Genomic DNA, 144,179 nt, shown 5'->3' with positions numbered 1-144,179 from the left:
CATCAGTACCAACCAATCACCACAACACTGAGCTAAATTGCTCACACAACACTTAACTGGGCATTCTCTCCCACCATCTGTACAGGCTTTTACTGTATCTCACACGCAATGGCCTAAAGGGTCTATGAAGCCTCTTATCTGAGTACACCATCTGACTCTCACCTACTGCAATACCTTCAATTAAGTACAAGTACAAAGAAGAACACATCCACAAACACACCAGACAACCAACGTGAACAAAACTCAACTTGTATGGATAATTTGTACTATTAATTCTATAATTGTCTACATATTAACGACCAAAAAAGACCGAAGAATGCATATACAAGCATCAATCAAAAAACAAAAAATAAGGAAACAAAATAGAAGAGAGAATGTGTCGTTCATTCTATGGCACCTCTTTCCCCAACTGGTCTGGCTTCTGCAACTGGAGCAGGTTCTATCACCATCTGTTCAGAAGTCTCAACCACATCGTCTTCTTCCACTGCTTCCCCATTAGCGTTGTAAATCGACCCCAAAGCGTCGCCTTTCAGCTTCAGCTTCTCCAGATGATGCGCTGGATAAGTGATCTGCAGATCCCCGAGCTCATTCAGATACTCGTCGACGTTGTATTCTCCCACTTTCACATCGACGCTTTTACAGTAATCTCAAACTTTTCCCATTTCTCCTCTGGGGTTTGCTTCTTATTACACAGTGCCAGATCAAGGTATTTCGCAGTGTCCACCTCATCCATCCTCACAAACTTCCGTTCGGTGATCTCACAATCTCGGATGCGCTGCCTCATGGCTTCCACTGCCGCCTCTTCTGTCCTCTGCAAAAATAAAACCATCATGTCGTCAACACATGCGACATATTAATCCACCATCTTGCCAATACATCAATGACTACAGAAATAACACATACCTCAGCCATCTCCTTCAATTGCCTCTCGGTTTTGATGACCACCTATTCTTTTTCATTCAGCCTCTTCTCTAACTGGAGTTCCACCTCCAGCTTCTACTTCTTGGCATATGCCACGCTCATTTCCAGCATCTCTGACTTTCGTTGCATCTCTTTCTTTTCTTTCTCCAAAATCTCTTTATCTATCTGCAATGACACTACATCCTCATGAAGGTCATTTATCATGCTGTCGAGCTTCTCCATTCGGGCTTCATGTTGAATGCAGACTTGGTTTTTCTCCATCCACTTATTGTTCATCGCCAAAAAATCAGCTTTTAGTTTGTCTCGCTCCACCTCGAGTCTGACAGTATCTACTAGCTTCTCCTCTGTGGCAGCCACCTTCTCTTTAGCCTGTGCCAGCTGCGTTTCTAACTTCTTGATGGCTTCCACAAGCACATTTCGATTTTCTTCGACCATCATTCTCCCAGCCCGCTCCTCTTCCAGCTTCACTGCCTGTTCTGCCAGCCTAGAGTTGTTCTGCACAGCGGCTGCATACTCCTGCCTCGCAGCAGAGGCACATACGTAGCTCTGCAAAACATCAATTACACTTATCAAAAATCACACTACATACGTTTCACACGATACTCACTCTATTCTGTAATAACAAATCATGCTAGTTTTCAACCAACTTACCATCCAAATATGGTCTGACACTTGTTGTAGCAAGTCCCCTTGCCCACTTAGCGATCCAATAGCTTCTGTAGGAAGATGAGGTCTGCTTATGTGTAACATCTCCTCCATCACCTCTGTAGATGCAGAAGGACCATATTCGGACACGACTCCAGCTCTGTCATTTGCTTCTCCCCCTGCTAATGCAGCAATAGAAGCAACGGGGGCCACCGGCTCCCCACCTTCTGCTAGCGTTGACACCATAACACTGTCAGATGTTAACGCAATTGTTCACACTCTAGAAAGATATGGCATGGAAGGGCGTACAAGTAACCCATCTCTAACGTCTTCGCCCAAGTCACTTGGCAGGTACACTGGCATCTGCACTGCAGAGGACGTTAGTTGCTCCAAAAAAGTACTAGGAGACTCAAAAGTACTTGTACCCTTCAGAGATACAATGATGACCTCTCCTGGGTGGCACTCAGAAGCCACTGATGGTGTTGCAAAAACGTCAACATTTAAAGTGTGAACACCTGCGACTTAGGCAGTCCTCGATTTTTGACATACGGGGAGAATCTCAGAAGTGACGGTTGGACCTACCTCAACTGGCTGAGAAGGATTGTTCATGGACTCAAAACCATCTCTGAAAGCATCCTCCAGAAGTTGGTTCTTACGGGAGGCAGAAGAAGGGCGTCTCCCCTCTGATCCATGCTTACGGTCAGCGTCAGAACCTCCAGCCAAAGCAGAAGCAGAGGATAACGCCTCTGACGACTTCATGCAGACGCTAGGAGACTTCGCCTCGACTGGTAGGCCATCTGGCGCACCATCTACAGTCACCGCCTCTGATGGTTTAGCCAATGTAGAAGATATAGCCACAGCATGCGCCGCTCCTTCTGGACTTGCCTTCAAGGAGGATCCAGCTGCTTGCAAAGAAGAAGACGATGCAGGTAAAGAGCCAACGGGAGCAGACCCTCGAGGCTTCTTGCACAACGTTAGAGCCTGGCCAGTTGGTAACTTCCCTGGAGTAAGCTTGGGGATTGCTAGGGGAGAATCCTTAGCAGCAGAAGCAGATCCCTTTGGGATCTAAAGCTTCGACGAAATACACTTCCCATCGTCCGAATCTTCATCAGAGGACTCCTCACGCGTCTTCCTCTTCCCTAAGGCATCCTTAGGCAGAGGCACCTGTTGAAGAGGTTGGATTTGGAGGGCGTCAGAAGGCGTAGAGGATCGCCCATGTATACGAGAAGATCTGCGCGCCAAAGCAGACTTATCAGAAGATGATTTTGCAATAGGAGCTAAACCAGACCCTTCTTTCTTTTTATTCTCTGGGACCCCTTGACGCTTGGAACATGCAGCAAAGGTCTCGGAGCACGCCCTCTCATACTCGGTCTTTGGCAGCGACAAAGTTGAAGAAGCAGGGGGAGACTTCTTCAAAAAAGCTCCCAGCTGTTTCGCGCAGGTAGTGTTATTTTGCCTAGGGACATGTCACCCTTCTGCGACCTGACCCGCATGGCCCCAAGATCGGTTCGATCCATGAAGCAGAGTCGGGTCATGATTTGCATATAGTAGGGGTTCATCACATCTCTGATGCTAATGGTGTTTTCCTTGGACTCGTGCATAAGCCCTTTCTCTATCAGCAGGCTCTATCGCTCAGGACTCATGCTAACCTGAGGCCATGAAAAATCTGATACGAGGAAGTAAAACAGTAATACGCAGAGTCAGATTAATAGGCAATCATCCAGATATGATTAACTCACACTAAAAGCAAAAAGGAACAAAATAAAAACATAACTCACCTTTTATGAACACCTTAGCCAAAGGAAAATTTTCTTGAGGCAAAAATTCAGGATACCACGCTCCACCAACGACGAAGAAATATTTATCCCAATTTCGGTGGGAGCTGTCAAAATCAGTAAAGATCGTTCGATCCTTTTTGGGAGAGAGATAGAAGGTCTTCCAGGGTTTTCCCTCTATCGCCTTGTTCGTCGACTTAGTGAAGCATGCGTATATGTCATCTGATTGAATGTCGACATTCCTGAGAGTTCCTATCATCTGAGCACCAACTATGGATTGGATAGCCTTTGGAAGAAATTGAGAAATGTGAGCTCCAGAGTTTGAAATTACTTGGACCAACAGAGCAGGAAGAGGGAAACGAAGCCATTCGATGTGTCTCAGACTCATAACAATTTCAGTAGGCTTGACTACATCCTTGAATCGCCATTCCCGAAGTTCGGCGTCCGAAAGCATCCGAACCGTGACGTTATCAGGAATATCGAACGATTTGCGTATGCGTTCATACACATTTTTGTATCCATCACAATCCATAGGTTCAAGAGATGAACGTGGAGACATGATCGAGAAGATTGAGATGATCGCTGTAAGAATAAAAGGATGGTTATCTTTAGGGCTTCTTCCCTCCAAGTTCTTTCTTGGGAAATATAGGGTAAAGTTTGAAACGTTTGAAATGAGAATTATTTCGAATTAGAACTAGTTAAATGAGAAGTAAAATTCCTAAATCGAGTGCTTCACTCGGTAATTGTGTTTGCATTAAATTTCAAATGTAGCTTGTCAGGAGATTGGACAATTGTGTACCTACGAACCGCCTCGATCTACGGAGAATGACAGCTTTGGGCGAAATTTTTGGCATTGAAGAGTCGGCCCAAGGTTCGAGTGAATAAGCATGCCTCGTCTGTTCGAAGCTTGGGCCAGGGGGCATCTGTTGGGCCCAAAATATTTGGCCCAAAGTTCTTTCCTCATTTACCGAATATTCAAAACGGATCGTCTTGATCTGCAAAAGCTCCGAAGGCAGAAGCTACGGGTCAGAGGCGATCTGCGCCTCTGACCTCCGAATACATAATTTAAAATCAACGTATTTTGAAGAGAAATTCGGTTATTTTTCCTCCACCAGTCAAGGGTTCGGTTGAACCAACTAACCACTTTACATTTTTGTTCTATAAATATGGGATTCTTATTCAAACAAAGGCATCGAAAAATTTACTGACTTAGGCATCAGAGTGTCTTTCTTGCAGGTATTCCCGATGAGTCAAATGCAATCTTCATCACCGGAGCAGGATCGGAAAACCATCTATTGTCGGCTCATACCTCCAATTATAGAAAGGTATATTTGTACATCAACACTTCATGATAGTTTTTTATGATTTAAAACTTAAATTCACTACAAGTTCAATTTAGACACTAATTTATGCATTTTGAATAGATCTTAACCTTACTTTTTGATTTTTTTTTTGTAATTTTTTCGCAATTTTTTAGATCTGAACATAAAAATGTGCAGAAAACTTGATACACTTCGATGCCCAACTCGATAGACCCTTAAAATCATGATTTTCAAGAAAAAAAGATCTGCCTCGATAAAATTCAATGTCACCTCGATAAAACTCGATGCAATTCATTAAAAATACATAATTTTTTACTCGGGTGTCCGTTTGAGGGAATTTTTTTTACTCATTAATAAGTTAATAATGCCACTCTATTATGTGGTTTCACACTGTAATTTTGAAGGATGTTCATTCATACATAAATTTCCATAACTTTCTGGAGTGTTAAAGATGGAACATCTATATCAAGTATCAACATGTGACCATATGTATGTAACATTTCCTACTTGGCCATGTTAGAATAATTTTGTCGTAACAATGTTCCTAAGAGTTGATGTGCCATGCAACAATGTTTTTTAATTATTTTATATACTATTAATGATACTGTTATATTAATATTTTTGTTATAATTATTACAGTCATGTTGTTTCTATATTTACTAAATATAAAAAATATATAATTTTTTATTTAATATTTTATAATATTTAAGTATATCTTTATTGTTTAACATATTGAACAAATTATGGATATAATTAACAATACAAAACATTACATGGGTCTCGTGTGTGTCCAAGATGTGCATTGGGACGTTAATTTTGCATGTGGGGACTGATGTCCTTAATGATATAATTTTTTTATCAATTATATTAACAATTTTATTTATGTCGAGATTTATTTTATTATCAAAACAAGTATTGATTAGTAATTTTGTTATTAGTATTTTAAATCATTCAATAGTTATTATTAATATTTTAAAATATTACAATATGTAAAAATCATATATTAAGTCAAGGATTACCGTAAGTTAGCTTATGTCGATCGTAATTTTCTTTTCTTCTTTAAATGGACTTATATCGTAATTCTCACTGTCGAGAGCAGATTATTTAACAGGTTTCAAGTAAAATTTTCAACACCTGGATATTCTATATTATATTATATAAACATTCAAATAACTTGTCAAAGTCATGAGCTATATTATGTACATAAAGAAGTCCAACTCAGAAAAAGCCAAATAAATAGGCTACTCATTATTAAATGAATAAAGCCTTTGGTTTCACACTATAATTTCTTAGTGTACATACACTTTGCCAAGCATGTTACACATGGTTGCAAATGGACTAGTTCCACATGATTGCATAAATCCATTTATGGTGGTGTTGCATAAATAGTGAAGAAAAAAAAAGAAGCTTTAATATCATGTATGCACTACAAATTCTTACTTTAATTTTGGCCACATATTTTGTTAAGATTAGGATTGAAAATTTTATGATTATAAAAATATTTTTGCTGGCTTGCGATCGAGATATTGCCCCTGAATAGTAATTATTTTTGTTTTTGTTTTTTTACTGACATTACACTCCTATCTTTTCTTATCTAATTAATGTCGGATCTAGCATTATGATCATCAAGGCCCGGTAGTCAAATATGCTGAAGACCATTTCTCTCATGGGCACTCTATCTCTCTCATCTACTGGTTTTGATTCTTCTAGTCATACTTTCATCTGGGTATCACTCCGATGCAGCTAAAAAAGGTTTCTCAATCTTAAAAGGCACTGTGGACGATATCCAACTCGCTTTTAAGCAAAACAAACTCACTTCCAGGCAGCTCGTACAGTTCTACATAAATCGGATCCAGCGGTTGAACCCAGAACTACATGGGGTCATAGAAGTGAATCCAGTTGCTCGTGCTCTAGCTGATAAGGCTGATTACGAGAGAAAGATTAAGGCTCCAGTATCCTTCTCTAAGCTCCATGGCATACCTGTTCTGGTTAAGGATAATATAGCCACCAAGGACAAGATGAATACCACTGCAGGCTCACTGGTGCTGCTTGGCTCAGTGGTGCCGCGAGACGCAGGAGTGGTGACCAAGCTCAGGAAAGCTGGGGCTATCATACTGGGAAAGGCTAGCATGACCGAGTGGTCCGCTTCCAGGGGCAATACACCCCCTGGTTGGAGTGCCAGAGGAGGCCAAGGGGTGGTAAGTTCTTGTCATTTTTCACCTTAATATGTTTCATATCATTCCTTCACTTTTGGAGGTGGTTTTTGCTGAAATATCTTGTGTAACTAGACTTTGCCACAAAGCTGAACTAAAAATTTATGATTCATTCATCCTAGTCTCTCAAGATATGAGACAAATATAAGGATTTAACTTGATAGTGACGGCAGTGATTCTCACAGTTTAAATCTAAAAATTATACTAATATTTTAAACCGAGATTATATCATTTTGAATTATGCTAGAAATGTTAAAAGTTATTATCGTATCTAGAATGCTCTAGAATTCTAGAATGTTCTAGAATATACTAGGAAGAACATAGAACATTCTAGAAAGTTCTTAAATAGCTTAGAACTAATTAGATAATATAGAAAGTTCTAGAAACATTTAGAAAAGTGAAGAAAGTAGTTAAATAAATTATAAAGTTAGAAAATTCTAGAAAGATGTAGATGTTTCCTTGGTAGCCTATAAATACAAATGTAATGTGTGTCCAAGGTAGTAGCAAAGTGAGTGTCCCAAAAGTGTGTAAAAGAGTGAGTACATAAAGTGCATCTAAAAGTGTTCCAAAGAATGTAAGCTAGAGTGTTTAGTGTGTGTGGTTAAGAATTGTAATCAAGTCTTGGTATAATTACTTCTGTATCAATAAAGTAATTACGTTTTCACGTGTTGTGGCGTCCAACAAGAAAGTGATACCACATCACTGTATTCAGTTTTTTAAAAATAATCTATGTTCCTAATTTTACTCTTTTATTTGATTCAGTTTTCAATTGGTGCTTTCTAGTTGATAATGATATGGTATGTATATACACACAGAATCCTTATAATAATATGGAAACTCCTTGTGGATCGAGTAGTGGTTCATCAATATCAGCAGCTGCTAATTTTGCTACAGTTACATTAGGAACAGAGACAGATGGTTCTATTTTATGTCCAGCCAGCGTAAACTCAGTGGTGGGCATCAAACCAACTGTTGGTCTCACTAGCCGAGCGGGGGTTGTTCCAGTCACTCACAGACAAGATACTGTTGGGTACGTACGTACTTTGGAATATGTTTTATATATCACATATATATACTAGTTATTGAACTGAATGAATTGTGGTTGGAATATAGACCAATTTGTAGGACAGTCTCGGATGCCACTTATGTTCTTGATGTCATTACTGGTGTTGATAAGAATGATAAAGCAACAATAGAGAAATCCAAGTATATTCCGAAAGGTGGCTATGCACAATTTCTTAGATCAAATGGACTCAAAGGAAAGAGAATTGGGCTTGTAAGACATCCCTACTTTGAATTCAACATTTCTGAAGAGATTAACACATTTGTGCGTAATACTTTTGAAAAACATCTCAACACACTAAGGTAATTAATCCAATACCTGTAATAACATGTTCTAGTATTAAAGATATTTGTCTGATATGTAATGATATTTTAAATCAAAATCAGGAAAAAGGGTGCGATTGTCATAGATCATTTAAAAATAACAAATATTGACGAAATCATGAGTGATGTGAGTGAAGATGTTGCAAGTAATGCCGATTTCAAAATAGATTTAAATGCATATTTAAAGGAACTCGTTTCATCACCAGTGCGATCTGTAGCTGATGTCATAGCCTACAACATAAAAAAGTCAAAGTTGGTAAGTATATAGACATGATACAAAATTATTATTATTATATACATAATAATTAGTAGTAACCAATTGAAATTTGCCTTGTAGGAAAAAATTGAGGAATATGGGCAAGATACACTTATAGCAGCCGAAGCAACAAATGAATGGACAAAGCTGCATTGGCCACTTTAGCGAGGCTAACAAGAAATGGTTTTGTGCAGTTAATGAGAAAGTACAAGCTTGATGCAATGGTGGCTTGTGCTGGACTTTTTTTTCCTCTCCCAGATATCAGTAAAATTTTGGCAATTGGGGGATTCCCTGGGATTACTGTTCCAGCAGGCTACGTTCAAGAGGTGCCATTTGGCATTTTCTTTGGGGGACTAAGAGGTTATGAACCCAAATTGATTGACATCGCATATGGGTTTGAGCAAGCCACTAAAATTAGAAAGCCTCCTCAGTTTTAGGGCTTGAACAAGATTCAAGGCTTCATTCTAGCTAGCTTCGGACTCTGTATTTATATAAAGAATATAGCTATGGGACACCGTACGGGGAACGGGATACTCTGTCCCAAAAGAGTGTCCTAGTCCCTGTCCATGTGTCTGCAACTTAAAGTTAAATAAATGGCTTTGCATTAGAGAACTTGATAGTTTATGCATCTTAATATACCCTGTTTATTCTATATGACAATTTTTATAAACATTTAAAATATATGCCATTTTCTAAGAAATTTACCAAACTACCCCTTCCATTCAACAACCCCTCCTCTCTAACTTCACACTTTCTCTCTCACTTCTGAGATCCCTCCTTCTTTCTCCCTCACAAATCTTAGCCCCTAACCACTCACATCCACCTCCTTCACAGACGTCATCGACCACCACAAAGGATCTTCTTCGCATCGTTGCCGACCACCACACAATCACATCTTCCTCAAAAAAAAGTTTTGAATCTAGAGTGTAAATGTGATGATTCTATGATAATGAACACTATAAAATAAGGATTTTAATGAGTATTTAGTATCTAGGTTTAATTAAAATCGATTAATGAATGATTACATTTTAAAGGTGATAATGAGTTTGAAAATCTAGAAAAACGATTGTTAACGATGCATTTACGATGGTTAACGATGCATTTGCGATGACACCATGAAAACTTGAATTTTAGGCATAAAACGATGGTTTACGATGGCTCACGATGCTTTAACGATGTGTTTGCGATGATGCATTAAAAACTTAATTTTTGGCATAAAAATGATGGCTAAAGATGGTAACTATGGTTTAGCGATGGTGTCATAAAAACTTAATTGATTAGTAATGGATTCTAATTTGATTTTATGATTTTAAAAACTCAAAATTTGTGGGACCCATCAAAATATATATCTGATTGGTATATTAATTTTGAAAACTATATCCTAATCAAAATTTTAATTTTGTGTTGTAATTTAGAAAACGATAATTTCACGTTTTCTTAGTGCAAAAACCTAAAATCAAAATCATAAAACCACTTGTTCTCTTTGCTCTTATCATCTCTGCCTTATTTCACAAGAGTATCTTCTTCCCATCTCACCTCTCAGAAGATCGTCTCCTTCTCCTCGTCCATGTCCTCCCCGCCGATGTGATTGCTCTAAGCTTGACAAAGCAACTGCTCTATATGAGTGATCTAGTCGACTCATCGCCCCTCCCAACTAGCCTCTTGACAACTCAGGTTCTCCTTCTCCTCTCCTCTCTTGTTCTTGCCATTATTCATACGGTATTACTAAACTCTGGTTTCACTCTGAATGTTATATATATATGTACATTTATATGTTTGTGTGACTGTTAAGTGGTCGGATTTCTTTGGTTTCTTGGACTGTTAGAGGCTGAATTTGTGGGGTTTATTTTCTTCCATGGATTTTTTTATTTGTTCTTTCATTTGCATATAAATATATATAGTGCTTATTGTTTTTGATGGGTTCCTCACTGCCCCTCGCCCATTTTTCCATCAGCCACAAGGTCACTTTGAGCTTTGAGTTTGAATATCTTTGTGTTTAGCGAGATTTTTAGAAACCACACTAATGGATATTAGCTAAGAATAATGATATGGAAAGTAGAAGATTAACACGGGATTTTTACGTGGTTGGGACGTTAATGAGCCTTAGTCCACGAGTCAGTTGTATTAGAGCTTGGAAAGTATTTTACAATGGAGTTTCTCTCTATGTTTTGACAGACTGTATATAAGTCGAAGAGAGATCCTTTTTCCAGTGTTCTATCGCCTGTATTTATAGGCTCATGGGAACACTGGGTCTGGGCCGGGTATGACCCGGGCCCATCAAAGATGCGAATGCTCTTGGCTTCTCTGGTGGAAGCCCAATATAAAAGATAAAACATACATAAATTCAAGACTAATTAAGGCCCAATAGGGCGGCCTAAGAACTGGGTTTTGCCCAACAAAACGGTGCTTTTGGTCTTGACACTCTGAGTTACGAGGCTGATTCAGGGGACCAAACCAGTCAGAGTACATGTCAGTGTAGGTCTGAAATAGCGGCGTGCAATCCCGCCAGGTGTCAGCCACATGTTAAAAATGTCTGCCATGTCATCTACGCCTATTTTTTGGATAACAGTTAGAGTGTCAAGAATCACACATTTGGCTCCAAATGCAAAATATTAGATTGGATTGGATCTGGTGAAATTATTACAAAAGGCTATTTTGTTTCAAGTGACCCAAAGGATGACGTCCACCATGTTCGTCTTGGGCCTAGTGCTATGAAAGTGGGGTTAGATCTTGTGAGAAAGAATGATGCATTTTTGTGGAGGCTTTTAGGAGTTATGTCTACTATAGAAGATGATATAGGTAGTATAATTGCATGACCAGCTGATAAAGTCATAATTAGGTAATTAACTTTTTTTTATGTACTTTTTTAGTTTACTATTAACTTGAAGTTTAAGCAGTAATTATTTAAATTCTTATGTAGCTAAGCAAATCGACCCACAACAAAGACAAGTTCACAATGGATGCTGAATTGAAGGATGGAGCAAATTTCATGGTTTACTTTTTGTGCAACTTGCTATGGCTTTGTTTTTCATTTTTAAAGTAAAAGATGTTCAAGATAATAGAACTTTATTATGTATGCTTTCAAACATAAGTTAGAACTAAGATCTCATGAAGTAGCCACAGTCATGGTTTAAATTAGTTCTTGTTTAATATAATATTTATGGTTTATCAATCTATTTAATATTACATTATGTGATTAATTTTGATATATTGTTTTATCCAAATATGATAATAAAATCCTTTTAATTTAAAAGAAAACTTATAATTATCCTTACACTACACAATTAAAAATCTATTATCTAGACTAAAATAACAAAATTTTATTACTGGACCTTTAATATAGTATTTATGGTTTTATTGGATACATATTATAAGTGTAACAAAACATTATGATTTATATAATATAACAAACTAAAAATGCTATCAAAATAATCAATTATAACAGTTGAAAAGTGTTATGCAAAAAGTTTAAGATTAAACTTCAAATTTATAACCAATTACTCTAACTAAACGTTATTATTTTAATATGATAGCAACTAAAAATGTGTTAGTGAATACTTTAAGATAACATCAAACATAACATTCGAAAACTGTTATAAAAAAGACGGGATTTTTAATAACAGAGTCTATGTTAGCGTTTTGAGAAGTATTATGAATACTTCCGGTTAGCAGTTTTGAAGTGTTATGAATACTGTTTTTTCTTGTATATGTATACATATTACTTGCTCAGATAATGTATCATCAATTTTCATTATCACTGCTATCATCACTCTCATAATCTTCATCATATTCTTCTAAGGTATCATGTTCAACATCTTCATAATCAACTATAAAGTCATCTATGCCTTTAACACGATCTTCACGCTGCAAATGATCAATATTATTAATCTCAATTGCTTCAACATCATCACGTTGAAAGACCATATTCTCTCATTTTGGCAATTCCACAACTAATTGAAATGGTTGTGAATTAGCTTCTTGTACTATATGCACATCCATAGATGCTTCAACTTCATTTTCCTCTTCAACATTTGGAAAATCCCAAAAATTACGTGGAGTGTGAGTCTGCACCAATTTCCACAATGGCCCATTCTTGTCATTATTCAAGTAGTAAATTGATTTTGCTTGAGATGCCAATATAAATGGATCATTCTTATACCATTCTGCCCCAATATACACACTTGTGAATTTGTTGTCTTCTTTAATTCTTTTTTTTAGGATCAATGTCAATTTTAAACCTTTTGCACTTGAACAACAAAACTGTGCAATCCTTTAAATAGCACAATTCTATGACTTCATGAAGGACACCATAGAAGTTTTGTTCATTCTCTCCAGGAACAAGAATACCACTATTCTGAGTGGTTAGTATTACATCTCGTTGCTCCACAAGAAATTTAACACCATTCACAATAGCACGAGAATATGAGTATGCATTAAAATTCCATCTATTAGCTAAGGCATATAATTCATCAGAAATCTCAAACGACCTATCTTCTTGCATTTCATTAACCTACAAAAGTATTATGTTATCATTAACCCAAAATTAAGATTCAATACAATTATAACATCTCACAATTAACTTAATGCATCTTATTTACTTACTTTGTTTCTAAACCAGGTTGGAAACTCAACTTCTTGTTGCTGGTCCAAATCTTGCACCCCTCTAGCACGTAATTCATCCATGTGTTCACTACATAAACATTTGGTTAATTAAATTATAATAAAAAACAAAGTTTATGTAAATAAAAAGTAAAAGATTAAATGAAAACATGAAGGACTTACAAAAGATATTTCTCAACTTCTTGGCAATTGTTCAACACATACCATTCTGCCTTACTTCGTAGTGATGATTCAAGAACTTTATCCTCTTTTTTGCCCAATGGTCGACCAACATGCTTGAAAACAGAAATTTCTCGAGGTGGGCATATTTCCGTCCTTTCATCATTTCTTTCCGGTCTATTAAAACGAGTTTCAATATCTTGAAAATACATTGAGTGAAATGTTAAAGCCTCATTCACTATATAGGCTTCTGTAATTGACCCTTCTGGACGTGCTCTATTGCGAACATATTGTTTGTATATACTCATGGCTCATTCAATGGAATACATCCGTCTAAAATGTACTGGACCACCCATTATTGCCTCATTAGGCAAATGAAGAGTTAAATGAACCATGATATCAAAGAACACCGGAGGGAATATTCTTTCAAGCTTGCATAAAATAATGACAATGTTATCTTGCATCTTCTCAAGATCTTTTACGTTTAAAGTCTTGGCGCATATTTGTTGGAAGAAGTTACATAGCTCAATGATAATTCTCGAAGTTCTTTTTTCAAGAATGATCTGATTCCTGCTGGCAATAAGCGTTGCAGCAAAACATGACAATCATGTGACTTAAGCCCTGATATTTTACTATCATCCTCATTCACTGATTTAATAAATTGACAAAACAAACATCTCTCTTCATTACTTAGAACGTATGAAGCTAGTGGTTTCTTCTATTTCTAGCCATCTATGTAAAGATACAACTCCTTCCTAATCCCCATGTCTTCAAGATCAAGTCTAGCCTTATCTGTGTCTTTTGTTTTGCCTTCTATGTTCAATAAAGTGCCAAGGATACTATCACAAATATTCTTCTCAATATGCATTACATCTAAATTATGTCTGAGTGGTAAATGTTGCTAGTACTCTAGTTGGAAAAAGATACTCTTCTTTGCCCAGTTAAGCTCGTCTGGTGAACGCTTGCGTTTAACACCTCCGTATTCTTTATGTTTACTAGGAAGTCTATCTTGCAAATGTTCTAACTGTGCTAAAATATTTTCAGTAGTTAACTTCCTTGGAGGCCTTCTTCGTTCAATTTTTCCATCAAATTTTTTGATATTTCTCATTTCATCATCCATGGGAAGAAAACACCTATGTCCAATATAAGCAATCTTACTCATTTTTTTTGAAGGAGTTTCTTCATTGCAAGTTGGACACGCTTTATATCCTTTTATACTCCACCCAGACATCATAGCATATGCAGGGTAATCATTGATGGTCCAAATGACTACTGCACGCATTAAAAAATTATCATCAGTCACTGCATCTCGAGTATGTACTCCTTGTTCCCATAACTGTTTTAACTCCTCAACAAGTGGCCGAAGATATACATCTATGTCTTTTCCAAGAGATTGGTCCATGTATTAATAGAGACAAGATCAAGCTATTTGACTTCATGCACTTCCAAGGGGGCATATTGTATATTACCAACATTACAGGCCACATGCTATATGTCGTGCTCATGTTTCCAAATGGATTAAAACCATCAGTTGTCAATCCCAATTGCACATTTCTAGGATCCATTGCAAATGTTGGATAATTCTTATCAAATGTTTTCCAAACTTGACTATCAGTTGGATGCCTCAAAACACCATTCTCTTTTGGTCGCTCGAAATCATGCCATCTCATATCAAGTGCAGTGTGTCTTGAACTAAATAAACATTTCAACCTAGGAGTTAAAAGAAAGTAGCGCATCACCTTTTTTGGAACCTTTTTTCCTTTTGTGCTTTTGTTTACCCATCGACTTTCACCACATATTGGACAGCTGTTTAGATCAACATTCTCTATCCAAAACAGAGCACAATCATGTTGGCAGACATGTATTATCTCGTACCCGAGTCCAATATCACTCAACTTACTTTTTGCCTCATAGTGAGAGTTGGGCAATATTGCGAAGGGAAATGCTTTCTTCATTAAGCCAAGTAACATATCAAAAGATTTTTCACTCCACTTGTTCAACACCTTCACATGCATTAATTTCACTAAGAAATTAAGCGCCGAGAAACTTTCACACCCTGGATACAATTCTTTCTCCAATTGCTTGAATATTTCATCGAGGTTCTTATTTTGATCATTTCCTGCTTGAATAGGCTCACTGGATTCTCCAATTTCTACATGCCCACTTATATCAGCCAAAATACCTGCCATTTCATCATGCACACCACCATCTAATATAACTTCTTGCTCTGCAGATGGATGGTCATGTTTTTCGCCATGGTAATCCCATACATTGTATGATAATTGAATTCCATGTTGTACCAAATGTAGCGCCACTAAAGGTAGCGGTTGGAGCAGATGATTCAAAGAATTGTTACACATACATCTAATCTCCCTATTTTCATTAGCATATTGAGTAGCTCGTTGGAGAAACAAGCGGACACCAACTCTATACTCACGAGAGAGTCGATTCCTCATAATCATCCAACTTTTGTCAATTGTCATGTTGTAGAACTGACAGAAATATATTTACAACATATAAGAACATGTCTTGAATTGTCCAAAATGGGACAATCCAGAGATCAATGACAAGTCCACCATAGACTCATCCATTCCTAAAAGAATTTAAAATTTCAACAAGTGATTAATTTTTTATTATGCAAAAGTAAATAGAATGTCTACTTTTTATGTCACAGTGAACTAAACTCATCAAAATGTGTCACAATGAAATGTCTCGAATGACAATAAATATTATAACAAAAACACAATGAAATGATTTAAACACAACAAGATAAGAGAACTGCATGCTTCCTCATTTATAGTTAATTTCTGCATTAAAGGATTCAATTTAATTGCTGAAAACCAGAGAAAGAGTAATCTTTACAGCACAAAAGCTACAAAAGTTCAAGATCAGAAAAAATATTTGATTAAACTACAATGCAATAAATCCAATTTGTTAATAATACTCCACAACTTAATTCTTTTATTTAGGAAAAAGAGCTAAGCACTAGTACAATTTTGACTAATTATATATAATCAAGAATGTGTAGATTTTTTTATAATCAAAGACCAAAACAGAGTATTAGTGGCACCAAAGAGACGAGACCATATATATACACAAAAGGCACTATACAATTTTTACTAATTATATATAAATGTATCTTGCATTATAGAAAAAATCATGTGCTAAAGTTCCTGACGAGTATACACCAAAAATAGTATTCGTTGACTTGGAGTAATTACCAACCAAACGAAAAGTAAACACCCCTTTATTTTTTTTTCTTGAAAAACACAAAGAAGAAGAAAACAATGGTTCAAATACTCTCAAACAGATGAGACAACAACAAACTAATCACAATATTCATATATAAATCAAATGTGGAAATTCGTATTTCTTCAAAGTGATTTTACTCATGGATAAAAGCTTTTTCCACAACTTAATCAATAGACAGGGAGATGTATATATATATAAGCTAAACCCACAACAGAGATAAGAAATTAAATTAAAAGCAACAGAAGAAACATAATTGCGTGCATTGAGATTAAATCAGCAACAAACAAATTACAAAAAATAAAAAGTAAAATCATTAGAGTATATGCCTCTTGAAGAGACACTGAATAAAACAATCTAACTAATATAGAGTGTGCCTCATAAGAAATAATACAGAATCTTTACAAAATAAAAACCAGAAATGTATATAATTTGACAATCAAAATTATTTCAGAATATAATCAAAACAATTTAAGACATTTAACTTACCGTTTCAGTGAACCTTGAGAATCGTCCTGTGTCCTCGAGTTAGAAAGATAGGTTGAGAAGAAAGCAGTCGATGGAGGGCTGGAACACAGTGAAGGGCTGTTGAGATGAAAAAGACGAAGAGAGTCCTCAGACATTGTCAAGAGAGAGGCGGAAACGAGTCAAGCTGCCAATGGACAATGAATGAGAGTAGAGTTGCGGATGGAGTTGTCGATGGACAATGAATGAGAGAGGGAAATTTGTGGAAGATAGTCGATTGAGAAAGGGAAAGTCGAGAGGAAGGGAGGAGGGTTCAGAGACAGAGGTGAGGGGAAGGTTTTTCCAAGTTATTTTATTTTATTGAGTGGAGATAAAATAAAAAAGAGGCGGAGAGACAAAACAATACACGCCAGTTTATTAAAACTTTATTTGTTATTAATATTATTTTTAAATACATATAATAAATAATAATTCTTTAAAACTATATATACAAAAATTATTTAATAAATTATAACTATTTATTAAAACGTGAATTGAAAAGAACATTTGGCGACACACAATTGCGTCACAAAAAATTGTAAAAAAAAAATTGGAGGGAATTTTTCCCACTAAATAAGCATCATTTGGCGACGCAACTATTTGTCGCAAAAAATTACCCTAAATTTTTTAAATATAAATAATTATTTAGCCCAATCATACATTTCGCGACGCAACAAATCGTCACTAAATACATATTCATGGGTCTTTTCGTGGCGCATACCAAAATGCGTCACCAAAAGTACAAAATATTAGAGGGAAATTTTTGCACCAAATTTTCTCCTTTCAGCAGCACTTCAGAAGCGTCGTGAAAAAAGCACAATTAAAAATTTAAGTTATTACCTTTTTCGCGACGTGTGCTGTAAAATGCATCGCTAAAAGTTTGTCTATTGCGACGCATTACACCGAACGCGTTGCGAAAACGCTTGTTTCTTGTATAAGTTTTCTTCTCCTCTTACATACTATTGATCTCTGATTTTTATTGTTACCGCGAGGGGTATGGATTCTGAATCTTCACTCAATTCTTGCAATTTGGAGTTTTTCCATGACCTGCCCAAAACGAAATTAGATCATGCTAACTGTGATGAATTTACTTAGTTTTAAATTACAAGCCTCCCCCCCCCCCCCCCCCCCCCCCAACAATCTATCGACTACATTGACGATCTAAAGATGACCTTGGAGGAGAAAGAGTATGAGATTTTCTCTGTTAATGTTGACAATCGTCTCTTGGAGGAAATGAACAAGTCAATGAAGGAGAAGATTGTGCAATTGGAGGCAGAGGTTGTACAAAAGACAAAGACATTAGAAGAAATGAAATAGGGTGCTTGGAATTCATTGGACGAGTCCAAGGCGAATTATGAAAGACTTTGGGAAGCAGTGGAGCATTTGAAGATGAAGTCAATGAGTAGGTACCAAGAATATCTAGAGGAAAAAGTTAATCATATTGTGGGTGAGTGCTGCATACCAGGTGGTAGAGGATGAGGGTGATCCATGTTACCCTGTCTTCCAATAATATTGTATTAATTGTTTGATAGATTATTGTTATATTACTGCTATTTTGGAGTGTTAAATTTGTGTTTGACATGTTATTCATAACGACTAGAACTATATTGCTTTTAAATTTAGTTTGTTTAAGTGATAACAATATAATTTGTTAACTTCACACTAGTTTAATTTTGTAAATCTAATACTTTTCTGTCTCAATTTGCTACCGAAGTTAGGGGAAATAATTGTAGTTGTCATGTCCTTCACAAAATTGGGAGAAAATACTTGTAAAACTTGAAGTGATGGCCTGGAAAAAGCTTGGCGAGGCCACCCACTGGCCAATGGAAAGCCGTACCTTGTCACTTACTGAGCCAAGGTGAGGGAAAGTCATGGAGTGGATGGTTGTAATATTATTGAGGTCATGGGGGTTTACTACATGTCAGAAGAAACAAATAAAAACCTCTGACAATATTATTGAAAAAAATTGTGGACAAAATATTTACTAGTTGTAACGCCCCACGTCACTATGGTTACTTCCTGGAATGACGACTGGCACTGCAAACCAACACGAGTCTTTCTAGCGTGCTTTGTCCTCACTCGCACGCTTCCTGGGAAAACTTCCCAGGAGGTCACCCATCATGAGACTACTCTCGCTTAACTTTGGAGTTCTCAAGTGATGGGCTACTGAAAATAAGATGCATCTTGTTGGCATAGATAGTACCCTTTAATCCATTTAAGCCATCTTCAAGTGTGTAGTCTCATACCTACACAGTCTTAGAATCATCACAGTTGACCTTCCCCAGGCGATGTGGGATTGCACATCTTTTACCCAGTCTTTCCCCCTACGGATCATGGAATTTTGACTATCACAATCACCCTCCCTTAGGGGTCCAACGTCCCCGTCGGCCACACTTCCGGCTAGGTCAAGGCTTTGATACCATTTGTAATGCTCCACGTCACTATGGATGCTTCCTAGAATGACGACTGGCTCTGCAAACCAACATGAGTATTTCCAGCGTGCTTTGTCTTCACTCGCACGCTTCCTGGGAAAATTTCCCAGGAGGTCACCCATCATGAGACTACTCCCGCGTAACTTTGGAGTTCTCAAGTGATGGGCTACTGAAAAGAAGATGCATCTTGTTGGCATAGGTAGTACCCATCAATCCATTTAAGCATTCTTCAACTGTGTAGTCTCATACATACACAGTCTTAGAATCATCACACTTGACCTTCCCTGGGCAATGTGAGATTGCACAACTTTTACCCAGTCTTTCCCCCTGTGGATCACGGGATTCTGTTTCTCACACTAGTACTGCCAAAATATTGCACTTAGGATATGAAATGGGTGTTACGTGTATGAGTGAAAGGTTAGGGGGTGATTCATAATGATTTTAATAGGTTTTGTGGGATTTAGTTAATGTACCTTAGGTGGAAGAAAGATATTTGTCATATGTCAAGTACAAAATTTCCAGATTGTTTTTTTTCTCAACTCGACCACTTTAGCTTTTACTCTAGTTTGTTAAGTACTGGAAAACATCATGTATTAAACCTAATGAGAATTTTAAAAGTGATAGGAACATGGTGAAATATGGGCATTTCGAAATTTGTAAATAGCTTAATTGACTTCGACATAGTTTTTTTTTTTGGTTTATTTAAATGAAGGGTAGCATTAATGTCCAGCTACATGTATTTTTGGTTTTGCGCTAGGTAATTTAATGTAAGGGCAACATATTTTTGGTTTTGTAAGATGTAATTTTTGGCTTTCTTATTACAACATTGCATTTACATACCAAGTACTTAATGTAATATTGTCGATAATCATAATAAAAACTTTGAAATATGAATATGGTAGTGGCATACTAATTAAGAAACCCTGCCTTTAGTGACGAAAGAGCTACCTAAATCCAAATAATAACTACTTCAACTATCCAACTTGAAACATAGTTAACTTTTGTTTAAATATACCGTATATTTTCTTAGTTAAGAATTAACATAAATGTAAGAAAATGCACATCACTTATATTTGTTATTATTTTATTTTTTTTATTTAGTGTTATATCATTTAATATAATATAATGTCAGATTAAATAATGTGAGAAAATGTGATTTGGCACACCTTGTAACATAGTATTGAGAGTTACAAAATTGGACATATGTGCGTCTATTTGAAATAAAATAATTTGGAGTTACAAAATCAGTTACAAAGTTGTAACTCCCCAATATGACTTAATAATGTGTAGATTGAGATGTAAACATTTCTGTTTCAATTGCATAGGGTCATTATGTAATATAGCTATTTAAGACATGTTTTGAACTCCCTAGGTGTATCGAGGTTACAAAATCATGTGGGAAAGAGTTTCAGACATCTTAGAAAATTGAAAAAATTGGCTGGCTAAAACAGCTTGTTGGTCGCGACCACAAGCTTCCCAGGCCAGGGCCTCAGAGTCAGTAGCCAGCGGCCGTGACAAAGCATGTCCCAGGCCCCAGCCTGGAGTGCTGAAAGCGCAGGAGAATTTTCAAATTTTTCCAATTCTAACGGTCTTAACATCCCAAGTAAATCCCAAGTATTCCTTTAATTCCAAAACCTTGCAATTAATTTTTTTAAGTATTTTGTTCGTATTGTTAATATTATTTTGAGTTTGTGATCTTCTTCTTCTAAATCTTTGTATTTACTTGTATTTTTTGCGATTGAGTTGTAACATTTCTTTAATCAAAACACAATGTCTATTGTCTTTTTTAATAGAGTTATATTTCTATTTACTGGCACAGGATATGAATATTATATTTCGACTAAGGTGGTAACATATATATATATACACTAACTCTTGAAATTTAAGATTAAAAAGGTGGTCACGTTTACATATTTAACTGCTTAATGATAAGTCATATTGTTAACATAATAAAATATGGTTGCCACTGCATCATCATTTTTAAAATATAAAGTCCAACCATAGAATTATACACACACAGACATGTATATAGTATAAATAAATTGGAAATTTACCTCTTCCGACAACCACAAAAGCTAATAACCATAGTTTTATATTACATGAAAAGAACTTACTAGTTGAACCACCTACCTGATTAATATTAGTAATAGCTTAATTAGATGACTCATGCTTTAAGTTCAAGTTCCACTATGTCCTCCAACTCTTGGAAACACAGAATCATAGTGTCAACTGCATCATGCATTCCACTAACAGTGCACCATTTTATTCCATTCTTCTCAATTTCCTTATGCATCCACTGTGCCTACTCCATTGCTTTGTCGAACTTGCATATCTGCTCCACTATGAAACATTGAACATCTACTCATTCTGCTTTCCTAGGTTTCACTTAGATAGGGTTACGAACAACTTCATAAGGAGTGATGGCTATCAACTTCATCCCAGGCAGCAGTTGGTTGTAAGTTTAATAAAAGTTTAGTGTAAGTTGTTATAATAATTTGATTAACTTATGATATAATGTAATAATTATGTAAGTTAAGTAATTACTAATTTAATTTTAAAATTTATCAGTAATTATCAAATTAATAAGTTTAAAATATAATTAATAAAATAATGAATGAAAAAGATTAATAACAGTTATTTAATTATTAAAAAAATAAATTAGTTTAAAAGTTAAATAATAATTAATTTGTAAAATTATTATTATTATTACTAATTAAAAAAATTATGAATAAATGATAATTTATTTTTTAATAATAGGTTTACTATTATTAAAAGTTTAAAAAATTAATAATAATTAATTAAATAAATAATAAAGTATTTTAAGAAAAATTATTAATTTGTTTATTAAATAACATTATGTAATGTCCTAATTTCTCATAAATTATTGAGATCACATTGTTGGATCATAATCATAAATATTGCTCTTTTATTGAATAAAAACTTGAAAATAAATATATGGATCCATGGTTTTACAAAAATAAAATAATTGTCTTTAACATATTAAAATGAGCAACATTTAAATAAAACTTCAAAAGAACACAATCTTTAATAAAAATAAATAAACAGGCTCGCTTGATCTTCCTCGACTATATGGTCCCCACGAGTACATCACGAAGCTCCTAGGTCCCACTCGCCACCGGCCTTTCTATCATCAATTTTCTGTACAACAACATCATAAAGGGTGAACTTCTAAGCCCAGTAAGGAAAATACAAACAAGAGTTAGTCATATAATCATTTAATCAACATATCCTAAAATACACAAGAGTCATAACAAAACTTAATTATACTAATCATATCATATCACAAAACCATATGTCATATCATAGCCTAAGTCATAATCATAAATCATAATCTAAGTCATAATCATAGTCATAAATCACAGGTCATAAGTCATAACTGTAACTATAGGTCATAGATTATAATAACAAGTCATATATAATAAAAAGATAAGTGCTTATACAGGGGGTGGCAATTAAACCCCGGACAAAAGTCTGTCATACATCAAACATCAACTTAGGTCTGTCATAAAATTTTGGCAACCGAGCCTACTGGACATAATTCTGTCATACATCATTGGACACATTAGGTCCAGACACACTTACCCCTTTATTGTACCAGAAATGTTAGGTCATACAAAACATAAACTAGATCATAAACTAAACTACCTAATTTTCCTTACAAAAAACCAGAATATTGGAGACAAGGGCGGGATTGGAAACTCCTAAAACCAAACATAAAAAAACCATAAGTCTGTGAGGAACGAGTTTCCTAATACGCAGCGAAATAGTGGTGGGTTGGCCCAGTGTACAACAAAAATTTTGTAACATATTTAAACTACTTTTAAATATGCAGATCCATTAATATACATACATTAATCATAAGCAAGAAAAGAATAGAAAACATACCTCTTAATGCCTATCAAGTGTCCTTGCTATCTTTTCGTAATTTGAACGAACTTCCTATCCAAGCTGCTCCCAGGTACTCACACCAAGATCTTCCACAACGTTCTCTACACCTCAAGAAGTGTGTGGGCACTTAGAGAATAAAGGATGGTAAATTTATGATTCAACTTGATGTACTCAACACATGAGATCAAGAGAATATACCTTAGATTGATTCTTTATCTTTTTCAGGGAGAGATAGAAAAGTATCGTTATTTTCTTTAGAGTGAATAAAAGAGTGTATTTTATTTTCTAATAAGTCTAACTTAAATAGAAAATATTTTAAATTTTAAAAAATAAACCTGTAACCAATTTAAAATTTATCTTTTAATTAATTAATTATCTCATTAATGAATATATAAAAAAAACTAACTTTTGAATTTTCTATTAATTAATTAATTAAATAAATAAGAGTAAAAAATCTATCCCTGAAAAATATGTGGCAGTGGCTCATGCCACACACAGTCCAGGGACTGTTTGTGTCGTGTAGCACCCTATATTTTAGGAATATTTGAATTTTCCACAATTATTTAATTATTTATTCAAACTACCTTATTACATAAAATCCAACAACCTGATAATTAATTTAAATTTGAATTAATTATATTTTTAACTAATTATCAAATATAATTTATTAGTTGAATAAATATCAATCTTTTAAATTCAAATCCAAATTTGAACTTATTAGATTATTATCTCCCACTCAAATAAAGATATTTAATTAATTCTACCAATTCATTAAAACCAATTTTAATTAATACTAATTTCGAAAATTATAATTAATTAATTATTTAATAGAATTTCAAAAATTATATATTAATTAATTTTTTTAATTACAACTAATTTGTAATTAATTAATTAATCACTATTATCACATAATTGCATATTTTTCCCAAAGAATAAATTTCTTCTTAAATATGTCTTTTCACCATTTTCTCCTTTATGTCAACTTTTGCCTTGAATAGTGTTGATAGAGTCGTTGTGGGGACCTATGGACCTATAATTCCAAGTTCCAATAAATTTGAGATTTTTTATTTTTTTATTTTTTATTTTTTGAAAAAGTGTGGACTTTATTAGCAACAATCTTGTAACATTACATCCAACACATTAGAGGAGATATTCTCCTTAACCAATACCCGTTCAGCCACAAAGGAAGAAGCCTTTGCCAAAGCATGGGCTGCCCCATTAGCAGAACATTTTACAAAAACAATTGAAACAGAATTTAGGTCCTTCCACAGGACTTTACAATCATCTATAACACATCCAAAATATGAGTCCATGGAAATGTTGCTCCGCAATGCTTGAACTACCAGAATGATGTCGGTTTCAATGACAACATCCACCCAACGCCTTCTCTTTATCTAACTCAAAGCCTCGCGAACCCCTAACGCCTCACCCAACTCCGGAGAAACGGTTCCAGCTCGACACACAGAAAAAGCCTCTACTAAGGTACCATCGTGGTCCCTAGCAATACCAGCGAAACTATGCTTAGAAGCCTCAATGAAACTTGCTGCATCAACATTGATTTTTAGGGATCCCAAAGGTGGTTTGCTCCACAATTCTCGACCATCTTCAGGCGATAAGAAATAGGGCAGGGGAGCAATTTCACGATCTTGTGCCGTGATCCATGTTTGCAATGTAGAATCGGCTAGGAGCAAAACCCCATAACACGAACCTCTTTTATTCTGCCATACCCACTCGTTCCGCCTCCTCCAAACAGCCCAAAGCAACATAAAAACTTTTGCTTTTTGTTCTTGATCTAGGCGAACTAAATTCTACATTAACCAGTGTCCAAACGTCTCAGAATCTGGAGCCAATAATCCAAGCCCCAAACTTACCCAGCAAGGCCAAACCCGACTACAAGCAACCAAACAATGAGAAACGGTTTCCCTGTCCGATTGGCATAAGGGGCAAATTGTATCCACATCCACATGTCTCAAGTGGAGCTGGGTTTTTGTAGGTAAACAACCTGAAGAAGCCCTCCAAACAAGATCCTTTACCTTAGGAGGAACCCTCACTTTCCACAAGCCCTGCCAAAACAATTTTTCCATTTCTGAAGCCTCACCATTCTTGAGCACCTGAAGAGATTTGTAACAACTTTTTACAGAAAAAAGCCCAGACGATTCCAACGACCAGTACCAATTATCAATGGGTCTATTAGAGCACAGAGGTATACTAAGGATGCAACTGGAATCTCTATCATTGAATAGATCTTTGATCGCATCTACATCCCATTCAGAGCTATCAGCATGCATCAGAGAGGAGACTTTGGCCCCAATGAACGCAGGATTAACTGTAGTGATCCAGGGATTATCCTTGTCCTGAAGCCAAAGGTCCGAACTAATAGAAATGGACACTCCGTTGCCCACTCTGCATCTAGCACCACTCTTGACTAATGGCTTCATTTCCCAGACACTTCTCCATATATAGCTTGGATTAGAACCAAGTTCTGCACTTAAAAAACACCCATGACGATAATAACGTGCTTTAAAAATACGACCAACCAAGGAGTTTGGGTTGCTAAGTAACCTCCAACCCTGCTTGCATAAAAGAGCTTTGTTAAAATCATGAAGATCCCTAAAGCCCATGCCCCCCTTAACTTTATGCACCGTTAAATTATCCCATTTCTTCCAGTGTATCCCTCTGCCATTACTTGAGGAAGAATGCCACAAATACCGACACATGAGTTTTTCCAAGTCATTACATAAGCCCAATGGAAGCAAAAATACATTCATAGCATAAGAGGGCAAAGTCTGGGCAACAGTTTTTATCAAAACCTCCTTTCTTGCCTTAGAAAGTAATCTCCCTTCCCACTGCTCAATCCTCTTCCTCATTTTATCTTTAATAAACCCCAACAACACCGATTTATTTCTACCAAGAGTATTTGGAAGTCCCAAATACATACTTGACGGGCCTGCTTCAGGAATATTAAGTGCAGTGCATATATCTTGGCGCAATCCAACTCTGGTATTCGTGCTAAAAAACACAGAAGATTTCGCTAGATTGATTTCTTGTCCCGATGCCAACTGGTAAAACTGAAGCAACTCCCTAACATGATCTGCCTCCTCCAATGTTGCTCTACAGAACAAGTAGCTGTCATCTGTGAAAAGCATGTGAGAAACCACAGGGGCCTCTCTTGCAACTCTACACCCCGAGAGCCTTCCCTCATTCACAAATCTAGAAATCAACGCAGAAAAGCCCTCTGCACAGAGAATAAAAAGATAAGGCGATAAAGGGTCTCCTTGTCTCAATCCTCTAGATGGAACAATAGGTCCCAACTCCTGCCCCTCAATAGCAATCTTATAAGTAACAGAGCTAACACATTTCATGATCAACGATACCCAATGGTCTCCAAATCCCATCTTTTTCATTACCGCTTCAAGAAAGCCCCATTCAATGTGATCATATGCTTTGCTCATATCTAATTTTAATGCCATAAACTCGTCTCTTCCCGATCCTTTCCTCTTTAAGTAGTGCATTACTTCAAAGGCAACCATAATATTATCAGTGATCAACCTCCCAGGAACAAATGCACTCTGAGTTTCTAAAATGACCGTATTAAGCACTCTCTTCAATCTATTCGCCAACACCTTTGAAACCACCTTGTACACCACATTACATAGTGCAATCGGTCTAAGATCTCCCATGGATTCCGGGGCGGACTTCTTAGGGATCAGCACAATATTAGTTTCTGAGAGGTGTACAGGAAACTCTCCTGAGGTGAAAAACTCTTGAACCATGCGTATTATATCCTCCCCGACAATGTCCCAAAACTTTTGGTAGAATCCCGGAGAGAAGCCATCAGGACCTGGCGATTTATCTGGGTGCATCTGAAACAGGGCCTGTTTCACCTCCTCTAATTCAACTGTAGCCACGAGATCCATATTCACCTCTTCGGGAATTGAGGCCGATATACACTCAATCACACGATTCCAGTCTGTAGGAGAGGCTGAAAAAAGCTTCTTAAAGTAGTCTACCATCACCAAATCCAAGCCATTGTCCCAATCTCGTACCATACCCGACTCATCCTTGAGAGCAATTATCTGATTCCTCCTTCTTCTTTTATTGGCCGATGCGTGGAAGTATTTTGTGTTGAGATCCCCAGCCTGGAGCCACAGTTGCTTTGACCTTTGGCGCCAAAATATCTCCTGTTGAGAAAGCACTTCGAATAATAAAGCCTGAGTCTCCTTATACCTTTGAACGGAACAAACATCACGTCTCCCTTGGGTCTGTTGGAGAATAGCTTTACACCGAGCTATGCGAGATTTAAATCTTCTAGTAATATTTCGCCCCCATTCCGCCAAAGAAGTACTACAACAATTGATCTTCTGAAGGAGAGTACTTGAATAAGGCACCCCCTACCTGTCCTACACTATCTGTCTGCAAAGAGGATCTCTAGCCTAAGCATTCTCAAATCTGAAGCGGTAGCTATATTTTGTCTTCTTCCTGAAGTCCAAATTCAGCCATAATGGAGAATGATCTGATGCAGAAGGACCAAGATTATGGAGCTTTGCAGTAGCAAACAAGGAAAGCCAGCCATGTGAAACTAAAGCTCTGTCTAAGCGAACCTCAACCCAGTTGTTCGTCCCACGACCTCTCTCCCAAGTGAACTGATGACCAACCAACTCCATATCAATCAAATTGCAGTCTGATATTGCTTCCTGGAACCCATTGATCAACCAGGATGGATACGGTCTACCACCCTTCTTATCTCTATTAGATAGCACATTATTCAGATCTCCCATGAAACACCACGGAAGCGAAGATACCCTAGCAAGTTGTCGCATCTTGCTCCAAGTTTCTTCTCTCAAATTGCGGTTTGGTTCTCCATAAAAGCCTGTTAGACGGAATTTTGGATGGTCACTCAAGCTAACCTCCATATCCACGTGATTATTCCCATAACTAATCAAAGTTACTTCCTCCTTAAACTTCCAAAGCATCGCAACACCACCACTGTGACCCAAACAATCTACCGCAAAACACCCCTCAAAGCCCAGAGAAATTCTAAGCCATTCAACTCTTTCTTTCTTGCACAAAGTTTCACACAAAAACACAACTTTGGGTTGCTTTTGACACACCATGTCTTTTAGGAATTGAACAACCCGTGGGTTCCCAAGCCCACGGTAATTCCAACAAAGTAGACTCATAACTCTTGGCGGGTCCAACACGTGGTACCCGCCCCAGAATCGTTTTTTGGAGACCGCTCTGCACCATGGTCGAGATCACCCTCATCATCCTGATGACCCACCAAGTTGACTAGGTCTGAGCCCATGCTTGCACCGACCCCTTGAAGTACATCCACATTCATAGCATCAATATGACCCACGTTCAAACTACTTCCTTGGCCCAACACCACGTGATCCATCTGGCTACAAGATAGATCTTTCTCATGGCCCATCACCATTTTGTCTTTTTGGCCCACATGGCCCATGACCACCTCATATCTTCTACGTTTAGGGTCCATGAAATGGTAAACCTCAGTCAACTCAAAATCTTTCCCATTAACTCCACCTTTGACTCCTGCAGCTGCCACCTCATTCTCATTAAAGGTTCATAATTGGAGCATATTATTTGGACTGCCCCTAGTATCTTGCCCCCGAATTAATACCAGATCTTCTCTCCCAGAGTCAACACGATATTCTCCCACCTTATCCCCACGATTTTCTCCTATATGAAGGCCACGGATCTCTCCCCCAATATTCCCACGATTTTCACCTCTATCAAGGCCACGGATCTCTCTCCCAATATTTCCACGATTTGCTCCTTCATCAACGCCGTTTTTCGTCAACAGTGAAAGGAGAGCACGTAAACAATAACTGATAATGGCCGATTAAAATATGACAATACAAACACACGATTTTTACGTGGTTCAGCAGTTAAATCTGCCTAGTCCACGAGTCTCTGTTATTAAACTCAAGATTATCTCTGAAAATTCTTAAGCATGAATTCTTCAGAGTTTTCTCTCAAGGTTCAGAATTTCGGTCCCTTACAATGGTGCATGACCTCTCTATTTATAGAGAAGGCTGCAGAATACTATCCCACATATTTTGGGTAGTTACTCTTTTTGTGTAAATAAAATAAATGGCTTTAAATGCCTATAATCAGATATAAAAGGAAACGTCCCATGAAGACCAGGGGGCGTATAACTAACCAAATAATATCCCACGATTCTAGGGGATTTACAGTAATAACTGAAGATTACATCTCTTATGGACAACACTTATAGATATTCACGGTTTTTATCATATATCTCCGAGGCTTTGTTCTCCCAGGTCTCACGTCATCGTCCGAGCTAACGACATCTCCCGAGGTCATATGTCTTTCGAGATCGTACGTACGTCAGGCTCAGACCCTCTGATCCGAGGTCATTCCTGAAGATAGATCGATCTCGGAGGCTACCTTTCGAGATCGTGAATATTTCGAGGTCACCACAATCGAGGTCGTCTCAGCTTTGCAGGCTCGATATTTAATCTTGGAGCATACCTCACGCTGTACGAGTTCATTCGCTGCGAATCCAACTTTCGAGGTCATATTTAACATAGCTCAAAATCTTGGTATAACATCTTGCCCCCTCAAAAGTATTTGTTCGAATCCTAAGAGAAGGAAACTTTTGAATTACTTTCCTCGGGAACCATACCGTCATACGCTTTTTGAAAATGGACACGCGCCAGCCAGGTATTGCTCATTTTTGGTACTTGAGTACCTTGGAAACATGCCCACGATCATCCGTCTGCCACCTTTTCGGCGCCATCTTGTCATTGATCCCCATCCGTTGGATCTAGCAAGGATTTCATTCAACGCCCCGGATTAATTCCCCCTTTCTCCATCTATATATATGAGACCCCTTTCTTCATCTTCTTTTTTATTTTTGTTCACCAGAAGCAAGAAAAGAAGAAAAAACGAAACCAGAGATCTTCCTATAAAGTTTCTATCCTGTGCATGTTTTCTCAGCCAAAGAAACAAAGAAACCCTGGTTTGTTCGAGTCCGTGAGTTCTTATTTGCAACCTCTCCTTCAGTCAACGATCTCTCTACAATCTCCATTATTGTGTAAGTGTGCAATCTTCGTTTTCCATTTTGTTAGTTTTTGTTCATGTTGTTCTTGCTGTGTCTGTGTATGTACTAGTTTACATCCTTAGCATAATACGACAGGAGATTTTTATCCGATAGGCTCTTGTGCTTTTTTAGGTTCTCAACACAGAATTTACATCACTGGTTCATACCCAGTTTTGATGTTTGAACAAGATTCCCATTTTTTTTGGGTTTTAAAATTTTAAGAGACGTTTCTTGTACACCAAGATTTCGGGTAAAAAACATTGGCCTTGACAAATGCACGAAACCCAAGGCTGCCATTTCTGGTTAACCGCCACTCTTTTTTCCCTTGATTTTCGGGATTTTCAAAAAATTATCCACTCTCCTTCCTTTCTCGTGGAACGCACGTCCTGACTCTTTAATAAGGGCCTTAATATGTAGCTTGTTTTGTTCCTAAACCCCGAGCTCGCAACTCTTGCATGCATGGCCCTCACCATTTTTTCTTTCTCACTAGATGTCACAGAATCTAGAAAGACGGTGGGGGTCGTTGCTGGCAATTCCTTACGAGCCAAAAACCCTGAGCCCAGAATCGCTGTTCACTCGGAATTAACGTCGGATAAGGGAGTACGAGCTTGCGCGCGAGCAGGAGGACATTCGAGCTCATTACCGCCGCCAGATAGACGAGGTCATAGAGGGGAAGAGGAGAGTTCTTCGGGAGGCCCTCTATCCGGAATCCAATTCGGGACCTAGGCCGATTCCCCTCGACCCTGCACTAAAGTTCACTGTCGCATACCATCCAGGAGAGCTCCAATTTTCACTAATGGGGGAACCTTCTTCCTCGCAATCGAGGATAGAAATGTTTGAAGCCGAGCACTATTGGAGCTCAGTTACCACAACTAGTCAGATAACTGAAATCCTGGCTTTCCATGGCCTCAGCTTATCAGGCTCTTTAAAGTGTCGAGCTCCGGCCGATCACGAACGAAGCTGCTTCACCCCTGGGGGCCGCGACGCCAAGGTGAAATACGCGGCATGGAGCCAGGAACACATGAGGGTGGGAGCATTGTTGCCCTTGAAGTCTTTTTTCAAAGACTTCACGGATTTCGTTGGGTTGGCTCCGTTCCAACTCAACACCAATTCTTACAGGGTGCTGTCTGCCCTGAGGTCCTTATACCACGAGATGGGGTGGAAAGGAACTTCGCCTCAAGAGATTTTGTATCTCTTTTGTCTGAAAAGTAACCCCTCTCGAGCTCGGGGAAGGGATGGCTTTTATTATCTCTCGAGCTATCCCAAGGAGAAGAAGGTCTTTGAAGATCTTCCCAATCATCCGCCTGATTTCAAAAGGGCCTTCTTCTGGACAGACGGTCTGTCCCCGTCTCGATACTACTCGTTCAGGCGGATTCGTAAGTATTCTCGTTATCTTTATTTCTGTGCTCGAAACATTAGCTCTTAAATCCATACTTAGCTGAAATGTGTCTTGCCCTTCAGCCAATTTTCAGCGTCCCACTCCTGACGATACAATGAAGGGGCACAGAGAGACCCTGCTTCAACTCCCCCATGAAAGGAGGTCTTTCCTGTACCTTTTACATGAGGACAGGCTCCAAAAATGCAGACTTTTGGGAGAGGGCCAGTCCACCTTTGACTGGTCCAATAAAAAATATGAACACTGGGAGTAGGTGCCCCTACCCACAGGCGCCCTTCCTCCGAGGAGAGAAACGAGGCCGCCACTTCCAGTTCTCCCAAGGAGTCCGCTGTCAGGGAATGAGGCTAATGATGAAGCCTCGAGCTTAGATTCGGATGAAGGTAAAACCCTCCCTACCTCGAGAATGTGGTCCCCCACCTTACTAAAACATAAGCCCAATAGGTTAGTCTCATGCCCACAGGATAGATACCACTTCTACATATGGAGTTAGGTAGATGACTGTGTCCATAGGTTTGATAGTGGGCTAGGGAAATACGACACCATGTATACCACGGACGAGGTGTGGAACGGGATAGCTTTTCAGTACGGGTCCAACGATTATAGGGACCTTTCGAGGTTATCGCCCACATATAGGGAAGGCACTCCCCCCGCCTCCTCTGAAGATGGGGGAATTTCATGGTCCCCAAGCTCGAGCTCGGGGGAGAGTTCCAGTTAGGTTTCTTCTATCATCACTTTATATGTATGTGATACTGAAACAACTTGTATGCTTCTCTTTTACTGACTCACTCTGTATTGTGACTTGTGCAAGCAAGATGGACTCCGACCTCGACAACCTCATCGAAAGTGCTAGCGCCAAGAGGAGCAAGCGCCCCAAAGCGGGGTCGCTGAAGATCGACCGACCGGGCAAGGGCCCCAAGAGGTCCAAGAAAACACCTCCCCTTGCTTCGCCGGTTTTGAGCTCCATCGCTGCGGCGACTTCCCAGGCCAGCGCTTCCACAACGGCGCCGTCCTCGTAGGTCGTCGCCTCTGCAGTGGCGCCGACTTCGCTGGTCAGTCCCTCCGTTATGGTTGAGTCCCAACCTCCTGTGGTGGTTCAGTCATCCTTAGCTCTGACTTCTAGAAAGCCTCCTTCTTCTCGAGCTCAGAAGCTATCAATTTCCACCCACATGGATGCATATGTGGTCGACAATTCCGCTGGGTCCCATGGATCTACGCTAGTCTCGGATGTTATGTCCCGGATCGGCCAGAGCTTTGGCAGTCTCGAAGCTCCCCAATGGCGATGCTTGAACGATACCCAAGACTGCACTGTTCTCTATGAGAAGAGTATCGAGCTCGCTGCCGCGGTAAGTATCCTTCTATAGTCCTTCCTTTTTTATTATAATCACACTGACCTGGAGCTAATGATGGTTTCTTCCTTTGTCAGTCTCTTGCCTTTACTGCCTAGCTCAACTATAAGTTGAACAACGAGATCCACTCGAGCAAGTCTCATGCTCAGGAGGCGAAGGATCTCCACCTCAAAGCAAGTGATGATCTGAAGGCGGCAAATGCAAAGCTAGAGGCAGGAGCTAAGGAACGTGAGGGTATGGCCACCGGGCTCGGGAAGCTGAAAGCTGAACTCGAGGAGCATAAGAAGGAGATCACCCAGCTCCAGGAGACCAACAAGAAGTTTGAAGAGGAAAAGGCTGCCACCTTTGACATCATGGAGGATGAAAAAGCTCGTCTCCTTGCTGAGTACAAAGAGAAGAAGGATCAAGCGGTTGACTCGGCCATGTACCGAATGTGGGCCTACAATGAAGATCTGGACACCAGCTTCTTAGGTCCTCACGAGGCGACACTTCTTGACAGGTGGAATGCTCGGCTCGAGAAGGAAGGGTTGATCAGCTCGAGAAGGAAAAGGCTGCTCGGGATGCCGTTTCGGAGAGAGCCCAGGAGGACAGCCATGCTATTCGTCCTGAGGAATCTGGTGCTGCTGATGCCAAGAAGGCCAAGGAGACTCCTCTTCCTTAAGTCTGATCTCGGGGAAACCATCTATTGGGGCTGCGTCCCCTTATTTTTGTAATTAATTTAATTTATGCCCTCGGGGCTGATACAATTTCTTTAAATATTACTTATATATGCCTTACATTTCTTGGCTCGAAATATTTTGCACATTTTTTATGGATGAATCATTTATGTTTATTTATTCATACAAACATGTTGTGGTATGAACGAAGCTCAATGCATTCATGCACAGTTTGTTCAAATTATCCGCTTCCGACCTCGTTATTTTTCAAAGTCGGATATTACTTTAACCATGAACCCAAAAGTACTTATATGGTATGTAATGTGAATGATTTGGTTATATCTTTTTTGTTTAGTCACTTTTCCTCATCCTCAGTTTTTGCTCCAAGGTTAAGAGTTCGAAACTATTTTTCTTTAAGATATTCCATCCTCGATCTTGACTTATTTCGAAATAGGTTTAGGTTCCTACTTATCATCGATTAGTTTTTTGGCTGGTTTGTTCCAAACCTGTTAAGTTTGCACATCTGGTTAAATCCAAACGTTTTCGGTTTTTGATAATTTGGTTATGTCCGAACTATCTAAGCTCGCGTATTTGGTTATATCCAAATACTTTATATGTTTTTGATAATTCGGTTGTGTCTGAACTATCTAAGCTCGCGTATCTGGTTACGTCCAAATACTTTATATGTTTTTGATAATTCGGTTATGTCCGAACTATCTAAGCTCGCGTATTTGGTTATATCCAAATACTTTATATATTTTTGATAATTCGGTGGTGTCCGAACTATCTAAGCTCGCGTATCTGGTTACATCCAAATACTTTATATGTTTTTGATAATTTGGTTATGTCCAAACTATCTAAGCTCGCGTATTTGGTTATATCCAAATACTTTATATATTTTTGATAATTCGGTTGTGTCCGAACTATCTTAAGCTCGTGTATCTGGTTACATCCAAATACTTTATATGTTTTTGATAATTCGGTTATGTCCGAACTATCTAAGCTCGCGTATTTGGTTATATCCAAATGCTTTATATGTTTTTGTATATGTTATTTTATTTTTTAAGCTGATGGTATATGTACCAATGATGCCCCCTTAATATCCTATGAGTGTGACCATAGGTTATTAAATTAAGAGAGATTGCAAAAAGAAAAAGAAATAACATATTTGAACGAAATTGATCTTTTATTTGATGAAATTCAAAAACAGACGAGCTAATACAAATAGAAATTCATGGTTACAGGCAACACTTTTCCTACACTACTGATAGTAAGGTCTAAGGTGTTCGCCATTCCATGCTCGCGGTACCATGCTCCCATCTAATCTCGCAAGTTTGTACACACCAGGTCGGATGACTGACTCTATCTGGTACGGTCCTTCCCAGTTCGGCCCGAGCACCCCAGCTGCTGGGTCTTGAGTTGCCAAGAACACGCGTCTCAACACCAGATCTCCCATTCCGAACTTTCGATCTCGAACCCTCTTGTTGAAATATCTGGTAGTTCGTTGCTGGTAAGCAGCATTTCTCAGCTGAGCCTCTTCTCTTTTTTCTTCAATCAAATCTAAGGTTTCTTCGAGCTGAGTGTGGTTTGAACTTTGATCGTAAATCTGAGTTCGAATCGTTGGGATTTCTACCTCAATGGGCAACATTGCCTCGCAGCCGTATGCAAGAGAGAACGGGGTATGCCCTGTTGATGTTCGAGCCGTGGTCCTGTATCCCCAAAGGACTTGGGGCAATTCTTCGGGCCATCGTCCCTTTGCTTCCTCCAACTTTTTCTTCAGAGAACTCTTGAGGGTTTTGTTTACAGCTTCAACCTGGCCATTCTCTTGAGGGTGAGCCACTGATGAAAAACTCTTTATTATACCGTTCTTTTCACAAAATTTGGTGAATAAGTCGCAATCGAACTGGGTTCCGTTGTCGGATACGATCTTCCTCGGCACTCCGTATCGGCACACGATGCTCTTTACAAATCAAGGATCTTCTTTGAGGTTATAGTTGCCAATGGTTCATCCTCCGTCCATTTTGTGAAGTAATCCACGGCGACTACAGCATATTTCACTCTGCCTTTGCCAGTCGGGAGAGAGCCTATGAGGTCGATGCCCCATACCACGAAAGGCCATGGGGATGTCAACATGGTCAGCTCGGATGGTGGGGATCGGGGTATCGTGGCGAATCTCTGGCATTTGTCGCATTTCTTCACATACTCGAAAAAATTCGTTTAAATGGTTGGCCAGAAATATCCCTGGCGTATGATTTTCTTGGACAGGCTATGCCCCCCGGTGTGATCTCCGCAGAACCCTTCATGAATTTCTTCAATGATTTTCTTAGCTTCGGGAGGGGTTACGCACCTGAGTAACGGCATGGAATATCCCCTTCGGTACAGCCTTCCATCCAAAATTGTGTAACGGGGAAGTTGATACATCAACTTTCGAGCTTGGTTTCGATCTTTTGGAAGAACTCCGTTTTCGAGATAATCAACTATCGGGGTCATCCAGGTCGGCTCTGTCTCGATCATACACACATCTTCCTCTTCTGGCTCGTTAATGCTAGGCGCTGATAGGTGTTCTATGGGTACAACATTCAGCTCTTCGTTTTCGGCGGACGTGGCGAGTCGAGCTAAGGCATCTGCATTCGAGTTCTGCTCGCGGGGAACCTGTTCGATTGTATAGAATTTGAAACACTCTAACGCGGATTTTTCCTTCTCCAAATAAGCTGCCATTCTCGTGCCGCGAGCCTGGTATTCACCTAAGATTTGATTAACCACTAGCTGGGAGTCACTGTAGCAATGTATAGCTTTAGCTTTGAGCTCCTTAGCTATACGAAGTCCCGCGAGTAAAGCCTCGTATTCGGCCTCATTATTCGACGCTTTGAAGCCAAATCTTAGGGCAGAATGAAATCTGCTTCTTGCGGGGGTAAATAAAATGACCCCTGCCCCCGCTCCATTTTCATTTGATGAGCCGTCGACGTAAAGTTTCCACAGCTCGTGGGCCGTGGTTATTACCTCGTCGTCGGCTATACCAGTACATTCCACTATAAAGTCCGCCAATGCCTATGCCTTAATGGTCGTTCTCGGGTGGTAGGTGATCTCGAACTGACCGAGCTCAACAACCCATTTAAGAAGCCGACCTGAAGCTTCTGGTTTAGACAGGACTTGCCTAAGTGGTTGATCAATCAGCACATGGATGGGATGTGCCTGAAAGTAGGGGTGGAGCTTACGGGATGAATGAATTAGACTGAGCGCGAGTTTCTCCATCAATTGGTATCTTGACTCTGCCCCCAGTATTCTTTTACTGATGTAGTAAACGGGTCTTTGGACCCTCTCTTCTTCTCGAACGAGCACTGCGCTTATCGCGTGTTCGGTGGTTGAAAGGTATAGGTACAATACTTCTCCCGTTTCAGGTTTTGACAGGATGGGTGGTTTCGCTAGGTGCTTTTTGAGCTCCTGAAAGGCCAGCTCGCATTCCTCTGTCCATTCAAACTTCTTACCTCCTCTCAGTAAGTTGAAAAATGGAAGACCACGATCAGTAGACTTCGAGATGAATCTGCTTAGGGCCGCCATCCTGCCAGTCAGAATTTGGACATCTTTGTGCCTTCGAGGTGAGGGCATGTCAATCAGGGCCTTGATCTTGTCGGGGTTAGCCTCGATTCCACGAGAGTTCACAATAAAGCCCAGGAATTTTCCTGAAGATACCCCAAAAGTGCACTTCTGAGGATTTAGCTTCATGTTATACTTCCTGAGCATGCCGAACCACTCTTCGAGGTCATCAACATGGTTCTTGTTCAGTCGAGACTTTACAAGCATGTCATCAACATAAATCTCCATATTGTTCCCTATTTGTTCCGAAAACATCATGTTTACGAGCCGCTGGTATGTGGCTCCAGCATTCTTGAGCCCGGATGGCATGACATTATAGCAGTATAGCCCTTTATCCGTGACGAAGCTCGTATGTTCTTGGTCGGGGGCATGCATGGGAATCTGGTTATATCCAGAATAAGCATCCATGAACGACATCAGGCCATACCCCGTCGTGGCATCTATGAGCTGGTCAATCCTTGGTAACGGAAAACAGTCTTTTGGGCAAGCTTTGTTGAGATCTGAGTAGTCAATACAGGTTCTCCACGTCCCATTGGGCTTTGGGACCAACACCGAATTGGCTACCCAGTCAGGGTAAAAGGCATTCCTAATGAATCGGTTTGCCTTTAACCTGTTAGCCTCCTCCTTTAACGCCTTCTTTCTGTCTTCGTTTTTGTTGCTTTGGAGGAAAGCTTTTGTCTATGTTTAGTGCGTGGCTTGCTACATTCGGGCTTATCTCCACCATGTATGAGTGCGACCACGCCAAGACATCCTGGTTTTTCTTCAAAAAACAGATTAATTGCTATTTTGCCTCGTCTTGGAGGTGTTTTCCGACCTTCACCTTCTTCGAGGGATCAATTTCCTCGAGCTGAATTTCTTCGAGCTCCTCTAAAGGTTCGAGGTCAACTTTCTCCTCAATCCTTGGATCAATCTTCTTGTCAATTTCTAAAACCGTTCCGTCTTTGTTTTGTATGATAACGAGTGCTTGAGCGGTCGTTTGTTTCTTTCCCCTCAAGGAGATGCTATAGCATTCCCTCCCTGCCAGTTGGTCTCCTTTTAATGTCCCGACTCCGCTAGGGGTCGGGAACTTAAGGGCCAGATGCCTTACTGATGAAACTACCCCCAGCCCGACCAGGGCGGGTCTCCCGAGCCGCACATTGTAGGCAGATGGTAAGTCTACTACCACGAACTCCATTATCTTGGTCACCGAGACTGGATAGTCTCCCAAGGTCCCGGGGAGCTCAATGGATCCCATACAGGCAGTTCCTTCTCCTGAAAAGCCGTACAGAGTAGTTGCACATGCTTTCAGGTCGCGAAGGGAGAGTCCCATCTTCTCGAGGGTTGCTTTATAAAGGATGTTGACTGAGCTCTCATTATCTATGAGAACTCGGTGGACCCTTTTATTGTCCAGTTGAAGAGTAATGACCAGCGGATCATGATGAGGGAACTGAGCATGGGAGGCGTCTTCCTCAGTGAAGGTTATTGGTTGTGTTTCAATCCTATGGCTTTTTGGTGCCCTAGGTTCGGGTTCATAAGGAGACCTGTCCCTTGTCTTTAACTCGTTAACATATCTCTTTTGGGCATTCCTGCCTCCTCCTGCGAGATGAGGCCCTCCCGAGATGGTTATTACATCCTCTCCATCAATCGGCGAGGGCCTGTCTTTTTCCCGAGCTCGGGAGTTGTTGTTTTGTGTCGTCGGAGGCGCGGCTACTCTCTGGCCCACGGCCGTCTGTCCAGTACTCTGATTTTTGACATACTGCCGGAAGTAACCTCTCGAGATCAACCCTTCGATCTTGTCCTTCAATTGCCGACATTCATCAGTTGTATGCCTGGTGTCTCTGTGGAACCGGCAATACTTACTGGAATCCCTCTTGGATTTTTGATTTCTCATTGGGTCCGGACGCTTAAAGGGGACCTGGTTTTCATTAGCCAGGTATATGTTCTCCCGAGACTCATTGAGCTCGGTGTATACTCTATACACGGAGAAATACCTCTCCCCTTTCTTTTTCTTTCCTCCCTCAGCTTCGGGGTTACTTCCTTCGTTCTTTTTCCTCTTGGAGGGGTTCTCCGTGGCAGGCTTTGGTGTTGCTGGGTCCGCCGAGGTTGAGGCAGAGTTGATGTTTATCATTGTAGTTTCGGACTGGGAGGTCGCTTTGAGCGTCGACCTCGCTTCCTCTACATTGACAAACCTCTGCGCTCGTCTGTTAAACTCGGTTATTGACCTTACCGGTTTCCCTTGCATGTCATCCCAAAGGGCACTTCCCGGTAATACACCAGCTCGGATAGCCATTAGGTGTCCACTGTCATCCACGTCCCGAGCTCGGGCTACTTCCAGATTAAATCTTGTTAGGTAACTTTTTAATGTTTCGCCTGGTTGTTGCTGGACGTTAGTTAAGGTGGATGCTTCTGGTCTGACCCCCACCATTGCTCTGAACTGTTTCTTAAAGTCTTTAGACAACTGCTCCCATGAGGTTATTGAGTGTCTCTTATACTTTTCGAACCAACTTTTGGCAGGTCCTGCCAATGATGTTGGAAACAACATGCACCTGAGCTCGTAACCCACGTTACTGGCTCTCATGATAGTGTTGAACGTGCTCAGGTGACTACACGGGTCGGTCTTTCCTTCAAACGTAGGGACGTGAGGAATCCGAAACCCTTGAGGAAATTGAGTGTCAGAAATATGGGGAGCAAACGGCTCGAGCTCCTCATCAGAGTCCTCATATCGACCATTTCCTCGTTCATTCTTCAAAAGCCTAAAGGCTCTTTCGAGCTGATCGATCCTTTCTTGGACTGGGTCAGTAGGAGGTGCTGCCTGGAATTGATTGTCATTGATCGTGATTCCAGGCTCGCGTCTCCGTGAGGGATCTCTACGCCTATTCAAGCGATCCCTCAAGTCCGGATTGGTTTGATCTCCATTACCCCGACTCTGGTTCAGGTGATTTCGCAGGTCGGGACGATTCTTGCGGCTTCTAGTGTTATTACAACCTCGGTCATGTTTACTGACGGACCTGGTCTCTCTGGACTCATCACTGGTGAAACTCATTGCTCGGTTATTCCGTGATGGATTCTTCCTATGTCGCCTCGTCTCCGCCGTGCAAGACCGAGACGTTTGACTTTTCTCAGATGGAGCGCCTCTCCACTCCTGGAAAGTCTCCCTGTTTCCTTGTCTTTCCCCCGCACGCCCTTCATCCTGATCTCGAACTGGTTGAGCGTTCCTGGGGGGTGGCGAAGGATATCTTATGGGTGACGGAGGGAACCGTATAGGCGACGGTGGCTGCCACCCTTGTCGCGGCCTAGAGGGTCCAGAATTGGCCCGAGATGGGTCAGTCGTATTCGGTGCGCTCCCAGGTACCTGAGTCCGAGCCTCTGCAGGGGTTTGGTTATTCTCAGTTCCTGCAGGCACTTCCACAGGAGGGTTAGCCGGGGCCCGAGCTCGAGTACTCCTCTGGGGCCTAGGTGGAGCGGATGGCTCTGCTGGTGCCGGAGGTTGAGTCGGCCTCCTTGTGGCAGCATCCTTTTGTGGACGCCCGCGGGGCCTCCGAGGAGGAACATGCACGTCCCTTGGAGGAGGGACTTGGTTTTCGCGCGGAGGCGGGGGCTGAGCCACCTGCGCCTCTGTGGCTATCCTTGTCAACTCCTCATTCCGTTTGTTGGCCTCTGCCAACAGCTGCTTCAGTTTCCGGTTTTCAAGTTCCACAATAGGAACGTACCGCTCCGGATTGTAGTACATATCCTCATCCCTTGGTGGAGGGGGTGGTCCCTGGGAATCAGAAGACCCACTTCTCTCCTCAACATCCGGGTTCTCCATTGGTTGTTTTCCAGGACGTCTTGGGTAATTTTCTTCAGGTGTGTTCTGATTGTTTGTGGCCATGCCTTCTTCAGATGAAAGCACCAAACTGTTGACGCCGTTTTTCGTCAACAGTGAAAGGAGAGCACGTAAACAATAACTGATAATGGCCGATTAAAATATGACAATACAAACACACGATTTTTACGTGGTTCAGCAGTTAAATCTGCCTAGTCCACGAGTCTCTGTTATTAAACTCAAGATTATCTCTGAAAATTCTTAAGCATGAATTCTTCAGAGTTTTCTCTCAAGGTTCAGAATTTCGGTCCCTTACAATGGTGCATGACCTCTCTATTTATAGAGAAGGCTGCAGAATACTATCCCACATATTTTGGGTAGTTACTCTTTTTGTGTAAATAAAATAAATGGCTTTAAATGCCTATAATCAGATATAAAAGGAAACGTCCCATGAAGACCAGGGGGCGTATAACTAACCAAATAATATCCCACGATTCTAGGGGATTTACAGTAATAACTGAAGATTACATCTCTTATAGACAACACTTATAGATATTCACGGTTTTTATCATATATCTCCGAGGCTTTGTTCTCCCAGGTCTCACGTCATCGTCCGAGCTAACGACATCTCCCGAGGTCATATGTCTTTCGAGATCGTACGTACGTCAGACTCAGACCCTCTGATCCGAGGTCATTTCTGAAGATAGATCGATCTCGGAGGCTACCTTTCGAGATCGTGAATATTTCGAGGTCACCACAATCGAGGTCGTCTCAGCTTTGCAGGCTTGATATTTAATCCTGGAGCATACCTCACGCTGTACGAGTTCATTCGCTGCGAATCCAACTTTCGAGGTCATATTTAACATAGCTCGAAATCTGGGTATAACAGAACCATTATGCAATCTCTTACGAGAAGGTATAGATTCCATATATGTATACTATGTCCCCATCCATTTACATTAATGAGTTCTTAAAACAAAAGTTTCTAGCCTGATCATTCTTAACAGACCCTAATGAGTGAATCAAAGAACTCATAAAACATAAACATGAGTTCATAGTAACTTCACGATAAAGATCTATTGGTATATGATTATCTGTTGATATATTTAATTAATACTTCAAAACGGTATTTAACTAAGTATTAATAAACATATCTGGTCCAGTTCTATATATTCTATAATATATAAAGTACCTCCACTAAAGTGTCCTACTACACTAGTAATCCGGATCTAGATCACATGTATTCATAATACTAGTGGAACGTACTTGCAGTAATTAATCTAAAGATTCCATAACTTTATTTTACTGCGAACTATTCAAGTTCATTTATCTCAAATACAATCCTCCTGTACCAATACGTGGTTGAGATCACATATATGAACTTAGGAATTTTTCTGATATTTACTTCATATTATCACAGAATAATATAGTCCGTAAAATATATGCATAACAAATTCAATTTATTTATTTATTTCTTAAAACAATGTTTACTACATAATTTTTTCAGGGCACAATTCCCAACAATCTCCCACTTGCCCTAAAGCAAATGAGGCATCTCTCTCATTCCCATGTTTCTTACATGCTCCTTAAAAGATTTTATGGATAAAGTCTTTGTGAAAGGATCTATAAGATTATGCTCTGAAGCTATCTTCATAACTGCAACATCTCCTCGATGAAATATCTCTCTTACCAAGTGATACTTCCTCTCGATGTGCTTTTCCCTCTTGTGACTCTGTGGTTCCTTTGAGTTAGCTACTGTACCACTGTTGTCACAGTAGAGGACTAGTGACTTATCCACATCTGGCATTACTTCCAGATCAGAATAGAACTTCTTGAGCCATTCAGGCTCCTTAACTGCTTCACAAGCTGCTATATACTCGGCTTCCATGGTAGAGTCTGCAATGCTAGTTTGTTTAATACTTCGCCAGACTACTGCTCCTCCTCCAAGAGTAAACACTGATCTAGAAGTCGATTTCCGACTATCTTTGTCTGGTTGAAAATCAGAATCGGTGTAACCAGTGGGGTTCAGGTCTCCACCTGAAAAATACAAGCATATTATCTCTAGTATTTCTAAGAAACTTGAGAATATTCTTCACTGCAATCCAATGACTCAATCCAGGATTGGATTGATAATGGCTGACTATCCCTACTACATAACAAATGTCAGGCAACATAGCGTACATAAGACTACCTACCGCTGAGGCATAAGGATACTGTCTCATATCTTCCTCTTCCTAAGGTGTTTTGGGACACTTCTCCTTAGAAAGGAATACTCTAGAACAGGTTGGCATATCACCCTTTTTGAAGTTTTGCTTATTAAAGCGTTCTAACACCTTATCAATATAAGTTGCTTGAGACAGTGCCAAAGTTTTGTTCTGTCTATCTCTAAGAATTTTAATGCCCAGAACATACTTGGCCTCTCCCGAATCTTTCATTTAGAAATTTTCATCTAACCAGTTCTTTACCTTTGATAATGATGTTACATCATTTCCAATTAGTAGTACATCATCAACGTAAAGAATGAGGAATAATACTACACCATATTTGATTTGTTTATATAGACACAAGGTTCGCCAACTTTTTGTTCAAAACCAAACATTTTAATTGTGTCATCAAATCTAAGATTCCAAGATCTAGAAGCTTGTTTAAGTCCATAGATGGACCTAAGAAGCTTGCAAACTTTTTGCTCTTGACCTTTTACTTCGAACCCTTCTGGTTGAGACATGTAAATGGTTTCGTCAAGGTAGCCATTCAGAAAAGTTGTTTTGACATCCATTTTCCAAATCTCATAATCCATGCACGCAGTAATGGACAAGAGTATACGAATGGATTTTAGCATGGCTACAGGAGAAAAGGTTTCTTCATAATCAACCCCTTCTTTTTGTGTGTAGCCTTTGGCTACAAGCCTTGTTTTGAAAGTCTCTACTTTCCCATCCGCTCCTCTTTTATTCTTGAATATCCACTTGCAACCAATGGGTTTGATATTCTCAGGTGGATCTTCAAGAACCCAGACAAAATTGGAATACATCGATTCCATTTCTTGGTTCATGGCGTCTTGCCATTTGTCCTTGTCAGAATCATTCATTGCATCTTTAAATGTCAATGGATCGTCTTTGTTTGTGTCAGACACAAGCATTTGAACTTTGTGTTCATAGCGTATGGGTTGCTTACTAACCCTCCCACTATGACGAGGCTCTCTACTATTCTGACTATAACTAGCAGTTTCCTCTTGCCATTTTTCATTAGTTGTTGTTGGTGACTTTGCAACTTCATTCGGGACCATCTCCTTCTGTATAACCTTACTGTGAGGTTTGTGGTTATTGACATAGTCGTGTAAAAGAAAAGTTGCATTTTTCGATACAAATGTTTTATTTTCTTTTGGACTATAGAAAATTCCACCTCTTGTCTCTTTGGAATAGCCCACAAACATGCACACTTCAGAACGTGATTCCTACTTCCCAGTCTTTCTTTTAAGCACATGTGCAGGACACCCCCAAATTCGAAAATGGTGTAAACTAGGTTTACAACCATTCCATAATTCCATGGGTGTCTTTTGGATAGACTTAGATGGAACAACATTCAATATGTATAGTGCACATTGAATTACATAGCCCCAGAATGACAGTGGTAATGATGAGAAGCTCATCATTGATCTAACCATATCTGGTAAAGTTCTGTTCCGTCTTTCTGAAACACCATTTTGTTGTGGCGTTCTAGGTGCTGTGAGTTGGGATTGAATACCATGCTCACGCAGATGGTCCTCGAATTCAAAATCCAAGTACTCTCATCCTCGATCAGATCGAAGAACTTTCAGTGATTTACCTAATTGCTTTTTAGCTTCTGCTTGAAATTCTTTGAACTTTCCAAAAGTTTCAAATTTTCTTTGCATTAAGTATAGGTAATCATATCTTGAATAATCGTCAACAAAAGTGACAAAGTATTCATAACCTCCTCTTGCTTGCACATTAAAAGTGGACCGCAAACATTCGTATGTACCAGCTGAAGTGGTTCTGTAGCTCTTGAACCTTTAGCAGAGAAAGGTCTCTTGGTCATCTTGCCTTCTAGACAGGATTTACTGTTAGAGAATATATATTTATACTCAATGGAAACATGGAAAAACCAAAATACAACTCTATGCAAAAAAATACAATAGACAAGGTAATTGATTAAATAAACATTACAACTCAATTGCTCAAAATACAAGTAAATATGAAGAGGTAGAAGAAGAAGATTACAAACTCAAAACAATAATAATACAAGTAAATAATAGAAGAAAAGATCAATGAAAAAAAAAACTCTCACACAACCAAAGTGTAGAGTAGTGGGGATCATCAACTTGAACAAGGTTCAAAACCTTTGTCCAAAAGCTTATTTCCCCCTATTCTCTAAGCACTAAGGGATCTCTCTAGGAAATAGCTCTCTGGAATTATCAAGCCTCTATGGTGTATTTTCCAGCCAAGTGCTTTGTGGATGGAAAATAGTGTGTCTTACAAGTGAGCATTAGGCTCCTATTTATAGAGTTTTGAGACACCATTTGAATTTCAAATTCCACCAACCTCCATGGTTGTTTACCAATGATTAATTGGATGTTTATGGAATTAAAATAGAGATTTGGGAGTTACTTGGCTGTTGGAAACGTTCAAAATTGGATAAAACCAAAGTTTGGAAAATGTTGTCAGCTGCTCAGGTCGCGGCCTGAAAAACATGGGCCGCGGCATACGATGTTTTCTGCCTCTTGGGTCGTGACCTGAAAAACATAGGCAGCGACCTAAGTCATTTTTTCAGCAACCAATTTTCCAAATTTGCCAAAACGTTCCAAATTCATTCCCACTTGATTTTGTAACTTTCATACACATTATGGGAGCTAAAATCACATCTCTAACAGCCATATCTCTTATGGCTTTCGAGAAATTCAAATCAAAATGTGTAATATCAAATCTACACATTATTGGGTAATATTTGGGAGTTACAAGTTTCTTTTTTTGTAACTCCAAAATATGTCACATTTGCCACACACATGTGTCCAATTTTTGTGACTCTCAATAATATGTTACAAGGTGTGACAAATCACATTTGTGTGAGAAATCACATTATGTCACAATATTTAATCTAACATTATATTATTTAAAATAATATAACATGTACAAACACGAAGATATCCAATAGATAGTTATCTTAAAGGACCATCCTTTACAAGCCTATTAATTCTGTCTAGACCAATATGGCCCAATCTCAAGTGCCACAGATATGTTTCACTATCGAAATCAATCTTTTGTCGTTTAATAGATCTAGGATTAGTTGTTTTAAATAATTCAAAATTATAAGCATATTTCTCTTTAGCGTGCAGTTTATAAAGCCCATCAATAGATTTTCCAGAAAATATCTTAAAACCATATCTTAAAATAACAATCAAATTATTATTAAAAGAAATTTTAAAACCTTGTTCATGCAACATAGAAACAGAAATTAAGTTTCTAGAAAATCCAGGAATATAATAAACGTTCTCTAAAACAAGAAATTTATTCTTCTCAAATTCCAGAAGGGCTGTTCCAACTGCTGCTGCAGAGATAAATTGACCACTGCCTACCCTCATAGTCACCTCTCCATCAGCAAGCTTCCTCATCGAACTAAGAATCTATAGAGAAAAAAAAGTGATTAGTGGCTCCTGAATCTACTATCCAAGATGAGGAATTGTCTTCCACTAAACAAGCTTCTAGCACAAGTAAATCAAATTTACCTTTCTTTTTCTCTTTCAGGTCAGTGAGATACTTTGGACAGTTTCTCTTCCCGTGACCATCTACTCCACTGTTAAAACAAGTTCCTTTAGGGGTCTTCTTTTTAGAGCTTTTGGTGTTCTTGTTCTCTTTGCCTTTGGATGACTTGTTAGGCTTCTTTGAATTCTTGTCTTTTTCTTTCTCCTTGTCCTTTCCATATCCATTTTTCCTCTTTTTGGTTTTAGCCTTTGAAGAGGATGGGTTAGAATCAGAAACATTTGCTTCTCCTTCTTTCTCAGAACCTTTGTTAAGAGATTCATAAGTTTGCAACTCATTCAACAGTTGTGTCATGTTATATGATAATTTGTTCATCACATAGTTAGTTGTGAAACCTTTAAACACTGGAGAAAGAGATTCAAGTATAATGCTTACTTGAGTCCTTTCATCAATAATTTCCCCATGGATAATGGCATCGTGCATTATATTGATCATGTCTAATACATGTTCTCTCATAGAAACTCCTTTCTTCATTTTCTTGGTCATGTAGGATCTGGTGGCCTCATGCCTACACTAATCTGACTGCTGCCCAAACATATCTTGAAGGGTATCCCAGATCTCATAAGCATTTTCAGTGTTCTCAAACTTCTTTCTGAGCACATCGCTCATACTCGCAAGAATATAACACTTTGCTTTGTTGTTTGATAAGATCCAATTATCAAACTTTTCCCTTGCAGTTTTGGTAGCAGTAGCTGGAGGGACTTCAAGACATTCCTCAGTCAAGACAAATTTTTGGTTCTCACATATTAATACAATGTTCAAGTTTGATTTCCATTTCATGTAGTTTTTACCAGTCAACTTTTCATTTGCAAGTAAAGAAGATACATGATTTGAGCTAGACATGATTGGTGAAAATAAATAAACAAACAAAGATGAATTTATGCATATAATAAATATCAGTGATTTTCGGAATAGTAAACATAATGCATGAATGCAACAATTAAATAACACATAAAAAATAATTACTAATTCCACGATTAATTAATTTGAATATTAATGGACCAACCTTAGGGTGGGTCAGACTAATTCGAAATTAATTTTGAGACAAATTCTCAAATTTATAAGTGAAAACTTAAATCAACATTTTTCTTTTGACTTATAAACAACCACTTGTTTGGTCAAGAATACACTAGTCCACTCGAAAGCATAATGTACCTTGTGAGTGTAACCCATTATTTTAGATCAATGACTTAACTCAAGAGTTTTCCTTAGGGTCAGTCAAACTTGAAATACATCATTAAATCTTATTCTTGAAAAAGAAGTTTGTCTTGAGAATAACACAGTCGGAAACCTTCCTTAGGGGGACACAAGCAATGGTGTCGCGAGGCCCTCTCCATGTCACCTCGGTGCTAACTAATAATGGAGACCATGGGACTTATTGTCATAACTCCCTCTCTCACTCACTATTTTAAAATATGTGTTTTCTCAAAACATCCTATACTTTTTAATTAGTTTGTTAAAATAAAGTGATCTATTTTTACCAAATGATATTTTAATAATTACTAATCCAATTAAGAAAAATTAAAATTATATAACTGTGCCCTTTTAATTCAATTTTAATTTGCTATAATTACTAGGAATATCATTTATTATTTAATAAAATAATAGAAATTAAACAACTTTTAAAGTCTATTTCTGCTCTTAAACTAGTTAAAACTACATTTATTATTATATGGTTCATCACATAAATTATATAATCACAAAGGATAATCCTAAGACATGTTTCTACTCATATAAGATGCATGCTAATTTTAAATACTGTGTGGGTAATATATATGGTATGTAAAAAATGCATGATAAAGTATTAAACAATTTAATCACATTCAAACATTTAAATAAATAAATAAATAAACGCAGGCCGGGTGTCTTGGGTATTTCTAGAAAAATTACAACACTTGCAAAAATATACACAAAATGTAAGAAACTAAATAAGACCTAAAGAGAACACAATCTTCAACTCTGGGCCTTCACAAGTAGTCTTGATCCATTAAGCCATTTATCCATTTAATTTTGAATTAAAATAACTTTTAATTATCTTAACAAATTTTAAGAATAATTAACTTGGGCTTTAATGCCCAATAAGTTATTAGGCCCAGTTTTGTATTTGGGCTCAAATAATTAATTCAAAATAAAACAATTTTTAATTATGGGCTAAAATTAATTAGGCCCATAATTTAAATGGATAACTTAGATGCAAGCCCTTTGGTTTAGAAACCCTAGGGATAGCTGCATGAGGCTCGACATGGGGCAGTAGGCAAGTGGCTGCTAGAAGGTGCGCCTGGAGCTGGTGGCTTGGCATGGGTGTGCGAGGCTGGCAGGTGCAGGGGTGCAGGTGTGCGCAGCAGCAGCAGACATAGGGGCACAGGCGCGCACTGGGCTGGCAACGCAAGGGCAGGGGTGCGGGCTAGTAGGGTGCGTGCGATAGTCTTAGGCTCGGGCTTCGGGGCACGAAACTCGGGGCTCGAGCCTTATAGAATTTTTTTAAAAATAATTTAATGTAGAAAATTAAATTACAAAAAATTCCTATGCCCCAAAATGGCTTACATTTTTTATCTAGAAATTTAAGAATCATTCATAAACCCAAAACACCATATAATTAATGACCCTTAAAAATAAACTTTAATCATGCATACATCCATCCATTCACACATATTACAATAACATAAGAATGCATATTATGCCCACACAGTAATTAATGTAAGTAGAGATTAATGACCGCTCTGGTACCAATTGTTAGGAACGAGTTTCCTAATATGCAGCGGAATAGTGGTGGGTTGGCCCAGTGTACAACAAAATTTTTGTAACATATTTAAACTACATTTAAATATGCGGATCCATTAATATACATACACTAATCATAATCAAGAAAAGAATAGAAAACATACCTCTTGATGCCTATCAAGTGTCCTTGCTATCTTTTCGTAATTTGAATGAACTTCCTATCCAAGATGCTCCCAGGTACTCACACCAAGATCTTCCACAACGTTCTCTACACCTCAAGAAGTGTGTGGACACTTAGAGAATAAAGGATGGTAAATTTCTGATTCAACTTGATGTACTCAACACATGAGATCAAGAAAACAGGTCTGAGATTGGTTCTTTATCTTTTTCAGGGAGGGATGGAAAAGTATCGTTATTTTCTTTAGAGCGAATAAAAGAGTGTCTTTTATTTTCTGATAAGTCTAACTTATATAGAAAATATTTTAAATTTTAAAAAATAAATATGTAACCAATTAACAATTTATCTTTTAATTAATTAATTATCTCATTAATAAAAATATCAAAAAACTAACTTTAGAATTTTTCATTAATTAATTAATCAAATAAATAAAAGTGAAAAATCTATCCTTGAAAAATATTTGGCTCACGCCACACAAAGTCCAGGGACTGTGTGTGTCGTGTAGCACCCTATATTTTAGGAATATTTGATTTTTCCACAATTATTTAATTATTTATTCAAACTAACTTATTAGATAAAATCCAACAACCTGATAATTAATTCAAATTTGAATTAATTATCTTTTTAACTAATTATCAAATATAATTAATTATTTGAATAAATATCAATCTTTTAAATTCAAATCCAAATTTGAACTTATTAGATTATTATCTCTCACTCAAATAAAGATATTTAATTAATTCTACCAATTAATTAAAACCAATTTTAATTAATACGAATTTCGAAAATTAAATATTAATTTTATTATAATTTCGAAAATTATAATTAATTATTTAATATAATTTCGAAAATTATAATTAATTATTTAATATAATTTCAAAAATTATATATTAATTAATTATTAATTAGTTTTTTTAATTACAACTAATTTGTAATTAATTAATTAATCATTATTATCACATAATTGCATATTTTACCCGAAGAACAAATTTCTTCTTAAATAAGTCTTTTCACAATGCATAACTATTTCTACGAGTTTCTAACTGAATCCCGTCTTTGACCAATATCCACGAAAACTAAAATTCTACAGTTACACATTATCTAAATAAAATTATGAGACGCTACACATTATCTAATAGTAAATAGTTATAAATTAGTTGAATATAGAAATTGAAATTATATTAAATAAAACATCATAAAATAATATAAGATATTGTAATATTGCATAAGATTTTAAAAAATGATAACAAATTTTTTTTGTTATCCATTCCTATTCATATTACTAAAACTCATACACTCTTATAACACTTTAGATGGCGATTGGCAAGACTTGGATAACATAGAGAAATCATGCTTGTCAAGAATATTGGAATGGTCTACAATCCTTTTTAACGATGGCCTTGGAACATAAGGATTCTGATGGAAGAATGATGGACCCAAAATTGGTATATTTTAAAAATTTATAACTCACAAGCACACGAATCGTATATGAAATATAGTGTTCGTGTAAGCACGAGATCGAACCCAAAGGAGTTGTCTAAAATAAAAAATAAAAAAATATTTTAAACCAAAATTAGTAAATTCTAACCTAGCTCCAAAGATTGATGAGATTTAATGTCATGAACATAAAATAAAAGATTTAAAGTAAAGTTATTTAAGAGAATAAAAAATAAACCAATAATGATTTGAAAATAAGTGTTAAAAGGAAAGATTATTAGTATATTGATTCCTAAGTTTCAGTGATAGTTAAAATAAGTCAAACTATCATTTTCCAAATAGATTTATACTTTTAAGAACAAATTATTTCTAAAAAAAGATAGGATTTTTCTTCAATTTTCAAAAAAAAAAAATCAAAGTATTTAATGTGAATCAACCTAATGAAACAACAAAAAATCAAATAACATTATTTATAAGGCAAAACATAATATTTTTGTTCTAAGCATTGGATGTGTACAATTTAATGACACATCTTACACAAAGAATATTATGTTTTGCAAAATGAAGAGCAAAGTGCAATATTATCTAACAATCCAAAATATGAGATATTAAAGATGAAAGACATATATGAAGAAGAAAAATCTATAAACATTGTTGCATTACAAGGGAAATCAACATACAACATAAATATTATCTAGTTACAAGTTGCTTCATCATGATCTTAATAACCTTATGAAAAAGATTAGAAGCACATAGCTAGAATGTAAATTACAAAATAAATGAAATACATACTTGAAAATGCTCTTGAAAAACCCAAAATGGAAGAGAGAATGGTAGAAAGAAGATGGTAACAAAAAATTAAGCATTCTAAAATGGTCTTGAAATTCCATATTTATAGTCAAAATGAGAGCATTAAAATAATCAACTTAAATTAATTAAATTGATTAAATTAATTAAGCAAAGTAAATATGGCATGTAGAGGTAAATTATAAGGTGTAATGATGATTTTTGTGGTGAAATATGTGGAAAATTTAGGTAAAAAGTTGGCATTTTTGGACATAGGGGACAAAAGTACATTGATGGCTCAAGATGGTTGTTGGTGGCTGGGTAAGCGGCTGTGGAAGCAGCTGGGCCGTGGTTCAGGCGGGTTGGGCCTGGGGTGGTGTATGGCTGGGGAGTAGAGCAGGAGGCCAGGCGGGCCTGGGATGGCTGGAGAGGAAGTTGGGCCTGGCGTGTTGGGTCGAGGAAGTGCATAAGGGGCTAGGCGGGCCTGGGATGGGGCAGATGAAAGGCGAGCCCGTGGTCTGGTGCGGCCCAAGCGGTTGAAGGAAGAGAAGCTGGGCTGGGTAGCTGCTGCTTCGTGGGCCTCGGGTTGGGCCTGGAGCGTTGGGTTGCTGGCAGTTGAGGGAGGCTTGAAGGTAATTGTTTTCCTTTCTCGAAAATGCCATTTTCCTTTCTTTCTCTTTATTTTTCAAACACAAAAAGATACAACACAATTCCCTACAAAATAAACATAAAATAAATCATAATAGACATAAAATAAATCATAATAAAATATTTTCAACTATAAAACAAATCAAGTTAATTCTTTGAAAATATTAATTATAACTTAATTTATATTTAACATTTAAGTTCAATAATACGTCATTTTTACCTAAAATTAAACAACAATAATTCAAATAGTTAACTACAACATTTTACAATAAAATAATTATAAAAACACACAAAAAATATGTAAAATCAAAATAAACCCAATAAATTCAAAATTGCTTAAAAACTTAACAAATCAATTAAAAACTCAAGAACTAAGCAACAATTAGCATATAAAACATGGTAAAATAACTCTATTTTGTAGAGTTGTCAAAGAATTAGGTGTCCATGTGTCAAATGCATAAATAATAGGCTTGAAACTTTACGTGTTGTCGAAGCACAAGTATTCGATAGGGGTTTTTATCAAGGTTATGAGAGGTGGATTTATCATGGGGAAGCGGAACTAGATTTTGTTGATGAGGTGGTTGATGAGGATGATGTTCACTAGATGATTCCCATAGTGGAGGACTTCCTCTTACCGACAATTGAGAAAGTATAAAATAATTCAGTACTCAACTGAGGACTTCCCATAGTGGTGATTCAGTATTACGACGAGTTGTTTGGGGAGATTGAAGTAGAGTTGTATCCTGGCTGTGATTGGATTTCTTCCCTTAAATTTTTAGCTAAGCTATTGCATTTGAAAGTTAGAGGGAAGATTCCTAACAACATATTTGATGAATTACTAAAGTTGTTAAAGCTTGCCTTTCCGAAGGAAAAATTTCATCAATGTACTACGAGGCTAAAAAGAGATTAAAGAAATTAGGGTTGGGAAACGAGTCGATTCATGTGTGCCAATATGATTGTTGCTTATTTTACAAAGAGCATGGAACTAAAGAGGAGTGTCCAGTTTATGGAAGTAGTCGATGGATTACTTCTGAAAAAACTAAAGGAAAAAAGGTGCTGCATAAGGTGATGTGTTACTTTCCGGTGACACCCCGGTTGAAAAGACTATATAGTTCAAGGCTTACAACAAAGGACATGCTATGGCACCACACTGGGAAATCGAAAGATGATGGGGTGATGCGATACCCGGTGGATGGGATGGCGTGAAAGAACTTTAATGTCAATCATCCTGATTTTGCAAGTGATCCCAAGAATGTTCGCTTAGGTTTAGCTACCAATGGATTTAATCCATTTGGCAACATGAACCTAGCATACAACATGTGGCCTGTGATGTTGGCGAACTATAATCTTCCACCTTGGTTGTGTATGAAAGACAATAATTTCATGCTGGCCCTCTTTATTCCTAGGCAAAAATTACCGAGTAAGGACATAGATGTATTTCTAAGACCATTGGTGGATGAGTTGAAGGATTTGTGGGTTAACAAAGTTGTTATGAGAAATATTAGGACCAACACTATGTTTAAGCTGCGCGCAGCCCTTTTGTGGACAGTTAATGATTTTCCAGCTCAAAGTAGTTTGTCTGGATGGAGTGGTCGAGGATACAAAGCTTGTCCCACGTGTAATGAAGACACATCTTCCGTTCGAGTGATCCATAAGACATCTTATGTTGGTCAAAAAAGATTCTTGCCAAGTACCCAATGAATGAGAATGGACACTGAGTTTGACAGACAAAATGAGAAAAGACGTCCTCCGAGACGGCTTACTTGTGAGGAAATATTAGAACAAGTAAACAAGCTTCCAACCCAAGTTCTGAGAAAACACTTGCAGTTTGGAGGTCTGAAACGTAGAAGAGTTGCGGAAGATAGAAATTGGAGAAAAAAAAAGCATCTTCTACGAGCTTGATTATTGGTGTACAAACAGTTTAAAACACAACATTGATGTCATCCATGTTGAAAAGAATGTATGTGATAATCTCCTTGGCACAATCTTGGACAATGAAAAATATAAGGACACCACTAAGGCAAGATATGATTTGAAGAAGATGAGAGTTAGGAAATCGTTGTGGATTTATGAAAAATGAGAATGGAAAGTTGATGAAGCCGCATGCTCCTTATGTGTTGCCTCCTGCTCAAAGACTACAATTTTGTCAATTTATTAAAGAAGTGAAATTTCCAGATGGCTTTTGTTAAAATTTGAAGAAAAAAGTAATCAAGAATGAAACAAATATTCTTGGGTTGAAATCTCACGACTGTCATGTTATAATGCAACGATTACTGTCAGTGGGTGTTCGCAAGTTTCTCCCAAAACCTATATCGACCACCATTTCTGAACTGTGCAAGTTTTTCAAGAAAGTATGTTCGATGACTATAAATGTTAAAGATATGGAGGAAGCACAAAAAGCCTTATTCTGATATTGTGCAAAATGGAGTAGATTTTTCCTCCTGCTTTTTTTTTTTTATATAATGATTCATTTGGTCTTACATTTGTCGGAAGAAGCAATTTTGGGTGGATCGGTATTTATGAGGTGGATGTATCCTTTTGAAAGGTACATGAAAAAATTGAAGAACTACGTGGGAAATAAAGCTCGTCCTGAAGGGTCGATAGCTGAAGGCTATGTTGCAGATGAGGCTTTGACATTTTGTTCGATGTATTTCAAAGGGGTTGAAACAAGATTTAACCATCTTGATCGCAATGAAGATGAGGTGTATGTCCCATGACACCTTTCTGTGTTTCAATCTCAATGTTGTTCCCTGACAAAGGGAACTCTCAAGCCTCTCGACCGTGAGACTCATGAAAGGGTTGAATGGTTCATATTTGACATTTCTCCTGAAGTTCAGGCTTACTTATAGTCAGTTTGTTCCCTTTAAAGTCAAATTTATGTTCATTCCAAATTGTTTTATCTAATATAGTAACACCATTCAAATTTACAGCGAACACCTAGAAGAGATCATACTGAAATACCTGAATGGTGGTCATAATTTACACAAGAAAATTTTTTGCCCGTGGTTTCATAAAAAGGTAAAAATTAGAGTAATTTTAAACTTTCATTTTTGTAGTGATATTTTTGTCATTCTAATATAGGTTTATTAATTTATTTAGATGTATGACTTGCACAAGCTTGGATCTTTAGAAAATGGTGATGAGGCTAGCTTTAACATCTGGGTCAGATCACTTGGCAACCTACTACGAAGGTTGTATAATGAACACTGTTCGATTTATGGCATACGAACGAGATCAAAAGTGCACCTCACAGAATAGTGGAGTGTCTGTTGCTGGAACAGAAGGTTTTAACTATTATGGTACGCTTCAAGAAGTACTGATGTTATCTTTCACTAATGCATATTCAGTGGCATTTTTTCAATGCAAATGGTTTAATACTGATCCAAGAATGAAGAAAACAATCACTGAAAATAATATCACTTGTATAAACGTCAGTGGCAAATGGTACAAAGATGAGCCGTATATAATTGCTAAGCAAGTATTCTTTCTCGATGATCTACTTAGAGGTCGACACTGGAAATTGTTGAGGATGTCAACCATCATCAAATTTGGGACATCAAGGACGATGAAGCTAATGTTGGTGTTGATGTTGTACATGACACAAGGTCATCAAATTTTGTGTTGACCGTGGATCTCGGTCAGTTTGTTATGGAATCTCATCAACCTGCAACATATATTGGTATTATACAAAATTTGTCTGCTGATCAAGTGGATGATAATTTCATAAATGAGGACTTAGGCGAAGAAGAAGTTGATGAATAAGATGACTTGCTAGTTGATATTTGTGAAGTTGATATTAATCATGTGTCTCCAATTGATGTCAATTTAATTAATGATGAGAGTGATAGTGATTATTCTACATAGTTTTTATATTTTTGTAATAAAGACAATAAACTAAAATATAATAGATAAGACTTGTAATCATTTTGTTCATTTCCATTGGTGATATTTGATCTTTGTTGAGGATGAGTATTAAAAGTTAATTTGATACTAACTAATAATTTTTGTTCTTAAGTACAATGTGAGCTGATATAGCCACCTATCATGGTGGAGATGGTGGTGGTCTAGACCCGCCAGATCCTAGTAGGGTACCTTCCTCTTGGGAGTCAAGTTAATAATAATTTTCAAATTTTGGTCAGCCAATCTCAAGGAATGTTTAATTTATATTAATATTACGAATTTTGGTGATTGTTGAAAATATGGATAGCTCAACCGCCGAGAAGAAAGAGTCGTGGCCTTTCTAAGAACATACCACTTGAAATTCGAAGGTGGAGTGCCAGGAAACCACTAGATCTTCAACTTGATCCTAGGACGGACAAATTGGTTGGGTTGGAGGACCAAGCTTTTGTCTGCTAGATAGGCCTCCAAGTCACCATGTTGTTGTCAGGACATTACTTGGATTTTGCTGATGTACCTCAACAATTTAAGGATCAAGTCGTACAAAAGATGAAGGTAAAAAATTAGAACAAGTCTTATGGTCTTAATTTTTTATTATAATCATTTACAAACTCAACTAACATGCTATTTTTTTAATGTAGCATTTTTATAATGTTGATGGTCATCCAGAACCCGAGAGAATTATGAAAACTATCTACACAAAGATGCGCAAAAGATATTCTGAGAGAAAGAACATCAGACATACTCACTTCCAAAAATATTACTCTAAGCCAGAAGAGTTGGAAAGTGTCCTCATTGCCCAACCTGACCATTGCACCAAGGAGAGCTGGAAAGATATTGTTCAGTTGTTTTTTAGCCCAAAATTTATTGCGCGATCCAACCAAAATCGTTTGCAGTTAAGCGTCACCAATTTGTAAGTAAAAATATTAATTTAATTTAACAAAATTATACGTTCTAACACACTATCTCTACATTTGTATAGGCGAACCTTGATGAACATGTTATTGATACTTGGAAAGATAGTCATTGGAGAAAATCGACAAAAGCTTTTGTCAACGGCGCAGGTCGAGAAACTGTTGTGTTATTATTTTCATAAAACTATGTTACTATTGTGTTTCTAACACTTTTTATGAACAAGAAAAAATGACGAAAGTGCTTGAGAAGGCACGGCTTCAAAGTCAGTCTCAAGGACCGACGGATGGATCTGAAATTAGATTTGGTAGTGATTCCTCGCCGGTCGATCAGTACGAGATTATGAGTAAAGTACTCTAGGAGAGGTCTAACTTTCAAAGAGGAGTGAGTTATAGCAAAGGGAAAGGGAAAAAAAATCAACTTCTAGCTCCACAAGTCAAAGTTAGTCCCAAGCCCCGCCTGCTCATACGCCCTAAGAAGACATGGCTACTGTGGAGGAGATGATGAAGGCAATGCGTGACAAGCTCCGGATGGTAAGATCTCAACAATGTCCATCTGGTAACCCTCAGCATACCAGTTCTCTTTATGACTCACAGTTTGACAGCCTTTTGCAGCAGTATTTACCATCGCAACCTGAAGTTGGTATATCTTCTCAAAGTCCACCTCCTATGTCAATGCCACAACAACAACAGTTTCATCCACCTCAACAGAATTCTCCTAACATGTATGGAGGTACATCACAACAGTTTTAGTACATGTATGGACACTCCTCCCAGTCCCCTCTCTTTATTACCCTGACGTCCCTGGAGGATCTCAGACGTCATATCCTAGGCATTGTGAGTTTGGAGAATCATCGCAGCAGCCTAGGTATGGTCAGTTTGTGAGTTCGTCGCAGCAACCGCACCAGAGGTATGGTCAGTTTGAGAGTTTATTGCATCAGTCTCCCTCGTCACAACCACAAACTCGACAATTTGTGGACTCGTTTGGATCATCTTCGTAGAAATCTCCACCAGTTTATTACCCTTCACCACCAACATCACAGTTTGCTTCACCACCAGCATCACAGTTTGCTTCACCACCATTGCTGCAGTCTCGTAACAATGGTAAAGATATTGACCTGAATGTTAATGAATATTTCTCTCCTAATTGACCCGATCCAAATAAAGATAATTAGTATATGTTTTTAAATTAAATTAAGACAATTGATATTTTATTATGTTTATTTTATGATTAGTTTATATGTAATTTTGTTTGATGAATATTAATTGTGTTATTAATATTAATTTTAATTTATGTTAAATTTCATTATCTTTAAAAAATTGTTATATATTTATTTATTTTTAAATAAATTCAAATGAATTATTATATTTTAATATTTATTTTTTAAAAAATAATTAATTCATTACCGGCGGATTAATAGGGACGGGACCCACCGGTATTAAATGAGTCATATACGATGTCTGACTACTTGTATACCGGCGAGGCCCGTCTCTAATAATCCATCGGTATTAATATATTATTACCAGCAGGGTGTCACTCCCTTGGTAATAATGATTAATACCGACCAATTATTACCGCCTATCCATTACCTGCGGGGTCCCGCTAATAATAATCTCTAGAGGCAGATTCTTTTTTTTTTTTTTTACTAACGGGCCCTTTCGTCAGTAATGTCCAATTATGTTGTAGTGTATGATAAATACCACCATATAGAACATACGATTAATTAATAGTTTATGGCAGAATTCGCTTAAGATATTATATAAACATCTAAGTTTGGCTTGACTTTTCATGAGTGATTATATACATACAAATATAAAGTAGTCCAAATAATAAGAACAAGAAAAAAGTCAAGAGTGCTGTTTGGTAAAATTTTTGTTTTTGAATTTTTTAAACATAAAAATAGAAATATTATTTTATTTAAAAAAAATAAAAATATGTTTGGTAACTATTTTTATTTTTTGTTTAACAACATGATGTGTTGATTTGAAGAAGAGAAGAAAAAAATGAAAAGAAAAAATGAAAACTGTTTAAAAAAAATTTGAAAGTGTAAATTTTTTATTTTCAAAATTTAATAAATTTTAATTAAAATTTTAAAAAATAATAAATAAAGATAGAGTTATCAAACACATTTTATATTTAATTTTTAAATTTCTAATTAATTAAATAAAAAATTATTTTTTTGAAGTGTTACCAAACACCCCAAATAAGTTACTCACTAAATTTATAAAGCCATTGTATCCTATGGTTTCACAATTCGCATAGTGTGGTATCAAAGAAATTTCATTCAAAGTCGCTAATTTTTATATATGGAACATCTATTTCAACATGCGACTATTTTTCGAACTAGATGTTCTTGCTATAGTACACTATTGGCCATGTATGTTAGACAACATGATTCCTCTTTTCTTTTCTATATACATATATTGTTTCAGATAGATTTAATAATTTTTTATTATTTTCTAACACTATCAATTTTAAAACTATCTAAATAAAGTAAATATATTAAAAAAATAATAAATTAATCTAAATAAGGTAATTAAATAATAAAATAATAAATCAGTCATAATAATTTCTCATCACATATTTTAAAATTTCATATTAGAGTTTATAAATTACTCTATCAATTTTGTTTTCAAAACTATAACCGAAAAATATTTATGTGCTTAAATTTTTTTCTTTATTTTATTGATTATTTATTTTGTTCATCCAAACACACATATATATATATAATAGTGAAGTAAGACATAAATATACATATTTTTATTTTGATATTTAGTTTTTTAATGAGAAATTATTTATTTTAATTGCTCTAACCATTAATCAAATAATATATATTTATATATAATTTTTGTTGGCTTTAAAATTTTTTTAATTAAATAATTAAAATTTGATCAAATCAACTTTTTAAATTCATAATTTTAATTTAGAATTTTTTAATATTTTATTATATTGAAATTCGTAGATATTTTTTCTAAAAAAAATATCTAATTTTAAAATTAGAATGCACCATATCTTTATATATAAAAGTATGTATCTAATTTGGTTTAATTTTTTCTAATATGTTTATGTCATTATTTTATAATATAAGCTATTATTTATTTATTTAAAATTTATATGACAATAAAAGAAATATAATAAAAATAAATTAATACATTTTCTAAATAAAATTAAGCAAACATTGTACGTTTCTTATACCTAATACTTAAAATAATAAATATGATTTTTGCCCCCTTCCCCCCGGAATTATTACTACTGTCACATCGTGCCCCCTGAATATTTCGCGTTGTTAAAAATTACCCCCGAACTATGTACGTTACTGAGTTGTGAGACTTCCGTTAGATTTCATCCTATGTAGGTAATGGAGAACAGATTTGGCATTTTGGGTACTGACGTGGCACTGCCACGTGTATAATTCAAATTTAAAATTAATTAAAAAAATCATTTTACAGATTAAAAAACAAAATAAATATTAAAAATTTACAATTTTAAAATTAAACAAAATATCAAATATATAAAAAATATTTTATTTAAATAAAATCAATTAATAAATAATTGTAGTTATAAAGTTATTAAATTTTTCAAAATAAAGTTAACGTATTAGTTGTAGTTAAAAAAAAAAAGCTTAATTAAATTATTAAAAAAATAACAATTAAAAGAACAATTTTTTTTCTAAATCCTTAGTCCTCACGATTCTTCTTCGTCGTCCTGATACTCACCCAATGTTAGTCATTATCTCAATCTAAATCAAACCCCTTACATACACTCTATTACTATATCTTCTTCACTTTCTCAAATCAATTCCAAACTTTTTATCTCAAATAAATTTAACATAAAAATTTACAAGCAAAACCTAAACACAAAACTAAAGCATAGATTTAAATGGGCAAGAAAAAAATGCATATATGAACTCATCCCCAACCCCAGCAACTTCACCTTCGACCTCTGCAAGCCCCGATTCCAACCCAGCAGTCCACGAACGCAACCTCATCGTCGCCAACCCAAAACCTCACAGATCAAGCACGTAGTCCCCAACCCCAACACCGCAGTCCACGACCCTAACCACGTCACCGTCGACCCCAAACCTCGCAGATCCAGCCCGCAAGTCCCCGACCCCAACCCCGTCATCGCTGACCCCAAACCTCACAAAACATGAATACCTGAAAAAGAAAACGTAGAAGATGAAGAAGGAGAAGTCGAAGTTGAGGAGTCGGGCAGAAAGAAAAAAGAAAAAAGAAGTAAAAAAATATATTTTTTAATAAAAAAAATAGATTATATAATTTTTGAATTAATATTTTGTTTTTTTAATCTTTAAAATGATTTTTTATTAATTTTTTTTAAAATTAATTTTTAAATTTGAATTATACATGCGGCACTGACGTGGCACTGCCACGTGACACTACAAGAAATAATGTTATTAGCGACGGGACTATCTGTCGCTAATAAGTGTTGGATCCGCCACCAATTAGTATTAGCGGCAGCAGTCCGACACTAATAACCCGCCGCCAATTGTTGGTCGCTAATTAGAGTTATTAGCGACGGACTGACACACCCGCCACTAATAATTTATTATTACCGGCGGACAATAGCGGCAGATCCCACCGCTAATACAGGTGTCAAAGCCGATATTATTAGCCACGGGGTCTGCCGCTAATAAAGTTTTTATTATATATTTTAAAATTTAAGTTTTGATAAAATAATATTTGTTAAATTGAAATATTTTTAAAAATAATTCATAATAAAGTTTAACAAAATAACCAATTAATTAATATAAACATAACTTGTTATCCCCGTTTCCTGCATGGACCCAGGACATTCGTCCGGGCCCATGGTCAGGGGTTGTTCATCATGCGGGCCCAGCCCAAGGCCTCTTGGTACGGGAGTGTCCAAGAGGGGGGGTACGGGCCCGGGGCGCATTTCTGGGCCCATTAGGGGGGGTCCGGCATGGTCATCTGGGTCCCGTCATCCGGGACAGTCATCCGGGAAACGTGCAAACCATTCGAACCCCCCACGACATGCGCGTCCTGGTCCCGGCCCCTGGTACGGTCTGGGTCTGTGGTAAATGAAGAGGGACAAAGGTAAACGAACCCGGATCACGTCGTCCCCGGTTGGAGGGGCCAAGCGTCCAGGACCCTGAAGCCGCCCCACTCCGCGTGGGCATTGTCCCCACTTTTCACCTGCGGAAAAGGCCACCTCGGGATTGCACGCCGTTGTTTCAGGTCTGCGCTGCCAAGTACTCTGACTGGTCTTGTCTCCTGATTCTGCCTTGTAACTCAAAGTGTCCAGACCAAAAGCACAATTTTGTCGGGCGAGATATAGCTCTTGAGTCAACTTATTGGGCCTTAGCTGGTCTGGAATCCATGTAGGTTGTATCTTTTATATTGGGCTTCCACTAGAAAGGCCAAGAATATCCGTATCTCTGATGGGCCTGGGTCATACCCGGCCCAGACCCAGTGTTCCCATAAGCCTATAAATACAGGCTATAGAACACTGGAAAGAGGGATCTCTCTTCAACTAAGATACAATTACTCTGTCAAAATACAGAGAGAAACTCCATTGTTAAAGGTTTTCCAAGCTCTAATACTACAGACTCGTGGACTAAGGCTTATTAACGCCCCAACCACGTAAAAATCTCGTATTAATCTTCTAGTTCTATTATTATTACCCTTAAATAATATTTTTTAATATAGAAACCGAAAACCTCGGTTAACAGTTTGGTGCTTTCATTGAGAGCTGAAGGAAGCTAGTGTTAACGTCACGCCTTCACTACAATGGTGAACACACGACACACAACCTTCGACCCTAGCAATCTAGAGCAGGGCAACAGAGACCCGCTGCCTTCACAGCATCTCCCTCAGGATCTGCCCGAGAACGCGCCTCCTCAAACATCTCACCATGAAGAGTCACAAGACTACGAGGGTGGGGCGGAATACGAAGAGGAAAACGAGGGGGAATATTATGAAGAGGAAAATGAGGGGGAGTACCACGACGAAGCTGCGGATCCCGAGACCCCCGAAGGAGAGCCCGACCAGCCAGACTTGGAGGTGACCAGACTAAGGCAGCAAGTCCTGGATCAGGAAGCCAGGATCGCTGTGCAAGCGGAGGCGTATCGACGGATGCAAGAGTCTTTCTAAGCCCTGCAGGTACTCATAGCCGCGCAGGGTCCAGCAGCCAATCCTGCAACTGGCTCACTTCCAGAAGCGCAGCAGCCTGCTCCACAAGAGCGAGCCGGGGTCCCCGAAGGATCCAGCCTAGCCCCTCCCCCAGAGCCTTTTCCTGAGCCAGCTCTAGGAAACCCGGACAGGGAGAAAACGAAGGCCGGTGGAAAGACCCGAGAAAAGACCACCCCCGTCGCAAAAGCTGGGACCTGTTCCCAACCGCTCCCTAGGAAAGAGAAGGTACGCCCCGTCTCAGGACGAGGCCACCCGATCGATCCGCAGGGGACGCGGCCGCGGAACGCACAGCCCCGGCACGCCTCAGGGTGAGACGGGCGGGAAAGATCTTTGCACCCAAGTGCCTTGGTTAACAAGAACCGTCGGGAACGGCCTCGCCGCGAGGAACGTCATGCCCTCAGTTCAGGGGACGACACTTCCCGGATAGACATACGCGATGGACTGAACGCTCGGAAGGAAAAGATCCTCCCCCGAGGTGGCGACCTCAAGAACAACATCAACGACAGGAGAAACGAGGGAATCCCCCTAGAAGATGACACGGCCAGGCAGCTCATGGAGCAGATGGTCGCGTTGAAAAAGGTCACGGATCGCCTGGTCCGCAAGCAAGAAGGCACAGACACCGACTCTGACGAAGAGGATAAAGAGCTCTGCGCAAGGCACATCTTGGACGCCATACTCCCCAAGGGGTTCAAGATGCCAAGCCTCACCGCCTATACTAGAAACACCGACCCCAGGGACCATCTGTCCCGATACAACCGGCTCATGACAGTGGCCCGCGTCAGTGGCGACGGCAAGTGCCTCTGCTTCTCGATCACTTTGGGCGGTCCCGCCGAAGAATGGTGGAAGAGACTTAAGCCAGGATCCATCCAATCCTGGTACGGGCTGCAGTCAGCGTTTCGCAAGCAGTTCGTGGCCGCCATGAGGATGGATATGCAGATCAACGCTCTCGCAAATATCAAGCAACTCCCCGTGGAGACACTGAGGGCCTACATCCAGTGCTTTACTGAAGAAGCCTCGAAGACGAAAGTGGACGACGGATAGCACCTGGTGGCACTGCAGTCCGAGATAAGGGCCGGGTCCCCCCTTTGGGATGACATGCAGCGTAGCAAGGCCGCTACCCTGGATACTTATTCTACTTAAAATATATATTTGTATAGTGATTCACATGCTTGCAAATGTATCATTTCCACACTATTGCATACATCATATAAGTTACATTTAAAAAAAAAAAAAAGATGAGTAAAATAAATTTCAATTCAACTGAATCCAGATGCTCGTGGTCAGACCACGAGAGAAAGGATAAGGCTCCACCAATATCCTTGTGTTGTGTAAGCTCCATGGAATATCGTCATAAATATTGAAATATATGTGACGATTATAATATATAAATGGCACATAATGATTAGATAGTTAAATATATTGAATGAAGGATTAATATATTCGTATAGTAATAGCTCTATTTTATCATAATTTCAATATTTAATTAACATCAGTTTCCGGTTAAAAATTTGAATTCATTTGTGTATTATCTAAATAATATCTAAAGTGAATATTTATATTTATATTTATATAAATGTATATGAAAAATTATTGGGTAGCTAACTATAAAATATGGATAAGTTGTAATTTTATTAATATAGTTACAAGACTTCTTGTTAGGAGATTTCAGATAATTTAATATGACAAAATTAGTATTCAAATAGCTTATTACATATGCGTGGAATGTTATATTTAAAATTTCTTAAAAATTGTGAGAATTCATTATAACTACATTATACATAAAAAAAAAAAACATTTGGAACTTATTCATAATACTAAAATTAACTATAGATTTTGATTTAAAACACTCGCTACCAATATATATTTAAAGTAGTCCCAACTTAGAAAAAGGCCAAATAGGTTGCTAATTACTAAATTTATAAATAAATAAAGCTACTTTACCTTCCCGTTTCACACATCACATATATCGACCAAAGTTCATCCACATGGTCTGTTATTTTATCTTTTTCTTGTGATAACACTAGTTTCTTTTCCACATATAGATGAAACATTTTAAACACGTGACTATCTTTTAAGCCAGATGTTCTTGTAGTACAATATGCTACTAATGGACAAGCATGTTACACACCATGATTGCTCGTTAGTTATCTTTCGTTATCTTATAATAATTGTCGGACCTAGCATTATGATCATCATCAAGGTCCTGTAGTCCAGCTCAAGAAAACCATTTCTCCTCCACCATGGGTGCTTTATCTCTCTCTTCTATATGCCACCTACTAGTTCTGATTCTTTTATCTATATTTTCAACTGGGTACCACTCTCTCAAACCTGCCGATTCTATTAATAATGGTTTCTCAATCGAAGAAGCCACCGTAGACGATATCCAACTCGCTTTCAGGCACAACAAACTCACCTCCAGGCAGCTCGTACAGTTCTATATAGACCGTATCCAACGGTTGAATCCAGTTCTACATGGGGTCATAGAAGTGAATCCAGATGCTGGTGCTCTAGCCGATAAGGCTGACCACGAGAGAAAGGTCAAGGCTCCAATATCGTTCTCTAAGCTCCATGGAATACCTGTTCTGGTTAAGGATAATATAGCCACCAAGGACAAGATGAACACCACTGCTGGCTCACTGGCGTTGCTTGGCTCAGTCGTGCCGCGAGACGCCGGAGTGGTGGCCAAGCTCAAGAAAGCTGGGGCTATCATACTGGGAAAGGCCAGCTTGACCGAGTGGTCTGCTTTTAGAGGCAATGCACCTGATGGTTGGAGCGCCAGAGGGGGCCAAGGGGTGGTAAGTTCTTGTCGACTCCACGGTCACTGTTTCATATTAACTTATCCCAATACAGAATTGCAAGGCATTCCTTCACTTTATAAAAGGTCCATCTTGTGCTAAAAGCAAAGCTGAACTAGCAATAGTATCCTAAAACTGTGTGACGAGTTAATGAATTTGATTCAATTTCTCAATATGCGTACTGACTAGTGACTACACCATTACAATTGATACATGTTTTAGATGACGTGAATTAAATTTTGTGAAACCTATATATATGGGTATTATAGCTAGTAATTGCTCTCTTAAATGATTAATATTTGACAAAGATATGATATGCATATATACACAGAACCCTTATTACAAAATGGGATTCAGAAGTCCTTGTGGATCGAGCAGTGGGTCATCAATATCAGCAGCTGCAAATTTGGCAACGGTTACATTAGGAACAGAGACAGCTGGTTCTATTATATGTCCATCCAGCTTAAACTCAGTGGTGGGCATCAAACCAACTATTGGTCTCACTAGCCGAGCAGGGGTTGTTCCCATCTCTCACAGACAAGATACAGTTGGGTACGTTCTTTACAATATGGTTTATATATTACATATATATACTAGTTATTGAACTGAATGAGTTGTGGTTGAAATAGACCAATTTGTAGGACAGTCTCAGATGCCACTTATGTTCTTGATGTCATTGCTGGTGTTGATAAGAATGACAAAACAACAATAGAGAAATCCAAGTATATTCCGAAAGGTGGCTATGCACAATTTCTTAGATCAAATGGACTCAAAGGAAAGAGACTTGGGATTGTAAGACATCCCTACTTTGAATTCAACATTTCTAAAGAGATTGACACATTTCTGCATAATACTTTTGAGCAACATCTCAACACACTAAGGTAGTCCAATATCTTTATTAGCATGTTTTAATTCTATATATCTTTTCGGTATTTAATTTGGTGTGAAATCTATTAATACTTTATTGCAAAATCAGGAAAAATGGCGCAATTGTGATAGATAATTTGAACATAACAAATATTGACGAAATCATGAATGATGTATCGAGTGAAAATACTGCATTGATTGCTGAGTTCAAGATAGATTTAAATGCATACCTAAAAGAGCTCGTGTCATCGCCAGTGCGGTCCATAGCCGACGTCATAGCCTTCAACAAGAAAAACTCCAAGTTGGTAAGAATATGTACATGATACTAATTCAGTATATATACATATTATTATTGACCAATTAAATTTTGGGCTGTAGGAAAAAATTAAGGAATATGGGCAAGAGTTACTTATAGCAGCCGAAGCAACAAATGGAATAAGAAAGGCAGAGAAGGCTGCATTGGCCACTTTAGCAAGACAAACAAGAAATGGTTTTGTGAAGTTGATGAGAGAGTACAAGCTAGATGCATTGGTGGCTTCTGGTGGATCTGCTTTCCCTTACGAAAATGTCGATAAAATCTTGGCTATTGGTGGATTCCCTGGGATTACTGTGCCGGCAGGCTATGGTAAACGGGAGCCATTTGGCATTTTCTTAGGGGGACTGAGAGGCTCTGAACCAAAATTGATTGAAATCGCATATGGGTTTGAGCAAGCCACTAAAATTAGAAAGCCTCCTAAGCTTTTAGAGCTTGATCAAGCCACTACAACATCTTTTGGTAAAAAAAATGAACTATTCTATTATTTATATTTAATATTTGCAAAACAAGTGCTTTTCCTTTCCTACCAATTTTAGCTAGCGTCGTTTGGTTGAACATACCACTTAGCAATTCACTTTCGTATTGGGTGCATTTCTACCAGTGCAGTGTATGGTCCATTGGGCACGAAAAATCATGTCGGTCAAGAAAAGTCTTATGTGTGATTCACATGTTACGTTTTTCACGTTACTTGAAACATGTGTGTCAAAAATATAATTATGCAACGAGTAGATAAATATTTAAAAGTCTTTCTCGTGTATCTATTAATCAAATATAATAAAAAATATGGTGAATTGTTTTTATTGTTTTGCAAAATGATATTATTTTCACAATTCTTTGCAAAGTAATTTTTTAAAGAGAATGTCGAATAAAATTGAAATGAAATTGAGTGTGATGAAAAAATAATTTGATAAAATAAGAATTATTAAGACAGATAGTTTGGAGCATGTTGAGGCCAAGATTATTTCTCCTATAAACAATTATAGGCTTCATTAATTAGGATCATCATTACACATTGAGGATTGTTTTATTCTAATTTCAGATAATATCACCAATATTTTGAGATGTTACAAGGGAATTTGGCTATGAAGATTGACATTTTATGCTGCTTAAAATGGTTCAAAAAAAATCATGAATGAATCAAATCAATACATACCCTAATCAAAAAATTAGGTTTTAACTTCGATTTTTTGCTTGTTATTTTTCAGATCTCGCAGAAATATTAATCGAAATTAATCTGAACGAAGTTAAGATTATTTAAAAATCAAAATTAACTTTAACCGAAGTTTTTACATAATAGCCGAAGTTAAAAGATACCATTTAATTTTGGTTTATACATAATAACCGAAGTTAAATAGTATCATTTAACTTCAATTATTACATAATAACTGAAATTAAAGATATTTTTTTCCTAAAAAAATATTCTTATTATTATTTTGACTTTTTATAAAATATTTTCATAATTATTTTTTTAATTCTAATTTGCAATTATTTTAATATTAATAAATATATCTGAACATTCCAATAAACTTAAAATAAAATAAATTCACAAACTTTATAGACTTAATGTACATATATATACAAATTCATATAGAAACAAAAGCTAAGTACCACATAAACATCTAAAGTGGTCATGCAACTAAACATGTGAAGTTTACCTAAGTAATTATTTGAAATATTGAAATTTCTTATGTATTAATTTTTTTTTATTTTAAATTTAGCAGAGTTTTTCCTATAAATAGGACTACCAAAACCTGTAGTTCAAAGTAACCTTATCTAATCAAGAGACATGATAAGATTACTTCAAACTAGGGACTTATGGTTATCATTGCAGCATACAAATTCTCGATATCCTATTCAAAACCTACCGCCAAACCTAAAAAGTTTAAATTACAACTCTATGAATAAATACTACATATTTAAAAACATGTTCAATTAATAAATCCTAAAAAAATGAGCAGAGTTTCCTCAATTTCTATAACATATCCCAATTTCATAAGAACCTATTAAGTCAATACAAATAAAAACAACAATCGACATGGATAATTCCATCCTTATACCACCACAACACACAAATTTTCCAGAACCTACTTCACTAGTTTTCAAACTTAATTTCCACTAAATTTAATATAATTAACTGTAATTCTATAAATATGTGCAATAGTAATTGTTTATCGAGTTTTTCGGAAACTAGAATTATAAAAGATAAGAGAGTTTAAAAAGAAAGGATTTAGAAAATGCAAGCAAGGTTTTTACTTGGTTGGGGCATAAATGAGCCTTAGTCCACGAGTCAGTTGTATTAGAGCTTAGAGAGCTTTTGGCAATGAAGTTTTCTGCAAGTTTGAGCAGAGTAATTGCTTACAAGAAAAAATCTGGGCCCCTTCCCCAGTGCACCACTCTTTATATTTATAGGCAAGCGAGTGTACTGGGCTTGGGCCGGACTAATCCGTGCCCAATAAGGGAATAAATATCATTTGCTCTCTGATGGAGACTTAATGCAAAAGATTGAAGTATAAAATATATATTAATCAGGGCCCATTCGGCCAGCCCAAATAGCCACACTATAAGACTTCCGACAAACTGTTGCTCCAGTCTGGGTGTCGTAGGCTACGAAGAAGATTCAGGGGACAAGATCTGTCAGTGTAGTGGCAATACAGTTCTGAATCGACGGCGTACATTCCTGATGTAACCTGCTCTGCAGGTTAAATATGGGGACATAGCTCCACACTTCTTGGGATGATGTCAGCATCAGGGATACTTTATCACGCCGATCTCGGCCATCCGACCCAGGTCCGTTTACCAACATCCCTCTTCATTTACCAGGGTCTTGGTTCGTTTACCAGGACCCGGGTTCATCTATGACGATCCCGGCCTAATCTCAGACCTGGGAGCCACGACCTCTTTTACTGCATCTTGGGAGACATCCTGGGATGCGGTCCCGGGTTAATACAACATGCCCCGGCGACGGTCCTGGCTTATATTCCCGGATGCCCTTTGGGCCTTATCAAGACTCGGGCTGCCGATATTTGTTCTCTCTTTGTCTACTGGGCCTAATCTGGGCTTTAACTCCCTAGAAGGCGACCCATAAACTTAGAGTGTGGATCCATACACTTGGGGAGAAACGGGGATAACAATTACCCCCAAGCCTTCATCCGTGCCTGCGCGGTGGAGGCTTGTTCTCGGACCATCTCAGTACATCCCGGTTCATTTCCAAGGTGATGGGTCCATTGATGGGGGGCATTGCTTGCTGAACCCTCGTGGAGTGAACGCCTGTTTTAATGTCCCAGACCGAATCCAAAAAGCCCGGTCTGTTTACTAGGATCCGGGTTTGTTTACCAGGGCCCCGTTTCATTCACTTCAGGGCCGTCTGGATGCCTCCCATTCGTTCAGCTTCATCATTAGGTGCGTATGTGTCCTTGTGTGATTGGCGCGTCGAAGGTACTCGAATTTGAAGGGTCAGAAGACATTCTATTGGTTATCGTGTTGGCAGTTAAATGTCAACTTGACTTCTGAAGCGTCCCATCCGCATGAACGACCCCATTATTATCTCTGCGTCAAAGAGGATCGTTGGATGGGATGACCTTTGAGGTGCTCTTCCTCTTGGTTGTTGGATCAAGGCGGCGTGGATCGCACCTTTGGGTAACCATGATCCAGTACTCGAGTAGGCCAATTAATGCCCCTGCACTCGAGTAGGCCAAGCTCGACTCATGGTTTGGTAACTATTTATGTAGTTATATGTATAACTGCTTACATGTGGTATATGTGCTTTACTTGTATGCATGAGACACCATGTTAAACCTGTGCCCTGAATTATTATATCCTCAACAAATGTGTGCTTATTAGTACTGGGATTGTTGGAACATACTTATTTGTATGGTTGTTATGAACTAATACGTGATACATGCTTAGTGCTAAATGGTATAAACATGTATCTGTTTGAATAACTGTGTGACTGTGGAATATGATAATTGTCTGCTTGTTCTTGGACCGTAAGGCGGCTAGAGGTTTAGTTATTACTACCTGACTGGTCGTATTGATCAATATTTTAGCAAGGTATCAAATAAGAATGAATCTAGGGCAGACATATACTTTAGCTGGCCAGAGTGATCAGGGCCAGAATAATAATAATAGCCAGGGTCAAGAAAATGACTAGTCACAGATTCCACAGCCAGCTCCTGTAAACTGGCAGCAGATAGTGAGTGATTTGCAGGCTACAATATTGAAACAGGGAGAAGAGCTTCGTCTCCTGAAATAGCAGCAAGTGCCTGCTGTGGCCAGTGTATCAGAGGCACCTCCTGTGTCGGTGCCAGCAGCTGCCCAGCTGCTGAGGTTGGAAATAAATGGGAGCCTCTCTATGAAAGGTTCAGGAAGCAACAACCTCCAGTATTTGAGGGCAGTGCAGATCCTGCCAAGCCAGAGCAGTGGATGAGTATGATTACAACTATCCTTGATTTTATTAGGGTAACTGGTAATGAGAGGGTGGCCTGTGCCACTTATATGTTTCGTCAGGATGCCCGGATTCGGTGGGAGGTTATTACCCAGACCAAGAATGTGAATGCTCTGACTTGGGAAGAGTTTCAGACTTTGTTTAATGAAAAATATTATAATGATGCTATCAGGGCGGCGAAGGCCGAGGAGTTCATTAGGCTACTTCAGGGGAACTTATCAGTCACTGAGTATGCCTTGAAATTTGATCGTTTGGCAAAGTTTGCCATGGAGCTGGTGCCCATTGATGGGACCAGGAGAGAGAGATTTTTGCAGGGGCTACAGCCCAGGTTAGCCCATGATGTACGTATCACCACTGTGGCTGGGGTTACTACCTATGCACAGGTGGTTGAGAAGGCATTCACAGCTGAGAGTGCAGAGAACAGGATCTGGCGTGACAGTGCAGCCAGAAAGGAATTCAGGAGGTCAGGTACTCCATTTGTGGGTTCTGGTAGGGGTGTTGGCCCCAGTGATCAGAAGAGGAAGGTTCCTGACACCTTCCCAGTTCCAGGTCCTGATAGGCGGCCCCGTGGTATTTCTATGGGTCGTCCAGGTGGTAGTGAAGCCTGGAAGTCCTATCCTGAGTGCCGTAGATGCAAGGGGCATCACTTGGGAGAGTGTAGGGCAAAGGCCTGCTTCTCATGTGGAGTAGTGGGTCATCTTAAAAAGGATTTCCCTAAGTGCAAGGAAAGAAGAACCCAGAAAGGTGAACAGCTCGGCCCTAGCTCAAGTGTTCGTATTGACTCAAGCAGAAGCTGAGGCTTCTCCCTCAGTTGTTACAGGTCAGCTTCTTAGTGTTGGAACCCCTTATAATGTGTTGATTGATTCTGGTGCTACACATTATTTTGTTTCTAGTAGTATTATTGATAGATTGTGTAGACCCTGTGAATTTTATGTTGTGGGTTTTGGAACTTTGTTACCCATTGGAGAGTTAGTGGTATCCAGGAGATGGGTCAGATCTTTGCCAGTGACAGTAGAGGGTAGAAAGTTATCAGTGAATTTGATAGAGTTGGTTATGACTGACTTTGATATGATACTGGGTATGGATTGGTTAGCAAAGTATGGGGCAACCATTGATTGTAGAAGGAAGATGGCCACCTTTGAGCCTGAAGGTGAGGATCCTTTTGTGTTAGTTGATGCTGTGCATGGACCTAGCATTCCTATGATTTCTGTATTGAGGGCTAGGGATTTATTGCAAGGAGGTTGCATTGGATTCTTAGCCAGTGTGGTTGATACCACTCAGGTCGTGCCAGTGAGACCAGAAGATACCAGACTTGTTTGTGAATTTCTGGATGTGTTTCCAGAAGATTTGCCAAGGTTGCCACTGCACAGAGAAATTGAGTTCGTTATAGAACTGGCTCTAGGGACGGAGCCAGTGTCTAGAGCGCCTTACAGAATGGCCCCAGCTGAGTTGAAAGAATTAAAAGTACAGTTGTAAGAACTGTTGGAGTTGGGTTTTTCAGACCTAATTTCTCACCTTGGGGTGCGCCAGTTCTGTTTGTAAAGAAGAAGGATGGTTCTCTGAGAATGTGTATTGATTACAGAGAACTGAATAAGCTGACAATTAAGAATAAGTATCCCTTGCCAAGGATAGATGATTTGTTTGATCAGCTGCAAGGTAAAAAGGTATTCTCAAAGATCGACCTTCGTTCTGGTTATCATCAGTTGAGGGTCAAGGAAGGAGATATACCGAAGACTGCTTTTCGTACCAGGTATGGGCATTATGAGTTCCTAGTTATGTCATTTGGATTGACTAATGCCCCTGCTGCGTTTATGGATCTGATGAACATAGTATTCAAGGATTATCTGGACCAGTTTGTGATCATCTTCATCGATGATATTCTGGTGTATTCTCAGTTTGAGTCAAAACATGAACAACATATGAGATTGGTTCTACAGAGACTGAGGGAACACAAACTGTTTGCTAAGTTCAAGAAATGTTAGTTCTGGTTATCTTAGGTATCCTTTCTTGGGCACATTGTTAGTAAGGAGGGGATTAAGGTAGATCCAGCGAAGATTGAAGCGGTCAGAGATTGGCCAAGGCCAAAGAATGCTTCTGAGGTTAGAAGTTTCCTTGGATTGGCAGGTTATTATAGGTGGTTCATGGAAGGGTTCTCAAAGATTGCTACTGCATTTACTGAGCTGACACGCAAGAGCCAGAAATTTGTGTGGTCAGATAAGTGTGAGAATAGCTTTCAGGAACTGAAGTAGAGGTTGATTACAGCTCCAATTCTGAGTCTTCTGACAGATCAAGAGAAGTTTGTGATTTATTGTGATGCTTCTCATTTTGATGCAATCAGAGAAGGTAATTGCTTATGCTTCTCGTCGGTTGAAGGAGTATGAAAAGAGATATCCTACTCATGATTTAGAGTTTGCGGCTGTGGTTTTTGCTTTGAAGATATGGAGGCATTATCTCTATGCAGAGAAGTGTGAGATCTATACCGACCACAAGAGCCTGAAATACTTCTTCACTCAGAAAGATTTAAATATGAGACAAAGGCGTTGGTTGGAGTTGGTAAAAGATTATGATTGTGAGATTTTGTATCATCCACGAAAAGTCAACGTGGTAGCTGATGCTTTAAGCCGGAAGGGTCCAGGACAGATTTATGGTATGAGGCTGATAGCCAGAGAGTTAGTAGATGATATGACCAGAGCTGGTATAGAGTTGCTGGTGGGCCAGTTGGCTAATATTACGCTACAGTCTACGCTGTTATAGTGAATTAAGGTGGGTCAACTGAGTGATTCACAGCTGATCAAGATCAGAGAGGATGTTCTGACTGGAGCATCCAGGGATTATTCAGTGTCTGAGTTAGGATTGTTGAGATACAAGGGGCGGATATGTGTTCCATTAGACACTGCTTTGAGGCGAGAGATTCTGGATGAATCTCATACTACACCTTATTCTTTGCATCCAGGCACCACGAAGATGTATCAGGATGTGAGATCGTTGTATTGGTGGTCGGGGATGAAGAAGGATGTAGTAGAGTATGTGGCTAAGTGCTTGACATGTCAATAGGTCAAGGCTGAGCATCAGAGGCCGACAGGATTATTGCAGCCTCTGGATATCTCAGAGTGGAAGTGGGAAGACATCACGATGGATTTCGTGGTGGGCTTACCCAGGACTGTTGGTCAGCGTGATTCTATTTGGGTGATAGTGGATCGCTACACCAAGTCAGCTCACTTTCTGCCAGTGAGGACTACTTATACAGTTGACCAGTATGCAGATCTCTATGTGAGAGAGATCGTGCGCCTCCATGGAGCGCCTAGGTCGATCGTTTCAGATCGGGACCCTACTTTTACTTCCAAGTTCTGGGGAAGTTTGCAGAAGGCCATGGGGACACAATTGAAGTTCAGTACTACTTATCATCCTCAGACAGATGGGCAATCTGAGAGGACGATCCAGATATTATAAGACATGCTGAGAGCATGTGTGTTGGACTTTGGTGGATCTTGGAGTAAGTATCTACCTTTGATAGAATTCTCCTACAATAACAGTTATCAGTCTACCATTTGAGTTGCACCTTCTGAGATTCTGTATGGTAGGAAGTGCAGATCTCCCATTCATTGGGATGAGACAGGTGAAAGGAGATACTTAGGTCCTGAGGCAGTTCAGAGGACTAGGGAGGCCATTGAGAAGATTAGAGCTCGGATGCTCGCTTCTCAGAGTAGACAGAAGAGCTATGCAGATCCCAAGCGCAGGAACGTGGAGTTCTAAGTGGGAGAGCTTCCTTAGAGTCTCACCATGGAAAGGGGTGAGAAGGTTTGAGAAGAAGGGCAAGTTGAGCCCCAGATTTGTCGGTCCATTTGAGATCCTAGAGAGGATTGGTCAAGTGGCTTACAGACTAGCTTTGCCTCCGGCGTTATCGGCCGTGCATAATGTGTTCCATGTATCAGCTCTTCGGAGGTATGTATCTGATGTGAACCATATTTTGAGTTATGAAGATCTGGAGCTTGAGCCAGATCTCTCCTTTAAGGAGCAGCCAGTTCAGATACTTGATAGAAAAGATAAGGTCCTCGGGAATAAGACGATACCTTTGGTTAAGGTATTATGGAGGAACAGCAAGGTCGAGGAAGCGACCTGGGAGCTGGAGTCAGATATGCAGAGTCAGTATCCCGAGCTGTTCAGGTAAATTTCGAGGACGAAATTTCTGTAAGGAGGGGATAGTTGTAATGCCCTGAATCCTCCGATGTGGTTTAATGGCGGGATTAGTAGGCCGGGAGGGCCATAACTGTTTAATTATGCCATTAAATGATAATATGCATGTTTATATGAATTATATTATAATATGATGTTATATCACTACTACAAAAACACATTTTTAGGACACATTTTTAGGATACTCACATAAATGCGAGTCCTTAAAGAATTTGTTTTAGGACTCGCGTAGCGAGTCCTAAAAACTATGTGTGTCCTAAAAGTTTCAGTTTTTTTTTAAACAAACACATCCTGGACTTGCGAGTCCTAAAAACTTATTAGTATCATAAAATTTTGAATTTTAAAAAACTGGAGATTTTTAGGACTTGAGTTGCGAGTCCTAAAAACATTATTCGCGAGTCCTAAAAACTTATGTGTATCATAAAATTTTGAATTTTGAAACATTTCGAATTCCCTCCAATTTTTTTTAACAAAAGTTTTATTATTATATATTAAAAAAACAAAAAAATCACACAACCCACATTTTCACTCTCTCTCCTCGGTTCCCTCTCTCTCTCTCCCTCTCTCCCAAAGTGCCACCACCGAACGCCACCGTCCCACCTCCGGTCACTGCCACGCGCTGGACCAATGGAAGCGCCGTCCCCCGAAACCCCCGACCCCTGGAGATGGCAACCTCACGCGCGGCCTAAGGCCCTCAACGGAGCACTTGAAGTTCAGTCGTGCATGGGTTTCTCCCAAACTTTCCGAGCATATTCCGGCCACCTCGAGCCACCACGAGCTAAACCACCACCACCACCATACTCCTTGCTTCTTGGGCTTTAAAACCAAATAGTTTGTTTTCTGAACCACCACCTTTTAATGGTGGCGCCGCCACCGTTGCCGGAGCCCCGCCGCCGGATTCAAAACCCACAAATTAATTTTTTAAAAATAAAAAATAAAACTTTTCAGGACTCGCATTGTTTTTAGGACTCGCAACGCGACTCCTAAAAAACCCCAATTTTTTAAGGCTCTCAAATAGAGGACTCGCAATGCGAGTCCTAAAAAGTCTTTTTTGTAGTAGTGTATGCATGCATGTGGGTCCACCTTTGAGTATTATGATATTTTGATAATTTGGCCCGTTAAGAGTATATATGTATATTTGGGTGCATATTGTGATTTGTGAATGAGAATCCATTATTATGGAGATATATTCGAGCTATTCGGCATGAGACGGTACTATATAATGGATTAGTGGTTTTGTCATAACGGTGTCAATTATTGGGTAATAAGAATGTTTATTTGATGATAAATTGGGAGTTATTGAGATCAGGATGAAATTCTGGAAGTTTTGACTATAATTGTAACGCCCTGGCTGCCCCAGAATAGTTACGGTGAACAGTAAACCGGAAATTTGACTCGCTACCCGAGTCCTTTGGTTAAAAACATGATCTAAGTGTTATTATCAGGTTTAGGTGTAAAACCAGTAAAAAGGAAAGGATATGTTTCATTAAGTATATAAACTGCTCATGAGCCATTAAAAACGTTTACAAGATGTTTATAACACAAAGTGGTCGCTACAGTTTCAAATTTACAATCCCCGCCGACCTAAGCGGCAAAAACAGGGTAAACCCCCTAGTCCCTCTGAGAACTCCTTGGCCGTGGTGGTCAAGCGGCCGCATATGTACACAACACCACCTAAGCTCTCCACTCAAGGTTGGGTGAGCTTCTCTTTCCCTTTACCTGCACCACGCAGCACCCATGAGACAAGGCCCAACAAGAAAACACAATAAAGCATGATATAACATCAACAATGACCATAATAATCATTCAGGACTATCAGTCCAAAACAGATAGGTGACAGTCACAAAAGTCACAAAAATGGGTACAGCTCTCTCGAGCCATGTGACGATAGGGTCACCAGGGCTTAATTGATAAGTGGTTCTTTCATAAGTTTGATCAGGAGGTGCAAGGTGATTGGTCACCAACATAACCTTCCTCCTGACTCTAGAGTCGTAACTAAAGACAGCGTCCCCTAGCCATGTGACAAACAGTCATTGAGGCCATATGCCTTGGCTATAAACATCTGGTCTTAGACCAGGCAAGTGCTTATAAGTTCTTCGACTTTAGGGTCGGTCCAGAATTAATGCTATAGAGCCATTCAATGCATGTTCATCGACTTTAAGGTCGGTCCCTGACTAGTCAGTGCCATAAACAAGTAATCAACATTCATTAGCATTTAATATGCAATCCATGTCCACATATATCAACCAACATGCTTCAATAACAAACCATGCATGTCATATGCCTATACAGGGTGCAACTGTATTCATACAATGTTTTCTTACCTCTGGTTCGAGTGAAGGTTATTATAAGAACGACCCCTGAGAATGATCAACCTTTAAATTCCCTGACGGTCACCGGTCATAACCAAAATATAGGATTCATCAATAAAAGTGATAACAGAGGGTTCCCAAACCAAAACGTAGCCTCCGAGACATCAAACACTACTCAACCGGGTACTAGGTTCAACCCCGAGGCCTAAGGCTTGAATCCCCAAGCTAAAAACACCATTTTGGCCAAAAATCCACTAAGGGCCGCGACCCTCCCCAGCTGCGCTGCGGCGCGCCCTTCTAATAGAGGCAGCCTTCTCTGCCAGACGCCAAGGGCCGCGGCGCACCACAGCCATGCCGCGGCGCTTAACCCAGACCAGCCAAAATGGACAACACGCACCAGCAAACTTTCCCCCGCGTTTTCCCTTGGAACCAAGCTCTCTAACCAGCTCCAAACCTCCTCCAAACACTCAATTTAACCTCTAAACATCACCCATAACTCACCCTCATCAAAACCCAAGCTAAACTTCAATCAAAACCTCCTCAAATCCAAACTATCAACAAGAATTCATAACCTGAAAAACTAAAGGAGAAACAGAGTGCAAACCAGGAACTCATGGCTGACTCACCTCAAATTCGAGTTGAACCTTCTTCAATGGCTGAACCAAGTCCACAAACCTAGCCCCTTGATTTCCTAGCTTGAAACCCCACTTTGAGCTCAAAAACTCCAAAGGAGAAATGATGAAGGATGGTGTACGGGTTGGAGAAGAAAGACCCTGTTTTGGCTCTGTTTTATTCTATATGCTTCTACAGCCAACTAAAGGGTTATATAAATCCATCCAAATGACCTAAATGCCCTTAGGTCACTTAAGGCTTCTAAAACTATACCAAGGGTAAAATTGGTACTTTCCACTTATCCCGTTAATCATAATTAACGCTTCCCAATTCCCACCAATATCAATATTCTCAAACGTCAATAATTCATATCTCGTTACCTTATTATTCTCGTTAACACTTTAGTCATTAAAAACACCCCGAGACTCACCCCGAGCCCTGAGCTTAAACCTGTAATGACCAAACCGATAAATTATACTTAAAGATCGTCTCATGCCGAAATACTCAAACCAATCCACATTATAATGTGGTCTCACAATATATCATTGACATGCAAACAAATATACAATTATACCCTCAACGGGCCAAATTACCAAAACACCCCTGTAAACAAATGTGGACCCACATGCATGCATGCATTTAACATCATATTATAATATAATTCTCATAAACATGCATAAATACATTTAATGGAATAATTAAGCAGTTATGGCCCTCCCAGCCTACTAATCCAGCCATTAAACCATATTAGGGAATCCGGGGCTTTACAATTATCCCCTCCTTACAGAAATTTCGTCCTCGAAATTTACCTGAATAGCTCGGGATACTGACTCCGCATATCTGACTCCAGCTCCTAGGTCGCCTCTTCGACCTTGCTGTTCCTCCACAATACCTTAACCAAAGGTATTGTCTTGCTCCTAAGGACTTTATCTTTCTTGTCAAGTATCTGAACAGGCTGCTCCTCAAAGGAGAGATCTGGCTCAAGCTCCAGATCTTCATAACTCAAAACATGGCTCTCATTAGACACATACCTCCGAAGAGCGGATACATGGAACACATTTTGCACGCCCGACAATGCCGGAGGCAAAGCTAGCCTGTAAGCCACTTGACCAATCCTCTCCAGGATCTCAAATGGACCTACAAACCTAGGACTCAGCTTGCCTTTCTTCCCAAACCTTCTCATCCCTTTCCACGGCGAGACTCTAAGGAAAACATAGTCTCCCACCTGGAACTCCACGTTCCTGAGTTTGGGATCTGCATAGCTCTTCTGTCTACTCTGAGAAGTAAGCATCTGAGCTGTAATCTTGTCAATAGCCTCACTGGTCCTCTGAACCGCCTCAGGACCTAAGTATCTCCTTTCACCTGTCTCATCCCAATGAATGGGAGATCTACACTTCCTACCATACAACATCTCATAAGGTGAAACTCCAATGGTAGATTGATGACTGTTATTATAGGAGAACTCTATCAAAGGCAGATACTTACTCCATGATCCACCAAAGTCCAGCACACATGCCCGCAGCATGTCTTCCAATATCTAGATCGTCCTCTCAGATTGCCCATCTGTTTAAGGATGATAAGTTGTACTGAACTTCAATTGTGTACCCATGGCCTTCTGTAAACTCTTCCAAAACTTGGAAGTAAAAGTAAGGTCCCGATCTGACACGATCGACGTAGGAGCTCCATGGAGGCACACGATCTCTCTCACATAGAGATCTGCATACTGGTCAACAGTATAAGTAGTCCTCACTGGTAGAAAGTGAGCTAACTTGGTATAGCGATCCACTATCACCCAAATAGAATCATGCTGACCAACAGTCCTGGGTAAGCCCACCACAAAATCCATCGTGATGTCTTCCCATTTCCACTCTGGGATATCCAGTGGTTGCAATAACCCTGCCGGCCTCTGATGCTCAGCCTTGACCTGTTGACATGTCAAGCACTTAGCTACATACTCTACTACATCTCTCTTCATCCCTGGCCACCAATACAATGATCTCACATCCTGATACATCTTCGTGGTGCCCGGATGCAAAGAGTAAGGTGTAGTATGAGATTCATCCAGAATCTCTCGCCTCAAAGCAGTGTCCAACGGAACACATATCCGTCCCTTGCATCTCAACAACCCCAAATCAGACACTGTATAATCTCTGGATGCTCTAGCCAAGACACCCTCTCTAATCTTGATCAGTTGTGGATCACTCAACTAACCCTCTTTGATCCTCTCTAACAGCGTAGACTGTAGTGTAATATTGGCCAACTGGCCCACCAGCAACTCTATACTAGCTCTGGTCATATCATCAGCTAACTCTCTGGCTATCAGCCTAATACCATGAATCTGTCCCGGACCCTTCCGGCTTAAAGCATCAGCTACCACGTTGGCTTTCCCTAGATGATACAGAATCTCACAGTCATAATCTTTCACGAACTCCAGCCAACGCCTTTGCCTCATATTCAAGTCCCTCTGGGTGAAGAAGTACTTCAGGCTCTTCTGGTCTGTATAAATCTTACATTTCTCTCCATAGGGATAATGCCTCCATATCTTTAAAGCAAAAACCACCGCTGCCAACTCCAAGTCATGAGTAGGATACCTCTTTTCGTACTCCTTCAACTGACGAGAAGCATAAGCTATAGCCTTCTCTGATTGCATCAAAACACAGCCCAAACCCTGATGAGAAGCATCGCAGTAAATCACAAACTTCTCTTGATCTGTCGGAAGACTCAGAATCGGAGATTTAATCAACCTCTATTTCAATTCCTGGAAGTTGTTCTCACATTTATCTGACCACACAAACTTCTGACTCTTGCGTGTTAGCTCAGTCAACGAAGTAGCAATCTTTGAGAATCCTTCCACGAAACGCCTGTAATACCCTGCCAAACCAAGGAAACTTCTAACCTCAGAAGCATTCTTCGCCCTTGGCCAATCTCTGACTGCTTCAATCTTTGTTGGATCTACTTTAATCCCCTCCTTACTGATAATATGCCCAAGAAAAGATACATGAGACAACCAGAATTCACACTTCTTGAACTTTGCAAACAGTCTATGCTCCCTCAATCTCTATAGAACCAACCTCTGATGCTGCTCATGCTCTGACTCAGTCTGAGAATATACCAGAATATCATCGATGAAGACGATCACAAACTGGTCTAAGTAATCCTTGAGCACTCTGTTCATCATATCCATGAAAGCAGCAGGGGCATTAGTCAATCCAAATGACAAAACTAAAAACTCATAATGCCCATACCTAGTGCGAAAAGCGGTCTTCGGTATGTCTCCCTCCTTAACCCTCAACTGATGATAAACAGAATGAAGGTCAATCTTAGAGAATACCGTCTTACCCTGCAATTGATCAAACAGATCATCTATCCTTGGCAAAGGATACCGGTTCTTAATTGTCAACTTATTCAGTTCTCTGTAATCAATACACATCCTCAGAGAACCATCCTTCTTCTTCACAAACAAAACTGACGCACCCCAGGGTGAAAAACTAGGTCTGATAAAACCCAAATCTAACAGCTCTTGCAACTGTACTTTTAACTCTTTCAACTCAGGTGGGGCCATTCTGTATGGTGCTTTAGACACTGGCTCCGTCCCTGGTGCCAGTTCTATAACGAACTCAATCTCTCTGTGTGATGACAACCCTGGCAAATCTTCTGGAAACACATCCAGAAACTCACAAATAAGTCTAGTATCCTCGGGTCTCACTGGCACGACCTGAGTGGTATCAACCACACTGGCTAAGAATTCAATGCAACCTCCTTGCAATAAATCCCTAGCCCTTAATGCAAAAATCATAGGAATACGGGGTCCATGCACAGCACCAACAAACACAAAAGGATCCTCACCTTCAGGCTCAAAGGTGACCATCTTCCTTCTGCAGCCAATGGTTGCCCCATACTTTGCTAACGAGTCCATACCCAGTATCATATCAAAGTAAGTCATAACCAACTCTATAAGATCCACTAACAACTCTCTGCCCTCAACTATCATTGGCAAAGATCTGACCCATCTCCTGGATACCACCAACTCCCCAGTGGGTAACAAGGTACCGAACCCCACAGCATAGAAATCACAAGGTCTACACAATCTATCAATAACACGACTAGAAACAAAGGAATATGTAGCACCAGAATCAATCAATACATTATAAGTGGTTCCAGAACTAAGAAGCTGACCTGTAACAACTGAGGGAGAAGCCTCAGCTTCTACTGGCCGAGCTGTTTGCCTTCTTGGGTTCTTCCTTTCTTGCCTTAGGGCAATCCTTTTTAAGAATACCCACTGCTCCACATGAGAAGCAGGTCCTTTCCCTACACTCTCCCAAGTGATGCCTCTTGCATCTAGGACACTCAGGATAAGACCTCCAGGCTTCATTACCACCTGAACGACCCATAGAAATACCACGGGGCCGTCTGTCAGGACCTGGAACTGGGAAGGTGTCAGGAACCTTCCTCTTCTGATCACTGGGGCCAACACCCCTACCGGAACCCACAAGTGGAGGACCTGGCCTCCTGAAATCCCTTTTGGCTGCACTGTCACGCCAGATCTTAATCTCTGCACTCTCAGCTATGAGTGCCTTCTCCACCACCTGTGCATAAGTAGTAACTCCTGCCACAGTGGTGATACGTACATCTCGGGCTAACCTGGGTTGTAGCCCCTGTAAGAATCTCTCTCTCCTGGTCCCATCAGTGGGCACCAACTCTTTGGAAAACTTTGCCAAACGGTCAAACTTTAAGGCATAGTCCGTAACTGATAAGATTCCCTGAAGTAGCCTCATGAATTCATCAACTTTAGCTGCCCTGATGGCATCATTGTAATACTTTTCATTAAACAAGGTCTGAAACTCCTCCCAGCTCTGGGTATTAACATTCTTGGTCTGGGCAATCACTTCCCACCAAATCCGGGCATCATCCCAAAACATATAGGTAGCACAGGCTACCATCTCACTACCAACTACCCTCATAAAGTCAAGAATAGTGGTAATCATGCTCATCCATTGTTCAGCCTTGGTAGGATCTGCACTACCCTCAAACACGTTGTTGCTTCTTGAACTGCTCATAAAGAGGTTCCCATTTGTTTCCAACCTCAGGCAGTTGCCCAGTAACTGGCACCGACACAGAAGGTGCCTCTGCAACACTGGCCACTACAGGCACTTGCTGTTGTCTTAGGAGACGAAGTTCCTCTCCCTGTTTTAACACTGTAGCCTGCAATTTCTCAAATAGTTGATGCCAGTTTGCAGGTGCTGGCTGTGGAATCTGGGATTGGTCATTCTCTTGACCCTGACTGTTATTATTCTGGCCTGGATCACTCTAGCCAGCTGACATGTCTGTCTGCCCTGGGTTCATTCTGTCACTGATACCTTACTGAAACAATAATCAATACGGCCAGTAAGGTAGTAATAACTAAACCTCTTGCCGCCTTACGGTCCAAGAACAAACAGACAATTATCACATTCCACAGTCATTCAATATTCACAAACAGATACATGTTTATGGCATTCAGCACTCAGCATGTATCACATAATAACTCATAACCAATCATACTAATAAGCAGGTTACAGCAATCTCAATACTAATTAGCACACATTTGTTGAGGATATGATATTTCAGGGCAAAGGTTCAACATGGTATCTCATGCACACAGGTAAAGCATATATATCACATTTAAGCAATTATACATGTAACCACATAAATAGTTACCAAACCATGAGTCGAGCTTGACTTCAGTGATGTGTGTACATACCTAGCCAGTCTACAGGAACCTTAACCTTGGCATTGCTCTGATTCCAAGTTGTAACGCCTTGGCTGCCCCAGAAAAGTTACGGTGAACAATGAACTGGAAATTTGACTCGCTACCCGAGTCCTTTGGTTAAAAACATGATCTAAGTGTTATTATCAGATTAAGGTGTAAAACCAGTAAAAAGGAAAGGATATGTTTCATTAAGTATATAAACTGCTCATGAGCCATTAAAAACGTTTACAAGATGTTTATAACACAAAGTGGTCGCTACAGTTTCAAATTTACAATCCCCGCCGACCTAAGCGGCAAAAACAGGGTAAACCCCCTAGTCCCTCTGAGAACTCCTTGGCCGTGGTGGTCAAGCGGCCGCATATGTACACAACACCACCTAAGCTCTCCACTCAAGGTTGGGTGAGCTTCTCTTTCCCTTTACCTGCACCACGCAGCACCCATGAGACAAGGCCCAACAAGAAAACACAATAAAGCATGATATAACATCAACAATGACCATAATAATCATTCAGGACTATCAGTCCAAAACAGATAGGTGACAGTCACAAAAGTCACAAAAATGGGTACAGCTCCCTCGAGCCATGTGACGATAGGGTCACCAGGGCTTAATTGATAAGTGGTTCTTTCATAAGTTTGATCAGGATAGGTGCATGGTGATTGGTCACCAACATAACCTTCCTCCCGACTCTAGAGTCGTAACTAAGGACAGCGTCCCCTAACCATGTGACAAACAGTCACCGGGGCCATATGCCCTGGCTATAAACATCTGGTCTTAGACCAGGCAAGCGCTTATAAGTTCTTCGACTTTAGGGTCGGTCTAGCATTAATACTATAGAGCCATTCAATGCATGTTCATCGACTTTAGGGTCGGTCCCTGACTAGTCAGTGCCATAAACAAGTAATCAACATTCACTAGCATTTAATATGAAATCCATGTCCACATATATCAACCAACATGCTTCAATAACAAACCATGCATGTCATATACCTATACAGGGTGCAACTATATTCATACATTGTTTTCTTACCTCTGATTCGATTGAAAGTTATTATAAGAACGACCCCTGAGAACGATCAACCTTTAAATTCCTAGACGGTCACCTGGTCATAACCAAAATATAGGATTCATCAATAAAAATGATAACAAAGGGTTCCCAAACCAAAACCTAGCCTCCGAGACATCAAACACTACTCAACCGAGTACTAGGTTCAACCCCGAGGCCTAAGGCTTGAATCCCCAAGCTAAAAACACCATTTTGGACAAAAAGCCACTAAGGGTCGCGACCCTCCCCAGCTGCGCCGCGGCGCGCCCCTCTAATAGAGGCAGCCCTCTCTGCCAGACGCCAAGGGCCACGGCGCACCACAGCCATGCTGCGGTGCTTAACCCAGACCAGCCAAAATGGACAGCATGCACCAGCAAACTTTTCCCCGCATTTTCCCTTGGAACCAGGCCCTCTAACCAGCTCCAAACCTCCTCCAAACACTCAATTTAACCTCTAAACATCACCCATAACTCACCCTCATCAAAACCCAAGTTAAACTTCAATCAAAACCTCCTCAAATCCAAACTATCAACAAGAATTCATAACCTGAAAAACTAAAAGAGAAACAGAGTGCAAACCAGGAACTCATGGCTGAACTCACCTCAAATTCAAGTTGAACCTTCTTCAATGGCTGAACCAAGTCCACAACCCAGCCCCTTAATTTCCTAGCTTGAACCCCACTTTGAGCTCAAAAACTCCAAAGGAGAAATGGTGAAGGATGGTGTACGGGTTGGAGAAGAAAGACCTTGTTTTGGCTCTGTTTTATTCTATATGCTTCTACAGCCAAATAAAGGGTTATATAAATCCATCCAAATGACCTAAATGCCCTTAGGTCACTTAAGGCTTCTTAAACTATTCCAAGGGTAAAATTGGTACTTTCCACTTATCCCGTTAATCATAATATACGTTTCCCAATTCGCGCTAATCTCAATATTCTCAAACGTCAATAATTCATATCATGTTACCTTATTATTCCCGGTAACGCTCTAGTCATTAAAAACACCTCGAGACTCACCCCGAGCCCCGAGCTTAAACCTGTTATGACCAAACCGATAAACTATACTTAAAGATCGTCTCATGCCGAAATACTCGAACCAATCCACATTATAATGTGGTCTCACAATATATCTTTGACATGCAAACAAATATACAATTATACCCTCAACGGGCCAAATTACCAAAACACCCCTGTAAACAAATGTGGACCCACATGCATGCATTTAACATCATATTATAATATAATTCTCATAAACATGCATAAATACATTTAATGACATAATTAAGCAATTATGGCCCTCCCGGCCTACTAATCTATCCATTAAACCATATTAGGGAATCCGGGGCTTTACAATAATGTCCCCGGGGAGGTTTTTGGGACCCCGAGCTCTAGGTTTTATTTGAGGTTACTTAAGCTTGAAGTAGCTTGTCAGATAGAACGTACGTTAGAAAACCTCTCGTTCTCTTCCCATAGTTCATTTTTACCGTTCGAAGCCTTTTCGAAGATATCTCGAGTTCTAGGAGTCGAAATCAAGCGAGGATCGAGGCATAGCGATCCTAGGAAAGATTAGAAGCTTCTTGACCGAAGGATTTGACGGAAAATAACCCAATCGAAGGTAATCTAAGTTTAAAGTTTTGAGTTTTTTGGAGTTTATAAGCTTTGAATTGGACTTTGTGAATTGTTGAGTTTTTGGTTTGATTGAACCTTGGGTTTTGATGGTTTTGGGCCATTGGGAACTTTGATTTGATGATTTGGTAATGTTTAGGCATGTTTTTGGAGGGTTTGGGATGAAGGAGAACGAGTTTGGGCATGTTCTGGGTTGGGCGCCGTGGCCTTGTTCTTTGAGAGCCGCGGCCCTAGCTCGAAGAAGTAGGTGGGGGAAATTGCCCTTGCTGAGCGTCGCGACCCTTGATGTAGGGTGTCGCGGCCCTTGTTTTAGAGGTGGCTGGGGGCCGCGACCCAAGGTGCCAGGGCCGCAACCCTTGAGCAGGGTTGAGCCCATTTGTGTGTTTTGACCCCGGGAACATAGTTCTAGGACTCAGGATTGTTCCTACTACTTAGATTACTTTGGATTGATGTCCCAGAGGCTAGATATTTGTTTGGGAACCTATGTCGATCATTTTTATTGATGATTTCCAATGTTTGGTTATGACTAGGTGACCACTAAAGGACTAATAGTTGATCGTTCACAAGGGTCGTTTCTTTATTCATTCTAGCTCGAATCTGAGGTAAGAAAATTACACCCTGTGTATATATGACATGCGTGATTGTTATTGAGGCATGTTGATTGATAAATGTGGACATTGATTGCATATTAAATGCTAGTGAATGTTGTTTATCTGTATATGGCACTGACTAGACAGGGACACTGACCTAAGAGTCAGAAATGGCATAGCGTCATGAACGCAGGACCAAATAAAGATTAGATCTAATCGATATTAGCATTGAATGGCTCTAAGGCATTAATTCTGAACCGGCCGTAAGGTCGATGAACTTATAAGCCCTTGGCTAGTCTAAGACTAGTTACTCAGAGCCAGGGCCTAAGGCCCAGGTGACCGCTTGTCACATGGCTAGGGAACGATGTTCCAGGATTATGACTCTATGGTCATGAGGGAGGTTATGTTGGTGACCAGTCACCATGCACCTATCCTGTTCAAGCTAGTGAAAGGTTCACTTACCTGTTAAGCCCCGATGACCCTATCGTCACAAGGCTGAAGGGAGCTATTCCCAATTTAGTGACTTTTGTGACTGTCACCTGTCTGTTTTGGACTGATAGTCCTGAATGATTATTATGATCATTGTTGATATTATATCATGCTATATTGTGTTTTCTTTCTAGGCCTTGGCTCATGGGTGCTATATGGTGCAGGTAAAGGGAAAGAAAAGCTCACCCAGCCTTGAGTGGAGAGCTTAGGTGGTGATGTGTACATATGCGGCTGCTTGACCACCACGGTCAAGGAGTTCTCAAAGGAACTAGGGGGTTTATCCTATTTTGCCGCTTAGGTCGGCGGGTTTGTAAATTTGAAACATTAGTGACCATTTTGAGTTGTAAATCACTTGTAAATGTTTTGATAAGCTCATGAGCAGTTATATACTTTATAAAATATATCCTTTCCTTTTTATTATTTTCAACCTTAACCTGTTAATAGCACTTAGAGCATGTTTTTAACCAAAGGACTCGGGTAGCGGGTCAAATTTCTGGTTCACTATTCATCGTAACTGTTCTGGGGTAACTAGGGTGTTACAGAAAACTTTCAAGTGGTTGGGATGTTGGCGGCCAACCAGACGATCGTGGCCCCTAGCCTCCGAGGGATACAATGCGAGAAAGATCCAACCTTGAGGGAGGAACTAGCCTTCAAACACATCAAGACTGTGGAAGCCATAACCCTAGGCTGAGCTAAAGCTGATGCCACTCCTGGCATAACAAAGGAAGAGGTACTCCCCAACAGACTCCGTTGTTGCTTCAAATACCTGATCTCTTCCTCCTGCCTCTGCAATCTTAATTGCAAATCTGTAAGCGTCTACTGAAAATTCAAAAGTGCAGACGAAGAACTGATACCCTGGTTGTAACTCCCAGCCCCTGTATAACTACCACCAGGCCTCATTATCTGCCCTGAATATAAACCTGCTGATTAAATCTGCAGTCAATAACTTGACCCACTAATCACAATAAGCATATCAAGGGCTTTTCCCCACCAGATAAATCTTACCACACCACAATCATAAACCACTTGCAGTGCTACATACATGCCCATGGCATTCATACATTACTCATAATCCCTGCTCTTCCAATACTCAAACCATGCCTCCAACCCCAACATGCATATATCACAGTTATATATTCACAGAGCAGGTAATCATATGATCACAATCATATATATATATATATTCACGGAGCATATAATCATATAATCAAGAACCAAGCTCTATCAGAATCTCATGCTCCCTAATACAATGTGTAGGTAAAGCATTTACATTCCATTTAAACAGCTATGCACATAACTACAGAATAGTTACCATCCCATGAGTGAAGCTATCTTCAGTGATGAGTGTACATGCCCAGCTTGTCTTCAGGAACCATAAACCTTGGCTTGCTCTGATACCAAGTTGTAATGCCCCAACTCCAGGGACCGTTACGATGTGCCTTGTAAACAGTGCTAAACTCGCTAATCAAGTCATTTGGCCAAAATCGTGTAACTAAGTATGATTAGCGGTTTAGGGATGAAAACTTTGGATAAGATGTAATGTTTCATTAGAACGTTTAATATATATGTTGGGATCCCAAAATTATAATTTCAGAGTCTACTACAAGAAAATATTTACAACAGGCCGTTCTATGCGGCAAAACAGGGTTTAACCCTAGTTCCTCTTTAAACCTCGGCCGTGGCGGACGAGCAGCTGCATATGTACATGTCATCACCTAAGCTCTCCAACTCAAGGATGGTCCAGCTTTCTTTTGCCTTTACCTGCACCACATAGCACCCGTGAGCCGAAGCCCAGCAAGAAAACACAATATAATACATGATATAATATCAACAATGATTGTATTAATTATTCAGGACCAACAGTCCAAACAAATAAGTGACTATCACAAAAGTCACAAATATGGGGACAGCACCCTTTAGCCATGTGATGATAGGATCACCAGGGCTTAACAGATATCAAAAGTCACTAATATGGGAACAACACCCTTTAGCCATGTGACGATGGGATCACTAGGGCTTAACAAATGAGTGAGCATCTCACTAGTTCCAACAGGATAGGTGCATGGTGATTGGTCACCAACATAACCTTCCTCCCGAATCTAGAGTCGTAACTATGGAACAGTGTTCCCTAGCCATGTGATGGATAGTCACCGGGGCCCTAAGCCCTGGCTCTCAGGAACTAGTCTCAGACTAACCAAGCGTTTATAAGCTCATCGACTTTAGGGTCGGTCCAGCATTAATGCCATAGAGCCATTCAATGCCGATATCGATTAGATCTAATCTTCACTCGGCCCTACGTCCTCGACGCTTATGCCGTTTCTGACCCTCAGGTCAGTGAAACACGACCAGTGTTCAACTCATTGTGAACTTGATTAATAAATCACAGCTTCACAGATGGATCTAACACCGTTGCCGATTTTGACTAATAAGTCAGTGCCATACACAAGTAAGCCATGCCACCAAACATATATCACATATCCAATATCCATAAACAAGGTATTCAGCATGCTTACTTAACATGTACTAGTACAATTAGGACCATGCACGAACACAGAGGCTCAAGCTCTGAACGGTATCATACTCAGTATATAAAGCATGTCCTAATCACATGTTTCTCGTGCACCACATGCATTATATTTAAAAATCCAACATGCACCAATAATAATCATGCACGTCACGTTTTATAATCAGCCAACATGCATCAAGAATAGCCATGCATGTCACATATACACAGGGTGCAGTTTCCTTACCTCAGATTCAAGCTAGAATGATTAAAAGAACGACCCTTGAGAACGATCAACTTTTAGTCCTTTAGCGGTCTCCTAGTCATAACAAAAATATAGGATACCATCAATAAAAATGATCAACATAGGTTCCCAAACCAATATCTAGCCTCTGGGACATCAATCCACACTTAACCGGGTAGTAGGATCGACCCCGAGGCCTAAAGCTAGCATCCCTAAGTCAAAAACCCATTTCTGGCCAAAAATGCCCTTATGGGCCACGACCCTCCCTAGCCATGTCGTGGCTCACCCTCAGACAGAGGCACATCTCCCCCAGAAGGCAACGCAGGCCGCGGCTCACCATAGCCATGCCGCGACCCTTTATACAAAACAACAAGAACCTGTTTTCTTCCCCTGCGTTTTTCCTCGAAACCAAACTTCCAAACCAGTCCCAAACCTCATTCAAACACTCACTCCAAACCCCAAACATCATCTATATCAAACCCTCATCAAAACCCAAGGTAAACATCAATCAAAACTTCCATTAATCCAAACTTTCCATCAATAAGTCACAAACTAAAACTTAAACCAAAAGCAGAGTAAAACCAGAGATTCCATGGCTGAAACTTACCTCAAACTTGGGATTAAACCCTCTTCAATGGTTGAACTAAGTTTCTAAGCTCCCACCTTTGATCTCCTAGCTTGTTGCCTCGGTTTGGGTTCTCAAAATTCAAGGGAAAATGAAGGGAAGAGCATGTACGGGAGAGAAAGAAGGAGATGAGGATGATGCTCTGTTTTGTTCTGAATTTCTACAGCCTTGAAATTCAATATAAATCCAAACCAAATGACCTAAATGCCCCTAGGTCATTAAAAGTTTCTAAAGCCTTCCCAAGGGTAAAATCGTCCTTTCCTGCTTAACTCGTTAATTATAATTAACACCCTCAAAGTCCCGCTATTCTCAATATTCTCAAATGCCAATAAATCATATCCCATTACCCTTTAATTCCCGGTAATGTTCTAATCATCGAAATGACCTCGAGACTCACCCCGAGCCCCGAACTTAAACCCGTTATGACTAGACCGAACACTTACATTTCATGATCGTCTCATGCCAAATAGCTCGAACCAATCCACCTTATAATGTAGCTATATTAATTAATCACAACCATGCACCCAAAATACACAATTATGCCCACAGTGGCCAAATTACCAAAATACCCTCATAATCATAAATACACCCATATGCATGCATTTACCATCATATAATAATATAATTCACATAAACACGCATATGATCATTAAATAGCATCATAACTCAATTATGGCCCTCCCGGCCTCCTAATCAAGGTCCTAACCCTTATTAGGAAAATCGGGGCATTATAGCAGTCCACCACCACGAACGTACAAAATTTGAACGAGCTTTGGATCTCGTTCACCAGCGTTACGGGCAACTAGATTTTCCCCATCAGCAGTATCGAATCTCCATTGAAGTCGTAGATCTGGGTTGGGCATGAGGCCATATCTGCCTCAGTCAAGCCAATCGCGACGAAGGCTGGCTTGAACAAGATGTTGACGGAGCTTTTGTCGTCCACCAACACTCGGGACACCATCTTATTGGCTATTTGGGCATCAATGACCAGAGGATCATGATGTGGGAAATGGACATAGCGGGCTTCATCTTCTCTGAAGGTGATGGGGAGGTTCATCAACTTCGGACGTTGAGACGACGCTTGGACCAAGGCGCATACCTCTTGGTCCTGGTCAAGCTCGCTGAGGTAGTGCCTTTGATCGTTCTAGGATGGTCCTCTCAGATGGGGTCCACCCGAGATGGTGGCTACGTGACCATCTCCTCGCGGGGGCGCAATCCCGGCATGGTAGGGCATTCCAGGTCTGGGCGCCTGCACTATGGGGGCCCCCTGAGGGGCCTGTGCTCCTGGGCCTGTCGCGTATCCTCCCTGGGGAGGCGGGTACGCTCCCGGTGCGCCTGGGATTGTGGACTATCTGGGAACTGCTGGCAGTCCGGAACGCCTGCAGCATCCTGACTCACTGGTGGAGATGTCCTAGCTTGATCAAATTTTCGATATCGTCCTTCAGCTGCCGACATTCTTCGGTTGTGTGGCCCACCTCCTTATGGTACGCACACCTTTTTCTAGTATCCCTTGGGTTCTTTCCCCCTTTGAACATGGGGGCTGGTTTCCGGTAATGAACCGTCCTTTCTGTGGCTAGGTATATGTTTTCCCTAGTATCCACTAGATTGGTGTACTCCGAATACTGGGGCTCGTATCCCCTCTTTCCCTTCTTAGAGGGCTCGGACCGGTTTTGTCCCTTCCTGGATCGCTTTCCCCGGGAGGGGTTCACACTTGCCTCAATTCCCCCCATCTGGGATGGCTAGGCCCCGCCGAGAGCAGCACTGTACCCGACTGGCAAAACTCTATACCCGACTGGCAAAACTCTACCCGGGCAAGGGGGTAGACTAGGCCGGGGCGTATCTTGAAGATACAGGGTCGTAGATCGTAGGCGCGGCAAAGGTCATTCAAGGCGTTGTTTCCGATCTTGGTGCTATTGGGGGAGTTAGGTACTGTGGGGCCGGATATTGCACCCCGTATCCTGGAAAGGTTTGGGCACTTGGCTGAGGAGCTGGCTGCCATCCGAATGCCTGGATTCAGGCCTCCTCCCAGTTGATGAAGTCTTGTGCCCTCCTTATGAATTCTTCTAGGGTGGCCGCCTTGCTGCACTGCATGTCATCCCAGACGGGAGACCCGACTCGAATCCCAGATTATAGGGCCACCAGGCGCTGTCCATCGTCCACCTTGGTTTTGGAGGCTTCCTCTGTGAAACACTAGATGTAGGCCTTCAAAGTCTCTGTGGGGAGCTGCTTGATGTTGGCGAGGGCGCTGATTTGTATATCCATCCTCATGGCGGCCACAAACTATTTGTGGAACGCCGACTGCAGTCCGGACCAGGATTGGATGGATCCTAGCTTGAGCCTCTTCCACCTTTCCTCTGCAGGTTCGTCTAGAGTAATCGAAAAGCAAAGGCACTTGCCGTTGTCGCAGACGTGGGCTACGGTCATTAACCGATTATAGCGCGATAGATGGTCTCGGGGGTCGGTGTTCCCAGTGTAGGCGGGTAGATTCGACATTTTGAACCTGATATGACCCAAAACGGGTATGTTTTAAATATTTATAACTCACAAGCGCACGAATCGTATATGGAATATAGTGTTCGTGTAAGCATGAGATCGAACCCAAAGGAGTTGTCTAAAATCGAAAAGAAAACTATTTTAAATCAAAATTAATAAATTATAACCTAGCTCCAAAGATTGAAGATATTTTTGACTAATGAACATAAAATAAAAGACAATAATATAGAAATTAAAGACAATATATATTACTAAATTAATAATTGTAAACAAGATGGTAAAATAAGATTATTAAGGATTAGAATCCACAAAATATAAGTTCAATAATATTTATAAGTACATTGATTCCCAAGTTTTAGTGATAGTTAAAATAAATCAAATTATCATTTTCCAAGTAGATTTATAATTTTAAGTACAAATTACTTCTAAAAAGATAAGATTTTTCTTCACTTTTCAAAATTATAATTTCAAAGCATTTAGTGTAAATCAATCTAATGAAATAACAAATAAATATGAACATTATTTATAAGGCAAAACATAATATTTGTGTTCTAAGCATGGATGTGTACAATTTAATGACACATCTTACACAAAGAATATTACGTTTTTGCACTAATGAAGAACAAAGTGTAAATATGTGCTAACAATCCAAAATACATGATATTTAAGATGAAAGAAGATATTTGAACAAGAAAAATCCATAAACTTTGTTGCACAAAATGGGAAATCAACATACAAAATAAATACTATCTAGTTACAAATTGTTTCATCATCACCTTAATAGTCTTAAAAAGATTAGAAACTCATAACTAGAATAGCAAATACAAACTAAAAATTACAAACATAAATAGGAAAATTTGGAGGATGAACCCCCAAATTATTCCTCTAAAAATACATAGAAAAATAACCAAAAAGAAGAAGAAGATGAAGAGAATGGAGAGGTTTTGAAATGTGTAGAATTTTGTGTAGTGTGGTAACCTCCTCCTTCAATTGACACTCCAAATTCTTTTATTTATAGCCAAAAAAAGATATTAAAATAATCAATTTAAATTAATTAAATTGATTAAATTAATTTAATTAATTATAATATGGAAAATATGGGTGAATTATAGAGTGTAATAATGATATTTTGGGGTAAAATGTGTAGAAAAGTTTGGGTAAAAAATGATATTTTTAGACAAAGGGGACAAAAATGCTTTTGTTGGGCTCAAAAGGGTGGCTGGCTGCGAAATGGGCTACGGCAGGTGGCTGGGGCAGCTACTGGCGTGGGCCTTGTTGCTGGCAGTTGGGGCAGGCGACTCATGGGCCTGGGCTGTAGTGATGGTTGTTGCTGGGAAGATCCTGTTGGTTTGTTGAAGGAGCCAGGCGTGGGAGGCAGGGGCTGAATGATGAGGGGTTAGGCGGCTGTGGAGGCTGGCCGAATGCTGTGGACAGCTGGGAAAGAGGCAAGGCAGGTGGGAGTTTGGCTGAGCAATTGAAGAAACCGTGGGCTTCAGCTGGGACGTGGGCCTGGAGAGAGGCGGGCCCAGGTGCTGCTGAAGGTTGCTGGCAGCAGGGGCTTTGGGTGGGCCAAACTTCTGGCGAGCCTACTGAGGGTGAAATGCCATATTTCAGCTATTTCTTTCAAAATTACACATTTCTCTTCTTTGCTCTTATTAATTTTCAAGCACCAACAATAGACTAATTTCCTACAAAATAAATATAAAATAAATCATAATACAATATTTTCAACTATAAAATAAATTAATTTAATTCTTTGAAAATATTAATTATAACTTAATTTATATTTAACATTTAAGTTCAATAATACAACATTTTTTTACCACTAACTTAACAATAATAATTCAAATAATTAACTACAACATTTTACAACAAAATAATTATAAAAACACAAAAAAATATAGAAAATCAAAATAAACCTAATAAATTCGAAATTACTTAAAAACTTAATAAATCAATTAAAAACTCAAGAACTGAGCAACAATTAGCACACACAAAATGGTAAAATAACTCTATTTTGTAGAGTTATCAGAATCCTTTGGGGAGCACCACATCCTGGATGTGCTTGGCGCAGGGCTCATTTTCCTCTTCTTCGGAATCAGACTCTCCTCCCTCCTGTTTGCGGACCAGGCGGTCCGTGACCTTTTTAAGGCAGCCAGCTATTCCATGAACTTTCTGGCTGTACTATCGTCCAGGGGAACTTTCTCGTTCCTTCTGTTGTTGATCTTATTTCTCAAATCGCCTCCTCAGGGGCAGATCTTCTCCTTGCGGGCCCGCTCCTTTCGAGCGTTCAACCCGTCACGTAGGTCAACCCGGGACGTGTCATCCCCGGAGCTAAGGGTGTTCGACTCGTCATCATGCTGGCGTCCTCAGTGATCTTTATTCACTGAGGCGCTTGGGCGAAAAAACCGTTCCCGTCCAGTCTACCTTGGGGCAGGCCGGGCCTGATACCTTGCTGGCGCGTCCCTTGCGGATTAATCGGGTGGTCCTGTTCTAGGACGGGACGCACCTTCTCTTTCCTAGGGAGTGAGCGGGGTTGGTCCCTGCCTTCTGGACGGGAGGAATTTTTCTTTGGGGGTTTGTTTTTCCCTCCGGGTTAGCTGCTTTGGCCTTCCCTTTCTCTTGGGCCAGGTTAGTTGGGCCCTATTCGAGAGCTGGTCCCGGGGGAGGAATCGGCCTCGCATTCTCGGGCACGTTATTCCTAGCCTGCGGAGCAGGCGGTTGTGTTCCCGGAGACAGAATGACAAGAGGACTAGCCGCCAATCCTTGGGCAGCTATGAAAGCTTGCAGGGCCTGGAGGGATTCTTGCATCTGTCGAGTTACTTCTTTTTGTTCGGCAATCCTGGCCTCTTGGTCCAAGACGTGTTGTCTTAGTTTGGTCACCTACGGGTCCTCCTAGTTGGGGTCTACTTCCTCTAGGATCGCTGGATCCTCAACTTCGAGATCATGGTATTCCCCCTCATTCCTCTCCTCTTCCTCGTAGTAATCTTCCTCATAATCTGCCCCGCCCACATAATTCTGTGACTCATCAGGCTGGGGCGTTAGATAAGGTAAGTCCTCAGGTTGGTTATGAGGAAGAGGTTGGCTGGGCAATGGCTCTCCATTACCTTGTTCTTGGTTAGTATGATCAATAGTGGTGTGTCTTGTGTTCACCATTGTTGTAGATGTTGGAGATCAACTCAAGCTTTCTTCAATCTCTCAATGAAAGCACCAAAATGTTTACCCAGTTTTTCAGAAACTAGAATTATAAAAGATAAGAGAGTTTAAAAAGAAATGATTTAGAAAATGCAAGCAAGGATTTTACGTTGTTGGGGCGTTAATGAGCCTTAGTCCATGAGTCAGTCGTATTAGAGCTTAGAGATCTTTCGACAATGGAGTTTTCTGCAAGTTTGAGTAGAGTAATTGCTTACAAGAAAAAATCTGGGCCCCTTCCCTAGTGCACCACTGTTCATATTTATAGGCAAGCGAGTGCACTGGGCTTGGGCCGGACTAATCCGGGCCCAATAAGGGAATAAATGTCATTTGCTCTCTGATGGAGACTTAATACAAAGGATTGAAGTATAAAACATATATTAACCAGGGCCCATTAGGCCAGCCCAAACATAGCCACACTATAAGACTCGTGACAAACTGTTGCTCCAGTCTGGGTGTCGTGGGCTACGAAGAAGATTTGGGGGACAAGATCTGTCAGTGTAGTGGCAGTACAGTTCTGAACCGACGACGTACATTCCCGATGTAACCTCCTTTGCAGGTTAAATGTAATGCTCCAAATTTCCTAATAAGGTTTAGGACCTTGATTAGGAGGCCGGGAGGGCCATAATTGATTTATTATGATATTTAATGATTATATGCATGTTTACGTGAATTATATTATTATATGATGGTGAATGCATGCATGTGGGCTCATATGTTAATTATGAGGGTAATTTGGTAATTTGGCCACTGTGGGCGTAATTGTATATTTTGGGTGCATGGTTGTGATTAATTAATATAGCCACATCATAAGGTGGATTGGTTCGAGCTAATCGACATGAGACGATCATGAGATGTAAGTGTTCGGTCTAGTCATAACGGGTTTAAGTTCGGGGCTCGGGGTGAGTCTCGGGGTGAATTTAAAGATTAGAGCATTACCGGGAATTAAAGGGTAATGGGGTATGATTTATTGGTATTTGGGAATATTGAGAATAGCGGGAATTGGGAAGCGTTAATTATGATTAACGGGACAAGTGAAAAGTTCCAATTCTACCCTTGAAATGGTTATAGAGACTTTAAGTGACTTAAGGGCAATTTGGTCATTTGGAGTTTGGATATATATGACTAAGGAGGGCTGTAGAAAGAACAAAGCCAAAACAGGGGTTTTCATCTTCAACCCGTACACCATCCCTCACCATCTCCTCTTTGGTGTTCTTGAGGCCATCTTGGGGTTTTGAGCTAGGAAATCAAAGGTGGTAGCTAGGGAACTTGTTTCAACCATTAAAGGGGATTCAAAATCGTGTTTGAGGTAAGATTCAACCATTAATTTCTGGTTTATACTCTGTTTTGGGTTTAAACTTTCAGCTTGTGATTTCATAGTAAATAGTTGGAATTAATGGAAGTTTAGTTGATGTTTAACTTGGGTTTTGATGTGGGTGAGTTGTTGATAATGTTTAGTGGTTAAATTGGGTGTTAGGTTGAGGTTTGGAACCTGTTTGAAGGGTTGGTTCCAGGGAAAAACGCAAGGGAAAGCAAGCTGGTGCTTGCTGGTTTTGGTAATGGGTCGCGGCACGGCTGTGGTGAGCTGCAGCCTACGTGCGTTTTTGTGAAGGGTTTGGCTCTGTCAGGAGGGTGAGTCGCGGCGTGTCTCTGGTGAGCCGCGGCCCATAGAGGCAGATTTGGCCATAATTTTTGACTTAGGGATGCTTACCATAGGCCTCGGGGTTGATCCTAGTACCCGGTTAGGCGGGGATTGATGTCCCGGAGGCTAGATATTGGTTTGGGAACTTATGTTGATCATTTTTATTGATGATACCTTATATTTGGTTATGACTAGGTGACCGCTAAATGACTAAAAGTTGATCGTTCTCAAAGGTCGTTTCTTTTATTAATTCTCGCTCGAACCCAAGGTAAGAAAACTACACCCCATATGTGACATGCATGGCTATGATTGATGCATGTTGGATGTTTAAATGTAAACATTGATAGCATAATGAATGCCTGGCAATCTTGCCCATTTGCATATGATTATTATTGAGGCATGCTAGATGATTAAGTATGATGCATGTGATGCACGAGAAACATATGATTAGGGCATGCCATGAATGATGAATATGAGGTTGGCCAGAGCTTGAGTCTCTGAGTTTGTGCATGATCATGATTATGCTAGCAACTGTTTAGTAAGCATGCTGAATGCCCTATTCTTGGATAACTGGCATATGATACATATTGATAGCATTGCTTACTTGTGCATGGTACTGACTAATTAGTCAGATTTGGCAAAGGTGCTAGTATCAACTGTGAAGCTGTGACTCATTAGTCAGGTTCGGCAGTGGTACTGGGCACTGGTCTCGTTGCACTGACTCGTTAGTTAGAATTGGCAAAGGTGTTAGTATCAACTATGAAGCTATGACTTATTAGTCAAGTTCGGCAGTGGTACTAGGCACTGGTCACGTTGCACTGACTCGTTAGTCAGAATTGGCAAAGGTGTTAGTATCAGCTGTGAAGCTGTGACTTATTAGTCAAGTTCGGTAGTGATACTGGACACTGGTCACATAGCACTGAATTATTAGTCAGAACGGTCTTAGCGTGGTTCACGCAAGCCAACGGAGATTAGATCTAATCGACCATCAGCATTGAATGACTTAAAGAGCATTAATGCCAGACCGACCTCGAGGGTCGATGAATGAAATAAGCACTTGGAGGCTAGTGGCTTACCTAGCAGCCACTCTCTCTCTTGAATCATGTGATGTTCACTCATTGGTTTGAAAGTTTTACGCTCAGTGTGATTATAATGATAATCACTTGATAATGTTTATGTAAAGTGCTATGTTTTATTGCTGGGCTTCGGCTCACGGGTGCTATGTGGTGCAGGTAAAGGCAAGAGGAAGCTAGACCATCCTTGAGTTGGAGAGCTTAGGTGATGACGTGTACATATGCAGCTGCTCGTCCTCCACAGCCAAGGTTTAAAGTGGAACTAGGGTTGAACCCTGTTTTGCCGCTTAGAACAGCCTGTTGTAAATATTTTCTGTAATAAGCTCTGAAATTTCTATTTTCGGGATCCCAATATATTTATTAAACGTTCTAGTGAAACGTTACGTCCTAATCAAAGTTTTTATTCCCTAAACCGCTAATCATACTTAGTTCACGATTTTGGCCAAATGACTCGGTTAGCGAGTTTAGCACTATTTACAAGGCACACCGTAACGGTCCCAAGAGTTGGGGCGTTACATTAAATATGGGGACATAGCTCCACACTTCTTGGGATGATGTCAGCATCGGGGATACTTTATCACGGCGAACTCGGCCATCCCACCTAAGTCCGTTTACCAACATCCCTCTTCATTTACCAGGATCCCGGTTTGTTTACCAGGACCCGGGTTCATCTACGGCGATCCCGGCCTAATCTCGGACCTGGGAGCCACGACCTCTTTTACCGCATCTTGGGAGACATCCCGGGACGCGGTCCCGGGTTTATACAACATGCCCCGGGGACGGTCCTAGCTTATAGTCCCGGATGCCCTTTGGGCCTTATCGAGACTTGGGCTGCCGATATTCGTTCTCTCTTCGTCTACTGGGCTTGATCTGGGTTTTATTTCCCTGGAAGGCGACCCATAAACTTAGAGTGTGGATCTGTACACTTGGGGAGAAATGGGGATAATAGTAATAAATAAAACTAAAACACTTACTCACCTTAAATTTAATCTTCAAGTTAGTAACCGCCAATTCAAAACCAAAATACTGTCAAAACAATAATCATCCTAAAAAGTTTAAACAAAAATAAAGTATTAAATTATTGAGTTTATATATAACTGGTAGCAAACATATTTAATATTTAATACAAACTAAAATTTAAAACATATTTATACAAATGACTCTTTGAACAAAATATTAACTTGATTTTTTTTATAACAACAACATATTAATTTGGTTTTTATTCAACAGCAAAATATTAACTTGATTAATACACCAAATAATTATAAAAAATAATAATATTTTATAAAATAACAAAAAATTATCATTTTATTAATATAATAATATTAAATTCTAATTAATAAATAAAATTACCATAACATAGTCGGAAGATTCATACTTTTTTAAAGAGTCAAATGCCACTCCAAATCAAGATTATCAACCTTAAAAACTTATACATTATCAATATATTATCAAAAATATAATAAATCCGAAATAATAATAGCAAAAAAAATATAAAAAATTATACGAACTAATATTTAACGATCCACACCTATTTCAAAGCTCAAAACGTGTTTTGATGTTGAAAATCCATTCAAAAACCCAAAACAATGGGTATTTTCGACCACCACTCATACCCATTACAAAATGAACAACTTTTTCCTCTCATAACTAAATATAATCAATTTTCTATGATCAAGATGAGTTTTTTTAGCAAAATAGATGGAAGAAATTAGAAGAAACCAAGAAAAATGATGGAAAATAGGTGAAACTCTTTTATCTCTCATAGTGGTAATTGAGGTTTTCGGGTCTGTTTGCGTTTCAGAATGAGGAGGCGTGCATGTGGAAAATGGTTTTAAAGATTTTTAACTTCGGTTATTACGAAAAGACCGAAGTTAAAGGGTACCTTTTAACATCGGTTTTTTTAAAAAGACTGAAGTTAAAAGCTCCGTTCTATTATCTTCAATAAAACCGAAGTAATAGGTTAATTTTTTTAAGAGTCAAACCAAAAGGCGAAGTTAAAAATCCGTTAAAAGCTTTAATTTCGCTTTTTATGTAAACAATTATATGTATAAAAACCGAAGTTAAAACTTATTTTTGTAGTGGTGTACATTGATCTAAATTAAAGATATATATATAGTTTTTAAATATTTTCCTTTGATATGGTTAAGGAATCTCCTAGAGGACCTTTCCAAATTAGTAATGCCACACATTACAAACAACCCATTAAGTCCTAAACAGAATCAATTAAGCAACATTTACCGGAATCGGACGGCAAGGGCTAAGAAATAAGCATTCCTCCATTCATTTTTTACGATTTAGTATTTTATATTTTAATTGCTTCACTATTTACTTAAAGGAACTGATATTCGAATATTCCGAGAGAAACATAGATATAATTTTTCTATAGCCGTTTTCCATGTTTCGTTGTTGTACTCTATCACTACTACTTAATCATGTAATTGAACTGTTGTACTTTATCAAAGTAATTACTTCAGAATTTTTTTTTAAAAAAGTAATTACTTCAGAATTTCGTATATGGCCATTAAATCATCACATTATCACTGGTTTAACTCTTTTTTATACTCGATCAATCTAGGTACATGCATGCATAGTCAATAAAATAACAATTAAACTAAACTACCAATTGATTATAAATTGTTGTTCATTGCGACTTTGCGAATTCCAATTATTATATTATCAAGGTATAATTACTTGAATACTTCCAATACGGCCATTAAATCATCACTAAATCGCTTTCATTATCAGTAGTACTTTAACTCTTTTTTATACTCAATCACTCTAGGTAATGCATGCATAAACAATAAAATAACAATTAAACTAAACTGCCAATCGACTATAAATTGTTGCTCATTTCCACTTTGCAAATTCGAATTATTATATCATCAAAGTATAATTATTACCTGAATACTTCCATTATGGCCACCAAATTATCACCAAAACACTTTCCTTATCTGCTCACTTCATTGCTTCTAATACTTCTATCGGAGTCCGTAAATGGTTTCTCAATCAAAGAAGCTACAATTTATGATATCCAACAAGCCTTCAAGCATAACAATCTGAGTTCGAGACAACTCGTTGAGTTTTACCTCGAAGAAATCTACAGACTCAACCCGGTCCTTAATGCCGTGATAGAGATCAACCCAGACGCGCTTTACCAGGCAGACAAGGCTGATTACGAGCGAAAAAACCATGCTTATGGATCCTTTTCAGGGATCCATGGCATTCCCGTTCTTCTTAAGGACAACATTGGAACCAAGGATTATCTTAACACCACTGCCGGCTCGTTCGCATTACTTGGCTCCGTCGTGCCACGAGACGCAGGCGTCGTGACTAAGTTAAGGAAAGCTGGAGCTATCATATTAGGGAAGGCCAGCTTGAGCGAGTGGGCTGGCTTTAGGTCCACCATTGCTCCCAACGGCTGGAGCGCTAGAGGTGGCCAAGGAAAGGTAACGAGTGATGTTATATGAGTATTCAATATTTTTCGTTATAAAGTTTAAAATAGTGCTCGTACACTATATTCATATATGCTAAGAAAGTTTATCTCCGGCCAACTGAGACTGGTGGATATTAAATCTTATAAACTCTCCCAAATTCTTTGTGATGGTGTACATATTAAGAAGACTATGCTCAATGAATTTTAATACTGATAATATTTAGAATATTAGTCTTTGGATTCTAGTACTCATTGCTAGTGGAGTTTGAAACTAAGGCCAAGTGGGTCTGTGATAAAACTTGTGCAGAATCCCTACGTGCTATCGGCGGATCCTTGTGGGTCAAGTAGCGGGTCGGCCATATCGGTGGCGGCTAACCTTGTGGCAGTGTCACTGGGAACTGAGACTGATGGCTCAATTCTGTGCCCTGCAAGTTTTAACTCGGTTGTGGGCATTAAACCAACTCCTGCGCTCACTAGCCGAGCAGGGATTATTCCAGTCACTCCTAGACAAGACACTGTTGGGTATGTAAGCTTTGTTTTAATATTTTTGGAGTAGACAAAAAAAATAAATAAATAAATAAAAGTACTTGCGTCCACTTATATTTCAACTTGATTTTCAAGTAAATAGTAATGCGCAATATTATTGGTGGATTTTAAAACAGGGTACTAGGGAGGTCAGTGGCGGATGCAGTTTACGTGCTTGATACTATTGCAGGCTTTGATCGTCATGACACCTCAACCAAAAAAGCATTGAAATTCCTTCCACATGGAGGCTATAAACAATTTCTTAACTCTTATGGTCTCAAGGGAATGAGATTGGGGATAGTGAGAAATCCCTTCTTTACTTCTGGAATTGGATATCGCCAACTTCAAGCTTTCGAGTATCATTTCCAAACACTAAGGCATGTAAAACTATAAATATATATATATATTAATACACACACATTAACAAGAAATGTACATTGTTGAAGTTTTCATTACCCAAAAAGCATATATAATAACAATATTTTGTTTTACATTAAAGGGAAAGAGGCGCAATTTTGATTGACGATCTGGAAATAGCAAACATTGATGTTATATTGAATTTTACATTGAGTGGAGAAGCAGTAGCAACACTGGCTGAGTTCAAACTAAGTATAAATTATTATCTATCAAGCCTGGTGGTTTCCCCTGTAAGAACCTTAGCAGATATTATAGCCTTTAACCTAAAGTACTCAGATTTGGTAAGTACAATTTTATGTTTGATGAACTAATCTCTTTCTTGTTGCGGAATAGTAATTGATTTGGTTTGCTATGAATTTAGGAAATGACTCAGGAGTTTGAGCAAGACATATTTCTGGCCGCCCAAGCCACAAATGGGCTTGGAAAGGCTGAGTTAGCAGCAGAGCTTAATTTGAAAAAATTGTCAAGAGAAGGATTGGCTAAGTTGATGTGGGAGAAGAAGCTAGATGCTTTGGTGAGTCCTGGTGGAGTTGATATTAATAGAGTGCTTGCTATTGGAGGCTTCCCTGGAATTAGTGTCCCTGCTGGATATGACAATGAAGGAGTGCCCTTTGGCATCGTCTTTGGAGGACTAAAGGGGTCTGAGCCAAAGCTAATTGAGATCGCATATGACTTCGAGCAAGCTACTAACATTAGGAAGCCTCCTACTTTTAGACCTTGAGTTTTGGGATCCACACTTGTGTTAGATGTCTCTTAGCATTATTCAATATAGAAATACTATCCTCTATGCAATGCTTCTTTTCATAGATTTGCGCATTTATGTATTACTCTTAGTAAGGAAATAAATTTCTTGTCAAGAGCTCCTTTGTTATTTGCTTTCAAGAAATCCTTTCTTATCACCCTCGTTGAAGAATATTAATACTATGGGTGAGTTTGTTATAGTTGTATTGTGAGAAAAAATAGTTGTACTGTGGAGTAAAGTAACTGCAGTTGCACTGTGGGGAAAAGTTGATGAGTGTTTGGTAAATTAAATATATTAAAGTGTTGTGAGTTGGAAAAGCTGTAGAAAAGTATTTGGTAAAGTATATAATTGAAATGCTATTAAATATTAAAATACCAAAATAAATGTTATATTTTTGTTATCTTATTAAAATAAATTCGCACATACTAAATAAATTTTAATATTAACATTGTATCTATTTAAATATGTTAAAATGAAAATATATTTTTGATAAGGCACTAATAAAGTGATCATCAATATAAATGTTATATTATATAATACACAGGTATAATTATACATATATTATAACTAGTAACTCTAGCTAAAAATCTAATTACAATGATCATAGTATAATAATATAGTCATGATAATCACAAATGTGTAAAAATTAAGGCGTGTTTGGTAACACTTAAAAAAATAATTTTTTTATTTAATTAACTAAAAATTTAACAATTAAACATAAAACAGTGTTTAATAACTCTATTTTTATTTATTATTTTTAAAAATTTTAATTAAAATTTATTAAATTTTGAAAATAAATTTTTTTTCACTTTCAAAATTTTTTTTAAACTGTTTTTGACTTTTTTTTTTTTCTTCACTTCTTCAAATCAACACCTCATTTTATATTGTTAAAAAAAAATAAAAATAAAAGTTATCAAACAAAATTTATTATTTTTTGTTTTTAAAAACAAAAATAGTTACCAAACATATTTTAATTTTTTTAAAATAAAAATAATATTTCCATTTTTGTGTTTAAAAAATTCAAAAACAAAAATTTTACAAAACACAACCTAAGTTATGCAAAACTCTCATTTTTTATGGGCTCGTTTGGTAAAATATTTTTTTTTTGAATTTTTTAAACATAAAATTGGAAATATTATTTTATTTTTGTTTTTTTATTTCTAAAAAATAAAAATATGTTTGGTAACTATTTTTTATTTTTGTTTTTTAAAAAAAATAATAATAATAAACGTATTTGATCACTTTTATTTTTATTTTTTGTTTAACATATGAGGTGTTGATTTGAAGAAGAGAATAAAAAAATTAAAGGAAAAAATGAAAATTGTTTAAAAAAAATTGAAAGTGAAAATTTTTTATTTTCAAAATTTAAAAAATTTTAGTTAAAATTTAAAAAAATAATAAATAAAAATAGAGTTATCAAACACATTTTATGTTTAATTTTTAAATTTCTAATTAATTAAATAAATAAACTATTTTTTAAGTGTTACCAAACACCCCTATGTTTTTAATTATTTCTCCTTTTTTTTTTGCTAAGCATGAAATTAATGTGTTGGATAAATTATAATTTAAAAATACTATGAGATGCAAAAATAATATTATAGCGTATAATAATTTCTATATTAAAAAATTATATTAATGTGGTTTCCTAATATAAAATTACCAAAATAAAAAATGTTTAAAAATATATAATAAATATAAAAAAATTTTTAGAACAAAATAAAAATATTTGAGATTCAAATATTATTTATGTTATTATCATAATAATTTATTTTAAATATTTTAATTTTTCTTAATATATAATAAATAAGTAGAAATATTTAGATGAAAAAACACATTTATAGTATAATTTTTTCAAAAAACATTTTTTTAGAAAAAACTCAAAGTTGGGTTGTGTCGGGTTTAGTTTTTAACGGTACCTTATGTATACATTCTTTAATAAATTGTTTTTTGACTATTTACCAAACACTTGCACAACTTTTTGGGAAAATAAATTCTAGCTTCTCTAAAAATTGTACCAAACTAACCCTGGATGTAGTCTAAATTCTCAAAAAGGCTAATATTTAAAAAAGAAATTATTCAAAGAGACGACTGTGGTACTTTTAAACACCCAGAAATGTTGACCTTATATATAAGTGGGAAAATCAGGTGCACATAATTGGTTTGCCAATTAGAATTTTCAATTATGCCTTTAAAGTAATCAAACCAACGTTATAATTTTCAATTAAATAAGCGGGAAAATGAATAATAGGACATCTATAATCCTATTGTACAAGCAAAATGTAGTACTACTTACATAGCTTTCCGTGGAAACAATGTGCTTGGGCACTTATCCACACTTATTTTCACTATTGACGAAAGTTGTTATTATTCTCTGAAAATATCAATACAAAATAAGACATTGTTATCATTTTTTTAAAAATAAGTTTACTTAAACTTAAATTTCAAAAGGTAGGTTTTACGTTATTTTTCTATTAAAAAAACTACATACTAAAAGATAAAGATTCTTTCTCAACACTTGGTAATGGTTTGGGCATCTCTAGCAGTCACTTGTGAGAGAGGCCTAGGAGGCTCACAGGCGCAAGTATTTGTTTTTGGGCTTCATAGTTTTTTTGTTTTTGTTGAGAAATTTACATAAATATGGGAAAAAGTAGATGAATTTTTATATTTATAGGTAAAAAAAAAAAGCAACAAAATACGATGAATTTTTCAAAAAGAAAAAAATTTAAACATGGGAATCCCATAAAATATAAAAAATAAATTATCATATTTTTATACAAAATGTTAGATTAAATGAAATGTATGCATATGAACAATCCTATATACATGTAGGCGGAATTAATATATAGAATGAACATATACAAAAAGTGGATCGAATATTGTATACCTCCAGCCATTGCAATTGATAACTCCGATCTAGCTTTAGATCTACAAAAGAAAACGAAAATAATTAGAACGAGTACTCGGGCTTCCAAGCTCTCACTAACTCTTTTAGATAGAGTTACTGAAAGTCAGAATGAGTAGTGAGTTTGGGGACCGGTACTCTATACTTATAGAGTGAGACCTACCATCAGAGTCTCTGCCACAGATTGAGATATTTTCTCAATCAGTTGGGATATGAAAAATCGGGTAACAACAAAATCAGGTAACAAATAATGTTGACCATTAATTAGAATATTTTGTCAATAAATTAAATATTGACTTTAATATATTAAATCAATTAGTTGTAACAAATTGATTTTATATACCATTTAAATAAATATTCTAACATTCTCCCACTTGGTCAGCATTTAAATTAATGTATTACTTAAGTCCGACGATCATCCCTGTTAGATAATAAACACATGAATCATGGCGATAGGTCCTCTTTTAATGGCGCGTATTATCTTCTATGTATTACAATATATTTATTACATAACAATGTAATTTATGTGGCTATGTACTCAGACGAATAAACCTTATGTTTATTCAGATCCTATGAAGATAAAATTTTCTCAAATAAAATTAAGATGCGCATAAATATGAGAAAACATCAAAATAAGAGTTTCATTGATAATAACTTCAGTTTGTACAATAAATTTACATAAGGGAACCAAGTCCAATGTTCAATACATGATCCTTGAATTTATGAGGTGGCAAGCCTTTCGTCATAGGATCAGCAATCATCAATTCAGTGCTAATGTGTTGAATGACCACTTTATTTTCTTTAACACGTTGTCTCACAGCTAAGTACTTGATGCCGATGTGCTTGCTTCGACTACCACTCTTGTTGTTCTTAGCCATGAATACAGCAGCTGAATTGTCGCAAAACATTCTCAATGGCCTAGATATAGAATCTACAACTCTAAGGCCTGAAATGAAACTCTTTAGCCATACACCATGCGATGTAGCCTCAAAACACGAAACGAACTCGGCTTCCATAGTAGAAGTAGCAGTCAAGGTCTGTTTGTTACTCCTCCATGATATAGCTCCACCGGCAAACATAAACACGTAACCAAAGGTTGATTTACGTAAATCAGTACAACCAGCAAAGTCTGAATCTGAGTAGCCAACTACTTCTAGGTTGTCGGTTCTTCTGAACATGAGTTTGTAATCCTTAGTACCCTGAAGATACCTCATAACTTTCTTTGCAGCTTTCCAGTGGTCTAATCCTGGTTTACTCTAAAATCTTCCTAGCATTCCGACAGCAAAGGCAATGTCGAGTCTTGTGCACACCTAAGCATACATCAAGCTTCCAACAGCAGAAGCATATGGGATGTTCTTCATTTCTTCCTTTTCAAAATCATTCTTTGGACACTGGCTCAAATTTAATTTATCACCCTTAACGATAGGAGCAACACTTAGTGAACAATCTTTCATCCGAAATCTCTCTAAAACTTTGTTAATGTAGGTTTCTTGAGATAGACCTAAGATACCTTTGAATCTATCTCGATGGATCTTAATGCCAATGACATAAGACGCATCACCCATATCCTTCATCTCAAAGTTCTTTGAGAGAAATTGCTTCACCTCATGTAGCATGTCCTTATCATTGGTTGCAAGAAGAATAACGTCCACATATAAAACAAGAAAGCAAATCTTACTCCCACTGACCTTCTGTTATATATATTGATCCATGACATTCTCTTCAAATCCAAAAGAAGAGATGACATCATGGAATTTTAAATACCATTGGCGGGACGCTTGTTTTAAACCATAGATTGACTTCTTAAGCTTGCACACCAAATGCTCACCATCACTAGAGGAGAATCCTTCTGGTTGTTTCATGTATACCTCCTCCTCTAGGTCACCATTTAGGAAGGCAGTTTTCACATCCATCTGCTGCAGCTCTAAATCGAAATGAGCAACTAATGCTAGGATAACTCTAAAGGAATCTTTCTTAAATACCGGAGAAAAGGTCTCCATGTAGTCAATTCCTTCTTTTTGAGTGAACCCCTTAGCAACGAGTCTCGCTTTGTGTCTCTCAATGTTGCCTAATGAGTCTTTCTTTGTTTTGAAGACCCATTTACACCCAATAGCCCTCGCCCCATTAGGCAACTCAACAAGATCCCAGACTCTGTTACTCTCCATAGAATTCATTTCTTCGTTCATGGCATTGTACCACAGTTCCGATTCTTTGCTATTCATAGCTTGTGAAAACGTTTCTGGATCATTTTCGGCTCCAATATTGTAGTCAGATTCTTGCAAATACACAATGTAGTCACTAGGTATCGCCGATTTTGTCGTCCTAGTGGATCTTCTTAAGGCTACACCAGCAGGCTCTTGGGGAGCGGGTGGTTCAACTTGTTGTTAAAAAATTATAGGCAACTCTTGAACAAATTGATCCATTTGAACTTCATCATTGACTTGTGGATCTTCAACAGTTGGTTGTGGTGGTTCAACATCCATTTGGACTGCAAGGGTGTTATCAACCACAATCAATCTTGCTCTTGAGGTGGAGGATTCTGAAGGATCTTTCTCAGAACCTAAGTCCTTGGATTGATCACTCCCACTAATCAAGGCATTTTCAAGAAATTTTGCATTCCTTGATTCCACATTCCTAGTGCTATGAGATGGACAATAAAACTTGTAACCTTTATACCTTTCAGCGTATCCAATAAAGTATCCACTTATGGTCCTTGGGTCCAGTTTCTTTTCTTGTGGATTGTATGCCCTAACTTCATATGGGCATCCCCAAATGCATACATGTTGCAAACTTGGTTTCCAACCTTTCCATAATTCAAAAGAAGTTTTGGACACTGCGTTGGTTGGAACTCGATTTACTATGTACACGGATGTCTTTAGAGCTTCCGTCCACAAGGATTTAGGAAGTTTAGGGTTGCTGCTAAGCATACTCTGCACCATGTCCATCAATGTTCAGTTTCTCCTTTCTGCAACACCATTTTGCTCGGGTGTATCGGGCATGGTATATTGGGCAACAATCCCATTTTCTTGAAGAAACTTTGCAAAAGGATCAGGTGCTTGTCCATCTTCAGTGTATCTACCATAATATTCTCCACCACTATCTGATCTCACTATCTTAATTTGCTTGTTGCATTGTTTCTCTACTTCAGCTTTAAATATCTTAAAGACATCTAATGCTTCGCTTTTGTTATGAAGTAAGTAGATATACATGTAGCGTGAGTAATCATCTATGAAAGAGATGAAGTATTTCTGACCATATGAGTGTTGGAAAAAGCTTATACAGTATCTTTATTTATTTTCATGTATATCTAATATTAAACAAATTAATACGAGATAGCCTAAAACATGTTTCTAAAATTGAATTCAAAGAGAAACAAATAATATAATACTTACAGTATACGCAGCGGAATTAAGAGTCCTTCCTTCAATTTCTCTAACTCTTGTATCCTCTCTGTCGCAGAGTATTATGAAGAAACTGAACCGATCTTCTATTTTCTTCACGATCTTCCAATGTATCCTTAGAACCACCTAGACTAGTGTGGGCAATTCTCAACACATGAGATAGATATAGAGAGAAGAAGAGAAAATAACAAAGTGGCTTAGAAAAGGACTTGTGTTTAGAGAGAATATAAAACTATCAGAAAATCTGACTTATGACTTATCTGTCGTCTCTGAAATCTTCTCTCTAAGCACTCCTTTTATAGACTCAATTAGGTCATTTAATTTAATTAAAAAATCAATAAAATAACAGCCATTTAGAAGCCCTAGGTCGAAATTATCATGGGCTATAGGCCCGTGAAATTTCCCATTTAATTAAAAGCCCATTGGACTTAAAATCAAGGCCTGTATTATTTTCTATTGATTTAATTAATTAAATAATTATTTAAATCCTTTATCAAATTAATTATTTATAATTTGAACCTTGATTTAAATTTATTTATTAATTTAGATACCAATTTATCTTAATTAATAAATCTGCCATAATTTCTCTTTTCTTCTCAAAATTACACAACTCTGTGAAACTATCCAAAATTGACCTGATCAACTTTGATAATTCTAATTGATGATTAAATCAATTAATTGAGACTATCTAGATGATTTTATCCAAGGTACAATGGGGACCATGGGCCTATGAAATAAAGCTCCAATAAGTTATCATAAATTTAACAAATAAATTTACTAACTTATTAATTCATCGTAACTCCACTATAGACTTGGAATTGCACTCTTGAATTCATAGAACGCTCTATAACAAATATAGACACGCTATTAATTATCCATTGTTACAACCATAATTGTCACTCAATCTTCTATAGACGGTCTACAATGAGATAGGACTAAAATACCGTTTTACCCCTCATTGTATTTTATCCTTAAAACACTTAGTTCCTTGTAAATGATATTTCAGTAAACTAATTTAATTACTAAAATGAGATCTCTATCATTTAACACCTTGAACCAAACTAAAAGGAAACCATCATTTCACTTCTTCATCAGAAGCTATAGATGTTCATATCTATGATTAACACTCCCACTCAATTATACTACCGAGTTCCCAAGATGTAAGTATGGGCTAGTCCGTAGGGTAAGCTGGTAACGAACAAGTCAAAGAACTCAAATAATACAATCAGTTAGAATACTAACCACTCAGAATTGAGATTGAATTGACCTATGGTCAACTATATGATATGACTAGAATAAATAATAACGGTATGTTTACTTATCTTATCAACTGTCAATATCGGTCCTGTCCGATGTAACAAATACATCCGATCTTATCTACTTTGCTAATGTTCTGGAAAGAACATAACACTGTAATGTGTAAGTAGATCATATCGTAGATTGGCAAGTCAGTGTAAATCTGGTGCACTGACTAATCTTAGGACTAACTTATTTTTTAACATATAATCATATTTATATTCCACTGTGATTACGTCACTATAAATAAGATTAGCTATATGCTCAGGATTTAATAGAAGTTTATATTAAACAAATAATCATGAAAATAAAACATGTGAGCAAAGTGATTGACCAAGTCAAAAAATGATTTCTATTTTTTTATTGATAATAAAATGAGATTACAAAGAATTTGAGTTTTAATTAGGGCATAAAACCCCAACAATGAGTCCATGTCTGGACTACATATATCAGTATGTATGATTTCTAATAGGTCAGAACTCCTATGGACACCACTTTTCTTAGACTTGGAGGTATGCTTTCCTTTAATGCAATCCACACAAGTATCAAAATCAGTAAAATCTAAGGTATTGAGTACCCCAGCTGTCACTAACCTTCTAATTCTATCAATGGAGATATTTCCCAATCTTCGGTGCCATAATGTAGAGTAATTCTCATTCATAACACATCTTTTATTGCCAGCGTGAACGTGCACAGTATTATAAGCGGTATTTTTTTGTAAATTAAGGCAGTAAAGACCATCAGACAAAATACCATTTCCAACACATTCAAATTTATTATATAAATTAAAAGTTTTGTCTGAAAATCTAAAGGAAAAACCAAAAGGTACAAGTCTTGAAACGGAAATCAAGTTTCTAGAGAAACTTGGTACATAAAATGTCTTTTCTAACTTTAAAACAAAACCGCTACTTAAAACTAAATGACACGTTCCAATGGCCTCCACATGTGAGCCCATCTTGTTTCCGGATAAGATGCTTTGCTCACTTCCCACTGGCTTCCTTAGGTTTTGTAAACCCTGCAAGGAATTTGAAATGTGAATTGTTGATCCAAAATCAATCCACCATGTGTTAATTTTAACATTAGCCATATTAGATTCATAACATACAAAGGAAATTGGATTACCTTTGTCGTCCATCCATTTCTTGAACTTGGCGCATTCCTTTATCGCATGTCCCTTCTTTTTGCAGAAGAAACACTTGATGGAATCCTTCTTTATATCGCCTTGGGGAGGCACTTTATTTTTCCCCTTGTCCTTCTTGGATGGTTTGCGTTTCTTGCCTTGGGTGGCCATGTGAGCACTTTCACCTTGTTCCTGCAGGAGTCTTGCTTCTTCTTGAGCACACATGGTTATCAGTTCATTGATACTCCATTTGTCCTTATGTGTGTTGTAGGAAATTTTGAAAGGCTCGTATTGAGGTGGAAGATGGTCAAGGATGTAGTGGACCAGGAAGGTGTCAGGAATGACTACATCAAGCTTCTTCAGTTGAGCAGAAATGTCCCTCATCTTTGAAATATGTTCTCTAACTCCTTTAACACCAGTGAGTTTTGTGGATGAGAACTGGTGGATGAGGTTGTTGTAAAGTGGTTTGCCCGAAGTGTCGAACTGCTCATCGATCAGTTTGATCAAGTCTTTGACTTTCTCAGGTTGCTCCACCGATCCACGCATTCCCAGAGGGATCTTGGACATGATGAACATGATGCTGAGGCGATTGGACCGCTCCCATTTTTCATATAGTGCGATCTGAGCAGCAGTGCTCGCAGGGATTGCAGCAGGTTCGTCCTTCCTTATTGCGTAGTCCATGTCGGTGCAACCTAAATGAAGAAGAACTCGTTATTTCTAGATTTTGAAATTCTCACCCCTAAGCTCAGGAATTTCGGTAAGGATTTTAGCGAAACTAGAGGATGATGAAGAAGCTGCAAGAATAGGATTAGAAACTTAGATTTTGAAGATTGAGGCTTAATGAAGTCATGTTTTACCAATGTATAACATGATGAATGATGAAATTTTATTAAACAAAAATTGCCTGTGGGCTAAATTTTTAATTTAATAAAATTGGATGTAAAAGATGATATATTATTCAAACGAATTATTTGGGATAAATTAAGGTTTGATACTTCTATCTTTATTAAACTTTATGATAAAACTATTAAATTAATTATCATAACTCCTGTGGGTAAATTAAGAAAATTAATTTAATATATTATCCTAATTTATTATATAAATATAATATAATCCATGTGAGGTAAAATTATTATATCTATATAATCAATCATAATTTTGTCCATTATGTGATCCTTTCAAATTAATATATAATTTTATATAATTAAAGATGTTGTGGCTACTCCCTAATTATTTAAAATTGTATGATTCACTAGACATTATGTTTTAGACTCTAGGAAGACCTAAGAAAAATTTCATTATAACATAATAGGAAATCACAGAGAGTAGTGCTCCTAGTGTGGTCGTCCAAAGATCATTAAAAATCGTTCTAGATTGAGCATTTGTCTCAGTTTCATGCATTCTTATGTCAATCATCTTGATCGCAATGAAGATGAGGTGTATGTCCCACGACACCTTTCTGTGTTTCAATCTCAATGTCGTCCCCTAACAAAGGGAACTCTCAAGCCTCTCGACCGTGCGACTCATGAAATTGTTGAATGGTTCATATTTGACAATTCTCCTGTTACACCCAGATTTCGAGCCTTAAGAATTGTGATCTCGAAAGCTGGATTCGTCAGGAATGGACTCGTAATGTCTGGAACACGTGTTCGCAACCTAGGCACCGAGCCTACAAAGCAGGGGCAACTTCAAAGATGGTAGCCTCGAAGCCCTCACAAGCTCGAAAGACAGACATCGAAGTACGTCTATTCTCGGATGACCTCGGATCATGGGTTCCGAGCCTGACATAAGTATGAGCTCGAAGCCATATGATCTCGGGAAAATGCTATAGCTCGAAAGTCATTAAGTGACCTAGGTGAACACGGCACTGAAAATATAGGTTGATAACTTTGAATATCTTAGTGAATCATTTAGGAGAGACGCAGTCTGCATTCATTGCTGTAAATCCCCTATAATCAAGGGATATTTATTATTCAGTTATACGCTCCCTGATCTTCAGGGGACGTTTCCTTGTATATAGGATTACAGGCTTTTAATGCCATTTAATTTATTTACATATACAGAATAACTTCCCGAAATGTGTGGGATAGTATTCAGAAATCTTCTCTATAAATAGAGGGGTCATGCACCATGAAAAAGGGGCGAATTTTTGTGATCGTGGGAGAAACTCTGGAGAATTCATTCTTGAAGAATGTCCAGAAATCATCTTAAGTTCTAATAACAAAGACTCGTGGACTAGGCAGAGTTAACTTCTGAACCACGTAAAAAATCCCATTTGTTTTATCGTATTTTCCTGGCCATAACTACTTATTGTTTTCATGCTCTTTATTCACTGTTGGCGAAAAACGGCGTCAACATCTCCCAAAATTCAGGCTTACTTTATAGTAAGTTTGTTCCCTTTGAATTAAAATTTATGTTCATTCCAAATTGTTTTATCGAATATAGTAACACCATTCAAATTCACAATGAACACCTAGAAGAGATCAGACTGAAATACCCGGATGGTGATCATAATCTTTTACACAAGAAATTTTTTCGCCCGTGGTTTCATAAAAAGGTACAAATGAGAGTACTTTTAAACTTTCATTTTTGTAATGATATTTTTTTTCATTCTAATATAGGTTTATTAATTTATTTAAATATATGACTTGCACGAGCTTGGATCTTTAGAAAATGGTGATGAGTTGCTAGCTTTAGCATCTGGGTTAGATCACTTGGCAGCCTACTACGAAGGTTGTATAGTGAACACTGTTCGATTTATGGCATACGAACGAGATCAAAAGTGCCCCACATAGAATAGTGGAATGTCTGTTGCCGGAACAGAAGGTTTTAACTATTATGGCACGCTTCTAGAAAAAACTGATGTTATTTTTCACTAGTGCATATTCAGTGGCATTGTTTCGGTGCAAATGGTTTAATACTGATCCAATAATGAAGAAAACAATCACTGAAAATAATATCACTAGTATAAACGTCAATGGCGAATGGTACAAAGATGAGCCGTATATAGTTGCTAAGCAAGTATTCTATCTCGATGACCTACTTAGAGGTCGACACTAGAAAATTGTTGAAGATGTCAACCATCGTCAAATTTGGGACATCGAGGACGATGAAGCTAATGTTGATGTTGATGTTGTACATGACACAAGCTCATCAAATTTTGTGTTGACTGTGGATCTTGATCAGTTTGTTATGGAATCTCATCAACCTGCAACATATATTGGTATTATACAAAATTCGCCTACTGATCAAGTGGATGATAATTTCATAAATGACGACTTAGGCGAAGAAGAAGTCGATGAAGAAGATGAATTGCTAGTTGATCTTTGTGAAGATGATATTAATCATGTGTCTCCGATTGATGTCAATTTAATAAATGATGAGAGTGATAGTGATTATTCTATATAGTTTTTATATTTTTGTAATAAAGATAATGCATTAAAATATAATAGATAAGACTTGTAATCATTTTGTTCATTTCCATTGGTGATATTTGATCTTTGTTGAGGATGAGTAGTAAAAGTTAATTTGATACTAACTAATCATTTTTGTTCTTAAGTACAATATGAGTTGATATAGCCACCTATCACGGTGGAGATGGTGGTGGTCTAGACCCGCCATATCCTAGTAGGGTACCTTCCTCCTGGGAGTCAAGTTAATAATAATTTTCAATTTTTGGTCACAACTTGAAAGCCAATCTCAACGAATGTTTAATTTATATTAATATTACGAATTTTGGTGATTGTTGAAAATATGGATAGCTCAACAGCCGAGAAGAAAGGGTCGTGGCCTTGCTAATAACATACCACTTGAAATCCGAAGGCGGAATGCCGGGAAACCACTAGATCTTCAACTTGATCCTAGGACAGACAAAGTGGTTAGGATGGAGGACCAAGCTTTTGTCTGTTAGATAGGCCTCCAAGTCACCATGTTGTTGTCAGGAAATTACTTGGATTTTGCTGATGTACCTCAATAATTTAAGGATCAAGTCGTACAAAAGATGAAGGTAAAAAATTAGAACATGTCTTATGGTCTTACTTTTTTATTATAATCATTTACAAACTCAACTAACGTGTTATTTTTTTAATGTAGCATTTTTATAATGTTGATGGTCATCCAGAACCCGAGATAATTATGAAAACTATCTACACAAAGATGCGCAAAAGATATTCTGAGAGAAAGAACTCAGACATACTCACTTCCAAAAATATTACTCTAAACCAGAAGATTTGAAAAGTGTCATCATTGCCCCACCTGACCATTGCACCAAGGAGAGCTGGAAAGATATTGTTCAGTTATTTTTTAGCCCAAAATTTATTGTGTGATCCAACCAAAATCGTTTGCAGCTAAGCGTCACCAATTTGTAAGTAAAAATATTAATTTAATTTAACAAAATTATACTTTCTAACACACTATCTCTACATTTGTATAGGTGAACCCTGATGAAGATGTTATTGATACTTGGAAAGATAGTCATTTGAGAAAATCGACAAAAGCTTTTGTCAACGACGCAGGTCGAGAAACTTTTGTGTTATTATTTTCATAAAACTATGTTATTGTTGTGTTTCTAACACTTTTTATGAACAAGAAAAAATGACGCAAGAGCTTGAGAAGGCACAACTTCAAAGGCAGTCTCAAGGACCGACGGATGGATCTGAAACTGGATTTGGTATTGATTCCTCGCCGGTCGATCAATACAAGATTATGAGTAAAGTGCTCGGGGAGAGGTCTAACTTTCAAAGAGGAGTGGGTTATAGCAAAAAGAAAGGGGAAAAAAATCAACTTTCAGCTCCACAAGTCAAAGTCAGCTATAGAGTCCAAGAACTTTACTTAGCTAAGTTAAATAGTAGTATAATAGTAATAATAGTATTATTGTTATAACTGTGGATTTTTGGTTCAGACCGGGATTTATTTGGACACTCGTAGTAGTACTTGTAGATTTTCTAAGTTTAACCTATAGTTTAGGAATATTAATTTTAACCTAAGGTTTGATTAATATGACTGATATTGAGGGTAATATTTATTATATTATAAGGTTTAGATAAGAACCAATTAGATATTAGCACATGTTATGTATGGGTTATTAATGATTAAGTATTTTAAGGATTAAATTTATTAAGGGTAAAATTTGAATGCTCTAAGGTCAGTCAACAACTTTGAAAATGTTAGAGGGCTTAGTCAAGGCTGTTTACTCAATTTAAATTAAGCTAAAAATGTGTAATTTCGTGTTTAAATAATCAGCGTATGCCGATATATCGCAGCTATAGGGGCGATATATCGCAGCACGAAGATACGAAAAATACGAAACGTTGCACGATTGCCTCAGGCATACTGGCCCAGGCGATATATCGCCCCTCTCAGCACATTTTGAAAGTTTTCAAAGTCGTTTCCCATTCAAACCTTCAACCTCTTGATAAGTCCAGCACATTTTTGAACGAGTCTTCAGCCTCTGCTGAACGATAATTCAAATTATTTTCACTTAAAAAGCCATTATTTTTATTCAAGTTAAATGAAGATCTCTTCATTCCTAAACTCTATAAATAGGACCTAGTACCCAGCCATTTATTCATCTATTACTCTAAGTTCAGAGGCTGCAAGTTGCTAGGTGAGTGTGAGAGTGTAAACACTTGGGTTGGGAATCATAAGCTTGATCATCATAAGCTTATCAAACACTTGGGAAGTAAGGTTTTATAAGCATTTCGGTTCAAGGTTTAGATTGGTCTTACAAATCTTCAAGGTATTTCCACACTCTAGTTCATTGGTATTATTATTTTATTTAAGTTCTCATAGTCTTCTACTCAGCCTTCTAACCTTATTCTTTATTTTGATTAGGAAATCTAAGAACTTGCACATAAGGTTTTGGTAAGTATATTCTCAATAATATAGCCCTCCCATTCCTTTCATTTCTTTTCTTCAAAGTACTCAGTCTGTTACAAATGGTTTTTAGGAGTGTTCCAAAGTCCCAACTCTGTCCTCATATCCCGGTAATTATGGTAAGGAAAATAGGATAGGATTTATGTGTTATATGCTTTTATATGTTATCTTATGTTTTTTTATGTTATGAAATATGTTATGATTGAGTATGTTTGTAGGCTTGGGCATATGACCTATATGACTAGCAAGCCCCAAATAGATTGTGGGCATATGACTTGCTTAGCTAGCAAGACCCCACTAATCTAATGGGCATATGACTTGTTTAGTCTATGGGACCCTAAGTAATAATGGTCATTATAGTATGTATGTGATATAAGTGTTATGTTATGTTTTTATGTTTTTATTAAATTTATGTATATGGACTATGTGTTAGATTTTTCCTTGCTGGGCATTAGGCTCACTCCTTTTTTGTTTATATGTGCAGGAAATAGTCTTAGTGGCGGGAAAGGTTCTTGGAAGCTTGGAGAATGTGTATTGAGGCGGAATGGATTCAAGAGCCGAGCGTTTCGATTCGAGGATGTAGTTTTGTTTCTTATGGTTTTTACATGTATTTTTCCGCATTTTATTATGTAAATCTCTTTTTAATTATGTCATGTTTTGATTTTAAAACAATGGGATCCCATATCCTACTTGATATTTTATGTAAGGTTTAACTTTTATTTTTTACAAGTTTCTTAATAAAGTTATGGTCTTTTCACTTGTAAAGATTTATTAAGGATTAGTGTTTATGTATAGTTTTTGTTAATGGTCCAAAAGTCTAGAGTAGTTGGGTCATTACATTAGCCCCAAGCCCCGCCTGCTCATACGCCCCAAGAAGACATGGCTACTGTGGCGGAGATGATGAAGGCAATGTGTGATGAGCTCCAGATGGTAAGATCTGAACAATGTCCATCTGGTAACCCTCAGCATACCAGTTCTCTTTATGACTCACGGTTTGACAGCCTTCTGCAGCAGTATTTACCATCACAACCTGAAGTTGGTATATCTTCTCAAAGTCCACCTTCTAGGTCGATGCCACAACAACAACATTTTCATCCACCTCAATAGAATTCTCCTAACATGTATGGAGGCACATCACAACAATTTCAGTACATGTATGGACGCTCCTCCCAGTCCCCTTCTCTTTATTACCCTAACGTTCCTAGAGGGTCTCAGACATCATATCCTAGGCATCGTGAGTTTGGAGAATCATCGCAGTAGCCTAGGTATGGTCAGTTTGTGAGTTCTTCGCAGCAACCGCAGCAGAGGTATGGTTAGTTTGAGAGTTTATTGCATCAGTCTCCCTAGGCACGACCACAGACTTGACAATTTGTAGACTCGTTTGGATCATCTTCGCAGCAGTCTCTACCAGCTTATTACCTTTCACCACCAGCACCACAGTTTGCTTCACCACCATTGTCGCAGTCTCGTAACAGTGATAAAGATATTGACCTGAATGTTAATGAATATTTCTCTCCTAATTGGCCCGATCCAAACAAAGATAATTAGTTTACGTTTTTTCATTAAATTAAGACAATTGATATTTTATTATGTTTATTTTATCATTAGTTTATATGTAATTTTGTTTGATGGATATTAATTGTGTTATTAATATTAATTTTAATTTATGTTAAATTTTATTATCTTTAAAAAATTATTATATATTTATTTATTTTTAAATAAATTCAAATGAATATATTTTAATATTTATTTTTTTTAAAATAATTAATTCATTACCGGTAGATTAATAGAGGCAGGACCCGTCGGTATTAAATGAGTCAGATACGATGTCCGACTACTTGTACACCGGCGAGGCCCATCCTTAATAATCCACCAGTATTAATATATTATTATCGGCAAGGTGTCAGTCTCCTGATAATAATATTTAATACCGACTAATTATTAACGACGGTCCATTGCCTGCGGTGTCTCGCTGGTAATAATCTCTAGAGGCATATTCCCTTTTTTTTTTTTTTTTTTTTACCGACAGGCCCTTTCGCCGATAATCCCCAATTATGTTGCAGTGTATGATAAATCCCACCATATAGAACAGACGATTAATTAATAGTTTCCTGGGTAGAATCCGCTTAAGATATTATATAAACATCTAAGTTTGGCTTGACTTCTCATGAGTGATTATATATACACAAATATAAAGTAGTCCAAATAATAAGAAGAAGAAAAAAGTCAAATAAGTTACTCCTTACTAAATTCATAAAGCCATTTTATCCTCTGGTTTCACAATTCGCATAGTGTGGTATCGAAGAAATTTAAACCGGTTTGTATTTTTTTTTTTTAGATTATGTGTTTTTTCTCCTTACACGTTTGGATTTTATATTTTAAAAAATTTATTTTTAGATTTTATATTTTTTAAAATAGTTCAAAGAGACTCCTAAACTCAATTTTGATAAAGAAAAAATTAAATATAACAACACAGTTTTTAAGCAGAATGATTTTATTTTTGTTCTCAATTGTTAGATTGGTAAATTATTTATGATTTCAGTTGAGAAAATTTTGACAAAAATCAGGTTTAGAGTTCTGTTTGAACCATTTTACAAAACATAAGGTCCAAAAAATAATTTATCAAAATACATGATCAAAACAGATAATTGGATAAAACACATAAACATTTTTTATATATGGAACGTCTATTTTAACATGCGACTATTTTTCAAACTAGATGTTCTTTCTGTAGTACACTATTGGCCATGTATGTTAGACAACATGATTCCTCTTTTTTTTTATATACATATATTAGTTGTGTTTGGTAAAAATTTTATTTTTGAATTTTTTAAATATAAAAATTTTATTTTTGAATTTTTTAAATATAAAAATTTCATTTTTGAATTTTTTAAATATAAAGATAGAAATATTATTTTTATTTTTATTTCTTTATTTTTAAAAAATAAAAATATGTTTGCTAACTATTTTTGTTTTTTGTTTTTAAAAACAAAAAATAAGAAATGTGTTTGATAACTTTTATTTTTATTTTTTGTTTAACAATACAAAATGAGGTGTTGATTTGAAGAAGAGAAGAAAAAAATGAAATGAAAATTCGAAAACTAATTAAAAATATTTTGAAAGTAAAAAAATTCTATTTTCAAAATTTAATGAATTTTAATTAAAATTTTTAAAAATAATAAATAAAAATAGAGTTACCAAACACTATTTTATATTTAATTGTCAAAATTTTAATTAATTAAATAAAGAACTATTTTTTAAATGTTATCAAACAGCACCATTGTTTCCGTTAGATTTAACATTTTTTTATTATTTTCTAACACTATTAATTTTAAAGTTATCTAAATAAAGTAAATATATTAAAAAAATAATAAAATTATCTAAATAAGGTAATTAAATAAATTAAAAAATTAAATAATAAGTAATAAATCAGTCATAATAATTTCTCATCACATATTTTAAAATTTCATATAAAAGTATATAAATTACTCTATCAATTATGTTTTCAAAACTATAACCGAAAAATATTTATGTGCTTAAACTTTTTTCTTTATTTTATTAATGATTTATTTTATCATTTAACATATTTTGTTCATCCAAACATATATATATTTTTATTTTGCTATTTAGTTTTTTAATGATAAATTATTTATTTTAATTGCTCTAACCATTAATTAAATAATATATAATTTTTTGTTGGCTTTAATTTTTTTTAAATTAAATAATTAAAATTTGATCAAATAAACTTTTTAAATTCATAGTTTTAATTTAGAATTTTTTAATATTTTATTATATTGAAATTCGTAGATATTTTTTCTAAAAAAAAATTTAATTTTAAAATTAGAATACACCATATCTTTATATATAAAAAAGTATGTATCTAATTTGGTTTAATTTTTTCTAATATGTTTATGTTATTTATTTAAAATTTATATGACAATGAAATAAATATAATGAAAATAAATTAATACATTTTCTAAATAAAACTAAGCAAACATTGTACAATGAAAGAAATATAATAAAAATAAATTAATACATTTTCTAAATAAAATTAAGTAAACATTGTATGTTGCTTATACCTAATACTTAAAAGAATAAATAGGAGTTTTGCCCCCCCCCCCCCAAACTATTACCACTGTCACATCGTGCTTCCTGAATATTTCGCGTTATTAAAAATTATTCCCCAACTATGTACATTACTGAGTTGTGAGATTTTTGTTAGATTTCATCATATGTGGCTAACGGAGAACAGATTTGACATTTTGGGTACTGACATGGCACTGCCACGTGTATAATTCAAATTTAAAATTAATTAAAAAAATCATTTTAAAGATTAAAAAAACAAAATAAATACTAAAAATTTATAATTTTAAAATTAAACAAAATATAAAATAAATAAAAAAGATTTTATTTAAATAAAATCAATTAATAAATAATTATAGTTATAAAGTTATTAAATTTTCAAAATAAAGTTAGTGTATTAGTTGTATTTAAAAAAAAGCTTAATTAAATTATAAAAAAAACAACAATTAAAAGAACCATTTTTTTTCTTTCTAAATCCTTAGTTCTCACAATTCTTCTCCGTCATCCTAATACCCACCCATTGTTAATCATTATCTCAATCTAAATCAAACCCCTACATACACTCCATTGCTATATCTTCTTCACTTTCCCAAATCAATTCCAAACTTTTTATCTCAAATAAATTTAACATCATTATTTACAAGCAAAACCTAAACACAAAACTAAAGCATAGATTTAAATGGCCAAGAAAAAAAATGCATATATGAACTCATCCCCAACCCCAGCACCTTCACTTTCGACCTCTGCAAGCCTCGACCCCAACCCCGCGGTCCACGACCGCAACCTCATCGTCGCCAACCCAAAACCTCACAGATCAAGCTCGTAGTCCCCAACCCCAACACCGCAATCCAACTCTCCAACCACGTCACCGCGGCCCCAACCCCGTCATCGCTGACCCCAAACCTCACAAAACATGAATACCTGAAAAAGAAAACGTAGAAGATGATGAAGGAGAAGTCGAAGTTGAGGAGTCGAGTAGAAAGGAAAAAGAAAAAGGAAAGAAAAAAGAAGTAAAAATATATATATTTTTTTAATAAGAAAATAGATTACATAATTTTTGAATTAATATTTTGTTTTTTTAATCTTTAAAATTAATTTTTAAATTTGAATTATACACGTAGCAGTGACGTGATACTGCCACGTGAGTACCCAAAATGCTAAATCTGCTCTCCGTTAGCCACATTGAAATCTAACAGAAGTCCCACAACTCAATAACGTGTATAATTCGGGGGAAATTTTTAACAATGCGAAATATTCAAAGGACACGATATGACAGTGGCAATAATTTGGGGGCGAAAATCCTATTTATTCTACTTAAAATATATTTTTGTTTAGTGATTCACATGCTTGCAAATGTATCATTTCCACACTATTGCATACATCATATAAGTTACATTTTAAAAAAAAAAAGATGAGTAAAATAAATTTCAATTCAACTCAACTGAATCCAGATGCTCGTGGTCAGACTACGAGAGAAAGGTTAAGGCTCCACCAATATCCTTGTGTTGTGTAAGCTCCATGGAATATCGTCGTAAATATTGAAATATATGTGACGATTATAATATATAAATGGAACATAATTGAAATTCCGTTTTTTATGATTACCAACTTAATTATTTAAATTAAATAATTAATTGTTGAACTGTTACAGAAATGTTTAAACAGATACAAAGACTGTTTGAACAGAAACCAGATATGTTTAAACAGTTTGTGACCAGAAGATAAAAACGAACATAAAGTAAAGAACACACGAATTTTTATGTGGTATCAGCAATCTTTGCAGATTGCTACTAGTCCACGAGGACACGCCCAGAGAATGAAATTTATTAGAATAATATCTAAATGATTACAAAACCAAATTGACTTATACAAATAAAGATTCCCTATTGAATTTGTCGCAACTGTTGTAATCTAAACTCCTAATCAAATTTCTGAAGTGCTAAGATCTTGAACTCCCTTCAAATCATAACACTTGCACTTTTCCTCCCAAAAAGTGACTCACGAACAAGACTTCTCCCGAAGCTTGATGACCAAGGTCCAAGTGTGTTCAACCTGCACAATTAACACAAAGAAAACAATACAGAAGTACACTGTAATAAACCACTAAGAACTTGCTGGACTCAAGTTCTTCACATAATAAAAAGTCTCTCTAAAACTTGAAAAATATTTGGAAAATAATACACCAAGAGAGATAATAAAAAACCAGCGACCTAAGGATGATTATATACTTTTTAGAATCTCTTTAGGTCGTGGAAAACAAATCAGAAATCAAACAGGCAATAAATGGAAAATCTTCCAAAACAGGAAAGTCAGAATCTGTTCAAACAGACTGGCAATCCGTTCAAACAGATTCATTGAACCTGGACAGTTTTTCAACCCAGTTTCCTTAAATAAATAAGGAAACAATATATCATTTATTATTGCAAGCTGTACACGATTTCTGGGCAACCAAATCAGATAAATGAAAATAAATACTAATAATTTCCATATAAACCCATTTCAATAAAAGATATTCTTTTATAGGAAATTATATATTTATTTTATAATCATATATAGAATAATCTAATTTATATCACACAAAACAGGAAACTAACTATTTTCGAAATGTACCAAAATATTTACAAAACAGGAAACTACTAATTTCGAAAATACCCTTTTAATTAATTTTGTCATTATTGTCAAAAATGCCAATAAATGATTTTACAATCTCCCCCTTTGGCAATTTGATAGACAAAATTAATTCAAAAACCTGCAACACAAATGTTAGTGATAAGTAAAGAAAAGAACTCCCCCTGCAAACATGCATTAACTTATAACAAACATGTAAAGAAACTGGACTTAACTCCCCCTCAAAATAAGAAGGTCCAGAGTTAAACAAAACAACAAACAAACAGGTTTTTGGAAAGTATCTACTCTCCCCCTTTGTGTCTTTCAAAGAAGCCAAAGAACCATAAAACAAAAAAGAGTATCAATGTTTAATGGACAAAAACTAAAATAAAACTAAACAACTGGATCTTTGGACAGAGATTGAACAGCCTCCAACACAGAACGTTGCAGTCCTTCAATTGACATCACTCGAGCAGTCAAAGAATCAACAGAGGCTCGAACAGTAACTATTTCTGTTGCAACAAGTCCTGAATCTGTGGCAACAGAGGATGGGGCATGAGGAATGTCATCCGAGGCAATCTTCAGAGATTGGGGCTTGACTTTCTTGGAGGACGGAGCAGCAGTGGCTTCAGAAGGAGGGGCAGAGGCCTTGTAGGAAGCAGCAGTAGTGTGCCACCAAGTCTTCTTAATCACGTTGGAGATCTTTTTTCTGCATACTCAACACTTTATAAATAACTTAAGGAAAATGAAGATTCAAGTTTTTCCTGTTACCTTTGCGAAACCCAATGATTTGATCATGAATAACCGAAGCCAAATTTATACCAAGACCAGTCCCCACCTTGTACAAAAATGATGCCATATCAAAAGAGATAGTGGCAGTGTGAGAAGTGGGCTTCCAATTTGTTGTGGCAAACTTATGGAGAACAGCATAAGTGTAGGTGAGATTGGAGACCGAGATGACTGTATTAGATGGCCATACCATTTTTTGACCTACCAATTCAGTGATAACCATGTCCTTGTCAAGAGAGGCACCATCAACATCATCCTCGAAAGCAAGGGGAAGATGCAAAGCAAGAGCAATGTCTTGAGGAGAAAAAGAGAACCAATGGCCCCTAACAAACACTTTATTATATAGAGGAGATGAAGGTTCAATAATTTCATTAGTAAGATTGGCATAGAATTCCTTGACTATTCTATCCACAAAACCAGAAAATTTAACCAAAGAACCAGTCCATTGTCGATCTTGAAGCATTGTTAGCACACCAAAAGGACGATGATCACTTAAGACATAATTTCTTTCTATGATAAATTTCCTTTGAGCATATAGAACCATATCACGTGCATTATCATTATAGCAAAAAATGGAAGAATAAGGTTTAAAATTTACACCTGAACGTTTTGGAGAAGGTGTAGAACCATAAATAGGTTTCTTCCCTTTAGCTTTGGATGTCAAAGGAGATGAAATTTGGTTTGAGTCAGATTCGGCTTCTTGTTCAGAGGGGACAATGTCTTCTTTTTCTGGCTCATCAGACTCAGCCTCTGATTCTGCATTGTCAGGAACCGTTTCATCAGACAATGTGGTATCATGAGTTGCTTCAGATTCTGACTTTTCTTCCTCAGGATCAGATTCGGAGGAAGACAGTGAAGGGGGATGAGCCTTCAATTTTTTCTTGGCAGCAGACAAGGGAGAAAGAGACGCGTCCAACCCCAATTTCCTTTTGGGAGTCACATAATTTTTCTTGGACTGACTCGGCTTCAAGGGCAATTTGAGCAACCTAGCAGCAGCAGCTTTGGAAGAGGATGAAACAAATTTCGATTTTGCCCTAGCCTCCAAAGACGAATCAAAAGGAAGAGGAGAATGGTCCTTGGCTCGAGAGGGCACCACCACTTCAGATGGTGGTGCAACATTGTCAATGTCAGCAGAGATATCTGGAAACACCATAGGGTGTTCATGAGAGAGCGAAAACACCTTCTTGCGTGCCTTGGATTTGTAGAACTTTCCAACAGTTGTGGCAGCTGCTGGAACAGAAGGAAGCGCTGTTGACACAGACGGAGGAGGCGAAGGAGATGGCACCTTTCTGGATTGAGAAACAAGGATCTTCTTGGAGGAAGCACCACGAGTTCTTACCATTTTTTTTTCTGAAAAACAAAAACACTTACAAGAAAATGAGAGAAAAAAAATTAGAAGGAGAAGAGATAACTGAGTGAAATCGTGGGTGAGAAGAAATAGGGTAATGGCATGCCTTTTTAAATATAATACTTACCCAAAATGAACATCCACGGCAATAAAAGGTTTCCTTTTTTTTTTAAATTATTAATTTAACCAATAAAAGGAAACAACCTTTAATACACACGATCTGCATACAACTTACCTTTTTTTTTTAAAAAAAATCTGTTTATAAAAATGTAATATGAATAAAAATCCAATCCAAAAAAGGTAACCAGAAACAAATAGCCCACACGATCTCCTTATTGACTTTTTCCCTTTTTTTTCTAAAAAAAAAAAATTCCTAAACAAAGTACAAGACAATAAAGATACAAATCATGATAATCCAAAATGAGAATGAATACAAAAATAAATTCTTTGGAGACAAAGAATATATTAAATCACACAATTAAATGCATAATTTCTCATAATCACCACAATGATTCGGTCCACCATGTATTACCTTGATTATCATTTTTTTTTATTTTATATATATGCACAAAAATAAAAAACTCAACCCAAAAAAAAATCTGCTTTGATAAAAAAGAGTCATCCTGATAAGAATAAAATCAAGCAAATGAAAATAAGTGTTAGTGTAAACCAAAGATAAGAACACTTGTGAAAATGAAAAATTAGAAAGAATATTCGAGAGAAATAAAGCACAATTCAGTCACAAGCACATATTCTTAAGTGAATCAATCAACATGTATGAGTCTGACACACATTTTTTTTTTTTTTATAAACTGTGTACAATTTTTATTGCATTGTTTCAAGCATAAGTGTGTGACAGTGTATGCAAGGGAACATTGCCCAATGACAAATAAGTCTTTTTCGAAATTAAAATAATTGTAACCCATGAAGACGCTGTCACACTACACCAGTGGTAGCCCTTTTCTATGGTAGCGTATCTTTTTCATAACTCCGAGTTACAAAGTTCCAACTTACTCAAAAGACAGCTTTCACACACTGATGTAGGTAGCTCTATTCTTGCACAGGAGCTTGAAACAATGCTACACAAAGGAAGCTCAAACATTAAACATTGATTAATTTACTCGAATATGCCTAGGAGGAATAGATTAAATTTCTCTCAAGAATATACAACCATTGATTCATAAACACAAGACAGATTATCCAGCTTGACACACAACAAATTTTTCAAATTGATTGACAATTTTCTTAACAAAAAAAAAAAACACATTAGATCAAGCGAACAACACCATAACAAGAGAATTTAAAGAGAACAAACCCCCAAAGATTTTCGGAGGAAATCAAAGCGAACCGAATCAAGAGCTTTAGTGAAAATATCTGCAATTTGTTTATGTGTTTCAATATATTCCAAGACAAGAACTTTATTTTCAACTAATTCTCTTATGAAATGATGACGAATATCAATATGTTTAGTACGGGAATGTTGCACAGGGTTTTTTGAAATATTAATTGCACTTGTATTATCACAAAAAATAGTTAAAGTGTCAAGATCAAACCCATAATCCATCATCATTTGCTTCATCCACAAAAGTTGTGCACAACAACTTCCCACTGCAATGTATTCGGCCTCAGTTGTTGAGAGAGAAATAGAATTCTGTTTCTTGCTGTGCCAAGAAACAAGATTATTTCCCAAGAAGAAACATCCTCCACTAGTGCTTTTTCTGTCATCAGTGTTACCTGCCCAATCAGCATCAGTAAAACACACTAGATTAGGGTTAGTTTCTTTTGAATACCAAATACCATAATCAACAGTCCCATGAACATATCGAATGATTCTTTTGACAGCTGCAACATGAGACTCCATGGGATTTCCTTGGTACTTGGCACACACACCAACACTATAACTCAAATCAGGTCGACTAGCAGTGAGATAAAGAAGACTACCAATCATGCTCCTATACAGTGTAGGATCCACTTTGACACCTTTTTCATCTTTGGATAGCTTCACAGTCGTTCCCATTGGTGTTTTGGCAATCTTTGAACTTTCAAGACCAAACTTTTTCACCAAGTTCTTAGCATATTTGCTTTGAGAAATAAATGTGCCTTCATCTAATTGCTTGACTTGCAAACCTAAGAAATAGGTCAATTCTCCCACCATGCTCATTTCAAATTCCTCTTTCATTTTCTTCACAAATACATGCACCTCATTGTCAGAAGTAGAACCAAACACAATATCATCAACATAAATCTGAGCAATAATTATGTTAGATTTAATATTTTTGATAAACATAGTTTTATCTACTCCACCCCTTTTGTATCCATGAGAAACAAGAAATTGAGAGAGTCTCTCATACCAAGCCCGAGGGGCTTGCTTCAAACCATATAGAGCTTTCTCCAATTTGTAAACATGATCAGGTGCATGGGGATCTTCAAACCCTTTGGGTTGTTCAACATATACCTCTTCATTCAAGATCCCATTGAGAAATGCGGATTTGACATCCATTTGGAACAACCTGAAACCAATCAAGCAAGCAATAGACAATAATAATCTAATTGATTCAAGTCTTGCAACAGGTGCAAATGTTTCATCAAAGTCTATTCCTTCCACTTGTGTGTACCCTTGTGCCACTAATCTTGCTTTATTTCGCACGATTGTACCAAATTCATCAGATTTATTTTTGAAAATCCATTTTGTGCCAATAATATTAGTATGCAACGGACTTGGCACAAGGATCCACACTTTATTTCTAAAAAAATGTTCCAATTCCTCCTGCATAGCTTTAATCCAATTTTCATTAGTTAACGCTTCTTTCACATTTTTAGGCTCAATTAGAGATAAGAAACAAAAAAATTGAACAACATTACTAAACCTTCTTCGTGTTACCATACTGTCTTTTGGATTTCCAAGTATTAAATCTGCTGGATGATTTAACTTAACTCTAGTTGATGGCTCCTTTTGGACTTCATCCAAAATAATATCTGGAAATTTCTTTTCTGTCTGTCCAGAATCTGTTTCATCGGATTCGCGATTTGTTAGAACAGATGGACCAGACGTTGCAACAGTAGTATCACTGACACAAGCTTCTTCGTGTTTTTCAGTAGGTTCATCAATAAACCTTTCAATTTCTTCCTCAGTAGAAAACTCAGAAAAATCCCTGGAATCATCAATAACAACGTTATCCGACTCCATTACAGTTTGGGTTCTCATGTTATACACACGATAGGCCCTACTGTTAGTGGAGTATCCAATAAAAACACCTTCATCACTCTTAGCATCAAATTTACCAAGATTTTCTCTATCTCTCAAAATGTAACAAACACATCCAAAAACATGAAAGTAAGCCACTTGGTTTCTTACTTTTCCAAATTTCATAAGATGTTTTAGATGTACCTAGACGAAGAAAAACACGATTTATGATATAGCAAGCAGTGTTAATTGCTTCTGCCGATAACCGTTTGGTCAATTTTTTGCTGTTTAGCATCACTCTAGCCATTTCTTGAAGAGTGCGGTTTTTCCTCTCTACAACTCCATTCCGTTGAGGAGTTTTGGGAGCTGAAAACTCATGAGAGATACCTGCAGACTTACAAAAATCATCATAGACAGAATTCTCAAATTCTTTACCATGATCACTTCTTATACGAACAATTTTTCCAATGTTGCAATCTTTTTCAACTTTTAATTTCAAGCAAAGAGTTTTAAAGGCATCAAAAGTGTCAGATTTTTCTTTCAAGAAATCCACCCAAGTATATCTAGAAAAATCATCCACACAAACAAAAATATACCTTTTCCCATTTAAACTCTCAATTTGAATTGGACCCATAAGATCCATGTGAAGCAATTCTAAAACTTTCGAAGTGTTTATGTCAGAAACACTTTTATGTGTAATTTTCAATTGCTTACCAAGTTGACAACTCTTGCACTTACCATCAGATTCTTTACCTAGCTTAGGTAAACCACGAACACTCCCTGCATGTGACAATTTTTTCAAGGTTTTGAAATTTATGTGACCAAGTTTAGCATGCCACATATCAGTGTTATTACTTACAACAGATTGACACATAATAGATGGCAGAAGAGTGTAGCAATTGTCATTAGATCTATAACCTTCAAGAACATTCTCACCATTCTTGTTTAAAACAAAACAATTCTCTTTATCAAAGTTAACAGTATAACCTTGATCACAAATTTGACTTATGCTTAGAAGATTAGCTTTAAGACCTTCCACAAGTAACACTCTTTTGATTCTAGGCAACCCTTCAAAGTTAAGAGTACCCATACCAAGAACATTACATTCAATTCCATTGCCAAAAGTAACAGACCCACAATGCATAGGTTTTATGTCTGTAAGAATAGACTTGTCACCTGTCATATGTCTTGAACAACCACTGTCAAAATACCAAAAATATGAAGAAGCAGATCTATCATATTCACTAGTAAAACCAGCAAAACAATTTTTTTTTTTTATCCATATTTTCTTTGATTGAACATTATCCTTTTTTACTCTTTTGAAATCATCAAAATAATTGAATTTTTCAAAATATTCATTTTTAGCAAAATTCATAAGAGTAAAACACTTAGGACGAATATGACCCTTCCTACCACAAAAATGGCAGATTGGAATGAATTTTTCGAATTTACCATTGTATTTACCTGCTGACTGTGTCCTTTCCGTTGGAACAATCCGAGTACTGGATACCAACAGATTTCACTGAGGATGACACAGGAACATCAGACGATAACATCCCAGCCGAGATAAAGACAGTTTTCTTTGATTTTTGAGAACTTGAAGCACCCAATCCCACATGACTTCTTTGACCTGAATTCTGTCTATTCTCAAAAATAGTTGAAGCGGGGTTAAGCATTCTAACATTTTTCTCAAGAGTATCCAAATCTTTAGACAACTTATTAATTTCAACATTTTTTGAAATTATTTCTTTTTCCAAATTTTCATTCAAATTAGTAAGTTGTTTAATTTCAAGGGATAAATCTTTATTTTTGCTTACCAATGACCGATTTTCATAACACACTTTCACCCATGAACCATACATATTTTTGTAAGATTCACTCAAAGACTCATCATTCAATTCAGATTCATCACTATCAGAATTTTCTTCATCTTTTGAAACATTATTCAAGCAAACAATTTTTTCATTTTCAGATTTAGAACCAGGTAAAATAGAAGTGAGAGCAACATTACCTTCCTCATCTTCACTATTTTCAGAGTCATTATCACTCCAAGTAGCAATCATACCTTTTTTGTTCTTTTTCAAAGTATTTGCACATTCAGACTGGATGTGACCAAATCACTCACATTCCCTGCATTGAATACCCTTTTTATTAGTTTGAAAAGGTTTAAGAGAAGAAGGATTACCTTTTGACAACTTGCCATTGAATTTCTTGTTTCCTATCTTATTCATATATTTTCAAAAATTCTTTGCAAGCATTGCCATTTCATTATCACCATCTTCATCATCTGAGACTTCCTTTTCAGTGCTCTTGAAAGCTATGGTTTTCTCCTTTTCTTTGGAAGTACTTGGCTTGTCTTTTTGATGAATCTTTTGATTTAACTCAAAGGTACGAAGTGACCCCATCAGTTCTTCTACCTTCATAGTACTGAAATTTTTTGCCTCTTCCATAGCAGTGAACTTAACATTGAATCTGTCAGGAAGAACTCGAACGATTTTTCTAACAAGAACAGAATCATCAAGTTTTTCACCAAGTGCAAAATACTCATTAGAAATATCAGATAATCTCTCATAAAATTCAGATAGTGTTTCAGAATCAGACATTCTAAGGTCATCAAACCTGGTTTGTAACATAATAAATCTAGACCTTTTAACATCTACAGTTCCTTCGAACTGAGTTTGAAGAATTGTCCAAGCATCTTTAGCCGAGACACATGTGGAAACAAGTTTTATAAAACTTTCTCCAACACCATTAAATATGGCGTGAAGAGCTTTATTATTATAGCTGGATAATTTTTCCTCTTCTGTGTCCCAAACAAGTTCAGATTTTACAATTGTGCTTCAATCTTCACCTTTTTCAGTAGGAGGTGACTATCCAGACAAAATTGCTCTCCATGCTTTCTCATCTTGAGCTTTTATGAAAGCTCTCATCCTAACTTTCCAATATGGATAGTTTGAGTCATTTAGCAATGGAGGTCGAGACACCGAACTACCTTCTGCAAAGAAAGACATTTTACACAAAACAAATCAAACGGAAAATAATCACAAGATATCACTAAGAGTTTAGTGACAATAATGACAAAATTAATTAAAAGGGTATTTTCGAAATTAGTAGTTTCCTGTTTTGTAAATATTTTGGTACATTTCGAAAATAGTTAGTTTCCTGTTTTGTGTGATATAAATCAGATTATTCTATATATGATTATAAAATAAATATATAATTTCCTATAAAAGAATATCTTTTCTTGAAATTGGTTTATATGGAAATTATTAGTATTTATTTTCATTTATCTGATTTGGTTGCCCAGAAATCGTGTACAGCTTGCAATAATAAAGGATATATTGTTTCCTTATTTATTTAAGGAAACTGGGTTGAAAAACTGTCCAGGTTCAATGAATCTGTTTGAACGGATTGCCAATCTGTTTGAATAGATTCTGACTTTCCTGTTTTGGAAGAATTTCCATTTATTGCCTGTTTGATTTCTGATTTGTTTTCCACGACCTAAAGGGATTCTAAAAAGTATATAATCATCCTTAGGTCGCTGGTTTTTTATTATCTCTCTTGGTGTATTATTTTCCAAATATTTTTCAAGTTTTAGAGAGACTTTTTATTATGTGAAGAACTTGAGTCCAGCAAGTTCTTAGTGGTTTATTATAGTGTACTTCTGTATTGTTTTCTTTGTGTTAATTGTGCAGGTTGAACACACTTGGACCTTGGTCATCAAGCTTCGGGAGAAGTCTTGTTCGTGAGTCACTTTTCGGGAGGAAAAGTGCAAGTGTTATGATTTGAAGGGAGTTCAAGATCTTAGCACTTCAGAAATTTGATTAGGAGTTTAGATTACAACAGTTGCGACAAATTCAAGAGCGAGTCTTTATTTGTATAAGTCAATTTGGTTTTGTAATCATTTAGATATTCTTCTAATAAATTTCATTCTCTGGGCGTGGCCTCGTGGACTAGTAGCAATCTGCAAAGATTGCTGATACCACGTAAAAATTCGTGTGTTCTTTACTTTATGTTCGTTTTTATCTTCTGGTCACAAACTGTTTAAACATATCTGGTTTCTGTTCAAACAGTCTTTGTATCTATTTAAACATTTATGTAATAGTTCAATAATTAATTATTTTATTTAAATAATTAAGTTGGTAATCATAAAAAACGGAATTTCAAGTGGTATCAAAGCCGGATCCCAAAAATTAGCCATGTGAATGTATCCTCGGATTGCCAAACAAAGGAGGTGAAGCTTGCTGCTAGAGCCATCGGAGGTTCAAATCTGATTCGAAGGGATTTCGAATCTAGCTGGTGAAGGGATTCATCTAGCTTACTCAAGGGGATCTTGAGTGTTGGAATCGAGGGATTCAGGTATTCGAAGGGATTTCGAATCTAGCTGGTGAAGGGATTCATCTAGCTTACTCAAGGGGATCTTGAGTGTTGGAATCGAGGGATTCAGGTTTAGATCTGTAATCGTCTGAGGGGAGGCAAGGTGGTCCTTTGTTTGAGGGGAGGATTGTTGGGTGTACAACCAAAGTCCCACATTTGCTAGAAATAGGAAGGATCTTGGGTATATAAGGATGGATACTATCTCCTTTGGAATGAGGCCTTTTGGGAAGGTGCCCAAAAACAAATCCGTGAGGGCTTAGGCTCAAAGCGGACAATATCATACCAATGGGGAAATAGATGGTATCCGACGGTCCTTACAATAATGATTAGATAGTTAAATATATTGAATGAAGGATTAATAAATTCGTATAGTACTTAGCTATATTTTATTATAATTACCATATTTAATTAACATCAGTTTCTGGTTAGAAATTTGAATTCATTTTTGTGTTATCTAAATAATATCTAAAGTGAATATTTATATTTATATAAATGTATATGAAAAATTATTGGTCACTAACTATAGATACTTTTAATATTTTAGGTATATGGATAAGTTGTAATTTTATTAATATAATTTAAGATGTCAAAATTAGTATTCAAATAGCTTATTGCATACGCGTGGAATATTACGTGCGGTTTAATTCATGATTTCAGTATTCTAAATTATTTAAAATTTCTTAAAAAAATTTGAGAAGTCATTTATATCTACATTATACACGATAAAAAAAAAACATTTGGAACTTATAAATAATACTAAAATTAACTATTGATATTGATTTAAAACACTAGCTACCAATATATATTTAAGAGTTTATACATTTTTAGACCTTGTATTTTGACTCATTACCTGTTTAGATCATGTGTTTTAACAAATTATTTTTTGGACTCTGTGTTTTGTAAAATTGTTCAAATAGGCCCCTAAACTAGATTTTGATGAACAAAAAATTGAATATAACAACAGAGTACTTAGTCAGAATGACTGTATTATTTTGTTCTGAGTTGTTATTAGTTTGATGAATTATTTGTGATTTTAATTGAAAAAACTTTGATCAAAATAGAGTTTAGGGGCCTATTTGAACTATTTTAAAAAATATAAAATCTAAAAAATAATTTGTTAAAACACTATGTACAAAATGAGCTAAAGCACAATTTCTAAAAAGTCATAAATCATGTATTTAAAGAAGTCCCAACTTAGAAAAAGCCAAATAGGTTGCTAATTACTAAATTTTTAAATCAATAAAGCCACTTTACCTTCCCGTTTCACACATCACATATATCGACCAAAGTTCATCCACGTACTCTTTTTTTATCTTTTTCTTGTGATAACACTAGTTTCTTTTCCACATACAGATGGAACATTTTAAACATGTGACTATTTTTAAACCATGTTCTTGTAGTGCAATAAGCTACTAATGGCCAAGCATGTTACACACCATGATTGCTCTTTAGTTATCTTTTGTTATCTTTATAATAATTGTCGGACCTAGCATTATCATCATCAAGGTCCAGTCTCAAGAAAACCATTTCTCCTCCACCATGGGTGCTTTATCTCTCTCTTCTATATGCCATCTACTAGTTCTGATTCTTTTATCTATATTTTCAACTGGATACCACTCTCTCAAGCCTGCCGATGCTATTAATAAAGGTTTCTCAATCGAAGAAGCCACCGTAGACGATATCCAACTCGCTTTCAGACACAACAAACTCACCTCCAGGCAGCTCGTACAGTTCTATATAGACCGTATCCAACGGTTGAATCCAGTTCTACATGGGGTCATAGAAGTAAATCCAGATGCTGGTGCTCTAGCCGATAAGGCTGACCACGAGAGGCTCCAATATCGTTCTCTAAGCTCCATGGAATACCTGTTCTGGTTAAGGATAATATAGCCACCAAGGACAAGATGAACACCACTGCTGGCTCACTGGCGTTGCTTGGCTCAGTCGTGCCGCGAGACGCCGGAGTGGTGGCCAAGCTCAAGAAAGCTGGGGCTATCATACTGGGAAAGGCCAGCTTGACCGAGTGGTCTGCTTTTAGAGGCAATGCACCCAATGGTTGGAGCGCCAGAGGGGGCCAAGGGGTGGTAAGTTCTTGTCGATTCCACGGTCACTGTTTCATATTAACTTATCCCAATACAGAATTGCAAGGCATTCCTTCACTTTATAAAAGGTCCATCTTGTGATAAAAGCAAAGCTGAACTAGCAATAATATCCTAAAACTGTGTGACAAGTTAATGAATTTGATTGAATTTCTCAATATGCGTACTGACTAGTGACTACACCATTACAATTAATACATGTTTTAGATGACGTGAATTAAATTTTGTGAAACCGTTGTTTGATAACACTTAAAAAAAAAAAATATTTAATTAATTAAAATTTTAAAAATTAAACATAAAATATGTTTGATAACTCTATTTTCATTTATTATTTTTTTTAAATTTGAAAATAGAACATTTTCACTTTCAATTTTTTTAAAATAATTTTCAATTTTTCCTTTCTTTTTTTTCTTCTCTTCTTCAAATTAACACTTTATATTGTTAAGTAAAAAATAAAAGTTATCAAACGCGTTTATTATTTTTTGTTTTTAAAAACAAAAAACAAAAATAGTTACCAAACATATTTTTATTTTTTAAAAATAAAGATACAAAAATAAAATTATATTTCTAATTTTGTATTTAAAAAATTTAAAAACAAAAATTTTACCAAACGGGCTATATACATGGGTATTATAGCTAGTAATTGCTCTCTTAAATGATTAATATTTGACAAAGATATGATATGCATATATACACAGAACCCTTATTACAAAATGGGATTCAGAAGTCCTTGTGGATCGAGTAGTGGGTCATCAATATCAGCAGCTGCAAATTTTGCAACGGTTACATTAGGAACAGAGACAGCTGGTTCTATTATATGTCCATCCAGCTTAAACTCAGTGGTGGGCATCAAACCAACTATTGGTCTCACTAGCCGAGCAGGGGTTGTTCCCATCTCTCACAGACAAGATACAGTTGGGTACGTTCTTTACAATACGGTTTATATATTACATATGTATACTAGTTATTGAACTGAATGAGTTGTGGTTGAAATAGACCAATTTGTAGGACAGTCTCAGATGCCACTTATGTTCTTGATGTCATTGCTGGTGTTGATAAGAATGACAAAGCAACAATAGAAAAATCCAAGTATATTCCGAAAGGTGGCTATGCACAATTTCTTAGATCAAATGGACTCAAAGGAAAGAGACTCGGGATTGTAAGACATCCCTACTTTGAATTCAACATTTCTAAAGAGATTGACACATTTCTGCATAATACTTTTGAGCAACATCTCAACACACTAAGGTAGTCCAATATCTTTATTAGCATGTTTTAATTCTATATATCTTTTCGGTATTTAATTTGGTGTGAAATCTATTAATACTTTATTGCAAAATCAGGAAAAATGGCGCAATTGTGATAGATAATTTGAACATAACAAATATTGACGAAATCATGAATGATGTATCGAGTGAAAATACTGCAATTATTGCTGAGTTCAAGATAGATTTAAATGCATACCTAAAAGAGCTCGTGTCATCGCCAGTGCGATCCATAACCGACGTCATAGCCTTCAACAAGAAAAACTCCAAGTTGGTAAGAATATGTACATGATACTAATTCAGTATATATACATATTATTATTGACCAATTAAATTTTGGGCTGTAGGAAAAAATTAAGGAATATGGGCAAGAGTTACTTATAGCAGCCGAAGCAACAAATGGAATAAGAAAGGCAGAGAAGGCTGCATTGGCCACTTTAGCAAGACAAACAAGAAATGGTTTTGTGAAGTTGATGAGAGAGTACAAGCTAGATGCATTGGTGGCTTCTGGTGGATCTGCTTTCCCTTACGAAAATGTCGATAAAATCTTGGCTATTGGTGGATTCCCTGGGATTACTGTGCCGGCAGGCTATGGTAAACGGGTGCCATTTCGCATTTTCTTTGGGGGACTGAGAGGCTCTGAACCAAAATTGATTGAAATCGCATATGGGTTTGAGCAAGCCACTAAAATTAGAAAGCCTCCTAAGCTTTAGAGCTTGATCAAGCCACTACAATATCTTTTGGTAAAAAAAATGAACTATTCTATTATTTATATTTAATATTTGCAAAACAAGTGCTTTTCCTTTCCTACCAATCTAGCTGGTCACAAAACTCCCATTTTAGCTAGCGTTTGGTTGAACATACCACTTAGCATTTCTCTTTCGTATTGGGTGCATTTCTACCAGTGCAGTGTATGGTCCATTGGGCACGAAAAATCATGTCGGTCGAGAAAAGTCTTATGTGTGATACACATGTTTACGTTTTTCACGTTACTTGAAACATGTGTGTCAAAAATATAATTATGCAACGAGTAGATAAATATTTAAAAGTCTTTCTCGTGTATCTATTAATCAAATATAATAAAAAATATGGTGAATTGTTTTGCAAAATGATATTATTTTCACAATTCTTTGCAAAGTAATTTTTTAAAGAGAATGTCGAATAAATTTGAAATGATATTGAGTGTGATGAAAAAATAATTTTATAAAATAAGAATGATTAAGACAGACAGTTTGGAGCTTGTTGAGGCCAAGATTATTTCTCCTATAAACAATTATAGGCTTCATTAATTAGGATCATCATTACACATTGAGGATTGTTTTGTTCTAATTTCAGATAATATCACCAATATTTTGAGATGTTACAAGGGAATTTGGCTATGAAGATTGACATTCGCATATATGCTTTGACATTTTATGCTGGTTGAAATGGTTCAAAAAAATTAATGAATGAATCAAATTAATAAATACCCCAACCACAAAATTAGATTTTACTTTGATTTTTTTGCTTGTTATTCTTCGGGTCTCATGGAGATATTAACCGAAATTAATCCGAGTGAAATTAATATTATTTAAAAACCAAAATTAAAGATATTTAACTTTAACCGAAGTTTTTACATAACAGCCGAAGTTAAAATGTATCATTTAACTTTGGTTTTTACATAATAACTGAAGTTCAATGGTACCATTTAACTTCAATTATTACATAATAATCGAAATTAAATATATTTTTTTCTATAAAAAATATTTTTATTTTATTTTTATTATTATTTTGGCTTTTTATAAAATATTTTCATAATTATTTTTTAATTCTAATTTGCAATTATTTTAATATTAATAAATATATCTGAACATTCCAATAAACTTAAAATAAAATAAATTCACAAACTTTATAGACTTAATGTACATATATATACAAATTCATATAGAAATAAAAGGTAAGTACCACATAAATATCTAAAGTGTTCATACAACTAAACATGTGAAGTTTACCTAAGTAATTATTTGAAATATTGAAATTTCTTATGTATCAAATATTTTTTTTAAAAAAATTAGCAGAATTTTTCCAATAAATAGGACTACCCAAACCTGTAGTTCAAAGTAACTTTGGGCCAGTTTGGTACAGCTGTGTTGTGGGAAAAAACAGCTGTAGCTGTGCTGTGAGAAAAAGCAGCTGTAGATGTGCTGTGAGAAAAAGCTGTTGAGTGTTTGGTAAATTATAACTTTAGAAATACTGTGAGTTGGAAAAGTTGTATATAAGTATTTGGTAAACTAGATTATTAGATAGATGTTAAATACAGAATGACCAAAATAGGTATCATATGTATTTAACTAATTTTTTTTGAATAAATTTATACATATTAACATATTTATAATTATTTTTTATTTTATTAAAAATAATAATGATTTTTTATAATATTTAATTCTTTTAATATATACGTATAATAAAATGATTAATTAAATTTTAAAAAATAAAAAATCAACATAAATATTGTCTATTTTTAAATTATTATAAATTTTGATCATAAGAAATAATTTAAATTTAGTCAATTTGATACGACAAAAAAAAATTTATTAAACAAGTCCAACCCATATATATATATATACACACAAATATACTGGTATGAAGAAGATCAAATAACCCAGTATCACAGAAACAATAATCAAACCACCGTACAAATATATATATATATATAATGCCCTTTAATAAATCTGTGTTTAATATAGCATTAAAAAAAAAAAGTTAGAGAAATACCTTGACTTGATTGTGCTGGAGTTTTTGACAGAGAAGTGTAGTCCGTGAGGAAGAAGGAAGAAGAAATGGTGAGGCAAGGTGAAGAAGATTTAACGAATGAAAAAGAAGACCTAATAATTCTAATTTAAATGAGGGTATTTTGGTCCAAAAAAAATATCATTAAACCACAATTTCAGCTTCCCGTATAAGCTAAAATCTCAAAGTTGGTGTGGGCCAACTTTGATAAAAAGCTATAATTTTAACCTAAATTCCTAAAAAAGCTATTTTTTTTATTTTACCAAACACTTTTTAGTCAATAGCTTTTTTAAAAAGTGCTTTGGGCTTTTCAAAAAGCCATTCCAAACGGGCCTTTTATCTAGTCAAGAGACATGATAAGTGATAAGCGTACAATATATACGCTTATTTATAACATTTTCAGATTGATTTGGTTGTTTTTCTCAAGAGAAAGTTTCTATTTAATCTGTTTGGTAAACTTGTGCAGTGTGTCGTAATAATTCTGATTTGTTCGAGAATGTTGATAAATATTTGTTTGAGTAGTCAGAATTGGTGGCCATTTGGGAAATTCGGTATCGGCGATATATCGCCTGCCTTGGGCGATATATCGGCATAAGGAGTTTCAAATTTTGGCTTTGCAGAAACGACATCAAAAACTTGCGTTTTTATCGAGCACATTCAACAGGCGATATATCGCAGTATCATAGGCGATATATCGGCACGAGGGCATTTTTGGAAATTTTCATGGAAATTCGTAGGTTTTTGGATTTTTGTAAAAAGAATAAAAAGAAGATCGAAAAGGACAGAAAAGGAGAAGCATTCTGACGGCAGAGGAAAAGAAACAGAGAAGAATCCACGTTTATTTTGTTTGTGTTTATTTATGCTTTTGAATTTTAGATTGTGTGATGAAGTTTAATATTATGAACTAAATTCGTATTTAGAGTATTTTAATATAGTCACTGGATATTATATTCGTCTTTAATGCAATTTCTATGAATCTTTGAATTTATGGTTATCTATTGTTCTTATGTTTAATGCTTGTAATTGATTGGCCATCTGTTGCATGATTATTGGTTTTAATTCAATATCTGAAAAGTGAGAATTGGAATAGCTTTAGACAATAGACATAGATTTCAATTTAGAACGAAAGTATCAAATTGGTTTGTGTAGCAATTAGGTTTTTGTTCTTAATGCGGTTTATGTGTCGAATTTATCACAGACATGTAGAGAATTCATAGGTAAACTGAATATTTTATATCTTGAGAAAGAATAGAATTGTCAATAGTAAACTTGCTATAATCATAAATCAAATAAACATATTAGTTGTATTATTGATTGAATAGAATTGAGGTTGATGAAATTAGAATACTCTAATCTTTCGCTTA

At 37.4% G+C, this 144,179-nt stretch overlaps 4 protein-coding genes and 2 pseudogenes across 4 annotated transcripts; 4 read left to right on the top strand and 2 right to left on the bottom strand.

The window, feature by feature from the left end:
* Positions 1-4,586: 4,586 nt before the first annotated feature.
* On the top strand, positions 4,587-9,104 carry LOC133794495 (probable amidase At4g34880; annotated as a pseudogene).
* A 3,344-nt stretch (positions 9,105-12,448) lies between these two features.
* On the bottom strand, positions 12,449-15,780 carry LOC133794412 (uncharacterized). Its single transcript, XM_062231668.1, has 8 exons — positions 14,823-15,780; positions 14,225-14,677; positions 14,044-14,110; positions 13,625-13,870; positions 13,343-13,474; positions 13,121-13,208; positions 12,802-13,028; positions 12,449-12,725 (listed from the first exon to the last, which is right to left on the bottom strand). Exons 1-8 carry the CDS (start codon positions 15,778-15,780, stop codon positions 12,449-12,451), a joined length of 2,448 nt encoding a protein of 815 aa, XP_062087652.1.
* Positions 15,781-65,753: 49,973 nt separating this feature from the next.
* Positions 65,754-141,160, top strand: LOC133788612 (probable amidase At4g34880; annotated as a pseudogene).
* LOC133788604 (probable amidase At4g34880) lies at positions 65,893-68,303 on the top strand. Its single transcript, XM_062226144.1, has 5 exons — positions 65,893-66,569; positions 66,901-67,121; positions 67,199-67,450; positions 67,546-67,741; positions 67,815-68,303. The coding sequence occupies exons 1-5, from the start codon at positions 66,015-66,017 to the stop codon at positions 68,286-68,288; spliced, it is 1,698 nt and encodes a 565-aa protein (XP_062082128.1). The 5' UTR covers positions 65,893-66,014; the 3' UTR covers positions 68,289-68,303.
* On the top strand, positions 103,500-105,680 carry LOC133794227 (probable amidase At4g34880). Its single transcript, XM_062231467.1, has 5 exons — positions 103,500-104,030; positions 104,325-104,539; positions 104,680-104,919; positions 105,042-105,240; positions 105,321-105,680. Exons 1-5 carry the CDS (start codon positions 103,500-103,502, stop codon positions 105,678-105,680), a joined length of 1,545 nt encoding a protein of 514 aa, XP_062087451.1.
* Positions 127,378-129,115, bottom strand: LOC133794141 (uncharacterized). The gene is made up of 2 exons (XM_062231373.1): positions 127,767-129,115; positions 127,378-127,693 (listed from the first exon to the last, which is right to left on the bottom strand). The coding sequence occupies exons 1-2, from the start codon at positions 129,113-129,115 to the stop codon at positions 127,378-127,380; spliced, it is 1,665 nt and encodes a 554-aa protein (XP_062087357.1).
* Positions 141,161-144,179: the final 3,019 nt, after the last annotated feature.

The sequence above is a fragment of the Humulus lupulus genome, chromosome 1, assembly GCF_963169125.1.
Source record: "Humulus lupulus chromosome 1, drHumLupu1.1, whole genome shotgun sequence".
Classification (NCBI taxonomy): domain Eukaryota; kingdom Viridiplantae; phylum Streptophyta; class Magnoliopsida; order Rosales; family Cannabaceae; genus Humulus; species Humulus lupulus.
This window is presented reverse-complemented; position numbering and strand designations above follow the sequence as displayed.

Bases quoted from the DNA above. Each gene is read 5' to 3' on its own strand.
- LOC133794412 (XM_062231668.1), bottom strand. From the start codon at position 15,780: ATGACAATTGACAAAAGTTGGATGATTATGAGGAATCGACTCTCTCGT. The intron at 13,871-14,043 runs GTATCTTTACAT...GCTTATTGCCAG, and splicing joins ATGGGGATTAGGAAGGAGTT to CAGGAATCAGATCATTCTTG. The intron at 12,726-12,801 runs GTGCTATTTAAA...CCTAAAAAAAAG, and splicing joins CTTCATGAAGTCATAGAATT to AATTAAAGAAGACAACAAAT.
- LOC133788604 (XM_062226144.1), top strand. From the start codon at position 66,015: ATGGGTGCTTTATCTCTCTCTTCTATATGCCACCTACTAGTTCTGATT. The intron at 66,570-66,900 runs GTAAGTTCTTGT...ATATATACACAG, and splicing joins CCAGAGGGGGCCAAGGGGTG to AACCCTTATTACAAAATGGG. The intron at 67,742-67,814 runs GTAAGAATATGT...TTTGGGCTGTAG, and splicing joins ACAAGAAAAACTCCAAGTTG to GAAAAAATTAAGGAATATGG.
- LOC133794227 (XM_062231467.1), top strand. From the start codon at position 103,500: ATGGCCACCAAATTATCACCAAAACACTTTCCTTATCTGCTCACTTCA. The intron at 104,031-104,324 runs GTAACGAGTGAT...AAACTTGTGCAG, and splicing joins CTAGAGGTGGCCAAGGAAAG to AATCCCTACGTGCTATCGGC. The intron at 104,540-104,679 runs GTATGTAAGCTT...ATTTTAAAACAG, and splicing joins CCTAGACAAGACACTGTTGG to GGTACTAGGGAGGTCAGTGG.
- LOC133794141 (XM_062231373.1), bottom strand. From the start codon at position 129,115: ATGGTAAGAACTCGTGGTGCTTCCTCCAAGAAGATCCTTGTTTCTCAA. The intron at 127,694-127,766 runs GTTTCGCAAAGG...TTGAGTATGCAG, and splicing joins ATTCATGATCAAATCATTGG to AAAAAAGATCTCCAACGTGA.